General features: G+C 43.9%; 1 protein-coding gene across 1 annotated transcript; it reads right to left on the bottom strand.

Moving 5' to 3' along the window:
- Positions 1-51,905: 51,905 nt before the first annotated feature.
- Positions 51,906-109,541, bottom strand: LOC146866402 (serum albumin-like). The gene is made up of 15 exons (XM_085636472.1): positions 109,431-109,541; positions 106,159-106,258; positions 102,325-102,457; positions 97,079-97,293; positions 95,326-95,461; positions 86,884-86,981; positions 85,003-85,132; positions 81,004-81,218; positions 78,574-78,706; positions 75,284-75,381; positions 72,559-72,697; positions 66,258-66,484; positions 58,626-58,758; positions 56,869-56,947; positions 51,906-52,074 (listed from the first exon to the last, which is right to left on the bottom strand). Exons 1-14 carry the CDS (start codon positions 109,501-109,503, stop codon positions 56,879-56,881), a joined length of 1,899 nt encoding a protein of 632 aa, XP_085492598.1. The 5' UTR covers positions 109,504-109,541; the 3' UTR covers positions 51,906-52,074; positions 56,869-56,878.
- Positions 109,542-144,179: the final 34,638 nt, after the last annotated feature.

Below are 144,179 nucleotides of genomic sequence, written 5' to 3'. Positions count from 1 at the left end.
ATTTGTCAGCAATATTGACTTGTTAGACATCGTTAGTAAAGTAGGTAAGGGGAATGGCTATATCAGATTCTTTTAAGAAGCCAGGTAGGGAGATTATTATGGTGGGAATGATTAAACCAAAGAGAACTCTGTTTTAATATAAACGCTTTATGATCATTTAAAAAAAATCAGGTAAACCAAGCCCTCCATTACATTTAGCCATTTTTAATTTTTTGTAGCCTATACCGGGTGTTTTATTATTCCAAAGAAATTGAAAAAAATGTCGATCAATAGTCTTATAAAACTGCATAGGAAATTGACTAGGAATCATAGCTAGGGAATTAAAGATTGTGGGGGCAATTAGCATTTTTATTGAGTAAATTTTTCCCCACTATCACAAATGTAGGGTAGACCATTTGGAGAATTTTTCTTTAATATAGTTTACAATAGATTCGCAATTTAATGCATTTGTTTTTTTAACAGAATTAGTAAACTGAATCCCGAGTTATTTATTTTTGTCCCTTTGCCAAATTATTTCTTGTAGAGGTAAAATATCAGGTGTACAAAGACAATTTAAAGGAAAGAATTCCGTTTTGTTAGCATTTACTTTATAACCTGAAATCTATGAATATAATGAAATAATATCCATTAATGGTGGGAATGAGGAATCAGGATTTCTAACAAACAAAAGAATATCATCTGCAAACGCTAATGTTTTAATTGTATTATCCTTAATATTAATACCAGTGATATTACTACACATTCTAATAGTAGTAAGCAAGGGTTCAATAACAAGGAGAAATAACAAAGGTGACAAGAGACAACCTTGTCTAGTACCTCTAAAAAGAAAAAACTGATTAGAAATTTGACCATTAATATATAGGCAAGCCAAAGGACTAGAATAGAGAGACGATATAATGTGTATAAATAGATCACCAAAATTAAATGCAGATAATGTATGAAATAAAAATTGCTAATGAACTTTATCGAAAGCTTTTTCAGCATCCAATGCAAGCACTCCAGATGGTAACGATAAAGAAGACCCTTGTTCAATAGCATGTTGTAAAACTCTAGTATTAATAACTGAATATCTATTTTTCATGAAACCAGATTGATCAGGATGAAGAAGGGAATCTAATACTGAAGTCAATCTGGTTGCAATAATTTTAGTGTTGAGTTTACAATCTTGATTTATTAGGGAAATGGGGTGATAATTTGATACAATGGCTGGGTCCTTGTTAGGTTTTGGAAGAACTATAATCAAAGCTTCCGTAAAGGAACCAGAAGTTGAAACTGAGGCACCAAAAACTGTAAAAAGTTTACATAAATGAGGAATAAGTTGCGAGGAAAATTCTTTATAAAATTCAGCAGGAATTCAATCAGGACCTGGAGATTTACCCTGTTTAAGGTATTTAATAGCCAATTCAATTTCTTCCATAGTGATTGGTGAGTCTAATTTGTCTTTGATTGCGAAACTTTAGGTACTCCACAGTGAAGTAAAAATGAGTCAATCAGGAAGGGGTTTTTTAAGTCAGGTTTATTGTATAAGGTTTAGAAATAATTCAAAAATTCATTAACAATATCCTTTTGGGATAATGCAATCTTCCCATTGGGATCATGTATTGAATTGATCTGGGCTTTATCTTTTTATATACGTAAATAGTTAGCCTTCCAGATCTATTAGCATTACAGCAAAATGTAGCTTTAGTATTAGAAAGTTGTATACCAGCTCTTTTGCTAAATATGGAATTAAACTCATAATGTAGTTTTTGCAATTGTATTTTAATTTGAGGATCCTTAGATGTTATGAAAAGTCTTTCAAATTTCGCAATTTTTTAATCCAAATTTTTAATTTTAGATTTGAAAGATTTGTTTTCATGAGCCATAATAGAGTTGGATGTCCCTCTGATATATACATTAAAGGCATCCCATCTAGTAACCAATGACGTTGAACCTTCTGGGTTAAAATCAAAATAATCCTGTAGTGTTGATAACATTTTTGGTTTATTATCGCCACTAAGAACAGTATGAGAATTCATACGCAATCTGGATTGAGCTTGAGAGTCTAACCCAAGTTGTAAGGTCATAGAAATAAGAGCGTGGTCAGAGATATCAATATTATGGATATGTGGATTAATAACTGAGTGAATTAATTGATGAGAAATCAAAAAATAATCTATTCTTGAATGAGAATCATGGGAGTTTGATAAAAAAAGTAAACATCTTCTCAGTAGGGTGATACAGCCGCCAAATATCAACTAACTTAGTTGATTTAAAAAAAACTTTCGGATAAAAAAAAGCTCTGGGTGGTCGCTATATAGTTTGGGAAATTCTGTTTAATAAGGGATCACATATAAGATGAAAATCTCCTCCAGCAATAATTAGCACATTGCCTAATTTGAACACTTCTGTATTAAGAAGAGACCAAAAATTGGGGTTGTCATTGGTTGGATCGTAAACATTAATTAAAAACATAATTGTATTTAGAATTTTGAGTTTCACTATAATATACCGGCCTCCGGAATCTGAATATTTGCTCAGTATTTGAAAGTTTAGGCGTTTTGCAAAAAGAATAGCAACACCATTTTTCCTATGAAGAGCAGGAGAAGATATAACAGTAACAACCCATTTTCTTCTCCATTTAAACTAAAACTGTATCATCTATGTGCATCTCTTGCAAAAAACAAATGTCTGCCTTATAACCTTGTAAATAACCAAAAATATTGATACGTTTCGCAGGATGTCTTAAACCTTTAACATTTAAGGATACAGTGTTAATGTTAGTGAAATTAGCCATGTTGAAAAAAAAGTAGAGAATGCAGAGAAGAGATGCAAAGAATTTTAAAACAGGAAGGGATGAAAAGTAGCTCTAGTAATAAACAACAAGAAAACAGGAAAAGTAAAGATACATACAAACATAAAAATGGACAACATTTAAACATTAATAACAATGTAGACACACACACACGCTCAGTAAGCATGACTGGAACAATAGTGCAAAGTAAAACATTTTACAAAGAGGTTAGCCGGAAAAGAAATCACAAAATGGTATATTCAGGTAGCAGTCTCATGTGTATCCATGGGAGTCTGTGGTTGCTGATCCAAAAAATATTCAGTGCGTTGAAAGGACTCTGAGAAACTGTCTTTCCAAATTCGCATAGTCGAGGGGTCAAAAAGACAATATTTTAAGCCAAGACTGCTCAATAGTGGTCAGAGATCAGAAAAGTATTTTTAACAGTTTCTTTTGCAAAGTCCTGATGTATGAAGATTTTGTTGCCATTTTTGGAAATGGCCCTTTTTGCAGGGTTATCCCCAAACCTTTTGCTCCTTCCTCCTTTGTTTTTCCTGACCTGTGGTTGTTGGCTATAGGACTCTGGCCACTTTATCACTGCTGATCAGTGCTAAAGTGCATATGCTCGCTGTGTAAATTGTTATTGTGATTGGTTATCCATGACTGGCTTATTTGTTTTACCAGTAGGTCCCTAGTAAAGTGCACTGAGTGTGCCAGGGCAGGTAATTCAAATGCTACTAGTGGGCTTGCAGCACTGATTGTGCCACCCACATGAGTAGCGCTGAAAAGAGGTCTCACGCCTGCCACCACAGTGCCTGTGCGCAGTTTGTTAACTGCCATGTCGACCTGGCCAGTGCACCCACTTGCCAGGCCTTACCCTTCCCTTTTTTTACACATTGGACACCCCTATGATAGGCCCATGGTACCCCCCTGGGTAGGGTGAAGTGTATGTGAACGGTAGGACATGTACTAGTGTGGGTAACATGTCCTGATAGTGAAATACTGCCAATTTAGTTTTTCACTATTGAAAGACACTCTTACCCATAGGACAGAATGGGCAATGCTGTGTAACATGTTTACCTGCATATCATCCCATAGGAGCAAGATAGAAATTTGGAATCTGACATCCCTGAACTCAGAATTTAATAACACATCGTTTAGGATGGATGGTTTTTAAATTCAGTGTTTGAAAAAAGCACTTTTAGAAAGTGGCTATTTTCTTGTTCAACCTTTCTGTGTGCCTCTGCCTGTTTGTGGATTCACTGTCTGGTTTGAGAGTGACAGGGGCTAGGTGGCTCCAGGAGGCTGGGCGAGTCAGCACTATGCTGAATAGACCTATCTGCATTTGGAGTGGTTGGAGGAGTCGCACCTGGGCCTGAATAGGGCTGAGCCTGCCTTCCACAATGCTGGCTCCACCCCTGCGATGTGTCTGATGGCCCTGGCCCACACTCACAAAGGAAGAAGATGTGCACTGGCAGAGTGCACCCAGAACTGGTTTGGACTGGGTCCACGACACCACACACATATAAAACAAAGACTTTTGGGGTATAAATATGAGAGCTGAGATCCCTGAAAGTTAGACTACTTCGTGATCAAGAGGAATCCCTGCCGAAGAAGATCAGCTGAAGATACTGAGGAGAAGTACTGCCCTTGCTGTGTGTCTGGGGCTGGCCTGCAGTTTGCTGTTTCTACTGAGGAGAGGACCAAGGGACTTTGCTGTGTGCTGTATCCACTGCTTGAAGAAGGACTTTGCTGTGTGCTGTGTCCATCTGACGAAAAGTCTCCAAGGGCCTGAGAAGAGCTGGCCTCCTGTTTCTGAAGTCCCAGGCACAAAAGGACTTCACCCCCAGCTTCCCTGAACTTCCTTGCTGGGAGTTCCAGTCTGCCAGGAGGGCCTGTAACTGTGTGTGAGGCCTTTTGCTCTTGGGAGCTGGAAGGGCGACGCAACAAGAGAGAAGCATGACGACGTCGCAGCAACCGCTGGCACATTGTCGAGGAAGCGTGTCACCACTGCCGCTGTTCGCCGTCGCATCCCCGGAGAAGTGTGCCACTGCACAAAGGGTGCCGTCGTATCACCGGAGAAGGGTGTCGCAGGGCCGTTGTATCGCTGAGGAAGCGTGCCGCCGCTGATCGCTGCCGCAACACCGGGAGAAGCTCGTTGCCGTCACCGAGGATGTCGTCGCCTCACCGAAGAAACATGCCGCAGGGCCTGTCACGCTCAGAAAACCACCAAGTTCACCGCATGGCCGTCGGGCATGCACGCATTGCCTCTACGTTGTCACATTGCAACAAAGACGCCATTTTGTCGCCTCGCACCGGATCGCGCTATGCATCGAAGCGCCATCTTGTCGCATTGGAACCGAAGCGCAGGAAGAATCGACGCATCGCCTTTTCTGCACCCCTTTTGTTTGTTTTGCATTATGTATCCCAGGTACTTTGAGACTAAGGTGTCGCATTTATCGTCTACAAGTTTATTTTTGCAGTAACCCTTTTTAAAGACATTCTACAGATTTTTCTAAACTGGTGTGGTGTCCATTTGTGGTGTTGTGTTACTGTTAGTGTTGGTACAAATACTTTACACATTGCCTTTGGGATAAGTCTGTCTGCTCGTGCCAAGCTACCAAGGGGGTGAGCAGGGGTTATCTACAGTGTGTATGCCCCTTACCCTGACTAGAAGCAAGGGTCCCTATTTGGTCAATATGCCTCTGCCAACTAGAGACCCCCATTTCTAACAGCCATTAACCATTAAGGAAGGAATTTCACATGCTGCTCTTCTTATCATCACTAAATGATGATGACGTAAAACTTTAAAAATCATTTGTCGCAGTTTATTTTGGTAGGATTGCGATGAGAGGGAATCCTGTGAGCTTTATCAATTTCGAATTTCTCAGGAAACTTTAGACGTAAAAGGACAGGTTTCAGATTATCCAAGTATAATCTAAATTTGAGCTTTATTATCCTGTATTTTAATTGAATTGTCAGATGTTTTCATAGATAGACTGGTCATGTCTATTTGTATATTTTTTATTTCAGAGGCAATAGTATCTGTGCTGGAACAAATAGCTTGAATTTCGGCCAATAGTAGAGCCAAAGAAGGTTCATTAGATTCCACCAATTTTGATTTAACTGGAGGTGAATAAATATTTAGCTTTCTTTTATGTTAAGCCTGCGTATTTTTGCTTTGCATATTTACTTAAATTAGAATTCTGCTGTGGAATGTATTATAAATTGCAGAAAATAAGTATAGTAAGGAAAGTCAGTCAGAGTGAGAAAGTGCAGCAGCTAAATCTGACTGTGGGAGTGACTAGGCTACAGCCTCGCCCTTTCCTGAAAGTAGCTCCTCCCCCCTGACTGGAATACTCGCCTGTACCTGCTCCAGAAGACAGGTGGAAGAGCTGAGGAACAAATAAATCTCTTCGGCTATGTAAAAGAGGCAACCAAACACCTTACTGAGAAGCAGAGGCTTCAGGAAGATGCACCTGCTCTGGCCACCGCAACAGCAAAGATGTGCCGGATCTACTGAGGATGCGTGGGTTGCCTTAAGAAGCACCTTAGGCCTCACTTCAGGACTGGGATGGCACCACTTGGCAGGGCATACTAACAGATGGACAGCTGTGGATGCAGGTAAGATTGAAGTCTTTTATATCCCTGGTCCAGAAGAGTGGCAGTCCTTCAGCAGCTCAGTAGTTTTTCTTCCTGGCAAGTCTTCACAGGTCCAGAAGTGTACTTAAGTGGTGGTGCCAGAGGTCCTGTACTTATACCCATCAGGACATGGATAGCCCATCAAGTAACACCTAAGTTCCATTTGTGTGTGGCTTTCTAGAGGGAAAGCCCAAAGCCCAAATGACACCTACCCCAGACTTGTATTCAGAGACTGACAGCAAGCACAGGATGGCTAAAGTAAGAAAACAACAACTTTCTAAAAGTGGTATTTTCAGACCTGCAACTTAAAATCAGACTTCACCAGCAGTTGTGATTTGAAATTCTGTTTCCAGAGACACAAAACTTGAAAAGACTATCTCTTCATAAATGAGAATTACACTTAAAAGTTGTAATAAGGTAAACTCAATATTACAACATGAGGGAAATAGGCCTTGCCGTCATGAAAAATGCATTTTGGAGTATTCCACTACCAGGACATATGATATAGGCCTGGGCGGAGTTTGCATAGCTGCGCTACACCGAACTGCGCGAAGAGGAAAAAGAACTCTGCCACACTATTTGGAGTACTGCAAGCCGGCAGAGTTCCCCATTCGTGTGACGTTTACATATGCATCAACCTGAACCACGTTTTCGCATGGGCACAGCCATCTTGTTTTCATTCTGTTTGTGGTGCTGGGGCCTACTTTTTCAATCCTTTCTGAATCTGTTTAATCCTTCCCTTCTAAAATGTATTTTCTCCGCATTTTTATTTACTATCTTACCTTGTTTGTGTACACGTTTCTTTTTTATGTTTAAAAAAAATGTGTTTTTGCGTGTTTTTTACTTTTTAAATTTTTTGCTTTACCTCCTTTCTTTTACCTTCCTTCCTTCTTTTTCATGTTTCTTTTTTTCTCTCCTCCCCCGCGCCATGGCAGAGCAGATCACCTAAAGTAATGTGAAAAAACAGACACCAAGAAGGGGTGCAGCCCCAAGCCCTATTTGCAGAGGTGGAGGTGGCAGAGATGTTATTTTATGTCCAGCGGCACATCCCCTCCACCCTGATAGCAGGTGGCACGCCTGGTAGTGGTTATGGACTCCGGGAGCATCAGCAGCGGTGGGAGAGGGTGCGCTGGGCTGTGCGCCGCTGCTCTGGGTTCCTACACACCCTGCAACAGCTGACGCACCAGTGGTCAGACGTCCTGGACTGAGACCAAGACCTGCTGGACCTGCTATGTGTTGAGGTCGTGGAGTTTGGAGAGTAATTATTATTAATATTATTACTTGTGTTCTATTCTAACATTTTTCCCCAAAATAGCAAGCATGTTGCTCACATGCAGTTAAGTTACCTTTACAAATATTATGTGATCGTTATTCTAGACAGGTGCTCAGCGCTGCCAAATTGTACTTGTTGGCCCTCGCTTGGAATGATTATTTAAGAAGTAATTGTCCTATCACTAAGATAGTGGTAGTTAGTATTAGTGAGTTAGCCCATTCTCTAACCTCTTAGAGACTTTATTTTTTTGTAGCTCATACAGTGTCAAGCAATTTCACAGTGATGTGTATACATGCGTCCATCTATGCATTGAAAAATTGGCCCGTCGGAGATTGTTAATGAGAGAACCAAACAAAGTAAATTTGGAATCGGGTTAGGCAGATTTAGGAAATAGGGTTGTGGACGGTCCACGATACTACTAGTCAATTTGATTTAGAAAAGTTCAATGTTAATGCGATTGCCTTTTCCTACCCAAAACAATTTTTGGAGAGATTATTTATCTACCACCAATCTTATTTTATTTTCTTGTCTTTATATCTTACATCAGCATCCAGGGGGCAGTAAGAGGGCTGAAGAGGCGGATGAGGAAGCTGGAGGTGCCTCCCAAAGTCCCGCGGCCAATAGTTCTGCTGGCTCAGTAAGTCCTCTTGATAACATTAATATTTATTTTCTTAATGTTTACCGCTCCTTATTTCAAATTATTTCTGCCTGTCTCCTAATTTAATCCCAAATCCTCTTTGATCTATCCATTTCTAAATTCCTATTTACTTATTTTCTTTATTTCAAGATTCTTTACTTTACTTCAAACTGTCTCTGTACTATAGGCTGTCTCTAACTTCCCTTCTTCTGCTTGGTCAGTCATCATTCCTTCTCCCCCCATAAATCTTGAGGACTCCCTAGTGATGGTACTGTAAGACTCAGAGAACCCATTGGACATGTACTACTACTTGTTTGTTGAGCTGAGAAGGTTTTCTTTTACTTGCTCATGCTCAATCAGTAAAACAAGAGAGTGGCCATGGTCATCTTGGACACCCCAATGTTGTGTATGTATTATTTATTATAGTATATCAGCAGTTGATGATGACGTGCACCATAGCCGGAAGGAAGTATGAGTAGGACGGCCCCATTGCATTTGCCAACCAAGACCATATATCCAGTTGTACACCATTTTATTTCTTCAAAACAAACTAAGATTCATCAATAGCTCTGCCACTCTATTACAAATTGTCATTGTTGTACCTGGCTTTTCAAAAATTGCCACCAACAAAATGTCAAACCTGATAATTTTGATGAAAGATAATGTAACTAAATGGAAGTGAAGCATTGTGACTGTATTTTGCTATAAAAAATGAATAGGGGGAGACATATCTGGCATCTAAAAAATGTGTAATGTTTTTTCTAGCCGCACCGACCACCATTCCTGGGGCCAGCAGTGATGGCGCCAGCCAAGCAGATGCAGCAGCGGTACAAGGAGGTGAGCCAGCGACAGTGGCCGGCTGTGGTAAGTCATATTGTTGCTTATTCACAACTAATAACATACTCGCTGCAAGGGTGCACTTGTGAACTTTTCTCATAGCGGATACAGAAGGAGTTGAGTATTTAATGGCCTCTTCTATCTGCAACTCAGCAGACAAAGTTTCAAAATTAACTTTAACTATGATGGGTTGATAGAAAAGGGAAATAAGGATGGAAGGAGAAACCTTGGGTGAAATGTAATATGAGTGAAAGAGAAGGATGTATGTGAGAAAGTATGCAAATAGGTGAGTGATAGGATGCATGGGTGGGTGAAGGATGAATGAAAGGGTATACGGGTAAAAGGATGCCTGCCTGGGTAGGTCGAAGGGTATGTGTGAAAGGATGCCTGCCTGGGTGTATGAAAGGGTAGGGGTGAAAGAATGTCTGTCTTCGTGGTGAAAGGAATCTTCGGGTGGGTTTGATGAGTGAAAGGATGCATGGGTGGGTACATTTATGTTGGTGAAAAGTTTGTTGAGACTGAAAACCATGTTCGGATAAACTGATATATGGTGGTTCAATGGTAAAGACTGGATGAGATAATGTAAAACTTAAACGGTGAGCAGCAAAGCCAAGGGTGAAGATTAATAATACTAGAAGAACAATGCAATGATCAACTGAACATGCTTGGAATGAAGAAGAAATAAGGGACTAGGGAGCTCCTCTGGAGAGCCATTCTTCTCACCTACATTATTTGCTTGGAATGGTTTTATCAAGGCTTTGATTTAAAGGATTGAGGTGGTATTTCTGACTTCTCCGTTGACTCACAGTAGTTTTCAAGCTCAACATATATTATGTATCCTACCCACCCATCATCAATCACCTCCCTCTCTCCCTACCAAGGGCATTTCGCCAGTGGCACCCATGGTGACCTACGGCTGCATGGTTTAATTTTGCAGCACTGCATTGTGGCTGTGCAATGTGAGACTGCTTCAGTTAGTGTGCCATATACAAAGTTCCCTTCCATACCAGTACCCACTCATTCACTTCCTAGTACATAACTCCTTTCCTAAGTTCCGTCCCAGCATTCTGAAAAATCTTTCCATGAGCCACATTCTTCTGGCCAAGTGATATTTTTTATTATGGCTTCGATAAAGTATTACGTCTGTTCAAATGTTTCCCTTTCAACATTTGCCAACCAGTGATTCACTATTAGTCAAAGCCTATGCACATGATGATGATCAGTAAAACGTCTACCCACCCAGCCTAGTCCCTCTAACATGCCCGTAGTAGAGTTCATTCATAATTCCGTTACTTACTGCCAAACAAATCTATTTTGTTGGAAGAAAGTAATTTCAAAGTGTGGTAATAGAGGGTGAGGCCAGGGAGTAAAGTGGGACTAAGAGTAAGGACCTTGACTATTGCAGGTTTGATAGTCTGTGACAAACGTGTTAAATACAATATCCTGTTCCTTAATCCTTTCCCTGTAATGCGGTGCATTGCTTTTTCTAGCGTCTATTTCCGGCAAACAGGAGGATGTCTGCATGACTGACTTTATAGTGCCTCATGTGACGTATATAATTCATAGTTTTCATCTGCCTTTTAGTCAGGGTAAAATTGAAAGGCATTTTCATCAGAGCATGACAATAGTAAAAAGATAATTGTCTATTACAGCTGCCCCACCTGCAGACAGTAGCAAAGTAACATAGGTATGACTAGGGCACCAGCTGAGCTAGCATGCCTCCATTAATTTAGCACAAGAGAGAGAAGAATACTTGTTTACTTCATCCGTAGTGCATAATGCCTGAAACTCTAATCACATCAAAACCAAATGTCCCAAGGATAGCAGCGAATGTACTGCTACTGTGCCATTACATTATCTGTTTTGCTAAGAGCACTGTTTACAATTTGTCTTTTTTCTATCTTGATTTAGCAAATCCTGCTGATCCTAACTGGCAGGAGATAACAGCACAGACGTGGCCGAGGAAACTGGAGGCCACCAGGGCATAATACCAGCGGCTGGTGGTCCTGGAGGAGGAGGTGGCAGCTGGTGTGGATGCCCGGTGCCCCAGCCAGACCCCAGTGCTTCCAATTCAATGGCACCGCTGTCTGATGGCAACTGCCCACCGCTCTTTCATCACTGCTGTCCCCCCCTTTCCACGTATTTCAGCACCACGTCATGCAGAGGCTGGCCCACTTGGAAGCAAGGCAGGAACAGATGGAGGGGCACCTGAAGAAGCTCCTAGCCTGCTGTTAGTGCCCTCTTCTTCCCCTTTTTTAATCCATGTTTTGGTGGGTGGGACTTGTTGTGAGTAGAGGGTGGGAATGTGGGAGTTGGGACATTTGGAATTTTTTTATGGACATTTTAATTTTGGGACTTCAGTTTGGACACAACTTTCTTTTTGGGAGATTGGTTGGGAACGAGGGGATTTGTTTGGGGTGCGGTTGGGCCAGTTGTGGTTTTAGTTTATAATGTTAAGTGAATAAATATTTCATAATTTTGCATTATGATTTAAATCTTTTTGGGGCGTTTTACTTCGCACTGCTACCTTTACTGCAAACTGTTTTAAAAATGTGCTGATAGTGTATAACAAATTATTTATGCGGTACCTTTGCTCTACTACTCAATACCTAGTTGCTGCAGTCTGCAACTATATTGACCGCTAAAGAGTGGGGGGGGTGCTATTTTCCACTGTCTATATTGGTGCAACTCCAATCCAGCAATAAAATGTGTCTAAGACGGTGGGGCTGAACTAGTCAGACAGTCACAAACAAACACATAAAAACCATGCTCCCCCCGCTATATCTTGTTTTTTTGTTTGGATGTCAAAGCAGATCATTGATTGAGAGAGAAAGTTCTATAGTTGGTGGCCCAGGCCTAGTAGTCACATAAGTAGAGCTCATCCTCAAACACAGATGGTTTGCCCTGAAGTAGGTCAGCTAGCATACTACATCCAAGACCTGAGTCTCCCTCATCTTCCTCCTGTCATACCTCAGTTCTGGAATAATCTGGTGGTATAAAATGCTGATTCATTTCAATCATGGGTAATCTCTCAACATTTTGGGGTGAGAGACTGGTCCTTCTCACTGTGACAACGGCATCAGCAGCACTGAAAGAACACAAAACTGAGACACTGGCTACTGGGCAAGACAGATAGTTTATTGCCAGCCTGCTGAGCACTGGCCATTGGCACCTCTTCACATACCAGTACACCAATGGATTTTGATCGAGGTAGACCTCTGTTTTATCATCCAGATAGGGATGGACTATCCGCTCAATGGTCATTGATGCTTCACCTTGTCAACCTTATTTGCCTTCGCCTCTGTACTGGACTTAAGCCCTGCCTGTAGAAACAAATCATATGCAGATTTTGGGGCTGATGCTCCTGTTCCTGTTGTTGATGGTGTTCTTGTTGTTGGTTTTGGATGGTGTGAGCCAACATCACTGCCCTGAGGCTCTGAACTTGATGGCTGCCCTGGAGGAGTGGGCCTCGAATTCACTGATGTTCTTTTTGTAGCTCACTGGCTTGCTCAGCTATCCATGTGATTTAGTTTTGCAACATCCCAGTCTGAAAATGGAATGAGAGTGGATAGTAATGGTTTGTACCATGAATCGAGAATTGGGGCACAGATGTAATGTTTGGAGGACACAATGTCTCTTTGCACCCTTGCATTAACAGATAAGCAAAGAATTAAGCTCTCTACTAACTCATATGCATTCTTTTTCCCTCCACACGTGTACATTGCAGACACTCCTTTAGCTGTTCCTGTATCATGTGCAACAACGGGATAGCTTTGCCCATGGTACTGTCCTCCTTGCTGACTTCCCATGTGAACACCCCAAAAGGAAGTAGCATCTCTGTCAGGCATTTGACTAGGTTCCATTGGAATGTTCATGCCTTTCACAATTGCATCCCCTCTTCATATGACATATTCATCGATCGGTCTGTACTGCTCAAGCAGATGCTGCAGCATGTAATAAGTCGAGTTCCAATGTGTTGGCACTTCCTGGAAGAATGCTATAACTGGCCTTCTATTATCATGCTGAATGACCCTCAGCTGTTTCCGGGCTTTAAATTAATGTCTGAAATGAGTGCAGATTCTTCTGCAGGTGGACAGTGAGTTGCTTACGTGGTCTTCTTTTTTGAGAAAGTCCTGTACATTGATGTTGATGCAGTGCGCCAAACACAGGTCCCTGAAATAGCCACCATCGGCCATGGCCTTAACTATATTACTGCCATTGTCCTGGCAACAAATCCAATGTTAAGCCCTCTTGGTCACAGCCATTCAAAGACCTTGTAGTTAAAGTCTTCAAACAATTGTGCAGTATTATGGGATTTCTCCATGACGAACATGGCTAATGTTGCATGCTTTCGATTGCCATTACAAATCTCAGCAGTGTCAACACATGCAGATATCCTTTCTCTAACACCCAAAAAAGAGATCCAGTGTGAGGTGATGCACATGTAATCAGTGGCTTGGCAAATGGTCTACATGTCTGTCACCAGGTGGATAGTGTGAACAGCACTCTGCTGCAAAACTTGTCCAAAGAATTCCAGCACATCGTGATGTGGCGCCGGACCAGCAACTCTGGCGAAATAGGACCGGCTAGGAATCTTCCATTTTGGGCAGATGGCTGCCACAAATTCAAGGAACCCCACCCCTTCCACAAAAGAAGAAGGGAGGAGGACCAGCGCTAACATTATAGCCAGCTTTGGCTTGTACAAACGTGCTGTTGAGTGGTTGTGTTCATACTGCCCCTTCTGCCTAAACATGCCAAGGAGAGTAGCCTGGATTTTTTTCTTTTCTGGTGCCACTGATGCAGGTAACTTCTAGAGAGCAGATGTTGGTAGGCTCAATGTGTGTTTCAGTGGGACAGTCATTGTACTCTCTTGACTTTGTGTCTCGACCTGAGCCTTGTGGTATTGCAATGTTGCTGATGTGGGTGATACCACTGCACTGCTGGGGACAAAGCTGCCTTGCGTACAAAGAAATGTCTTCCTCTTCTTCACCTTCCACCGTGATCAGATTGGATTCCCTACTCGGTCTTTCACCTGTTCACCAACAACACTTGCAGGTTTTTTTGGCTGCAAAGTTGCGCCTCCCATTGGATCGTGTGTTGTTTGTCCTATCGGTACCATAGTTTGTACCAAGCTTACCCCGACTAACATTTGCTCTCAAATGGAGCATACGGTAATATTCACCTCCTTTTTGCTAACTGTAAAGAAGTTCCAAACTGGGAAGGTCCACTTTCTGATGCTGGTGCCACTGCCAATGTCGGATGAACTGGTGAAAGGTGGGCATTTTGGTGTTTGACTCTCTGCAGTACCTACTTCTACTGAGGTGGTTGTGGATGTAGGCTGCTGCCACGACTTTGCAAATATGGCAGCTGATGGTGGTGGTCTCTGTGGTACCACATCCCTCACAGCAAGTTGGGATGGGGTAACGTGTGTCACCACTGCTGTTGGGCTAACATCCATGATGAATAGCTCATCTGCATCCTCCTCTTCTACATCTACATCCATAACTCAAAGGCTTTCAGGAACCTTCCTTTTCCCTAGCCTCTTGTGGCGTGTCTCACTCTCAGACTGAGGCAGGATCCAAGTGGTATCTAGATCATCAGACGGGGGGCTTGGAGAGAAGATGGTGGACTAACCCTCATTGTTCTTGCTGGAGATCTGGAAGACAATGGATCTTTTGAAAGTGTGGCTTCCTCTACTTCCTCAGCATGAAGCTCAATCTCCTGAACTGCTCCTACTTTGGGAGGAACTACTATTGCTGGCTGTGGTTGTTGTTGTCCACTTATCTGAGTTTCCTTTTTTTAATTTTTTTATTTTTTATTGCCCAGAGAAGAAAAAAGAGCATAAAGAACATACATGGTTATCCTCCAACAGTGGGTACATAGTACAATATTGATATATTAATTTCATTGGTCTGCTGGGTTACAAAACAAGCAAAAAGAACACCAAAAGATGGTTAAGAAACATAAAGTTAAAACAGCAGTGTAATACACACTAGGTTCCCCTCATTCAGCTTAAAGGTGTCCTAGGTCTAGTAGGATAAACTGATTAATACAAAATGCTGCAAACCTCAACATAGTACATATTGGATTACTTAATCAAGAAACAAGGGGGGGCTGGGTTTTCCCCTGTGAACTTGGTCTCACAAAACTAAAAAAGCATTTAAAAACCCTTGGTACCATACTGCCCTGAGAAATGGCCACCCCTTTACCGCTGACTCTTAATAAGCCATGCTATCAAGGGTGCCCAGATCTTACAGCCACTATTCATTGCCTGTCGGCCCTTAAATTTATACAGGGAGGTTTCTTGCGCATAGATACCCAAGAGGCGGTCAAGCCAGGCCTGGTAGGTAGGAGTGCCTGTATCTTTCCATGCAGTTGCAATCAACAGTCGGGCTACAGTGACTGGCATAAATACAAAATTTATTTGTATGGTATCCAGTTCAGTAAAGCTATCATGTTCCATTAATATCATAAGCGGGCTGATAGATATTACTTATGTACACAGAAAAGAACAAACGGCAAACCAAGGTCAAGCACTTCCAGTCCGTGTAACGTTATGTTTTATGAAGTGGTGCAAACTCTTCACACACCCGCCGTCCAAGGGTGTTATATAGAGACCAAGGAAAGGAAAATTGGAAGGTGCACTCAATTCGGAGTCAATTAGGTAAAAGTCCTTTTATTCAATAATGCTGTTCAGAAACTGGCACACAGCCAACGCGTTTCGTTCCCATTAAACTGCCAGTGGGAACTTCGTCAGGGCTGCAATAATATAAAATTACATAAACGACGACATAAATATAACGTAACATAACAATTCACAATACAAATATGAATAAATACCACAAAAATATAACATAAATATCATACATATAGATGGCCCAACCAGAAAACACAGCACAAAAAACAATTTTGTATCTTATATCTGTAGAATCGAATAGTATGTGTAACTTCTTAAAACAAAGCATATAAGACAAACATATAACAAGCGACAAGCAAAGAATAAATCAAACCAATTGACAATCATATTTACATAGAGACAAGGACATAAACAATTAATTCAAGAGAGTGGATATGTGCTCATATGTAAGCAATGTGACCAATTCAAACAATATTAAGTAATATAACATGCTCTAAATACCATGTGGGACAAAACTCAAAACAACATGAAGTATTCTAAAAGCAATTATTAGATTCCATATCACCAGCAGTGGACAACAAGTAAAAAAGGGGGGGGGGGGGAGGAGGGGGGGAGAGGAAATAACTCTTAAATTTGCCCAAGGTTCATTAGGTTATGTCAAAGGGTTCTCACCTCATGTTGTTTTGAGTTTTGTCCCACATGGTATTTAGAGCATGTTATATTACTTGACATCTAGGGCTGTTATCATTCTCCCTCTTGCCCCAATCAAATAGCTTTGCAGGTGTGAAGTATAAGTCAAACATTATTTTGAAATGCTAGGCCTTCGTATTGGCGGATAGGAAAATCTTCATCCCTAATACAATTGACATATCTAAGTCTGCATCCCCGTCCCCTGTCTTCTTAGCCCAGTTCGCTTCCACCTTTCCAAGATAATCCGGGGCAGTTTCTAGTAAAATTTAGTAAATACCCCCTATCCTGCAATCCCCTAGAGAGATTATTTCCAGAAGCGGGATCTTATCTAAACTAAAGGACCCACCCCATAGTCGGGCAAGACACTCCTTCAGATGGATATATTTAAAATGTGCCCTAATATCTATCCCTTAGTGTTGGACTAAGTCTGTGAAAGAGCAAAACTCCGAAGTATTAAACAGATCTGCGATTCTAACAATACCAGCATGTTCCCAGTGCCTGCTCATTTCATCATAGAACATAGACGGAAAGAGTGGCGAGCGCCATAAAGGCGTATGCCTGTTATACCTCGAGATCTTTAATAATCTTCCGACCTTCATCCAGACTTTCCATGCAGCCTTTAGGCACTCGAAGTGTTTTTTTTTTATAGTAGCTAGCTTCGATTTGTCGAAACAAATCCCCAGATGCCTAACTACCAGTGGCGGCTGGAGATATTTGAAAGTGGTGAGGCGTAAACCTTACGTGTTCTGTCTCCACGTAAGCCAGCTTTTCTATCAACTGATTAACCTCAGCCCTCTGCCGCTTCTGCCTCCTATCCACATAACTAATTACCCCTCCCCTCAGTCTTGCTTTACAAGCATCCCAAACTATTCTTTGTGAGGCACTGTAGCAATTTATATTTAAATATTCCGTTACCCACCCCTTAAATGTGCAATTAACTCATTGTTGGCCAAAAGCTTTTTTGTCAAAGTTCCATTTATACTGTCTCCCGTTCCCTCTCAGTCCTGCAATTTCTAAGAGAAATGGAGTGTGATCCGAGAATAATTTATGATGTTTTTTAGTCTTGGCCTTGTTTAAAATATATGTGGAAACCAAAAAATTATCTAAGTGAACCTGCTTTTTGTAAGGGTGGGAAAAATATGTATACCCAGGGTCGGGAGGGTTCTTAACCACCCAGGCATCACTTAAACCAAGGTTATCCCTAAAAGAAGTCGATATCCTATACACTTGAGGTTTCCAACCACTATACTTTTGAGATCCAGTGTTGTCAGCTTCCAAATGTACATTTAAATCCCCACATATGATCAGAAGGTCTGGCCAGGACTCCAGTTCTAAATCCTCCCATACTTTAGGGTCATCCTGGTTAGACCCATAGATAATACCTATTGTCAATCCTTTAGGGTTATCCTTTAGGGTAATCACCGCCCAATGCCCCTATTTATCCGCTGATGCTCGTTTTACTGCTCCAAAATTGATTTTAACATTAATAGCTATCCCCCTTATCATGGAGGTCTGAGTTGAGCATATAGCCAAGACATACCCTCTGATCCACAGATAATCCCTCTTATCCATAAGATATGGGTCACTTGTTGGCAAATTATATCCGGATAGAAAGATCTTAATCTCTCATAGACCCTTGCCATTTTGGCATTATCATTCAGACCTCCAACATTCACTGAGCATTGCTATTTTAGCCATCAATGTACAGAAAAACTAACAGACTGACCATTAACAAATTAAGATTCCTCAATTGACTATCATTTTTCCCTCTCTGGTTTTTTGTTCTCTATCCCCCCTATCCCCCGGATGCCTCCCTACCTCTCCTCCCCCGGCCCCCCGCATGTGAAAGCTGCCAGACCAACTAGGTCGGTAATGGATGAAGCAGCCCCTCTTACTAGCGAGACCCCCTTGCAAACCCGAATAGAACCAAACTTGTAACCTCCCCACCAAAAAGATGGAAACCTCCAAAACTACTTTAACAGTGTGAGTATACATTCATGGTTATATACCCCCCAGCAGCCTAATCCAAAATTATCATTACTAATTTTTAAACTCTATACCATATCACCGTATACTGGATAGGTCCACCCTCACACCCTAAGTACATACAGAAATTCTTGTGCTTTGATCTCGTATGTAAAAAATCAGGTTCGGTCCCCACAAATTACTTTCAGCCTAGCTGGGTTCATCAAGAAGGCATATGCCCCTCTCTCTTGGAACAGTTTAATCATTTTGCGTAAGTGCCATCGTCTCTTGACGGTTACATGGTAGAAATCAGTTTGAACAAAAAATTAAATGTCGCCCACAGTACGCTTGGCTTCAGGTCTGGCCTTCTCAAAGATGCATTGTCTCAAAAGATAATTCCTAAAATATACTCGAACCGCATGAGGTTTTATGTCTGGTCCAGCAGATTGTTTTAAAGAGAGGGGGACCAGATGGGCTCGCTATACCTCCTGGGCCCAATTCCAGCTTTCCAGCTCAGAAAATGCTTTAGTAAGTAGATCAACCATGTAGGCTTGCATGTCTGAACACTCCTTGCTTTCCGAAATTCCTAGAAATCACAAGTTATTCAGTCACTGGCGATTCTCATAGTCCTCCTGCTTCCATTGAATGTCGACCAACCTAGACTCATGAGCCTCTGCCTGACCTCGTGCACCTGCAAGATCATCCCCCAGGACTGCTGTTCTAGTCTCAAGGTCTGTTAGCCTCTCACCAATAGCGCTAAATGCCTTCGCAATTTTCATTACTGAGCCCTGCACCTTGCGTATTGCTGATTGTGAGTGGCAGCTATTCTGCCGGGTTTCCTCCCTTTGCAATAGAATACATTGTAATATGGTATCTAGGGTCCGGGGAGTATCTCCCTGAGAATTATGGTCTGTATTCACAATCTGACAAGTTGATTTGATGGTGAATATTTCCATTTAATTTCCTTATCCTTGACACTGCTCTGCCGGCCTGACTTCCTACCGGCTCTATGCATGGTAGCGGCAGAATCTACCCCACGAGTATCTGATAGTCTTTCGTTTTCACTTCACTCAGAAATTGAACCTGAACCATCTACCGACCAAGTCTCATCTGATAAGGAAAAGAAACAATTGTTTGTCTCGGTATCTAGCTCGTCAAACTCCTTTCCTACTTCCTTAGCACTTACAGATACTGATGCTTGCTGAGATTTCCCTGATCTCTCAGGAGGTTAATGGGAGTCTGTTGAGCTCCTTCCTGCCTCTGCCCCTCATCCCCTTACCACCAGATCTTTTTGGTCTCCAGGTGGCACACCGACACCTATAGCCTCATCCCTTATTATCCTGGGTTTTCCCACCTCACCATCTTCTGAGTGTTGTGTGCAAAGGGAGTTTCTCCAGCTCATTTGAGAGGGGGAACTGAGTGCTTGTGTCCCATTATCCAGCTGTATGCCTGAGGTACAGAGAATCACCTCATTGTCTTGCTGTGGAGGCTTACTGCAGGCAGCGTCTCCTGAAACCTTCTTTCCTGCGGCATCGGTCAATTTCCTCATTCTGAGCACCGGCTTGGACATTGGTAGCAGCTCCACTACTGTAGAGCCGGGCAGGTGTTGCTGGGGCACAGCCCTGCCCTTCCCTTTCCGCTCCACATGGGGCTCCGTTCGGGTCGCCGCTGTCAGTAGTCAGCGTCCAAATTGCCACAGAGCAGCTTCTGCACCCATGCCTGCATCCCCTGGAATTTGGCTCACCCCATCCGTGGGGGGGAGAACAACTGTGGCGATAGTGTTGGCGGCAGAGGAAGACACACTAACCCTTCCTTCTGGTAGACCCAGCAGTGGTCTTCGGCCCCATCACAGCAGTCGGGGGCAACACAGAGCAGCAGTCGGTATGTTTAAAAGCTTGAGGAGATTTTCATAGGCAAGTAGCAGCTAGCCCTGCCTTGTAGCTACATTGCATCGGTTGTGCAATGAGAGGGGTTTTGAGACACCAAGGTCTGAAGGCCTGAAAAAATTTCAATTAGCATACTTTCTCGTCGATCACCAGGGTTACTTAATTAGGGATTTTTAGCTGGCCAGGGTGCTGTGAACGGTCGACCGCCATCTTGCTTTCACTCATTGTTTTCCGTTAATTCTCCCACTTATCTGAGTTTCCTGCAATGATTGGGTACTACTTTGCGATAGAGCTAAGTCAATTTCAACTTCACTGCTCTTCAGCGATGCCAGGATTAGACTGGCAGCCTCTGTGACAGACATGGACTTGGGCCTGGGTTGGGGTTGGTCTGCTGATGCGAAGGTTCTGCTCCAAGCTTGCTCCCCGCAGGCCAGTGTGGCCCCTTTAATTAGGCTGATATCGTCATTTAACATAGAGACTATATCATATGCAGATGATACACAGCTAATTCTGTTTTTGGAGATTAATCCACTCAGGCAGAAGAAAACCTACGCCTATGTCTCACGGCTACTTTCAACTGGATGAAGATTAACCAGCTAAAGTGTAATTCAGAAAAAAATGAAATTCTACCGCTAGAGATAGGGAATTCTTTCTCGCCCAAGACCTGGTGGCCAGTTGACACCACCCCCCTACCCAACACTGTCAACTCTGTCAGAAACTTAAGAATTAAATTTGACGCCACTCTCTCGTTTAACCAACAATCACTAGCAGTTGCTGGTACCTGTTTTCACATTATAAACACGTAAAAAATTATTTGATCCGCTTCCCACTTCTGCCAGACAGACAGTCGCTGTGGCCCTAATCACGTCCAGACTGGACTACTGCAGCAGTCTGTATGCCGGTACAAATAAGTCTGTTTTCCACAGGCTTCATATGGTTCAACATGTAGCTGCATGTGTAGTGTTGAAATGGCCTAGGAAGTCATCTGCATCAGCAGCTCTAGAAACACTTCACTGGTTGCCAATTCACACAAGAGTCCTTTTCAAGGTCCTGATAATCACTTTCAGGACAGTACATTCCACAGGCCCCCACTATCTCCGAACCAAATTCAGGCATTATGTACCCACTCGGAACCTTAGGTCGACCAACGCCAATTTGCTGAAGGTTACAGCGTTCAGACTTGTTTCAAAAGAAGGGACATCACTTGCAGTAATAGGGTCTAAGGCCTGGAACAAACTCCCATACAAGCTTCATCAAATCCAATCTGAGACTCTCTTCAGGAAAGCTCTAAAAACTTGGATTTTCGCAAGGTCTGACGCCGTATGCAGAACTCTAATCTGTCACACATCCTCCAAAGGCATTATTCCACCTATACACTGTTTCCAGGAAAAAGAAACATGAATAACCACAAAAAAACTTTTTGTATTTTAATTCAATGCCATCAATGGCCTAAATTATGTTTCCATTCAACAGACACCACAGAAACAGGTATTTCATGCCCCGTAAGTAGAACTGGGCCTAATGGCTAGATGGCCCATTGGCAGACAAGGCCATGTAGTGAATTAAATTAATATTGCAAATTTTATTAAAAAACATGGCACAAATGCAGTGAATTGTGCAACATTTTTACTTTATAAAAGAAGAAAAATTACTTGCAAGGAAATAACTAGGTCCCTACTGAAACTACAGGTCACCCCCCCATAATAGGTTTTAAAAATTGATTATAAGTTCATAGAAATCCGGGTGCATGCCCCCAATCAAACAAACGTTACTATACACTAGGGCAACCCAATCTTCCCCAAGGATTTGGGTATAATAGTAACTTCACAGAAATTATTCCCCGAGGAATTATTTCACCAATGTTCATCACTTTAAATGGTCACATAATTGATCCTATTATTGATAATCAAAAAAGAAATCACCAGTATAAACATAGATGTATTATTACCAAAAGCGAATATATTTTTAATGTATTTTTATCTCAATCGATATATAATTAATTCAATTATACATGACATATGTTAACAATATATGTTCCATACTTCAGAATTCCACAGCAGTACATTTACACATTTTTATGTTAATAATGGCGCTGCCTTATGATCTCTTAATCACTTCAATGTATATTCAACAGAGGGATCCAAAGAAGCGTTGTCAATCCTCTTAACACAGTTGTTTCTACAAAATCAACAATTTCAGATCCATATAAGCATTCAAATAATCAAATGGAACTACATCTAACAGAAAATGGTATTAACAAGGTTAAGGAGTATCGATTGTCGACGGTTCAGTCTCTAGTAGCCCACTCAGTCCGTGAGGCCATCCTCAAGACTCATCTTTGATGTGCTTGATAGGCGGCGCCCATCTTAGACTAACTCGGGTTTACAGTCACATCCTGAGTCCCTGTGTATAAATATATATATATAACTCCAATCCAAAAGATACAATTTAGGAACGGTGTTCAAAAATCAAATTTTGGAAGCTGAAGTACATACTCTTTTGCACTGGGTAGCAGTGGTAAAGTGCTCAGAGTTCTAAGGCCAGCAATATCGAAGTAAGAAACAGTGGAGCAAGAAAACAAAAGGTTTGGGGGTAACCCTGATGAGACAGCTGTTTCCAACAGTTATGTTCATTGTAACAGGGTTAGCTGTACATAGGAAGGCTGTGGGATACCATATGAAATTTAATAATGTTATCTCGGCCTACAAAACACCTAAAGACACATATGAGGCACCCATGAACACCCTCTTCAGAATACTACTGGACCTGTAGAAGACAGAAGGATTTTATCTGCTGTCAAGACCTGAGAGGAGACTTGAAAGGCTGGACCTGCTCCTGCTTGTACCCAGGACAAAGAAGGGGAATCCAAGGGTCAATTGGGTGACTTTCTGTTCCGGCAACCTGGACACAATAAGCTGTTAGAAGCCATTTTCCTGAAAAGCCCAGCTGACCAGTCCCAAGTGGACCTGCCCTGGACACTAGTGATGGCTTTTGCTGGAGTGAGTCCTGAGCCCTAAGTGTGGCTCCGAAGGTCCTGGGGCCCTGGGCTGTGCCAAAGTGTACTGCTATCAACTTGTTCCTCTAGCAAGTTTGTCAGTTATTTCTTTGTTCAAGCCCTTGCAATACAATGTGAACAATTCTTATCTTATGCAAGAGCTTTGAAAAGTTAATGGAAAATTATGAATTTCCAGGATTTCTACCTGAGTGAAATAACTCTGATCATGCGTATCACAATTGTCCATGAACTCAATCAAGAAATAGGCTAATTCTCTAGAAGGGGGCTGGTTCTGGATATAAAAGATACTGTTCCAGCTAGCTTTAGAATTACCAATACTAAATCCAACACTAGTTCTACCACGAGAATAAAAATGTGACTTAAATTTGAAATGGGTCTGACAGGTATTAGGAACCGTCTTACATTTTTGGAGGGGTTCCTATCAGTTTATTGTACATGCAATCCACCCAATGATAGATCTAATGACACTTACTGCAAATGTGTCAAGAATTGTCTCAAAGAGGCAGTTTCAGCAGTAGGATCTTGTATTTAGGCAAAGAGGTCAATAATTGCTGCAGGGGGAATTTGAATTAGGTCCATGCTGGCAATGCATTGTCATTGCAACCAGTCACATGCTGATCTAATAGGCAACGCTGTGTTGTCATTTTCCTTTTTTTTTTTTTAATTATCAGAGCGCTTTACATGAGCACCAGTTTCGTTACAGATGGACACATTCATTTTTGTTAGGCATGGGGAGATCAAGTGATTTGCCCAGAATCACAGGATGATGAGCGTCATTGCCGAGACTCGAACCTGGTTCCCCAGCTTCAAGGTCGACCGCTCTAGCCACAAGGCTACTTCCTCTCCCCTAGAGACTTGTCATGAGGATAAAATCTGCTGCCTCCAAAAACTGTTTCCCTCTCCGCATTCAGACAGGAAGGAAACAGGTGAAGAAGCAGTTTGAAAATACTTTATGATCAGAAGACCTGGATTTCCAAAAACAACCTTCTCAGAAACAAACATGCCAAGTAGGGACAAAGATACAATGTAGAACATAAGACAGAAAAAATCTAGTGTCTGAAAGGTGCAGCTCATGCATGTAACTAACAAATTTAGCACCCTATTCAGAAAGCCCACTTCAAATGTTAGAAATGTGGGCCAGTAAATCCCCTGCTATATTTGAGGTCGATCAATTACCTTCTAGCAATCCACAGACGTCTCTGGGTGTAGTCTAGGGAATCTGCAATAGTTATAGACTTTTGGAAAATAATCCTATTGACCAATATGTACGCATGCATTTTTCCAGGAAGAGGAGAATGCACACTAGAAAGTCATTGAAAAATGCATCTTAAAACATAAATCTTTTCTATTTTTCTTTCCAAAGGTGCAAATGTCATTACCCGAGTTGGATCCTTTCCCTCTACATTATCTGAGAAAAATGAGGATGCTGTGAGAACCTTTACATTTACATTAACCATTTATTGAGTAGTTGCAGTTGTGTAAATTAGATTAAAAAAATTAAACTAGAAATGTGTGTGAATATCCAAAGTTCTGACTTTGCAAATAATGACAACATTTTCGATGGCCATTAGGCCTGAGCATTATTTTAATTATTCTGAAATAATTGAAGTACTTTAGTAATTCTACGTTACTATTGTGACACAGAAATTACCGATTGTAATGCAATGACACCACATCATATAACCAATTCTCCAGTTCAAGAAAGATAAGGACAGTGTGCGGCACTGAAACAATGTGAGCACGTTAATGCTTGCGTTCGTCCTTTGGCGAACGAGATTATAATGTTCAGTGGTTATTCTGGATGTGAGCTGCAGAAATGTAATGCGGGCGTAACGCGTCAGCATTTCGAGTAGGTTCTTTACTAGAGCAGCAGATAATCAACTTTTAGTGCAGAGTTGATATTTTACCCGAATGGGTATTTTCTTTTTACCACATAATGCCCTTTTTTTAAAACAGGAAGCATTGGACTTGACCCTCTCTGTAGGGTCACCCCAAAACGTTTTACCTTCACCACTTTTTGTTTTCTGAATTTTGTTTTAGTTGGTGTTAAGACTGCTTGCCAGTGCTAAAATGCCAGTGCCTTCTCCCTTCAACATGGTAAAATTGGCCTACATCTGATCAGCTCATTTATTTACTTGTAAGTTCCTAGTAAAGTGGAACAACATGTACCAGGGCCTACAAATTACATGTTACTAGTGGGCCAAGTGCACTCATTGTGTCACACACTAAAGTATCACTTTAAAACATGTCTGAGGCCTTCCATTGCAGCCTGTTGTATGGTTTTAAACTGCCACTTCAACCTGGCAAAAGCCTCCCTCTCCCATAGGATAACATTGGATTACCTTATTACATTTGATAAGCTATGATATTTTGATTAGGAAGGAACAGGTAGAAATGTTATGTTGGTCTCAAATCAATTGTAATTTAAAATCCTCTTTAAGGGTAAAGCCAGATTTTAAGTAATAATTGTGAAAATGTCACTTTTAGAGACTTGCCATTTTTTGTCCTAACCATTTGGTGCCTGCAGCCTGTGTCCTGAGTCACATGACTGTGATTAGCTTGGCAATTAGCCTTTGTGTACTCCTCCCAGATGGAGAGACAAAGACGGAACAGTGTTGGCAGGCTGGGCCATCCTGCCAGGATGGTTGGGGTAGAACTGTCCTCTGCCCCACTTACATTTCAAAGGGCTGCCTCCAGCACACTCACAAACAACATGACACCAGTCTATTGTCACCCCAGACTACCTGGAGCCTTGGCATGGAAAGAGAAGAACTTTTCAGAACCAGGCAACAGAGTTAGCCAGGATGTCACATTCACTTCAAAGGGTGGCACCAGGTTTACATATTGGACCTCCTGAACCATTTCTTCAGTACACTCCTGGACCTGTGGTAGATTCAGAAGGACTGCCTGTTGCCCAGCTGCCAGAAGGATGGCCATGCAGCCCTGCAGCTGGAGGGTCAGCCTTGCTGCCCTGCTGACTGAAGATGGACTGGACATGCTCCCTAGTTCCAGGACCAACAGAGTGACTCCAATGGTTAGTTGGTTGGACCTGTGTGAGCTACAGAGACATAACAAGCTCCAGAGACCTTGAACCTTGCACCTGGCCTCTGCTGGAGTGAGTCCTAAACCCCCAAGTGGTGCCCATCCAGTTATGGAAACTTGGTTGTGGTGCCAAAGGTACAGCTCTTGAATAACCCTAAAAGTATGGACTTCGAAAACGTTTCACCAAAAAGTGGCATGAGAACCAACAGGAGACCAGGACCTACCTGCCTGCCTGGCCGCCCAAGGTGCATTGCCAGTCAGTCTCACTTCATTGTGGATCCTGCTACATTATTCTCTGCAGCAGCAAAATCTGTTTAGTGGGACCTCCGAGCAACTTTATCTGAACTTGTGAAGCCTTGTTAGCTACAGCCAGCAGCCTCTTCTCACTGGACATTTCCAACTTCCTAAATTTGACAAAGTCTGAATGCAGAAATCTTCACTACAACTACATCCAGCAGCTGCCTGACAACCATGCCTACTCCTCAAATACCTCCAGCTGCCTTGCCCAGCTGAACTTTACCTTCTCAGGAACTTTTCTTTGAAAATTCCTCTAAGATCAAAGGTAAGCTGATACCGGGTCCAATCACCCCGTGTAGCTGAACCACGCTCCAGCGAAGTCAGCCTCAATGTTTGACTTTGTCCCAGTCTCGCACAGTCAGATACCCACGGTTGGCATTTTGATCTTTTAGGTGCTATCTTACACTTAAAGCTGTAAACATTCAGAACTCCAGTTCTACTGCTTGGATTCCAGACAAGAAGAAAGTGCTATAAAGTCTAGGAGGCTACTCTACATACAGTAGCAACTTCCTCTTTATGCCTAGAGACTTCTCCCTCTTCTATGTCCAGCCCTTGATCACTTTGGATTTGGAATTTGGAGGGAAATCATTAATCTCCCATTGTCTGCATTCCCTGCTGTATCCACACCATTTGAAACTTTTTGGGTGAAATCAAGTAAGTTCAATGAAGCACTTTGGAAAATATTTGTCGGTTGAAGGAGGGCATGCCCTAGCATTTTATGTTCCTTTTTGCTTTTTTTATTTTGTATTATTGGTGGGTGGCCTAGAGTTTGGGTTGGGTTGGGGGTGGGATTAACTTTTTTAAGGACACATGTCTGAACGTTTTTGTTAATAGAGGCAATGGGTTAAGCATACTTCTTCATTTTCTTGAGTGGATTTATTGAATTGTATTACTAATTTGTTTACCATTTTACTGTGATGTTGTTGCACCGTTTGGGGCCTAGACTGCCCTGCACTAGGGTACGGGTGTAATTGTGATGTATTTTTCACATTTTTACCGCTGCTGTGCTATATTTTAAAAAACATTGAGTGTGTGTGTGTGTGTGTGTGTGTTTGCGTGTGTGTTTATGTGTGTGTGTGTTTGCATCCTTCCATGTCCTTGAGGATAGGGTCATACCCATGGCATCTAGGTCATATTGGTGTAGATATTTGAGCTAATAGTGATCCTGACATGTAGTGGCCATCGTTTGGCATTGTGGTGGCCAACCCTGACATAATGGTGGCTTATTGAATTTGAGAATGATTGCATAATGCTAACCCTATGAGTTACAATGCTGGTGTTATGACAGTCTTCAAGTATTGCATACCAAATGCCCAATTGTGGGCATGTTATGCCATATGGTGGATTTTATATTGGACCACCTCTGGTATAAAAGTGATCCTGTGAAATTGGATTAATATTTTGCCTATTGTGGCCCTCAAGGCAGCCAGAGCAGGATTAGGTTGTCTGGGCTATTCTGCCACCCTTGGTGTGATGGGCATGTGTGAGTGTGTTTGCATGATTGTATGTGGGAGGATGTCTTTTGAATTCATATCTCTGGCATTTGAGGTTTTAATTTTGGTCATCGGAAATAATGGTGGCTCTGACCTATCGTGAGCAATGATGGCAGATTGTGCCCCTCTTGACTTTATGCTAGCCATGTAACCATGTAATAATGGTGACTGGTGAAACGTATGGGCATTTTTTACATATTTTGCCATCACTGTGGCAGTCACTAAAATAATATTAATATTACTGACATATTGCTCTCCGTGAGAGAGTGAGTGAGTGAGTCAGTCAGTCCGTCCGTCCGTCAGACAGTGAGTCAGTGAGGGAGTCAGTGAGTCAGTGAGCCAGTCAGTCAGTCATACGCATCTGTGGAAGGTTGCATCATTTGCCATGTTCTTGGCATTTGGTGGTAAATGTGTGGCTATCTATGACATAATGGTGTCCCTGCCATACTGTTGACTTCATTGTCACATTATGCACAAGCACTACTGGCATTGTAGTGTCAGAATGTGAAAGATTGTTGACTCTAGCCATTTTGGGACATATTTAGCAAATTGTGTCCCTCTGCTGACATGAGGGTGGCCTTGGAGGATGCAGGCATCATTAGCATATTGTGCCCTGACCCCATTGGCTATTTGGTGTATTGATGATGATCCTAACAAATTGGGGGAGTTTTGACATATTGTGTGTCATAACTCTGTTCAGAGGTCCACGGGGCAAGCAGGGGGTTAAGGCATTTACTCCTGAATCCTGGGGCCCAACCTTGTTTGGATCCTAAGCAACTGCGCCAAGTACCACTTGAACACTTGACTCTCAGTAATATCATGGGTTGGGCAGTCCAAGGCTTCTCAAGGGGAGGTGGATGCAGGAGAGTGAACACAGGCTTAAAACCCAAGTCACGCGCTGCAGAAGCAATAAATGATTCTCCAGTCAAATACTTACTTTTATGCAGGAAGAAGGATATTTTACTGCAACTAAATCAAAATGAAATACTGTATTCACAAACAACTTCCCCAGTCCCCTGAGGTCAGTCCTCTGATGTTTTCAGGACTTTCCCAGAGTACCACTCACTCCTCATTCCTCACACAGATTACATAAATTCAGCAATACACAAATAAAGATAAACTGGCACCGTGCCTTTAAGGCAGCCATGACCCCTAGCTTCCCATCATGCCTCTGGGGTGACAGTTAGGTCAGTTGTTCTCTCCTGCTCCTTCTGTCAGGACCCTGGTTACTTCAGCTCTAACTCTTTTTCTAAATTCTGTCAGAAAATACTTCTTTTTTTTTGTCAAAAGCTTTTTACTTCGACGTCCTTTTGTTGTTGGAGTATATCTCTGCTATTTTGGAGAGAGTTGAGCATTATTTTCTAGTCAAATATGCCCTCTCTATTTGACTCTTGCCCTGCCTGTAGCAAGAAGAAAACTAAAACAGACTCCCATCCTGTCTGTATTCTCTGCCTTCCTACTGATCATAATCCAAAGGCCTGTCAGAATTGCCAGCTACTGTCCAAAAGAACTCTTAAGGACAGGGAGAGGATTCGCCTCTATGGTCTGGCTGAGAAGAAGAAATCTCCTTCAAGAGGCAGGTCTCCGATGAAGAAGAGGAAAGAGAGAGCAACTACTCCATCTAGAAGTAAGGTTCCTATCTGCTCTCCATCGGTGTCGGGCTCGGCGCCGCAAATTCCTTCATCGGCAACGAAAACGTCGATGAGAAGACCATCGACGTCGGGCTCGCTGTCGAGAGAACACCGGTCATCGATGAAGACAACAGGTACATTGGATCCTCAGCCGTCGTCAACCAGGCGACGATCGGCGTCGAGGAGTAGATCTCCATTGGTGCGGGCTCGCCCAACGTTGAGACATGGTTCTCCGGCATAGCTGGCAAGGCGGCGGTCGACGTCGAGACATGTTGTGCCGTCGCAGGGTCCTCAGCGATCGGCGTCAAAGCAGGGCGTCTCCGTCGACGTAAACCAGGTGACGGTCGACATCGAGACATGTTCCGCCGTCACAGGGTCACCAGCGATTGGCGTCGAAGCAGGCGTCTCCGTCGAGGTCAACCAGGCGACGGTCAACGTTGAGACAGGCCTCGTCACCAGAGGCAAGGCAATCATCACCTCCGTCGTCATCCAAGCGACGTTCGACCTCAGTCTCCAATGTCGAAGGAACATTCGTCTTCAAGGCACAATGTAAAATACACTAGACGTCGTTCGACATCGAGACGGCGGTCTCCGTCGGCGACAAGCAGACGATCAGCGTCAAGAGAGGGATCAAACAGGTGCCAGGAAGCGACGTTGAGAAGGATTTCTCCGTCCATCCATTCTTCGTTGAGGTCTCCTACACGCTCAACGTCAAAGGTGCAATCTGTATGTTCCAGGGGTTTGACTTCCATCATACAACGTCAAAGGTGAGATCGACGTCGAGGGGACGATCACGATCAAGGAGCTCACCAGTGATGGTGACACAGAGCTGTTCGAAGTCGAGGCATTCTCCATCGATGTCACATCGCTCATCAAGACGCCAATCTCTTTCCAGGAGTCACAGAGAGTCCTCTCATTCTATCCGGAGCTCACCCCGGACAATTGCGACGTCACGCAATTCGTCTTCTCACTCACCTGAGCCTCCAAGGTCACCAGTAGGCTCTCCAAGGTGACGGCGATCTCCTTCAATTCATCTTTCGCCCAGATGGCTCCAGCCTCTCCATCATTGGCAAACAGTACCAACGGGTCACGCTCAACGACCTATGGACTATTCCAGTCCACTGCACAGATCTCCCTTACAACGTCTTGTGCAGGATGTGGACAGGTCCCCCAATACTCGGACCAGAGAACATAGAGGCAGATCTCCTGAGTGCAGAGTCAGCGCAAGAGGCGGCGAACGCCATCGTGGTCCTCCTCTTCGACGCACTCATGCAAGAGGGACTACTCACCCACCCTCACGGATAGTCCTCCTTCTAGGGTGTCACCCATCGACAATGTGAACACGTTTCATGACGTTCTCTCCAGAGGAGCACAAAAGCTGGGAATCACCATGTCAGCTCCTCAGCTCACGATGTCTATCATTTTCGAGACCTTCCATCGGAAGTCTGCGACTAGACCATTACTACCCTTGGTCCCTGGTATCATTGAGCCGGTAATGGACGTTTTCCTTACTCCATCATCGGTTAAAGCAGCTCCTGCACGAATCTTAAAGAAATATAGACTTGCTGCCTCAGATCCTCTTTTCCTCAAATCGAATTCGCCACCTGACTCTGTCATTGTGGCAGCGGCAAAGAAGACACACGCAGTTGCTTCTTCCTCCTCAGCTTCTCCGGATAAGGAAAGTAGAGCACAAGACTCTTGGGAGAGGAAGGCTTGCGGCTCTGCAACGTCTTCTCTTCAAGTTTCTAACGCTGTGGCTCTGCTGGGCCATTATGACAGGTCCTTTTGGGATTCACTGGAGCGCTTCAAAGACAAACTCCCGAAGGAGGACCAGCAGGATTTCTCTGAAATTCTCCAGGAATGTGGAGGGGATGGGGTGTCTTTGTCAGCTCATTCTTATGCACATGGCATATGTGCGCGAAGATCTTCCTGGTTGCGTCTGACTGTGTTGAAACCAGAGGCGCAACATCGCATCTTAAATCTTCCATTTTCTGGCACCTCACTGTTCGGATCACATGCAGATGAGTAAATGGCTAGAATGAAGGCTGAATTGGACACCTTAAAGGCTGTAGGCCTTGAAAAGGAAAAGGAATTTAGACGACGCTACAGGCCCTACAATTGTAAAAATTACCAACAGAGGGTTCAAACCCCTCAATGGTCGCAAAACAAGCAGAACAAATCCCAGTTCCAGGGCCGTCGTTCCTCAAGAGGAAGAGGAGGACAACAACAGCAATCCTCTACCGCAACAAATACTCAAGGGAAGCAATGAGTCTCTGCTTCCTCTAGCACCATTGCACACTCTAGTGGGAGGAGGTATCTCAAACTACAGTCAAGAGTGGCACAACATCACCAAAGACCAGTGGGTGCTGAATATACTAGACAATGGTTACGCATTACATTTTTGCGCGTCCCCAAGACAGGTTCCTCCGGTGAAATCCCGTCAGCTACACCTACATCTCCTGCGTCAGGAAGTGTTGACCCTTCTCAGGTAACTGGCCATAGAAGAGGTCCCTCCTGCACAGAGAGGTCAGTGGGTCTACTCAAGATACTTCCTTGTTCAGGAAAAAGACCAGCCGAACAAGTTCAGACAAATTCTAGACCTACGTTCTCTGAACAAGTTCATCAAGAAGGAAAAATTTCGGATGTTGGCGCTCCATCAAATATTTCCACATCTGAGAAAAGGCGATTGGATGTGTTCGGTGGATCTCCAAGATACGTATTTTCACATCCCAATCACACCACGGCATCGCAAGTTCCTGCGGTTCAAGGTGGGCACAAAACATTACCAGTTCAAAGTCTTACCCTTCGGTCTAAAATCTGCCCCGAGGGTTTTCACGAAATGCATGGCAGTGGTAGCAGCAGCATTACATCGCCAAGGTCTGTTCGTGTATCCATACATGGACGACTGGCTGCTGAAGGGATCATCCCCCCACATGGTGCAGGAACACCTTCACATCTGCCTGGACCTCCAGCAATGCTTAGGCCTTCATGTCAACGTGGAAAAATGGTTCTTCAACCGACCCAATCGCTCCACTATCTGGGCGCAACCCTAAACTCCGACCTCGGAAAAGTGTTTCCTTCGGAGGAGAGGTTGTCCTCAATGAGAGTCAAAAGCAACGTCATCCTCCAAACTCATCAGCCATCAGTAATACAAGTGGCTTCTCTGCTGGGGTCGATGGCTTCTTGTATTTTTCTCATACCCAACACCAGATTGAGGATGAGACCGTTACAACAAGATCTGGAGGACAAGTGGGACCAATCCTCGGGTCAGTGGACCGACAGGATTCTCCTCTCGCCAGCAGCGAAGATGTCCATTCTCTGGTGGTTACAGCCAAAGAATATTCTGGTGGGAGTCCCATTCCATCAAACTCTGCCAACACAATCCCTGATCACGGATGAGTCCCTTCAAGGATGAGGAGCACATCTGGTTCATCAGCAAACTCAGGGCAGGTGGACCAGCAGGGAACGGACCTATCATATCAACATGCTGAAACTGCAGGCGGCTCATTTAGCCCTCAAGGCTTTTCAACCGTCGATTCAGTCCGAATCGATCCTAATACAAATGGACAATACAACCACCATGTATTACTTGAACAAACAAGGCGGAACACGCTCTCGCCCTCTGTCTCTGGAATCCCAGGCGATCTCACAGTGGCTGTTAGCCACAAAACTATCGATCACAGCAGTGTACCTACAGGGAGAGCGGAACGTGCGAGCAGATGCCCTCAGTCATCCCTTCGACAAACAAGAAGACTGGATGCTCAGCGACGAGGTGGTGGCAGACATTTTTCATCAATGAGGTCATCCCTTCATCGACCTCTTTGCGGATGATCAAAATAAAAAATGCCACGCCTTCGCATCCAGGTTTTACTGACCAGGAACGAGGGGGAATGCTCTTTTGATAGACTGGTCAGGGACGTTTGCATACGCCTTTCCACCCCTCCCTCTCATTCCGAAGGTTGTGGCCAAACTGATTTGATCCAGCATGACAATGATCCTCATAGCACCAGACTGGCCTCGCCAATGGTGGTATCCGGACCTGTTGCACCTCTCAGTGCGCCCGCATCGGAGACTCCCATGCAGGCCGGACCGCCTGACCAAAATGGGAGGGAAGATCCTACACCCCAGTCTTCCCTCGCTCAGCCTGACAGCATGGCTCCTGAAGTACTGCAGTATGGACATTTGAACCTCCCTCAAGATTGCATGGACATTTTGCGGGAGTCAAAAAGACCATCCACGAGGACCTCATACCCCTTTATATGGAAAAGGTTTTACTTGTGGTGTGTGCGTAATGGGTGGAATTCAATTAAAGGGCAAGAGGAGGTAATCTTGCCTTATATGCTCTACTTGGCCAAATCTGGTTTGAAGTATACATCCATAAAAGTGCATTTGGCTGCAATCACGGCATATAGAAAATCACCTAACCAGCCTTCATTTTTTCAACTTCAGGTGGTCAAGGATTTCCTAAAGGGGTTGAAGAAGGACCTCCCTCTCCACCTTGGGAGTTGAATCTAGTCTTATCCAAATTGATGGGCCCTCCCTTCGAACCCATTCATAAGGCCACATTACAACACCTTACATGGAAAGTAGCTTTTCTAGTGGCTATTAAATTAGCACGCTAAGTGAGTGAAATCCAAGCACTCTGTTCTAAGGAACTGTATACGGTTTTCCATCATAATAGGGTGGTTATGCGAACTCACCCTTCCTTCCTGCCCAAAGTAGTGTCTGATTTCCATGTAAATCCGATGATTTCTCTTCCCTCTTTCTTTCCCAATCCTGCTACACCAGCAGAAAGGTCTCTGCATTCATTAGACCTAAAGAAGGTTCTCAAATTCTACTCGAAGGGAACAAAGTCCATGAGAAAAGCTGAGCAATTGTTTGTAAACTAGGGCTCTGTTAGAACAGGCTTTCCATCTTCTAAAAGATCCATTTCAAGATGGATAGTGTCTTGTATAAAGTTGGCCTACCAAATAGCGAACAATCCTCTGTTAGCTTCCCCCAAAGCTCATTCCAGTAGGGGCAAGGCTGCTACGGTTGCATTCGTACACAATGTACCGATGGCCGAGATTTTCAAGGCTGCAACTTGGAAATCGGTCCATACATTTACCAGGCATTACTGTCTGGATTCTGACTCCAGAGCAGATACACAAGTAGGCCAGGCCTCCTTGAAGAATCTGTTCCAATGTCGACTGGTTTTGGAGTCTTTTTATTGTTTTCTGTTTACTATGTATCTTGATTATACTATGGTTACTTGCCCGCAGGATGAGAGGATGGGCTTGCTATTCTATTCATGTGCTTATGACTATTGATGAGGATCCCTGGAAGAGAAGGATAAGTTACTTACCTGTAATTCTAGTTCTCTTCCAGGGGTATCCTCATCAAAATCATAAGCAACCCTCCCGCCTCCCTGGGCAAGTGAACAAGATACATATCAACTCTTTGTGTTATGGTCTGCGGATCTCTGCAAAAAACAACTGACCTAACTGTCACCCCTGAGGCATGATGGGAAGCTTGGGGTCATGGCTGCCTTAAAGGCACTGTGCCAGTTTATCTGTGTGTTTCTGTGGGTTAGCTTTTCAGCTTTCTACAGTGAGGTTTTTATGCAATACAGCCTATGTGCTGACAATGTTTTCTCATTCTTCCCTTGTAAGTTGGTGTTTTCTGATGTTTTATTAAAGCAGTTTTCAAATGTGCATTTTCTCCCTGCTTTTTTTGGAGTGTATTTATATACAGGGGAATTTCTTACAACATTGTTCAGCATTACTATGGAAGGCTGCATTGTGTATTTATATAGATGTATATATAGAGCTACATATATGTTTTCACATATATGTTGTATGTTTCCACATATATGTTGTATGTTTCCGGGGTCCCGCGCATGGGCGGGAATATTCATGTGCTTATGACTTTGATGAGGATACCCCTATAAGAGAACTAGGATTACAGGTAAGTAACTTATCCTTATGATTGTTGCATGAAACAAACACATTTCTCTGCAAAATGTCTGTAATATATTCTCAAACATCGACCACATAATTTCTAAGAAAAACAGTATTTAAAACAATCTGTTTGAGAATTATTCAAAGTCATCAGAGCAAGACTCTCTGTAGAACAGAGCAGGCTCTATCAGTGGGCCCCTTAAAGGCTGAGACCCTGGGTCGGAGTCCATTTTGTCCATGCCATAAAACATCTCTGCTTATTCTTTTAACAATGAGATTGGTATTTACTTTTCTTTCCCTGCAAAGTGAGAGGATTATATAAACCATGTAACACTCATGCTGGGGTCCAATGAGAGTGAAAGGGAAAGCTGTAGGCTGTCAATTTGTAAGAAAAGAGGGCTTTTGCATATGTTCCCCCCAGTTTTTGCCCCCGTGTGGATTATTAGATGGTGGTTTCTCGACTCCGCTAACCAGGCTCCTGTGCCAGTGCTCTCTCCCTAAAAGTGGCATGTGTAATTAGCATCCCCAATTGACAGAGATCATAACTCCCAGGTAAGTGGTACTGTGGTATCAAGGGCATGGGGGGTAAAGGAGTACTCAGGGCCTGCAGCACTGGTTGTGCCACCCAGTGCTGTAGCTGCAGTCTCAGGGCAAGCATCATTACACCAGTCTAAAATCAGCCACAGAGGCAAACGAAAAGGACATATCGCCCAACACCCGTCCCCCTCCACCCACCCTTTCATCACTCCGGCTGCCGCGGGGCGGCAAACTCGGGGACCTCCTCGGGTGGCAAAAGGGCTAGATACACCTCTGGTGCCACCCTGAATGACCCAAGTAAACTGATCACAAAAGGCCTGTCATTGCAGACTGCAGGAGCAGTGTTCACTTCTTCGACTTTGTCCTCACCATGTGTGACAGGGTCACTGCTCTTACGTATGTGTCAGTCACCCCTAGAGAAGGCCTCTTGTGCCCAGGTGACAGGGTGCAGTTTATCAAGGGTGTAGACATATGAGTGCAAGCTTATATGTCTCTATAGTGGATTTACCATTAAAGTACACTATAAGTGATAGTTGACCCACAGTATAACATGGAACTTGCACCCAGGCACACCCCGGTTGCTAGCTCCATTATGGTACCACCAAATATGTCAAGTTTGGTATCAAACAACATGCCTTCTTTCCCCTGACACACATGTGGTGTCAAGGGATTACTGGAATGCACCCAGGTGCCTACCTAGGGGTTGCCCGCTGGGCTATCCTGCGCTCACACGTGCTTTGACTGGAAGACTCGGTTTTCCCACCCTAGCTGCTGCGTCAGAACAAAAGCTTTGACAGGAAGGAGGTCACACCTTCCCCCTCCCAAGTGGGTCATCGATGGCTGCACCTCCTCTGATATGCATCTGGTCTGTCCCCCTGAGGAGGACACAGCTCTCTTCTTGCCTCAGGCACACTTGGACCCTGGCAATGCAGGAAATTAAGTGTGCAATAAGTATACACCTCCAGTAACGCTGGCCACACCTCCAGGGTTAGCAGCCTGATCTGTACACCTAAAATTAATTTCAGCCAACTTTTGAAAAGCAGAGATAGTGGGCTTTGGGTAGAAAAGAAAGGTGACCTACACCACTGGATGTGGTCACCTCAAGGGCATATTAGATGAAGGGACTAGTTTGCCATTGACTACTAGGTCCCACACTCCTAACCCATAAATCCAGGATCTAAGGGACCATGTCTGACACCAGAATCTCTGCTCTGATCAACTTACTTAAAAAAAGACACCAAGAAGACTGTTTTCATCAACAACAAGGCTTGCATAAACAAGGGAAGGATATCCTGGACCTGTGGCAACGCTGCTTGGAACTAAATGATTGACTGTCATCCTTGGCCAAAATTTGGCAATCCCTGGCAGAGGGACTCTATAGGAGCCAGAAGCATCTTCAGACTCCCTTGTATTGGTGGGACCAGTCCCCTGCAATGGGCAGGTAAAACAACACTCTGCATCTAAAGAGTCACTGCCCATCATGCCCTCTGAAGGATCACCCAAAAGTAAATGGTGAAGTGCATTTTGGGAGTTGTAGTCTGGCTTTCACTGGAGTTTCAAGACTCTACTGCACTCCCCTGGACCACAAGACGTCGAAGTTCCTTTTTGTTACTTTTGCCGCTACCAAGGCTTGTTGGTTACCAATCAAGTAACTGACCCCTTAACTTGCCGCTGCATTAAGGAGGCACTTCACAACACCTGAGACTGACATCAGCAAAGAGCCCTCTCTTATGCATTTTGCATCCCCTGTCTGGAGGCGTCGTCCCTATGGGAAAAGGAGCTTGGGCATGATTCCTGTTCAGAGACCACTGACAGCTAGGACAGCCACTGCACCCTGACTCTACGGGCCACGTAAAATTGAACTGATTATTGGGCCCGGCTCCTGGGACCCCAAAGAACTCTACCCTGCACGGGTACAGTATAACTCATCCCCTAAGAGACCGATTGTCAATAGCAGATTTTTCCATTCACCACAATGTTAAATGTCTGCACTATTTAATGCATTTATTTTCTAATACTTTGAAAATCCATAGCTTCCGTTATATGTATGCTAAAAAGTATGTTTTGATGTCTGGATTTATATAGAAATATATTCTATTTTTACAAATTGGTGTGATGGAAACAATAATTTTATTAGGATCTTAACAAAATAAGACACTTTACTTGAGGATGTGTAAATTATGAATATTTGTTGAAGCCCTTTTTCCACACATTATCTCACTTTTGCACTATATAGTTTTTCATGTCCATGCAAATTTTGTGGCCATTTCAATGGAAAATGTGCTTGCTGTATATGGCAATGTGAAACCACAGTCTGCTTTAGTAATTAATTTGTGACAGTGTGCTCCAAAATGCCCCACTAGACACACATTACACCATTACCCTTTCCTGCTGAGTAAGCGTGGCTCACTTGCTACCCAATTTTCTTATTGTGTGACTTCAGTTTTTTACAATTCCCGGTGACTTTTGTGAAGTAATATTGATGGCAGCACCCCACTCTGTACATTGTTCCAGGACCACTGAATGCAGTGTTCCTGAGTATTTCTGAATTTAATATCACGACACACGAACATTGCAGACTACCAATATGGCTTTCATTTAACATGCATTAGTATGGTATCTTAGGTGTAACAAATCCAGCAGTAGTAGGCAGTGAGCATAGTAGTGGTGTAATCCTACTTGACCAGTCACTTCAATCTGGGTGTCATGGTGCTACATTGTTAGCATAAGGATGTAATTCACTTAGACTCAGAGCCGGCATTAGCGCTGGTGCCACCCGGTGCGACAATCATTTTTAGTGCCCCAACACCCCATGACCGCCTCGTCGGACTCTCTAACTACCACCGGGCAAAAGTGCCCCTCGTCCGTACAAACAGGGCCAGACTGGCTGTAGCAGGCACCGGTCAATCCCCCGGTGCGCCGCACGGGTTGGGGCCGGTTTTGGGCCCTGTGTCTGCAAAATCGGCCCTGAAACAAAATTGGCTGAAAACCGGCCCTGGCAAAGAGCTCAGTCGCACCCCCAACCCCTTGGGGTGAGGGAGCGGCCGAGCACTTTGTCAGGGCCGGTTTTGGTTCACACTGCCCTAAAGCTGACCCAGCTCATACTCAATATGTGGACTAGAATTCAGGGGACCTGTAGTCTGAAGTTCATCAGTGTTTTTCAGGACTGCTGTATTTCGCAAAATAAAAACCAAAAACCAATTGCTTTTACGTGTAGTGCCTGCTGCCACTGTACTGTGGATTCATAGCGCTTCATATGACAGATATTAGAACCCAACTTATTTAGTATTATGTTATCCTGCTGGGATTTAAACCTGTGATGTGCATGTTAGAGCAATATTTCAGTTGCAGTTAGCAAAACTCAAAGAATTGCATTATTAATATTATTATTATTATTGTAAGAATATGAGTGTTTTGTTTGGCAGCAAAAGAACAACATATACAATACAACTTAGAAATAATAGTAAAAGTGGAGCACCAGGGCGGTGTACTAAGAAGTATGGGTACAACTGTGTGACATACAGTTGAAATATGTGAGCTTTTTACGTATTGACTGAATGACAAAAGTTAAGTCTGGTCCTTAGATCCACAGAGGGTATTCCAAAAAGAGGCTGCAGCTTCAGAGAAGGATTGATACCGGCTAGGGCAATTCATAAATTGAGGTGGTTCAAGGAGGAGAGTGTTCTCTCATTCTTGGCCTGAATTGTTTAGCAGGCTATCTGAATATGGCAGTGAGTTCAGGAGCAATACTTTGAATGTTAATCAACACAAGTATAGTTGATTTACATTAGTTCCATCAACATACCAGGCCACAAACCACAAAACAAATCGTAATTTGGTGATTTATCTCAAACTAAATGTCTATGTAAGCATGTGTGCCTGCCAGTATATTTCCTGAGTATGCATATCAACAAACATGACTTTTCTGCATGCTCACTACAAATATTTTGGCTTTTTCTGGACCTATTTTTGCTGGCTTTAGGACTTTGCCACTTTACCACTGATAAACAGTAATGAGGAGTCTGTGCTTCCACTCTGAAACATGTGCTGTACATTTGAACTTTGCAAATGATGTCTAAAGTGCACCTATGGCATAGACATTGTTAGACTTGGGGGTCTCTAGTTGGCACAGGTATGCACTTGTGACAAATAGGCACCTCCTTCTCTAGTCAGGCTAAAGGGGTACACTCCTAAAATAACCCCTGCTCACCCCCTTGGTAGCTTGGCACAAGCAGACAGGCTTATCTCAGAGGCAGTGTGTAAAGCATTTGTGAACACATACAGTAATCAAGTGACATGTGGACACCACACAGGTTTTATATCAAAAATAAGTATTCTTTATATAGATTTACCACAAGACCATTAAATGACAAAAATACACAATACTGTTACTTTAGATGGCCGAGTTTTGCTTAGTTCTCTTTAGTTCTTAAATGCAACACTTTAAGTCAATGTACCTTTTAGATGCGACATGCAGGGCAACGAAAGTGTTGCAACGATGTTGATGCGTTGAAGATTTTGGTGCAAAGAAATAAAGATGTGAAGATTTTCCAGATGCGGTACGCTTCTCCGAGGTTGCGAGAAGACTCGATTCGATGCTTCAGCTGCAGCGGCGACAAACTTTACGAGATGCGACGACAGCTGCCTTGGCAGCGGCACTCTTCTCCGACGTTGCGAGACGCTTCCACTCAATGCGATGCTGCAGCAGTGACACCCCTTTACGCGATGCGACGACAACAGCTCCTACGGCGGCACGCTTCTCTGTGGATGCGAGGCGCTTTTCTTGATGCGGTGCAATGCGACAACTACGATGGCTGAGATGGCGACACGCATCTTCCTCGATGCGAGACTCTTCTCTTGATGTGGTGCAATGCGTCAGCTACGATGGCGACAAGCTTCTTCAGCATTGCGAGAAACTTCCTGGATGATGTAAGACACTTCCGCTCGATGCGATGCTGCAGCGGCGACACACTTTATGAGATGCGACGAACACAACTCCGACTGTGGCACGCTTCCCCTTCTTGAGTCACGCTTCCGGCTCCTTGCGACATGCAGTCCCTTAGAAGGCCCAACAACAGCAGCAGGCACTTCCAAAGAACTCTGGGGAGCTGGGGGGTGAAGTTTGTTGTTGATGAGACTTCAGCAGGAGGCAAGCTCTTTTCCAAGCACTTGGAGATCCTTTACAAGTTGAGCAAAAGTACACACACAGTTCTTTTTTCCTCCCTTTGGCAGTAGGCAACCACTGCAGGCCAATCCCCCAGTTTCAGGGATAGTTCCTCCTCAGCTTCTTCTTGGTTCCTCTCCTCAGCAGAGTTTTCTTCTTGTTTTCCCAAAGTGATCTAAATTCTTGGGATCAGGGTCCCAATACTTATACCCAAACATCCTTTGTCCTCTGAAGGCAGAGGGGCCTTTGCCTTGTTCAAACCGGTTCTGGTCAGTCCTGGAGCACTTTGTTTACCTGACTCCTTCTTTCTTTTCAGAGTGCAGGGCAGAGACATCAGACGCACCACAGGAGGTGGAACCAGCAATGTGGAGGGAAGGCATAGCCCTATTCAGGTTCCAGGTGCAACTCCTCCCACCCATCTAGATGCAGCTCTCTCTATTCACCACTGGGACATCTGACCCTGTCTCTTGGAATTCCCCAGCCCTGTCACTCAAACTCCAGACAGGGAACACACAGCCTAGCAGAGGCAGGTTTGAATGGTTAGACAAGAAAATGCCTACTTTCTAAAAGTGGCATTTTCAAACACAGAATGTTAAAAAAATGGATTTTATCATTCTGAGTTCAGGCATACTAAATTAGAATTTCTACAATGTCCCCTGAGTCAGTTAGGATTATAAAATGCAATAACCTAAATGCCCATTCTGACCTATGGAGAACAGGTAGCCTTGCAATAGTGAAAAACGAAAATGGTTGTATTTCACTATTAGAACATGCCACACATACCAGGGCATGTCCTACCTTATCCTTACAATGCACCCTGCCCTTGAGCCTACCATAGGGGTGTCTGATATGAAGAAAAGGGAAGGTTTAGGGACTGGCAAGTGGGTGCACTTGCCCAGTTGCCCAGTCAGCGTGACAGTACCAGACTGCACGCAGGCTCTGCAATGGCAGACCTTAGACGCACTTACAGGCTGCTTCTTTGGGTGGCACAACCAGTGCTGCAAGCCCACCAGCAGCATTTGGATTTACAAGCCCTGGGCACTCCTGGTGCACTGTACTAGGGTCTGACAAGTAAACAAAACCAACAAATCATGGAATCACAAATCATACATTAATTCACAATAGGGAGCACTTGCACTGTGGCACTGGACAGCAGTGGCACAGTGCCCTGAGCAACTAACACCAGCAAAAATACATGAGGCAACAGCAGAAAATGGAAGGGAGATTCACGCCAATGTGCCAGGTCTAACAGACATTTTAATGCCATATGTGGGCAGTAGTGTATATTTACACCACCCACATATGAGACAAAGAGATGTGCCTGCAAGGAGAACCACTGTTTTCGGACTGGAATTCAGTTTGAATTCACTACAATGACAGATGCAGGGCCGGCTTTAGCACTGTTGGTGTTCGGTGTGACAATGTTGGTTGGCACCCCCAATGATCTCCTTTTCTACAGATTCCCTCACTACCACCCTCCAACAGTGTCCCACATCTCTCCATAGCCTCTCTCTCACATGTACTTCATTTGTTTTTAGCGCAACTCATAGGGTGTCAGAGCACTTTATTCTACAGACCCAATATACAGAGACAATGAATCATACCTACGTAAATCAGTGAGAACATTACCCTTTTAGGGTTAGAGTGCTGCATAAATTATGCAAAAAAGCAGAGAACTCTGGGTAGGTCCCAAGTTTAGGTGGAGAGCAGCTCCTGTATTAAGCACCCTACAACACCAGCAACACTCTTAATCTGCTCACCTGAAATGTATGTTTTTCTAGAAAGGTTTTTAAGCATAGGTAGGATTAGTACAGTGCATCCACGCTGAGCTAGAAAGGGACAAAGTCTTTTGCCATTTCTACAGCAGTCTTTAAGCATGGGATTAACACAGTGCCATCCATCCCGAGCTGTAAAATGACAAAAGCCTTTTACCACTCCAGTCGGGTCGCCTTTAGCGCTGGTCGCTCCTGGATGGACAATGTTTGTTGGCACCCCCCAATTACCTCCTTCACAGATTCCCTCACTACCACCCTTCAATAGTGCCCCTCAAGTCTCCATAACCACTCCCTCAGGTGCATTTCTTTTGTTCATTAGTGCTGCTCATACCAATGTAGGGTGTCAGAGCATCTTACATCACACACACATTACACAGAGACAATGAATCATACATGTGTAAATCAGTGTATAGGAAATGTTGCACAATACTGAGGACTACAAGGTGTAATGCCATCCATACTGTTAGGCAGTATAGTTTAAGAGTGTTTGGTCTGGAAAAGCACACAATCTGAATTTAAAACGTTACATCAGGCTTTACTAATAAGATGTATTTCTACCCAAATTAACCCTTTCTGCAACATTAGGAAAAGGAAAGACACAAGGAAGAAAATCATTACGTTCTAACCTATCCCTTGGAGTTTGCATGCAACTCTTTGATGATAGTTGATAGCTCACTGTGCTATATTAGGATTTTAACCTATTAACTGCAAGTAACAAAAGTATCTCTCTGAGAAAAGCAGTTTACATGCAGTTATATGCACTTCTGTGGTAGGCGGGTTGCACGTTCTTGGCAGCAGTTGCATTAACCCTCTTTGCTACTTTATGATGAGTCAAAACTTCCACCAGAAAAAACTCCTATCTCTCTTCATCAGGGATATTAATCACCAGCGTTATCTTGCCATTTTTATTGTTGCATGAAAATTGCTGGGAGCAAGGAATGGCGCAGCAGGTGATTTTAAATTCATAATATATTTGAAAACACGGCACCCCCCCGAAAGTCAGCACCCAGTGCGGTGACACAGATTGCACCCCCCTAGAGCCCGCCCTGATTCCAGGCACAGCATTACAGCTTTGGATCGGTAAAATACCATCCAAGCCAACCTGGAGTGACTAAAAGCATCCCCTGACATGTGTTTTGCTATCATCATAGCTCTTCAGAGAGGTTTAGCTTTGTCCGACACAAGGGAGCCCCTAGTATAAGTCAGAGCAATACCCTTTCAGGATTAGACTTCTGGAAAAATAATGCAAAAAAGAAGCAGAGAACCCTGGTGAGTTCCCAAGTTTAGGTGAAGAGCAGCTCCTGTATAGAGCATCCCTATAACACCAGCAACACTGTGAACTCAGGATTTAAAATGTAACACAGTGGTTGGGGATTGCTTTACAAATACTAATTTATTTCTACTAAAATAAACCCTTTTTAGCAACTTTGGGACAGTGAAAGACTAGGGAAAAACATAATGTTCTAACCTATACCGTCCAGTTTGCATGCAGCTCTTTGATGACAGTTCACAGCTCACTGTGCTATATTTTAGGATTTGTAACTTATGTACTGCAAGTAGCAAAAGGATCTCTGTGATAAAAGTAGTAACCCACTGAGCTATTTACATAAAATATAATTATGTGATCTGCATGGTACACGTTTTTTATAGCAGGGACATTACCCTCTGTGCTACTGATGTTGAGTCAAAAAAGCCGCAAAAAGCTTCCCGATAGTGGCAGGGGCCGCGGTGGTGTTTGGGAGGCACCTGGTGCCTTCCTTCCTTGCTGCCGCAAGGGGGCCGCGAGGGGCCACCAGAGGCTCCCTGAGGCCACCAAGAAGCCGAGAGTGCCTCTCTACCTGTGGCGTTGAGAAGCGGAGGAGAGGGGCAAGAGCCGTCTGGCTGCCTGGCAGTTGCCTTCCTTGGGGTGAAGCCCATAGTGTTTTTCCGCGTCTCGCAGTAAGCCGTGAGCCGGAGCGCAGGCTGAGCATCTGGTTGAACGGAGCAGGCGGAGGTCAGGACAAGACCGGGTGAGACCTGCGAGACCTGTGAGATATCAGCAGCTGGAGGTACAGGCGGATATGGCAGTGCCAGCTGATAAGCCTGATAAGCCGGGTTGAGTCAGGTGGAGCAGGTTGGATTGGCAGCCGTGCAGATTTCCTGCCCCCGCTCCCTCGCTCCTTTGCCGCTATAGCACTGAGGTTCTCCTTCCCCCGCTCACTCTCCTGCTCCCCGAGCTCCCCTCCCCCGGGGTCTGAGGGGGGATTAAGAAGCGGCACCTCAGGCACTAGATCGCTGGCAGTGGAGTGTGGAGTGCGGATCCGGTGTGGAGTTTCATAGCAGCAGCACCAGGCAATTTCTGCCCTGCTTTGGGCTTGGTCGAGCTTTAGCGCTATTCACTTCGGGGTGATCACCATTTGCCTGCCACGCAGCCCTGCCCTGCCTCACTGCCTGCGACGTGCTCACCGCCGTGAGGGGAACGGCTTCGCGACTGGACTTCATTTCCCAGGGGGCAGTGCGCGGTGGTCGCACCGGGCGCCATCGGAGGGCGACAGAGGCCCATTAAAGCAACCAGAGCCTCCCGCAGCGTGGTACGCGCGCGAAGCCCGGGCCAAGGGCGGGCCCGTCCTTGGCCGTCAGTGGCCGAAAGAGGTTGGGCTGGGCTACGTCTCTTACAACTGGACAATCGTACTCTATGCTGACAATGTGGTAACTTTATCCAATATTTATCTGTTTCCAATTTAATATATGCACGGTGGCCGAATAACTGAGGCCCGTTACTTTGTGAACGACCTATTGCATGTGGGGCTACCTTACTGGGGGTGTCCTGCTGTGCTAGCCATGGGTAAACAAAAACATCAGCATGTACCTACTACTTAAAAATGTCCGAAGGCTAACAAGCCTAGTATGTCATTATTGAAATATCTGACGGGGGCTGTAGGTGCAATAGAAAAGCAAATATGCAATGTAGAAGAGGCTTTGCATAAAGATTTACCAGGCCCCCCTAAACACATACCATCGGGGGAGGAGACAAACTCCCATGTGCTAACATTAGATCCACAGAATGGATGCATCCAGACAGGTAGTGATGAGATCTCTATAATCGACACAGACATAACAACAATGCCACCGCCAAAAATGGCCTGTATTCCTAATAAAAAAGCTTTGTCAAACAGTACCTCGTCTACAAGGGGCAAAGCAGTATCCCCCCCTGTTATCAATATTCCAACAACCAAAACTGGGTCGATACACGGTTTGGATACTTCTACCACTATCAAAATTAAAGATCGTACTATTTGTCCGAGTAACAAAAATAAAAGTAAAGGCAAAGGCCAACTGGTTAATAATGTTCCAGGAATTATGAGTATATTAAATGATTTAACCATATTGATCAAGGAATCCATTTGTACTCTCGCACAGAGATTGGACAACATCGAGATAAGCTTGGTATCCATTACAGGTCGCTTAAATGAAAGGTCCATTACACTATCTGAGAAATGCGAAGAAAATGGTGTAGATAACAACACACGGAAAGCTTTATCAGTTAGCACCGTTGACTGTTGCAACCAAAGTAAAAGGGCGGGGGATATTAACAGAGCCCCCAGTATTAATAGTATTGGGAATTTAGATCCTAGTGGCCAGTTGCATAGGGCAGCAAAAGTGAGTGGGGGAGGGAGTGTAGCTGGTAGAAAGGAAAGGAGGGATGATTTGACTCAACTTGATACCAGCCCCTCCCAAGATACCTGCATGCGCCCCAATTGGAATGTGCAGCACTGCGGCGGAATTTGCGCCGCACACAAGGGGTTAATGGTGGAGATGAGTAAATACTCTGTGATCCAGCATCAACTGAGCCTGTCTAGTTATTCCATCCAGCTCTATTTAGTATGCTGTCTACAAGAATTTGACAGATATATATTGACTAGGCTCAGATTTGATTGCTTCAATCGTCTTGTCTCTTTTCCTTTTGTAAATGACTGGTCCAGGAAACTCTGCCCATGTCCTGTGACAACACTGCTTTTCAATCTACAATGCATGTTGTTTTATTCTGTACATTTTATATTAAAGAAAGAGCTAGACTGATTAAGCCTATTTTAAAGCAGGGAGGCTGGCAGCAATGTCGTCCAGCATTTCTCTTTTTAAAGTTACTGGACAATGTGTACTGTATTGGAGCTATGACGGGGCTTTTGAAGAGTATAATGAGGAAAAGAAAAAGTTTAACCTGTTAATCCCTATGTTGTAAAATTATGTACTTTTGGAACAGCTATATTTTATCAAGATATTTTAATGCAATTTTTAAATGACCTGATTTTATTGAATGTGTGCTTTTATGATTTTATTATCTTTTAAAATCGAATAAAGCATTTATTGATTGATTGATTGAGTCAAAAAGGCCACTGAACAAAACTGATCTCTCTCCAGCAGGTACATTAATCATCAGAGTTATATGGTCATTCTTATTGTTGCCTGAAAATTGCTGGACACAAAAGGAATTCTGTAGCAGGTACTTTTCAGCACATATTTCAAAACACAGAGCCCCCTGAGCTCAGCGCCCGGTCTGGTGGCACTAGTCACAACACCCTAAAGCTGATCCTGGACACATGGCAGGGAATAATGCTTTGCTGTGTAGGAAAAACGTATTTTTATATGTTCATAGGTGCCTTGTAGGCCCATAGTGTAGATTGCTAATATGTAAAACTAGGGCACACTACTTTTTCGGGTTAGTGTGACCTCACAGTGAAGTAAAACCCAAAAGCTATCACTCTTTGTAGTGCTAGCTAGACTTTCTAGACCTGGCCTTGGTGGAATTAATTAGGATTGATTTATTTGTATTTTCCACCTCTGCTTAAGAAAGGGCTAGAAAAATTATTTTGTTATTTTCTGCTTAATTTTTAAGATCTGACTTAATGCTGAAATCAGATTTTTGATAATCAGAAAAGAAACTTTGTAAAAATGTACTTTATACTGCCTGAGCCAAAACTCACTTAAAAGAATATATGTCGTTACTACGCATTCCGTTGCAACAGATGCCTTTACCACGCATGCGTTACAACGGAATGTGTTTTCCACGCTTTACCGTTACCTCGATTTTACCTTTACTCCGCTTTTTCTTTTTTTGGGGGGAGACCCCCCCAAGCCCCCTTTCTTCTTTTTTTTCCGCAGGTCTCCGCCGACACTGAAAACGGACTGATGCTTTTTTTCGGATTAGGATGACGTTGTTCCGTGATGACGTTGCTTGCGTGGTGAAGATGGTCGTTGAAGCATTACGCGTTGTGAAGACGTTTACGAGGTAAGAGTATCGTTGTAAACGTAACGCGTAGAAAATGCTTCGTGGTAAAGGCTGTTTCCCCAATTAAAACCAGTTCTGCCAATCATCACATCTCCAGAGCTGCAATACACATAATTGGCTGGGAGTTTTAACAAACCTGGCTCAGAGAACAAAGACTCACATCTGAGCGCGCAGGAAAAGTCGATGGGTATTAACTGCTGAATACTTGGCAGGGATTAGCTATCTAGCAGTGAACAAGAACAGTTGGAAGAACAAAGGTCAGCTTTAGTACTACCTCTTTTGACTTGGAGATGCCAGGTAGGGATTCTCCTATTAATCCTCAAGACTCTTCTAGATATTCAGGCTCCAGAAATGATAGGCGGGAAATCCAGTTTTGACCATCAAGTAGACAAATAGCCAAGAAGCTGAAGACAAGCCGGTCTGGTGGCAGCTGGGTCTTGCCCTGCTACAGCAGGAGATCCTAGGTAATTTGACAGGATGGCAAAGAGGAAGTGTTGCAAAAGGAAGTAGCGGGGACTGTGATAAGATAAGACTGATTGGTAGATTTTCTCCAATCACTGTCTAATGTACAGTATAAATCTGGCACCTTAACCACCACCTCTTCTGAACAATCCAGGACCAGGGAAGAAGTTATCTGAAGAAGATGGCCCTGGTGGAAGATGAATCATGACTTCTGACTCCTTCCGTAAGAAGAGGTCTCACGCAAGGGCTCAAGGACTCCAGAATCCTGCTGCCACTCATGGAATATAACTGCTCTCTAAGGGCAAGTGGTTGCCCTTCTGTTTACCTGCTTCACGGACACAAAATGCAGGACTGCTGACTCAGAAAGGGCCAGGCTGGTTAAGGATGACTAGATGCTGCTAGACCTAGCTGGCGAGAGGCCAGAATCCCAGGCGAATGCCTTGAAGAGCTAGGGGATGCAGAATTGACCAGAAGAAGCTTTCACAGCAGCTGGGGACTAAATCTGAATGAAAAGCTTTTGATATGGACAACCTGCTTGGTGTATCATAGAATTGTTACATTACAGTTGGCATGAAATTTGTCCTATGTCCAGTACAACAGGAACTGTTGCCTTTCCACAGTGTTTGACCTTTTCTTGGCTCTTTTTGCCTTAAAAACATACAGCTTCATATCTCTAGTTCACCATAATCTATTTCTATGCTCTCTTTGTCTTTTTCATTGTTAAATTGTTCTGTATTTTTCTAAATTAATTTGGCAATTTTATTGTATTGTACTCTTTGCTTTAAAAGTGTTGGCACTGCTTGAGCTTAGTACATAGTTCTCTGAGATTGCCTGCTGCTTGTGCTATAGCTACGAAGTGGTGAGCAGAATTTCTCTCTAATGCACATACATGGCATTTCGCTGACATATAAGACACTTACAGCCCACTGCCATGCCGAGATCTTAAAATATTAGATGATGCAGACTTGATCGAAGCGTGCAGGCATCTGCGCGATGTGGCCATCATCACAAGATTCCGCATGATTAGGATCCTACACCGAGTATACACTAGAACTCAACTGCACTTGATTGGGGAAAACAGGGAATGATTTATGTTTGAGAGGTGGTGGGCTGAGGGGGACATATATACATACCTTGTGGGACTTCTCTAGGATTCAGATCTTCTGGAACATTGGTCGGAAAATGAGGACAATCACAGGTTAAGATGTAAACCTAAATCCTGCTCTAGCGATCCTGGGTATATAGAGGGACCGGACCATACCTAAATACTCACTGAGGTGATGTAATATTGCCCTGGCGGTGGCTCTGAATTGTTTGGACACACTGGGGCATATGTATAAGCCCCTACGGCCACGAGAACATCATTTTTTCCGAGATTCCTGTGGCGATAGGGGCTTTGCCGTATTTATAAGGCAGCGTTAAGCCATGTGGCTTAACGCTGTCTGGAAAATAAGGCCCCCTTTCACGCTTAGCGTGAAAGGGATGGGCAGTGGGTGTTGTGGTGGGCGTTCCACCGCAACCCCCACTGATTTTGACATTTGCCCTATTTACACCGGTGGCATAAATAGGAGGCAGCACCAAAATTAATACCAGGGAAAACCTTGCCTTAACTTGGCGAAACGAGGAGATATGCTTCATTTCTCCTCGTTTTTATTTTTCCAATAAGCAGCACACATAGAAGTGGAAAAACAGTATTTAAAGATTGTTTATGTACAAGTTATCCCTTCCTGCACATAAACAATCTTCCCCTGCAAGCAGACACCTGTGTTGGCTCTAGGCTGCTAAGTGTAGCGCCAGCACAGGGGGAAACGCAAGACTGCACCATACTCTTGTAAATATGTTGCAGCCTTGCGTTTCTGAAGTGGCGGAGTGAGGCGTTAAGCCATGACAGCTGACGCCTCACTCCACTGCTTCTTTGTACATATGCCCCACTGTGTCCCAGATAACATGGATTTATTGGGGCATGGTTGGGATAGTTGGATGTTCAGTTGTGTACTGTTTATTTTGGTCTGATATCAACTTAATAAACTGTCTTAAAAAAAACTGTGTGTTGACCTAGCCACAGTGGTTTTTATTGAGTTGACAGGGGTACCTCCCTGCCAAATGTAGAACTCAATTCCTGACAGCATGTATGTCTGTCTGTATGTTCTTTATGAGCACCTGCAGTGTTGTCTGTAGCTTATAATTTAGGCAGATTTAGTGACTTTGTCAATGCTTATTATATAACCTTTCCTTACTTTACAGAGGTGTCTTCCATTGCTCTAATCATAACTTGTAAATATAAGTTACATTTGGAAAAAAGAAAGGTTGTTTATGTTGAGTATAACACAGGGAGAGCTGAACTATTATCGTGTTATGTTCTGTTATTCGATGATTGTGCTGAAACAGCCATTGGTGTTCCACCCTAGCCCTGTACCCTTGTCTGCCTTTACATGAAAGGAGATACATTGACAGGCCTGACAGTTGGTCAAGCGTGCAGAGAGTTAGAGACAGACAGATAAGCAAAGAGATGCTAGCCACAAGGGGAGACAGCTTCCCATGCGATTATCCCCTGGCCATGCACTTGTTTGGCCCCTAAACATCTGCAATTAATATGTATGGAAGGACACGTCGAGGTCAACAGGAAACAAATAGCGTGGCTCACAGCACAGCCTAATGCTGAAGTGTATCTTATTATGAGGTTCCATCGCAGACAGAAGTTGCACTGAGAGGCCAGTGAAATGACAGACACACAGAGTCAAAGATCAAGCATTGGAAATTGGGGCTTAATGTTAAACTCCGCGTCATAGGCAGTAAGCGCTATATAAATGCAGACACAATACAATGCGTCTATTTGTGCCTTCAGCGTGTTGCTTTCAGGAAATGCCACACATGGCTGCTTACGTGTGTGAAGCTGCATATTTCAGAGATGTGTACAAATAAAGAAATCAAGCATGTCACAACAAGTACATTTTCCTTCAGATGATTTATTCACTGCAGCAAAACAAGGTGAGCAGGGCATGACTGAGAAGGAGCTGCCTCTTTTCTGGTGATGTCACTGTAGTCTGAAGCAGGAAGTTGGAAGATCATTGGCTGACAGGTGGAAGTAAGAACATATCTTGCCGGCTTTTGTTCCCTGCGAGGTAAAAGTATAAAAGGAACCATTACAAAGAAGTACAAGCTACGTATATTCATGAATAATAATAACATGTGTGAAAGGGTACCCCTACTGTTGAAAGCTCCACAAAAGTAGTTTTTTCAGGGTCACACTAAATCCCCGTTGAGAGAGTGTGAGCTGACTGAACCACCATGCTGTGCATAGCAGAGCTCTGATATTTCCCTGGTCTATGTGTGAGTAGCTCATCCTGTACAGGATTTTTATTTGCATTCTGGCACGCGTAGTCCTAAGTTTATAAAGGCATAAAAAGGACCACATTCCCTTGCAATAAAAGAAAGAATCCTGGGCTAGTTTGCCTAGCGATATCTGATATTGTGTTTAAAGCACATGTATTTTCATGTTAGCAAGTATACAAAGCAATCCTATGACACTCTCTCAGTTATGAAGGCATACTGGAAGATATGTATGTGCTACATTCCCTGAGACTCTAATATATTCACGTGCCTCCTGTTTATTCTGAAGTATGCTAAATGTGGAGTAGTTTCCTGATTGTCTCATCGCCTATTAACATAGTTGTGATCAATTTGTTTTTTTACACAATCTCAGGTAAACTTTTGCACATGTGACCACACTGTTCACTTTTCAATAATGATATATATATATTTATTTTTAGGACATAGCTGAGAGGTCTAAAAAAGGGAGCTACGCAAATGCTCATGACAGGTCACTGGCCTCCCCCATTGCCAGCTAAAGTAAAATACCATTAGCAAAAGAAATCATGCTCAGATGTTTTTTTTCCAGATTCAAATTTAAAAATGGAAAGTTTCTTGCAAACGTTACTGTGTTTTTTGATAACTAATGGTGAGTGTGAACAATGCGGAGCTCAGCGAAGTAGGACTGGTCATGTCAAGTACCGAATGGTAAAATCTACACACGTTTTCATGCAAATAATGTCGACTGAAATTGATCGTGTGCATGCTGGCCAACCAAAGTGTCATTCTGGATATTCAGAAAACCTGTCAGGTGGTTCGATGGCCGCAGCCTACGGTGTGGCAGGCTATCAGTGCAATGTGAAAGTGACATGCTCCTTGTGCAGGTGACAGTCTACTGCATGAAGAGTGATGTAAAAGCTCAAGTCAATCTCAATTTATTTTGTTGAGTCCTTACTGGTGTAGCCTATCTGCTAGGAAGTGCTCTAAACGGTGCCTTGTGTACACCTATTCAATGATGTGTCTGCCCACTGAAAGTAAAGCAATGTCAAGTTTTTGCTTTTTTAGCAGTCACTAAGCAAACACCTTTGAGTTTGTAACTCCGGGTATTTGCAGATTTTGACTTTCTTTGGTTATGACATCTGCTCTGTAGAATTTTAATCAAAAGGTGTTGGCCTAATAAATGGAATGTAGTAAGCTGCAGGTGCATGGAGTGTAGTGAAGAATGCAATAAACAGGAGGTAAGGGGTATAGGGATAAAAACCGTGTCATTGTGACTGAGCTGTGCAAAGAGAATACCGCACAGATTCAAGAAGGTGACCACTTAGGGGCATAATTACAAAGAATTGGCGTAGGGCAGGGCCGCAAGTCATTTTGCTGCGCTGTCCTACACCAATTTGAAAGGGCAGGAATGCACCATATTTACAAAATACTGTGCATTCCTGTCCTTTCAGCCAGTGCTGGCGCACAATTAGCAGCCGTATGTCAACTCAGGCACCCTTGCACCATGGTGCAAGACTGTCTGTGTTGTTGTCATGGTTGTTTTTGTGCATGAAGGCATTTTCCATGTTCTATGTGTGCTGCAGAACGTAACATGTGGAAAGAGGAAAAACTAGAAGAAATATAAACTGTTTTCCTTGTTACCCCTGCTCTAGGGAGGCCCAAGGTTTTGATGCTGACCCAGGTTTACAAGATATTGTAAATCTGGGGCTGCATTAACGTCCATGGGTGTTGCGGTGGGAACACCCACTGCAACAGCCATGGAACGCCTCTTTAACGCACATTAAGGAAAGGCAGCAACTTGCTCTGCTTTGCCTTACTCCATATCTACAAGGCAGTGAAAAGTCACGTAGGGTGGATTTACATGGCCTTGTAGATGTGGCTAAGCCCTGTGCGCCATCGGTACATCACAAAAAGTGACGTTTCAGTGGCGCACAGGGCTTGTAAATAAGCCCGTAGTACCTATAAAATGGCAGTCATGTACATTATTTTAGCCTTAAACTTACATCTTGGTCCTACTAGTTTTTGTCAATTTCTATGTAAATGTGGTGTCGTGTTCAGTGTCCATGGAGATCTTATAATATGATCGCTGGATAAAGGAGACTAAGGGGCTTATTTATGAATTGCTTGCGCCACTAAAGCGTCACTTTTTTTGATGCTCCGGGGGCGCAAGCCTCTCAATCATATCTATGAGGTGACGCAAAGCCACTCTGCATGGCTTTGCATGGCCTCATAGATATGGAGTAAGACAAAGCGGCACAAGTTGCTGCCTTGCCTTACTGTGCATGAAGGAGGCATTCTATTGGCGTTGAGGAGGATTTTCCCAGGCTTTTGACGCTGCCCCAGATTTACTTAATCACATAAACCTGGGACAGCGCCAAAACCTTAAGCCTCCCCAGAGCAGGCGTAATGAGGAGAAATGTTTTTATTTCTCCTCGTTTTTCATCTTTCCATGTTTGCAGAAAGAGGAAAATGCCTCTAGAGATTGTTTTGGTCACGGAAGGTGCCCCTTTCTGCACAAAAGCAATCCTGCCTGCAACAGAGCCCCCTTGCACTACGGTGCAAGAGTGAATAGGTGACGTTACAACGCATGCTATTACATCGCATGCCGTTGCGACGCAAACCTTTACTCTGACTTTCTGTCGGGGTGCGCTGGAAGTTGGAATAGATTAATTTTCTATTCCAACTCCAGTGTGTGCAACAGTAGGGAAGGTGTTGGAGTTAAATCCAACACTTTCTACCCACTGCTGCACACCTTTTGCGTTGCAAGGGCATGTGATGTAAAGGCATGTGTTGTTACAGTTTCGTTGTAAAGGCTGTCTCCCTGCAAGGCTCCCTACATTGGCGCTAGGCAGCAAATTCTGCACAAGCGCAGGGGGAAAGGACAGGAATGCACTGTATTTAATAAATACAGTGCATTCCTGCCCTTTCACATTGGCGTAGGGCAGCGCAGCAAGCAGACTTGTGGCGCTGCCCTACACCCATTTCCTCATAAATAAGATCCTAGGTTTCTAGATCAATTTAGCATTACGCAATAAAATTCTGGTATTTGAGAAGTACATTGAAATGCGTTCATTGCCATGAGGTACACAAACTGAGGGGATATATTATAAAGTAGTTAATGCACAGAGGCAGAGTGTATTCTGACGCTGATTGAGAGCACCTGTGTTCCATTGTGCAAAGAAGACATAACCAAGAAAACAGGAAAAATGTTGAAACTGTGAAAACCTTGCTTGTGCGAGGCCGTTACAGTAGCACTCAAAATAAGCTGGGGTGAAGCAAAAACAATTGTGAGTTTGATAAAACAACTTTGTGCCAGTTTTACAGGGTTTATGTTTAGGTACAATGGTGTTAGTTTGCACATCAAAAATCCAAAAGAACACAGTAAAGCAAACATAGTGCAAATTCAGAACTGAGTATCAGGCATAATTTAAGTTAAGAGAAAGTTTTCATTGTTTCAACAGATTGTTGCTTGTTGAAAAAAGGTCTCTTGACACCGCAGTGCCATTAGAAGACTCCCTGCAATAAGGTAATCGCGTTTTTTAAGCAAATGAATAACTTCAAACCACAAACATCACATACGGTCTAGAAAGGAAGAGTAAAAGAGCAGAATCATTTCAAAGACAAAAAGAAAAGTGAAAATTCATGAAAAATATTAGTTGTCATTGGAAAAAGAAGTAGTTTTCAGGATACTTGAGAAACAGCCATACTAAGTGGGCCCGATTCACAAACAGCCTCCACATTCGTGGAGAAAGCGCAAGAGTGTGGTGGGATCTCCACGATGAGAACCTGCTATTCGGAGATCCCGCCATGAGTGTGGAGATCCCCCCATGACTACGGAGCCTCCACCATGAGTGTGGAGATCCTGATATGAGTGTGGCGATCCTGTCATGACTACGGAGCCTCCACCATGACTACGGAACTTCCACCATGATTACGGAGCCTCTACAATGACTGCAGAGGCTCTTGGTGAATCGGGCCCTCAGGTTCACAAACTCTAGCATTAAATAATAAAAATGGTATAAACTTTGAAAGACAGTGTGCCCTCCTATGCATCTGACTTAAAGGCATTATTTCAAGCCTTTTGCCAAGACATTTCTTTGGCTTTGAGGTGTTACATGGTACAAGGTGCAGGTTCCTTTAAATGCCAAAAGAACACTGAAGTGTTGAGAACTCCATTGGGCACAATAAAGGTAGAGGGACAATAAGGGCTGGTGTAGACCTCCTGCTCTAAAATAACAATGCTTTTCTTTCTGTTTCTCCCTGTTTAAGTTAGAATGTTCTACCTTGGAAAGGTGGAAAATTCTAAAAGTGTTATAATCAAACTACTCATGCTATTCCTATAATTGGAACCCCTTTTGCTTTCAACGTGGGTCCATAAATTGGGCACTGGGCCTCAACAACGGGCTAGAATACTATGTAAATTGCCGAAATATAGAGTATACGCCAATCTCACTTACAGACCTTTATAGACATGTGAATGAATCAGCAGGTACTGCCAAAGCCAATGGCATCAGGGACATATCAAGAAAGAGCATGTGTAGCGATCCTTTTAGACACATATAAACAATGATAGATAATATTAATTATTGAAGAATATTACCTTGAATTGATTAGACATGAACTTTAACTTCTGCTTTAACTCCAAGGAGCACCTCACATTTTTCTATCAGCTTAGGACCCTGCAAATAGTGAAGAGATATTTGAGAGAAGAATTCTGTACAATGGTTTTGGTATATTCACAACCAGATACCATAAGGTCTTCTTATCCTCTTGCAATGTTACTGAGGTATGATGCTGAGATTCAAAGGTAAGGGCAGGTCTTTCCAATATATGGTTTGATAGTTCTCTAGAAATGCAAAGTTTGTCTACGTTCCTTCCATCTTGATTTCATTTGTTGATTTATCTACTTGTGGTTTTTTAATAGTTCTTTACACCATTGTTTTTCATGCAATGTATAAGATATAGCACAATAGTAGCTGCTACGGTGACAAAAAATAAAATACAATTACAAAAATTCCAAGATGACAAGTTGGGCAAGGGAGAAATGGAAACTTATGGGCAGTACCTCAGAACAATCTGACTCTTCAAAGGGGTTGAAATTAGTTACACCTGAGCCATGTCACGAGACAAAGAGCCACTTTTAGAGGTACCTGCTAAATCATTGGTCATACTGCTGCTGCCGCAACTATATACCTTATTCACAACATGCCCTATTACAGCAGACTTAGGGCTTTGCATGCTTAAATTGGGAATATCTTGTAGAAATACTGTTTCTGCATTTTCTTCCAAAATTCTATATTTGTTTGTACCGACTACTTTTAATGGGAAACGTCCTTTAGGACAAAGCCGGAATCACGCTGTGCCTTCACAGCTCCGGCAATATAACGAACACGTCTTTAGCACGCATTCCTTCAGCACACAAGTTGTTAAAAAGACTTGCTTTAGGGGATCATTGGTGGAATGGTGTTGGATGTAAAGTCCAACACCTTCCCTAATGTTGTACAGACAGGAGTCGGAATAGTAAATTAAACTATCCCAAAATCAAGTCGTTCTAATGACTTGCACGCTGAAGAAATGCATGCTAAATACGTGTTCGTTCTAATGAAGGCATTCTGAAGCCATAACTGCTAAATGGAAGCGGAATACCTTCATACATTTGTTTTAATGGCCATGCTTTTTTCTGTGCTTTATAATTACCATAATTTAACCTCTTCTATGCCCATGACGAGATAGTCTCGTCATGGAGCGCGGTTGCGCTGTGCCCATGACGAGACTATCTCGTCATGGACCTCTCCCGCTAATACAATGCACGGCACAGGAGGGGGAAAGGGCGGGGCACTGAAGGGGTTAAATATTATAATGTTTATAAAACAGTAACACCACTCTATTACTGTGTATCATTGGTGAAAAAGATGACCAAGAACTATTCCCAAGTAATTCACACTATGGATCACATCCAGTGGATGGCTGAATCAAAAAATGAAATTCAAAGTTTCCACAATCAACGAAAGAGCTGCATGGAACCTCACAGTTAGCGACCCATTCACAGTCATTGACCATTAAAACAGGCAAGGGGTGAATCACTAAACCTTTGTAGTAAGAAGGTGTGACTGTCTCTAGTGGTACTCCTGCCTTACTACTGTATTCCAGGAGTAAGCCAAGAGCTTTGCATGAGCAGGACACAGCTAAATCTGTGTCAATGGGCTTGCAGATCTTTGGCATTTTGCAGTGGTGCCTCTGATTACTGCAGCATGGATGGAATGAAACAACAGATACCAAACGTTTCTTGTTGGTCATGTATGTATATTGTTACCATAATGTTACCTATTGCTAAATATGTCATATGGTATTTGTTACCTCTACAGTAAAGCATTCAGCGTGGTTATCGGCTTTGCAACAATGTTCCATCATAGCCAGGAATTCTTTAATGACTTTAGTCATTTGTTCCTCTGTGATGTCGGGCTTCTGTTTTATCAAGTGGATAAGGAACCTGTTATGAGAACAAGATAAAAATCTGAAGTGAGTGGAAGACATTTAATGTAATCAAAATGAAAAACGTTTGCAACAGTGTACCCTGCATCAAGGTATGATACTGCAGTGCATGCTGTACCTGAGAATTTTACGACAGGTGAAATGTGTACCTTTATTTCTACAAATGTACCAAGGGTATTAGGCCATAGTAGACTTCCTATTGCCCAAACATGTAGTTAACATTACCCAGTGGCTACCATGGTAACCCGTACATCCATCAGAAGTCTCTACGTTTCATTACAAAAGTGTTTGTGGGACAATGAAAAGGTATTTTGTGTAGGCGACTATTCTACATGCAGGAACAATTAGAACATTAGATTGTTGGGAATTCCATTGAAAACAATGGAGTGTTCCGGGCTTCTAATGGCCGGTAGAAGCCCAGAGCTCCAACATTCCAAAGTTATTGTTCATAGCTGTTGCTATGAACAAAGGCATAACGGAGCCCAAGGGGATTTTCAATCCCCTCGGACTCCATGAGACCTTTGGTTTATTTGTTAAAACATTCTGCCCTCTAGTGGCAGAATTTCCTAATAGCCTTATAGCCCTCTGTAGCTGGGCTATATCTGCATTAAAGTCCTGCTCCCTTGTTAAAGGCTTTCGGCTTTGGCATGGGCCTTTAACGCTAGAGCAGGCCTTTAATAGCTGGTATAGCCCACTGCAGAGGGCTATACGGCTATATTAGATAAGCTAACAAGATGCACCCAGATTTTTAGAAGAATTAGATTAGTAAAACTTTGAAATGGCTTTAATATACTTGAGGCATAAGTTCAGTTTGACTTCAAAGTTAAGTTTCTAGATGTGACAGAGTAGATAACTTTTAGTATGCTCCTACCATGATCATTGTTATTTCTTTGGAGAACACTCTGAGCTCCTGATCCAACACAACTGTTAAGATGCTGTTGCACACCAACTAAAGCAGTGTCACAACAGCAGCAACACAACCTAGTTGTGCAATTTTTTCTTTGAAAGAAACACTACTGTGAGCAATTTGGGGGGGGGCGGCAGCCTCCTGCCTCGCTCTTACATTCACCTGTGAAGGGCGGCAAATGCATGGACAACCATGGGCAGCATAAGGCCTAGCTACACCACTGACTGTGAGTGAAACTGTAAAGCCACTTGCCAAAGACGAGCTACACTTTGAAGTTGTCAATATGTTAATTAAACTAGCAACAAGCTTCCATTCAAAAGACATGAGTATTTCAGGCATGTTTGAAATCCACCAGAAAAGATAGGTGTTGTGAACTAATATGAGGCAATAGGAGAGGAGATGTACATCCTGGCCCATGGACATAGTCCCACAGGATCCTGGAACCACCCACTATCACCACTAACGCTTCATACTTCCTAACAGGCATGCATGTCCTATGGTATTTAGTGCTTTCCTACAAAATGCAAACTATAATTCTGTGCTTGACACACAGCAATCAATGTGACCAGTATTTAGGTGCCACTTTGTGTGTTTCCTATCATGAATCCAAATATATCATACAACAACCAACACCTACACCTAAAACAAGATAGACTTATTGAATTTGCCAGTGCTTGTAAGCAATGATATCATAATCAACATTAGTGAAGAGTAGAAAAACAATGATTTTGTCATGTGTAATTAGAATTAGAAATGTTTCAATTTTGTAAACATGAGATTATGAAAAAATCTTAGGTGTGGGATTGTGGAAGCCGATGGTCACTTCTGAGCGTCTGAATCACTACCGCTCACCCCTTCACTTTCCTCTGTAGTCTCCGCCCCTGTGCCAGTCACTTATGCTCACACATTCATACACCCACACTCACACAACTGTAAACATTGCATTTTCTTTTCCTTTGGTGCTGTCAATATTTCAATATCTGGGACCTCCTTTAAAAACGCTTTCACGAAACTTGTAATAAAATGGCAAAAATGTGGCCATTGCATTTCGTGCTCTGCAAGAAGGCAAGAAATGGACGGGGAGGTAGTCTGAACACCTTTTCGAGGTACTGACAGGTACTGTAAGAAAAATCGCACTGCGTTCCCCCTTAATACCGGTGATCTGAAGCACAGTGGCGTAGCTGGACCTTGTGTTTGTCGCCCCGCGGCGGCCGTATGAAAGAGCGGGGGTGCTGGCGATTCCTGCAGGAAAGAGGGGGGTCGGGGGAAGCTGCCACCCCCAAAGCTCGTGCCGCCACTCCCTCCCCTTGCTACGCCACTGCTGAAGCATGCCTCACCTCTCACCTAACCACCAATCAAACTCCCGAATTCACCCAGACACCTAGAGGCCAATTCAAATCCGACAACTCGCTATACAAAATGAATATGTTGCATGAAAAACAATACTACAGAGACATACCATCTGTGAAAAGGAAATACCCGTAGTGAATAAGGACACCTATGCCATGCAACATGAATTAAAACCTGTGAACTATAAACAAACTCGGCTGGTTTAAGGGCCCTTGCGCTCATTGTCGAGAAAACAATCTATGTGTTTGTTTGTATTAATAAGGATGCTTCAATGTCCATCTATAATTACTGTATAAGTGTAAAAATCAAAAGAGGGGAAGGGAGAGGGAAAAAGAGGTGGCGACTCACCCTCCTCACATACTGTTAATCAAGAGAGAGTCAACCTCAAGTCATCCTGGGTGGCCCACAGTAAATGCTGGAATTCCATGGCAAATACAGGAATTTGATTTGAATGCGCGCTTATCTCAAGTAAATGCAGAAGAACAGGTAAAAGTCCAGTTTTTGCGGCGGGGTTCGTTTGGTATTATTGGCACAGACCACCCGGGATAGGACTTCAGTCAGAACAGGAAGTAAGACACAGAGCACCTTACTACAGACCTCCTCCATCGGTATTGTGTGTCTCATACAATGAAATAAAATGCTAGAAAGGTGGTCAGAGGCAGCCAACACAGGAGAGAGTCTGTAACCACCGAATTCATCCCTAGACCCTCATGATTCTGTAGCGCGTGCACGCACACACGCGCAGGCACGCACAGTGTTTCACTAGAACAGATAGGTTATTTCAAAGGTTTCATGTGGAAAAGATTGGTTGCAGATGCTTTGCCATTCCAGAGATTTGTTCCAGGACTCACATTCAATGCTGCTCTTTTTCAGTGGAGACAGATATCGTTAGATAGTTTTTTGCTTAATTTCGGCAGGACTCGTTCTTTGGTGTCACCTGACAAGAAATACCATCCAGCAGCAGATTTATTTTCTATAAATGTTGGCTTTCCAGTTTTTCTACATTGATGCGCGTACTATATGATAAGCGAGGACATGTCACAGTCCCACAAACCAGCAGAGCTGCATAACCTTATTGTTTCTCCCATTAAATGCAATAATGGCTGTGTAAATGCTTATAATGGATGTATTTTTGTATCTCTTCTGTGGACCTCCGTTGGAGATCCAAAACATAAATAAACAATAATTGGTAAACTGGTAATTGAGAGTAGTGTGGGTGGCCTGGCCAGTGCAGGTTGTGGCTGCCGTGCCCCTGGCGAAGGATAGCCCACCCTTTTTAGAACTCCCCCAGGGGGCCTGGCAGGGATCTCTACGTAGTCTATAGTGGAACACTGAGCGAGTATTCGTTTGTGTGAAATAAATTATCAATGACCCTGATGTCTCAAGACCGCCGAACACCTGCACTTCCAAATCCACACTGACTCCAACACCACCCTCAGAGGAACGCTCATCTACAGACAACCGGGACCCAGGGCGCCGTTCAGCGACTCCATCGCCGACCTCGCCAGCACCCACGCACTCGCCTCCACGGACTACATCCTCCTCGGGGACCTGAACTTCCACCTCAAGAACAACAACGATGCCAACTCTACCACCCTGATCGACAACCTGGCAAACCTCGGCCTCAGACAGCTCGTCACCACACCCACCCACCCACGCCGCCGGCCACACGCTGGACCCCATCTTCTCCACAGGCACCCACGTCGCCTTCGACCACACCACCGAACTCCACTGGACCGACCACCGCTGCATCCTCTTCACCTTCAAGAAGACAACCACGCACCACTGCACCCAACAACTCCCACGTCGCTGCTGGAGCAAAGTCACCAAAGACCAACTGACCTCCACCCTCGCCCAGAACCCACCTGCGGCCTCCACCAACCCAGACACAGCAGCCCGCAACCTCAGACTGTGGATTGAAAACTGCGCCAACACCCTCGCACCACTCAGGAAACCCCCCATCAACCACGCCAGTAAAAAAGCCACCTGGTTCACCGACGATCTACAGACCTCCAAACGCGCCTGCCGGAAACTGGAGAAGAAATGGCTCCACGATTGCACACCTGACAGCCACGCAGCCCACAAGGACGCCACTTGTAGACACCACCACCTCATCAGAATGGCCAAAAGATCCTCCTTCATAAACAGACTGGACAACAACGCACACGACAGCAAAGAGCTCTTCAGCATTGTCAAGGAACTCTCCAACCCCAACGCCAACGACGTGCCGACTCCACAAGAACTGTGCAACGCTCTGGCAACCTTCTTCCACCAGAAGATAGCAGACATCCACAACAGCTTCAACATCCCGATCAACCCAACCGCGCCAGATTCCTCCCCCGCGAACACCACCTGGACCAACCACCTGACCTCCTGGACCAACGTCAACAACGAAGAAACACGCAAGGTCATGAACTCCATCCACTCTGGATCACCGTCAGACCCTTGCCCTCACCACGTGTTCAACAAAGCCGACGCAACCATCGCACCCCAACTACGGAAGGTCATCAACGCCTCCTTCAAGACAGCCACATTCCCGGACAGCTGGAAGCACGCCAAAATCAACGCCCTCCTCAAGAAGCCCAAGGCGGACCCCAAGGACCTCAAGAACTTCCGACCCATCTCCCTCCTCCCGTTCCCGACGAAGATCATCGAGAAAATCGTCAACGCGCAACTAACCCGCCACCTCGAAGACAACAACATCCTGGACCCGTCCCAGTCCGGGTTCAGATGAAACCGCAGCACTGAAACAGCCCTCATCGCCGCCACAGATGACATCAGGTGACAACTCGAAACAACGTCAAAACTTCAGCCCTCATCCTCCTGGACCTTTCGGCCGCCTTCGACACGGTCTGCCATCGCACCCTAAAAACACGCCTTCAAGAAGCCGGGATCCATGAGAAAGCCCTTAGCTGGACCACATCCTTCCTCTCCGGCAGAACCCAGAGGGTTTGACTCCCACCCATTCCTATCTGAAGCCACCGACATCATCTGCGGCGTACCCCAGGGATCATCACTCAGCCCGACGCTAGCCAACATCTACATGGCCCCCCTCGCACAAGTAGCCCGTCAGCACAACTTCAACATCATCTCCTACGCCGACGACACCCAGCTCATCCTCTCCCTCACCAAGGACCCACACACCGGCAAAACGAACCTCTACGAGGGAATGAAGGCCATCGCCGAATGGATGCAGAGCAGCCGTCTGAAACTGAACTCAGACAAGACGGAGGTCCTCATCCTCGGATCCACCCCCTCGGCCTGGGACGCCTCGTGGTGGCCTACAACGCTGGGAACGGCACCCACACCTACTGACCATGCATGCAACCTCGGATTCGTCCTCGACTCCTCCCTCTCCATGTCGAAGCAGATCAACGCCGTCTCCTCCTCCTGCTACAACACCCTCCGCATGCTCCGCAGGATCTACAAGTGGATCCCATCCGAAACAAGGAGAACTGTTACACAGGCCCTTATCAGCAGCAGGCTGGACTACGGCAACACACTCTACGCAGGAATCCCAGACAAACACCTGCATCGACTACAACGCATCCAAAACGCCTCCGCACGTCTGATCCTCGACGTACCCCGATGCAGCCACATCCCCCCCACCTGAAAGACCTGCACTGGCTCCCCGTCGACAAGAGGATCACCTTCAAACTCCTCACCCATGCACACAAAGCACTCCACAATACCATACCAGCCTACCTGAACGACAGACTCAACTTCTACACCCCCACCCGCCAGCTCCGCTCTGCAAACCTCACCCTCGCGGCCATCCCCCGCATCCAACGAAAGACCACCGGTGGCAGATCATTCTCCTACCTCACCTCCAAGACCTGGAACACCCTCCCCACCCTCCTACGGCAAACCCAGGACCTGTTCACCTTCAGAAGACATCTCAAGACCTGGCTCTTCGAGCAGTAGCGGTTCACCCCTCCCTGCAGCGCATTGAGACCCTCACGGGTAAGTAGTGCGCTTTACAAATTCCTTGATTGATTGATTGATTGATGCCTAGGTACTTTTGTCCCTGCACATGGGCGTTGTCAAATGGTTTCCATGGAAATCTATTGACAGTCACACATCCAAAGAAAGGCAGGGCTACCCTAGTTATGGCAGCCCAGTGCAGGTGGCAACACATTCAAGGGTTTACGACAGCAGACCCAGCTGAGGAGCCTCCTTTGGAAATCCAGTGTTTCTCTCAACACTTTAAATGGCAGGAGAACTGTGAGCCTATCAGGTGGGGCTTCTACTGTTTTTGGTAGAAAAGCCACATATCCATTTGTGTTTGTATCTAGCCTTCTCTTTAACATGTCAGCCCTCATTTTGATATTGTTCATTTTCATTCAGCCTGCTCCACTGAGCTGTTACCGCCTTTCGCATATGCATCATTTCTCCACATCACCTCCCCTTCCTTCATGTAGTGGGTAACTAGTGACTTTCATCAAGGCCTCATGTACAGCCAGTGCTTAATTTGAGCCGGTGGTTTCCGGTACTCGCCACCAGCACTTAATTTTCAACACTGGTGCTTGTGACAGCCTGCCACAAGGTGGCGCTGTCTGGCTAATATTGAGATGACCACAACAACAGTTAATTAATAATTCAATATACATAGCAAATTATTCTTACCTGCTGCCTAGGCCATTCTTATGGCTTTGGGGGCTTGGAATAGTCTGAATTGTCACGCTTGTATGGACGTGGTGGTTAGTAGGTGTTGCTATCATGGCAGGGGCAATGTGTGGTGCAAGCTGCAGTGGCCTCCTGACGAGAGCCCTGGGACTTATTGTCTTACAAATTAAGCACTTAGTACAGCCCAAAAAATTTCCTGGCTAGGAAATAATCTGTGCCAATGGAAATGTACCAGTTTCTCACCATAGGCAATGTTAGCATGTTGTTACATTATGGTTGCTCACTAGGCTAGCAGTGTCCTCAGGAAAGTGTTCACCCTGAATGTCAAATCCACAATATTTGACAGAATATCGAGGAACAATAATCGAAAAAAATATATATTGACAGGTAAGTAAGTCTAGATTTTCTGCACCTAAATCTACATATATGTACCTAAGTGGTACGTATATCTTCAATGTGCGTAGATGTGGAGTTAGGAATAGTAAATATATACTTCCCTATATGCACTTACTCAATGATATTCTTCAATCTCAATATTGTTGGTGTCAATATGCAGTAATAGAACCCCTGAAGAAGACCATCATACATCGTGAAAAACCCAAGGAGTCACTTACGTTTGCTTTTTGTGGTTTAGATCTTCTGCGGAAGAAGAGGTACACAAGGCATCAGTAAAGTGGAAGGAGTCGACTGAAAGTTTTGGAGGCACGTAGGTCTCATCTGGTCCCAGCTCAGTAAAGCATGGCCTCTGCATGGAATAGGAGTCACTGCAGCAGTGGGCAACCTTCTCATTCGGAAAATTGGCCGGCAGCTTTTCACACATCTCTCCAATGACCAAAGATAACTGTACATAAAAACAAAAAGAAGATGAAGGAGAAACAAAGTTTCAGTCTTGCTAGTGTAAAAAGATGGCTCTTCAGACAGGCTATTGCAGTCTATCATTTACATGTGAAATTAATTTACCTCTTCTGAAATTCTGTGTCATCAAAAAGAAATCATACAAAGGCTATGAAGGCTAATCCAAAGTGCTAAATAGAATATATTATTGTGACGGAGGTACAGTGCTAAAACTGAGCAGAACTTTGCCACTCACTAGACATTTTCCGAGAGCAAGAGGGGGAAAACCACACAAAGGCGAAAGAAGAACGAATAGAAAGGTGGAAAAAACGGCAAAAGCGATAAAGCACAAACCTGAAATAGTAAGACAAAGAGTGTCTGATGGCGGCATGAGATGATTCAAAACTGCTCAGCTTTGGTATTCAGGGCCATATGTATGGCAAAGTCAGGCAGCGCAGCAAGTCATCTTGCTGTGCTGCGTTGCATGACAAGGAAAGGGCAAAAAGGTGCCGTATTTAAAACAATATGGTGCATTACTGCCTTAGTCCTTGCATCATTGTGCTGGTACCGTTTTGGCTGCTTAGTACCAACGCAGTCACGCTTGCACCATGGCGCAAGGGTGCCTGTGTTGTAAGGCGGATAGTTTTTGTGCAGGAAGGGGCACCTGACTTTTGCTTGGTTTTCTATAGGTGGGGGGTCTTTGGGTCAAAGTCGTACCCCTTACCATGATCCGATTGGGATGCGGTCTGGTGACGTAGTTCGGGATAAGTGGGAATAGTGTCCCTTCAATTTTCAAGAGGATCAATGAAGTGGAAGGGGTCGAGACAAAAATGATTGTGAAGGTCCTGTTTGCAATGTTTTCCATTAGACCCATTTTGGGGGTTGTCGAGAAATGCTTTTGGTGGGATTCCAGTGGCTCCAGGTGAAAACACCACAGGAATGGTGGCTTTGGGCCTAGTTTCTAAACACCTGCATTGGGGCCTATGGAAAGGAGCAGTTTTGTACATTTTCGGGATGCGAATAAGAGAGTGTTCCAGGAGGTTCCGAGCAGATCTGCTTGGATAGGCGAGTAGCTGAGAACCTCTAGTTTTGACTTTACCACACATATCCCTTTGGCAATTATGAATATCGTTATAAAGGCATGCGTAGTAAAGGCATGCATGGTAAACTAATGAGTGCTGAAGACACATTTGTGGTTGGAACCACATTGTAGAGGCATGCGGGGTTCAGCCATGCGTGCCTCTGTCATACAACCATCTCAGGTCTGCCATTGCAGAGTCTGTGTGTGCAGTTTTAAACCTCCATTTCGACCTAGCAAAGTAAACCTTTTGCCAGGACCAAACCTTCCTTTTTAATAAATATAAGTCACAACGATGGTAGGTCCTGGACAGCCCAGAGGGCAGGGTGCAATATATTTAAAAAGCAGAACATGTACACTTATGTTTTACATGTCTGGGTAGTGAAAAACTATTACATTTACTGTCACTACTACAAGGCCTAACTCTTCCATAGGATAACTTTGGAGTTGCCTTATTACATTTTGTAAGTTTAAGTGTAATTTCCAAATGGGAAGAGATAACCAATTCATGTTTAGTGTCTTTGGAATCACAGTTTGAAATCCTAACTTAAGGTGAAATCTCGTTATAAAATGCAATTCTGAAAATGCTACTTTTAGAAAGTTGCCAGTTACTTGCCTTCAACATTTGATGCCTGCAGCCTGTCTCTGGTCGCATGACTAGGTGTAGCTGACAGTTGGGCTTTGTGCACCCCTCCTAGACAGCTATACACAATGGGAAGCTTAGGTGTGGCTGGATGGGCTATCACTAGCGGGATAAGAGGAAGGAGCTGAGCCCAGCCTCACTTACTCTTGACTAGGCTGTGTCCTGTCTCCACACAAAAGGATACATACCTACTGTAGATAGTCTGGAGCCACAGCCAGACAAGTAGAGCATCTGTGCACTTCAAAGGCATGCCTTTAGAAGCTCCTCCCCCCCTTCATAGCACAACTGTGTATAAAATAAGAACCTCAGGCACTAACAATTCAGTACACTTCTGGACTTGTGGATACTCTGCCAGGAAGAAGGACTGTTAGCTGCTACAATGACTGCCACTCTGATCGACTGCGGCTCTAAAGAAACTGCTGCCATGCTATGTTGACCTGCTGCCTTCTGCCCTCTTGCCTGGGGAGAAAGAACTGGACCTGCAACTTCATCTAGAACCCAGGACCCCAGAGTGATTCCACGGGCTGGTCTGCTAGCCTTCTGCTCTGAGCCTCAGAGACATTGAAGGCTCTCAAACTTCTCCTGGACCCAGCTGCAGTGGGTTCCTGACCCACAAATGGTGCCTCTCATGTCCAGCCCCTTGGTGTGGCTCACTGGCTCTTAAGTCAAGTTTTTTGACTCTGTGCAATGGCGAATGAGACTGTTCGTACTGAGACCGTGCTGCTCGCACCAAAAACCAGCACAAGATGCCACCAGCCCATCTCTTCACATTGCAGCATCAACCACATGTAGGGGATGACCAATGTGAAGCACCAGACCACCTGTCCGAGACACCCAGCCTGCTCTTTGTGCCAGGCTGACGCTTTCCCTGATCCTCGCAGCCCTCACCAATGTGAACGGGACTCTTGGTACAAAACGTAAGAAGGCAAACCTTCAGCGGAACCAATCTGAGACTCCATCCAACCAGCGCTCCATCGTGGTCAGCCTGAACTTTTGACTTCAACCCAGTCCAGCCCTCCAGATAGCCGCGGTTGGCGCTCTATGCTTTTAGGTGCTATCTTTCACTTTATTCTTTAAAAATTCATAACTCCGGTTCTACTTATTAGATTTTTGTTATTACGTTCTTGTTTTATTTGATATGTTTTGCTCTATTTTCTAACTCAGCATGGTATACTTTGTGTGTGGTGTTCTCATTACTTTATTGTTCAAATTGTTCCACAAATACTTTACATATTTCCTTTAAGTTAAGCCTGACTGCTCTGTGCAAGCTACGAGGGGGTTCAGCACAGGTTAATTTCGAGTTTGCTTGTACTTTAACCTAACAAGGATTGCGATTGCTGTTTGACTAGAGCTCACACCCCACTCAACCAGTAATCCAATTGCCCACAACGTTCATCTTCATAACATGATCCATGTCACTACAGGCATGTTCTGACTGTGCTAGGGCACTAAGATGACACTGAAACCAATCAAAATCTTAACAACTTTCTCCAGTTATGTCAGCAGTATTGATACAAGATAGCATTGTCAGCTGGTGAGGGGTCAGTTAGGAAAACTGATGTAGGTTGATCATGGCCATTGTTTCTCTCTTTCAATTACTAAGAATGATGCAATGGAAATGTGACAACTTTTGCTACAGTTCCCCGTGACTACAAAATAACTTGGATCTGTTTCTTTTGACAAGATATTTTCTGGAAGAGCATGGTTCAAGAAGCTGTGAGCTGAGAAGCTGCAAGGGACCTGGAGTACTAACTACACAATACCTAAACAATAATTCTGTTGGGTTTTGTGAAAACAGGCATCAAAAATCTACCGCAAGAGTGAGTTCAGGATCAAATTTTATTGCTCTCCCAAATATTTGAATAAACACTAACACTCAGGTCAATCTGAAAACAAATATGAAAAGCCCATTCTTGAGCCAACATTGAACCTTGTCCTCAAAAAAGTATTGTCATCCAGTTATAGTTTTGCTATCTCAGTTTTGATGGCTGCCTTTACAACTTCATGTGCGAGGTGCGGATCATTTTGACGTCACTTTAACAGGAGCAACGGATACCAGACTCGCAGAAACTTCATCTTCTATTACTAGAAGTTTTGGCTTCTTTGAACCAAATCTTCAACACATATCAGATGGTGCCTGTGGGCCTCAGCTGTTTGCAACTTCAAGCCATCTGCACCTGGATGCAAGGTTGCCTGGTCAGAGTTCAAACCACTGGACTGTGATTGGAAAGAAAGGCCTTGCAATTCAGAAGGTACAAACCCACCTTTACACCCCTAAGACTTAGAGCCAGGTATTATGCTTTTACTGTGGGGTTTCTGACTTGCACCGTCTATAAACTTTGGATTCGTGTTGCCCCTTTTGTTTTTTATGTACAATTTCATTTTTTCCAATTAGCATTTTTGAATCTTGTGAACTATTATGCCTTTTTAACATTCTAGGCTTGTATTATTAACTTAAGCTTAATGCAGACCTTTACTTTCTTTGTTTCTTAACTATCGTGTTTAATTATGCTGTAACACGTACCATCTTATGCATTTGTTCTAGTGATTCATTTGTTGCTCAGGCTTTGCATCTAAATGTGTCAAGGAACCCTTGGGCAAACCTGTTTACTTCTATGGATTAGGCTGTGAAACATAGCCAAGGAGGTCAGTTACTCATTTTTTGTGATGCACTGGCGGCGGAAAAAATGTGCCACGTTGCGCCCTATGTACAAAGTGACGCATCTAAGCAGATGCGTCACTTTGTAAAGCCCTGCGGCACATTATACCTGTGTCAGGTATAATATATGCAGGGTGGGAGTTCCCCCACAAAAAGCCTCTTAGAAGTGGCGCTGTAAAATCTATCGGATTTCACTGCGCCACTTCAAGGACGCCACCTCATCAAAACCTTACACCTGCCGTGACTGACACAGGTGCATTTAACATAGGACTTGCCCATGTGTAGTTACCCATTGCTGGCGTTGCGTCATTTTTGCGACACACTCCAGCAATGCGTCATTACTGCGCCTACAGATACATCAGAAATACTGATGGATCTGTAACTCCTTGCAACATGGAGGGCCATATATTAAATACAGTGCATCAATGGTGTCGCAAGGAGGGTGCACTGAAAAGTGTTGAATTGCTGCTTTCACGCAGTGATGCAACACTTTTTACAAATAAGGCCCTCAGTGTCCGGAATCTCAAGGCTCCCGGAAAAAAAGCCCCCAACCACCAGGCAACCACCAAAAATTTAGTGAGCACCCCCAAAGTTGTAACTTTGTGAATATTCACTAATATTTTCAATTTATTTTCTATCCTATTTACACACTTTTATTTACTCCAAAAAGGGCTGTCGTGTCTGTGTAAATGAAGTGTGAAAAAGCTCCAAACATCAGTTTTTTCGAGCTGTAAAACATTTTCTATGTGGAGGAAACAGAAAGCCAAGTTGTGATGCATTTGTACCTTATAAGTACCATTATATGTCCACCAGTTTAGTCTTAGATGCACGCACACAAATCTCCAAATTGAGTTGGGTGTCTATGCTATGGCATTTTTGTAAGTGCCATAAACAGTTGTAAATTCACTGAAATCATAGAGAAACACCCACAAAGGTGGGATTCTAAAACATGTTCTTTAATTAATTGCCTTTGCACATACATAGAATTTGCGTATTTTTCTATAATTCATCTATTGTGCTTTAACCCCTTCCCCGCTCATGACGGAACCGCTCCGTCATGAGCCACGGTTGCCGTGTGCTCGTGACGGAGCGGTTCCGTCATGCCACGACCGTTGGCGGCCGCTCCGCCCTCGCGGCGCTGTTTCCCCGCCTGTGCGGGGGGACAACGCAACTGGGCGGAGTCATGACGGAACCACTCCGTCATGAGCACAGCTCAACCGTGGCTCATGACGGAGTGGCTCCGTCATGAGCACAGCGCCACCGCGCTGCCCCCCCCCCGCACCCCCCAGCACTGCGGCGGTATTCCCGCCGCAGCGAAGGGGTTAAACACTGAAAGCAGCACTGCAAAGCATAAGAGGTGAAAACAAGTAGAACAGTGCAGTGACATTTGGACGTCACAACAGACACAAAGAAGCCAAGATGTGCAGAGTGAAAGGGTATGTGACTGTTTGGGCCTGCTTTGGGAAATCTGGAGAAATGTTGTGGAATAATTCAACATTCAATAAGTCCCTAGTACAATAACAAATATATTTCACTGCAGGTAAATTCAGCATCCCTTTTCATGAAGTTACTTCTACCCTGGTACAGATACCCATTCAGATCATCCTAGTATTTATCACCATAGGAGAGGTTTCCATGGATTAAAAGCAACAACAGAGTTAGGGTAAACAAGACAGTGGTCCCATTAATATTCCTACTTACGCTTCCTTCAGAGCAGGGCATCTGTTTATCTTCAGGTAATTTACAGCACGTTTGTCCTACGTGTGTCATCCCCGATGTTATTTGAAGAAGCGACTCGTCTTTTAGCAGGGGTATCTTTTTTGTGTATTTCACCAGTAGCCTGGAATCACAATTTTGGACATGTGAGGTGTGCTCAATGTTGAAAAGAGGAATTTTGAATGTATTATAAACACCCCATTAAAGACCAGATCCCCCAACCTTGATTTTCCAAACCATGCATCGTTTTATCTGAATGGGAATGTTGTTACTTAGATCTTAGACTCCTACTGTCTTGCTTCTCTGTAGATTGAGTATTCAACAATTCTTAACTTATTTATTTATCCCATTTTTAATGCATTTTAGTCAAACAAATGTATAAAAGAAGCTAATGCAATTGGGACATGGATACAATTCGACCTGTTGGTCTCAATCTAGACCCTGATGGTTTACTATGGCATAAGGAGCATTTCATTGCATTACCTCCTCATCCCTATCTCCCATCGCAAATATCACTAAACGAGGAGAATTAAATGCGGGAGACAGGTGACCCTTTTTCATGCAATCTACAGTGTCATGTATACAGTAGCACATACATCCCACACCTCTTTTCGTGTGTATGCAGTAGAGGTAGAAACCAGAAGCAGTAAAAGGGAGGGAGGAAATGGCGACTGCAATTACAATCAGGAGTCCAAATAATGGAAATGACTAGTAGGTATGTGAACCAGCAATGACTATTGGAAAGAAATAGGGGAGGGGGGACTTGTAATGTTACAACTTAGCACTTCCTTGTTCTTTACAGAAGGCAACTCTCAAAAGGTACGTGGTGGGTATTCTAATTCAATTGAAGCCAGGACTCTAGGTTTATTAAAATTGCTTTTGTCAGAGGCGTTGTCATATATATTGAAATTTGCAAATAATCTGAGGGACAGATGATTTGGAGTCATTGTAAATACATTGTTAAAAACAATATGGGCCTGATTAGCAAAGGTAAACTTAACAGGTTTGTGCAATATTCACAAAAAATGATTTTAATAGCAAGTTTATAAGTGCGGAGTCTCTGCAGTTGGGGTAGAGAACTCTGCCCATAAAAAGATATGACAGTCCCACCTTTTTTGGGCAGAGTTCTCTGCCCGACTGTGGACTCATAAATGTACTATTAAAATGTAGTTTTGTGAATAATGAGAAAGCGTACACTTGTACAAACATGTAAGTTCACCTTTGTGAATCAGCTCCTGAGAGTTTAAGGACACTGCTGAGTCTTTCAATACTTAAGCTATCTGAAACCTGAGTGGTTGATTGAGCAAACAATTCAATATCTAATGTGGAATGTAAAGAAAATAATGCAGGTATTCCTTGTGGATTTCATGAGACATCATTTTATCGATTTACATCGAGAATATTAACTAGCCAAGATAATGTGGCTAAGAATGTGCCTATGCTAAAACCTATGAAGAACATATTTAAGAAAGGACCTTATGACCCTCCTGGACCAAATAGGCAAATTGCATATTTCTAAGACTGGCTATGTGTAAAAGAATAAAACTTGATACACCTTGTCAATTACCTGTTCAGACCTATTGAAACTTGACTGATTAGCATATGCAAGTATTGAAAAAAGTGTTTTAATCTCTTTACTAATATCTTGAAGGATTACTCGTCAAGATGAGTGTAGCAATGGGTCGTAAAACAAATATTGTGCTAATACCATAGATGTACTAATTATTTTCCTCTAGGACTAGCATGGTAATGGTGTGCAAACCGCCGGCTAATTAATGTAATATTTATCACCTTTGGAAAGCCACAGACAATGAGACTAAAGGCGATTTTTTTTCCTGTCAACCAAGACACAAGATTCCATGATCACCCGGTGCATCGTATTGAAGTCCAGTACCTTTACAAATAAACACACTTTTGTGCTTGAAACAGTGCTGTATGTTGTGCCTACTAACCATACAGATTGAGTCTTTTCTGTGGCCTGCTTGAGATGCTAGACACCCGCTCAAAACACAGACTACCAAATTCCAGGGTGCTTTGCTAAAGGAAAAAAAATTGCTTTTGACCTATAGCCAATCACGGTGCAGTGTTCTAGGGACCTCATTAATACACAGGTATTCACCAACCAACTATCTAAATGTCACTCATTAAATTTCTACAGCATCTCTTGACTTGCAAGAGGATCCAGAAGTAGACTGGTGGAATGGAATGCAATGCTATTCGGTGCTAATGGATTCAATTTCTTTCTAAGCCATTGTCCATCAGACAGATATACAGCTTTATATGATCATGCATAGAATACAGTCCATCACTAGGCTTATTAGCCTGTTGATGTTTATAGATGTCTTGGATGAAACACAAACATTTGTCATCAACATGAGGTGCCACATGGGCACCATTTTTTGTCCTAGTGGTGCATGACCATATTTATGAAAGGCTTTAAACTACTGTGAAAAGGCGTTCCGTGTTAGGCGTAGAAGGGAAAAACTTACTCATTAAAAGCAGTAGTAGATGTAAATTCAGAGAACATCTTAGTGATCATATTACATTAACAGATAAACCTATGACCAAGAACGGTGAGGAAGGGGAAATCAAGCCAAAGGCCACAATGGACGTACACTGCGGCCTAAGGTGAGTACCAACCTAATGTTAGTGGTTGGAATTACTTCAGTGAAACCATTAAAAGTTATTGCATTCATGAAAATAAACTCACTCGTTCTGAAAGAAATATGGTCCCAGCTTTTCGAGAGCACCACAAGTCTTTTTGAGTAATGTTGAACTTGTCTCAATCTCCTTTTTCAGGTCTTCTTCCTAAAAAACAAAGAAAAAAGACAATAGCTATATGGCAGTTGATGGTTTTTCAATCATCGGAGTACTTTAGAAAATGTATGTATTTGTGTTTGCTAGTAATAAAGTGCAAAATATTAGGCCCCTATGCTGAATTTGCCAACTGTCATTACAAATTTGCTGTGAGGTTTGCTGCACTAAAGACTTTCAATGCAGAGTGAGCCCAGTTCCCCATGGACCAAGTCAAGTGCCTGTTTTATCCCTGTTGGCACCATTGGAATGCTTTTGACAAAGCGGTCTTGATCAGGAGCGGCCTGTGCAGGTAAGAGCGGTGGAGAGGGGTGGGGGGGACTCAACAGACGATGACGAGGGAAAATAAAATAAATATTTCATTTTCCCTCTTCGTCGTCTGTTGCCTCGCCTCACCGCTCTTTCCTACACAGGCCGTTGTGGGTCTTGATTCTCAAAGATGTTTTCAGAAATATACTCCTGCAAGTACACCCGTGCATGGGTGCAGATGGACAAATATCAGGAATTCAATCAAATTATTAGGAATACCCATTCAAGCGTTTTTCAACTCTGAATTAAGATGATGTGAGGGGCTTGCATTCTTGAACATGATGTGCATAGGGAATTATGTTACATTTGTGCTATTGTTTTGCCTTTTTTATTTTTATTTCTGAATCTCTTTCTCCTGCATCAAAACTCATTTTAAATATGGTCCTTTCTCATTCCCACCCTGAAAAGATGTTTCTTGCTACCTTAACCCCTTCTGCGCCCCGCCCTTTCCCCGCCCTGTGCCGGGCTTTTTATTAGCGGGCGGAGTTCATGATGAGATGGTCTCGTCATGGGCACAGCGCAACCGCGGCCCATGACGAGACCATCTCGTCATGGGCACTGAAGGGGTCAAACAGGAGTAGGGGCCAGATGTAATAATTGCTTGTCACAAAAAACTCATAATTTTCAAGCAGTATTTTTTTTTTAATCTGACATATGTACAAAAGGATCATTTAATTAAATTCCAGCTCATGAATGTTAATGAGGTAGGTCATAAATTGCACCTCACTCTGATTGATGGCTATCACAGGGATGGTGGCCTGCAAGGGTCAGCAGACCACCATGCCTGTGATCACCTTTCCATAAAGTAAACTTTTGTTTTTAAACGGAACTGATTTTCCTTAAAAGACACACAGCTGCATTTAAAAAAAGAAAGTTATATTGTGTAAGGAATGTTTGAAGGTAGCCAGTGGTCCTATTGCCACTGTTTACTCACCAACATTTATTTTTAAAATTCACAAAGGTGAATGGTTCCAAGGGGAACTCTTTCCTTTTGGGAGTAGCTTACAACCCCAACTCGAAAGTCTGTAGTATTTCAATGCTTTGCTACTGGATTTCCATCAGAAAACATTGATACATGTCATACTGATTCATTATTTTGAAGGGATGCCTTCTACAGACCCTTCCAAAAACAGAATCTATGGGTTTGCCATCCCGTTCTAGGATTCAATAAAAGTATATCAATTTCTAAAAAGGGGTTTGTAAATTGCAAAAACTATTTCTGCAGTCCTAAACATTAAAGTCCAGATTGAATAAAAGTTTCTGCATTAAGTGAATGGGAGAGATCAGAACTGCACCATATTTACAAAGATATTGAACTGTTCTGCTCTTTCCTAGTGCTGGCGCACTTGTGGTTGCCTAGTGCCAATGCAGCCACCCTTGTGCCTGCTTTGTTGTCAGGGTAGTGCAGAAAGGGATACTTCCATGTACAAAACCTATTCTTTGAGACTGCAGCATACATTGATAGAGGAAGTAAAAAAGAGAAATAAAGATATTTGTCCTTGTTATGCCAGCTTTCGTTAGGTACAGCATTTTTGCACAAACCAACATCGTCAAGAAAGCTGCATGAGGGAAGATTGGCAAGCTAATGCAGGCCTGTGTTATTAAAAGCCTGTTCTACAGACATAATTCACTTTTTTGTCCCTTTCCTCGACCTTTGCAAAATGTTTATTATAGAAGTTGTGGGCCTAATAAGGTGACAGTCCCACCGACATACAGGCCATCATCCAACAGCCGCATTTGGGTGCAGGGTGTTGGTCTGCATAGGTCAGGGGAATGACCGCCGCCTCCGGCAGGATCCATGATCCTGTTGGGGCGGCAGTCAATGGAGGCAGTGCCTGCGCAAGCACCACTGTAGGGATTAGGGTCTCCCTTTCCAACTGCCTTTTCATGACGATCCGACCACTATGAAAAGGCAGACCGAAACGGACTTTGGTTGCCCCAAGCAGGGCCCCAGTCACTATGGCCACTGCTAAGTGGCCAAGGGGGCACATGATGTGGCTCCCCCACACATCCATGCACCATGTGGCAGGCACCACACGTTGCCTAACACATGGTGCATAGATGTGCACAAAATGCTTTTTTTCTACTGCAGCTTTTACTGTGACCTTTTTCCTAGGTTGAAGCACAAAGCACAATAGAAAAAATCACTTTCCGACTGCCTGTACAGTGGACACATCCTAATTGGGTGGATGGGACCGCTGACTCATTGTTGGGTGGTCTCCTGCCCTCTGCGATGGCGGTCGGTAGTCTGACCGACCACCATCATAATTAGGGCCTAAGTGTTGCATTAATTCTTGAGTTCTGCATTAATGGAAATGTGTTGAATCCCAACATTTTATATCATACAACATTTCTGATGGTTTTTCCCAACAGGATTGAGGTCAAAATTGCTTTCCGAGAAACATTTTCTCCTCGAATGAGATATTTTCTCATCAAAACAGTCTCCTTGCATAGCATCTTAAAGAAGAGTTTCTCAAAATAATGATAAAATGTGTATCACTTAATGCACACAATTTTGCAAAAATATTTGTACTTCATAGGAAAAGATTGCCAAGGGTTACATTTATAGTAGGATGATAGCATTTTCTGAAAGAATACCGTTGATGGGCATTTCATTACACCACAAAGTTTATCCAAAACTCATTCTAACATGATGGTCCTCTGTAAATACAGAATTTAAACAAGGAGACAAAGGATACGTTAGGGGGTGATAAATGAAGCAAAGCACTTTCATGGTCAAGGGACGGCCACGATAATTATACATCAGGGCATCCACAAATGTCAACCGATTCAACCACTCACAACCTAATCACTGTAGGGTTCATCAACATGGACATCATTTTGTTCCACAGAAAATAAAAAAGCAGTGGAACTCACCCCTTTGACCAAACAATCGTGTGAGTTCTCCCCAGCACAACATTTGGTCAGAAGGTCTTGGTAGCCTTTGCTGATTCTCAAAAGCAGCTGTAGCGAGAATTCTGGGTGTCTCTTTGCATAGTCACAGCTAAACCTGAAAAGTAAAAAAAAAAAGAGAAATCACTTCAGTATGCATTGCTCACTACTTTGAACATGCTTTGTTTATGGTGGGCATGTGGGCCCCCTGTGGGAGTCACACGGATGTGCGCAACAGTGCAGTGCACTTCGGGTAATTCCATGAAGACACCATTGCTGATTTAAGTCACAGGCTCTTTCCTGGGAAATGTAAATGTAACTTTTTATGACAATGAAAATGTTTAAATGATAACTGACTGGAAATGGGTTAATGCGTTGGCTAACAGACCCCAGCGGCTCCTCCACTAGGGCAGAGGAGCGTAGCCCCACTTCTGAAAGTGTAGCAAAGTTAAATATGGAAAATAAAATCTTTATAAAACAATTACATTTTTTTATGTTTTATCCTACCAGCTGAGCTGAGTCTTGGGGTGGGTGGGTGGGGCCATTGGTTCCTGACGGACAGCAGCTTCAGCAGGGAGGAGGAGTGGTGGGCACTGCAAGTGCGTGTGTCGGTTTGGAGGGTTGTCTTATGAGAGCCAATCCGACATGCACACTTAGACCTCTCCAATCTGAGCTGTGTTGCACAGCCGGGTGAAGAACAGGCACAGGCTCCCAGTCGCTGAGTGAGTGCTAAACCAGCCCACTCCAACCAATCCTGTGAATTCTCTCATGCTGGGTAATAGTATAACCAGAATGAGAGCAGCACCTGGATTGGCGTGGGTAGTTCACTAGAGTCTGGGTACCTGTGCACCAGCCCATGGACTGCCGGAACAGGATCAGAGCATTATTCTCCCCCACGCTGCCTCGCCACTTTCATTTGACAGCAGCTGACACTGCTTTCAGACCCAACATTAAAGTAGAGTAGATCAAAGCACAAGATGTAAAAGTATAAGCATGTAATTTTTCTTACACTAGAAATGTATATTGCCATATATTCATTACTGTTTTGTTTTTATTTGAAATCGACTTTTAACCTCTTCAGTGCCCCGCCCTTTCCCCGCCCTGTGCCGGGCGTTGCATTAGCGGGCGGGGTTCATGACGAGATAGTCTCGTCATGGGCACAGCGCAACCGCGCTCCATGACGAGACTATCTCGTCATGGGCACTGAAGGGGTTAAGATTCCTTTCTTAATTAGCAAAGCCTGAAAGCTGAAGTTTCATTTAAAAAGATGTATTGAAAGAGTGGCCACTGATTTGAATACGTGCTTTATATAGGTCACAAAAATAATTTTAAGTCGAAAGCACAGCTTTTTTATATCTTAATTTTGCAATAAAAACTAACTAGCATTTGCTATGTTCCATTATTAAAATGAGTGCCAACCACGTTTTGCCTACATCACTCACACTTCAGCAAAAACTGGTATCAGTGATTGGAAATTGGAAATTTTGACCCAGAGAATCTGGATTGCAAACATTTCTGTCCCTAGAGCGCACATACCAACGCAGGGAATCTTCTGATTAGTTAGATTTCTTACTGTTTCATATCTGAGATCACAGACAGGAAGATTTAGATTCCAACTGGAAAATCATAATTGTGGTAAACACGTTCACATTCATGACTTTGTGGTTATACACACAAATTTACAGTTTCTACTCCTGCACTCAGAATTCTTGCAAACTTAAACTACTCATACGACGTATAGTGCAACCAGTATGGAAACTTACGCAAATAACCTAATTTTTCAGGGAACATTGTCAATCGATTTCTTTGGATGGAAAAAATAATTCCAAGGTTCACTTTTTGATTTCCTCATCCTCGGATTATCTAATTGTCACATGTGTTAAAATCTGATTTTCCGCGGATTGGAATTTTATAGCTGCAAAAAGGGCATAACATGCAGGTTTTGCCACACCGAAATCTGCATGTACCTATATTTTCTGGCAATTTTTCCTCAGTAACTTTTAACAACTTTGACCTGCATAAAGGTACCTGGAAAAACTGCGAGCAAGTTGTGGTCACCACAAAAGTCACAATTCCAGTATTCCCACTAATGCACTGCTAACACTCAATTTACAAAAATTCCGCCATAGTGGTTGAAATTGGGGATTTATATTTGCAGTTTGAGAAGGTGAACTTTCGCCATTCCAGGATAAATCAGGATGGCGCTTTTTCCCTAGCAAATTGATTTATTTGACGATCGCAATGGAAAGTGGTTGTGCAAATGACATTATGGATCAGTGCAATTATGTTTGCATGATCATTCAAAACATTTAACTTTCATTTCTAGAGTTTGTGATGTGTTCCCAAGAAACTCCATCCTCCCTCACATGCCCTTTTAGGATTAGGATTTCAAAAACTAGAAAATTGATGCATTACTTGGCCAAATAAAGATCCTTCTCATCTGCGTAGTGCTTGCACACGTTCGGGTCCTCAATGTATTCACGGACATGCGGGGAGAGGTCGGCTGGCTTTTCATCATTGTCCATTTTTATAATGCATGCTGAACGCTCTATGATGTCTTTCTCACAGCATTCTTTGAGTTTGGGGGAGATCTGGTCCTTCTTCTCGCAGGTCTTTTTTGTGAGCTGCATCTGTAAGAGGAGAGGTGCAGGTAGATCATCATGAGTTCCATGTAACAAACAATTAGAGTAAAGGGCTGACCCGCATTCTTCTTTTATGAAATTGTCGCGAATGAGCACAGAAATTTCTGAGAATATTGAGAGATCTCTTCCTTAGCCCCACTTAGCACATGAATTCAAGAAAGCTAGCAGTCATGACTCCTGCATTTAAGCACGGTAGGGCAGGGTGGGGGGATGTGGACAGATGACGGAATAGTTTTTTTTTTATTCATTTAATTTTCCCTATTGTGTCGCAATCCTCCCAGCCCCGCTGCGCTTACCTGCAGGAGCCGCAACTGAAAGCTAGCGCTTACTATAAATGAGAATAAATGTAGTAATGTCCACAGCATGCTCTCAAAAGACCTGGTGCTCATACAAGATAAAAATGATTTCAGAGATATCAGCAAGGACAGTGCTTAATTTGAGCAGGTGTAGGACCCACTGGCACTCATTTGTGGAGACTGGCACTTATTTTCCCTCATCAGACTTTTACAAACAGCAAGAGAGGGAAAATACACAAAGGGGAAAGAAGGAGGAAGAGGAAGACAGAAAAACAGTCAGAAAGAGAGAAATCAGAAACCTGCAAGAGTGAGTTGAAGGGACAGGCAGTGTCTGGTGGTAGATTAAAAACACATGAGGTGGATTCAAGACTACGCAGCCTTGGTTTTGGGCATGCTGACATTTAATTGCACCCCTCGCTGGCTTCTGAACATAGCTTTGGGCACCAGCATTCATTGTTTTACAAATTAAGCACTGAGGGGCTCCATTGTGTGAGAAGATGGCAGAGTAGGAGATGAAGCAAAGCAGCTGCACCTCGTTCTAGAAGCAGTAGTAAAAGAGATGCAAAAGGACAAACATTTTTTAATGAGAAATAAAATTCTAGGTAAAGAGATGTCGGGAAAAGAATTGCTAGAAGATTCGGCTGGGGATTGGTTAAAAAATGCCTCTATTGTTTATGAAAAGTGAAAAAAGAGTAAGAGAATTAAAGAACTGGACAAATGGAAGGACATTCAATAAAAGTTTTCCTGGTGTTTTTCTGAGTGTGACATTGGGACCATGAAAATGTGAATAGAGGAAGGAGTTATTCAAAGGAGCAGATCATGGAGCCCAAGATGAAAGGTATTGTTTGGAAGCTGCAAGAAGACAACCAAAAAACGGTAAACAAAAGTAGTGACTGAAAGACGAGTACGTGCCAGGAACAATCAAACCATACAAGTGAGCATTAAACACCTAAGTGAGGAGTGGAAAAGCTGAGGACACTAAATCAGCATGGAAATAGATGGCAAAGCTATTCCATTCTGTGGAAGAAAAACATTAGAAATGACTACAAATGGACCAGTAAAAACACTTTGGCTCTCATGTTCAAAACTAATCTACGGTCCGTAGGGCTTCGAATTGGAAAATCAGAGCCATTCCAGCCGCGAAATTGCCTTTTTTTATTTGCCAAACCTAAATAGCATTTGGGTAACATGTTAACGAATCTTACCGAATTGCTAATTGGGTTTTGTATTTGGGATGCAACATCCCAAATGCAAAAATCGCAATTTGCGATTGCATTTAAGGAATCGCAATTTGCGATGCCTTAAATGCAATGCAAGATTGCATTTAAAATAGCGATATCGCTATTAGGATACGCTAAATACTGAAAATTTAACCCTGATGGTATTTAGCGAATACTTTAAAAAATGCACTAAAGTGCATTTTTCAAAGTTCCAAGTTACACACACACATGCCCTTGGGGCATGTGGGTGCGCAACATGGATGCACATATCAATTTTAGGGGTGCAACAGGGTGTCCTTTTGACACCCTTGCACCCTTGAAACTGCATACGCAATTTGCGAGTACCTATTGGTACTCGCAAATTGCGGATGCGATTTCCCATTTATTCCTATGGGCCTGTAGACCCATAGGAATGAATAGGAAGCCATTCCTTAATTGAAACTTGCAATTTGCGAGTCGCAATTAAGTAATGTTTAGGAATCGCTATTTTAATAGCGATTCCTACATGCATAGGCTTTTGCGAGTCCTTAATTGCGATTCCTCAATAATCATGGCTTGATGCATGTGGCAGTGAATCTTTAAACTATGTGTTAATGTTTTGCGACAAAAATCCGGTCGCAAAACATTACTATTTTATCACCTCCTCAAAGAAGGTGGTAAGCCATTCGCAAAAGGTAAGGGGTCACTATGGGTCCCCTTTGTGAATGTTAAAAAAAACATGTTTTATGAGAAGACAGTGGTCCATGAGACCACTGCCTGCTCATAAAAAAGGACTGTGCCATTGTTCTTTTTTTTCTATGTGTCCAATTTCTTTTAAGGATAATGGGCTGCATTTAAAAACACAATTGCTTTGTTTAAAAGAAATCATAGACACGGTGGTCTGCTGACCCTAGCAAGCTACCATGCCTGTGAATGTTGCCTATTGAAGTGGGTCACAATGTACGACCTATCTCATACATATTGATGTAGGTCGAGTTGCAACCCACTACAAATCTGTATTTTGAGAGCCAGCTGACGAACATATAGGTCGGTTCTCAAAATACCAATGGATTTGTTAGAAGTCGGTGCTCAAATTGCGACGACTTCGAAAAAACTCATTTTGAACATTCCATTTAAGAAATCACAAACTGTGAATCACTATTTGTCGCAATTTATAATTCCTTACATTGAATCTTTGTACATGAGGGCCTTTGAATGTTAATCTGTGATTCATAATTAGTACCCTAAACTTGACTTTTTGAGACCTTCTACGTTACCTACAAGAAGTGCCACTTGAATTATGTGGTTTAAGAGGACTAATTTATGTGGCAGGATTATCTAAATTATGTGGCAAGAATAGCCAAATTATGTGGCGAAATGAGCCACATTTTATGACAGAATACCTTTTACACATGGTAACATTGTTTGAGCAAATATTTCACATTATTAATGTCCATTTGAGAACCAAATACAGCAACAAGCAATTAAAAGGTGACCAATCAATGTTTGCAAAGGACCTTTCACTACGCAGAAACACTTGTTGTCATGCTTTGAGGAACTTTAATCTGTTTGAGCTAGAAACAATGTGCTTTGTTAAAATCTACAGACCATGCAGCAGATGATGGACTATGTGACACATCGGACACATTTATAATTATGTGGAAAATTCCACAGCCGCAGAATTGCATAATTCCAGTAGCCATCCCTTTGAGCACAACACGTTTAGTGAATGAGGTCTATTGGGGGGAATATCTTAGATGTGTTTCCTTTGGCAGTCCTAACAGTGCGCTTTCTCCGCTCTCAAAATAGAATCAACTAATTTATGTATTTGCATGTTGCTCTGAGATTCTAAAACACGAAGGAAGCACCAAGCACCAACATGCAGAAAGGATTATAGGAAAGGCGCGGTTCACTGGATAAGGCTTCAGACACCAAACTAAACGAAATCGCCATCCAAAAAACATGGCAGTGATAGCTGTTTTAGAGCATGCTAGTATATCACATGTAGCTTCCAGCATGGACACAATTTGTTGAGCTTGTATGTAAGAGCCTCATACCCTTCTCAATATGATTACTCAAAATGGCTGCTGCTAGGACTTAACCCTCTCAGTAGCCGTGGGTTGCTGCTGTCTTTAGCATGGGTCCGGCCACATCAAAATCTTCTTCGACTTTATATATAGAAGAAGATGGGTGTAAGAAGGAAGTGTATTAAAAGCATTTGAGCATTATATATATATATATCTATATCTATATACAGTCTTGAACAGGTGCACTTACCCTCTCAATCATGCAGCCCATCATGTCTCCACCACAACAGGTTTTGTGCAGGTGTGCAATACTTTGCACAATTTCATGAATATTTTGAAATGAAGCTGCAGGATACTTTTGGCATGTGTGAATCAGTTTCCTGTGGAACAGTAACAGAAACATGCATTTTACATGAATGTCAAGCAATGCAATGCTTTTTTTTTGTTCATGAAACTTTATCAGTTTTTTATAATAAAAAGCAATACAGAGGAGGAGGAGGGACAAGAAAAAGGTTCAACATCTGACAGTTGCATTATGTGTACACTAATGTGATACACATAGATATTGATGTTAAGGGCATGAGATGACAGCAGGCATACGTCCAGTACTTAAGAAGTGACAGAAGCATTTGGCATCTAGCTATGGTCATCAAATAGGACTGGATGAAGTGAAACAAGTGGTCCTGTCAGATAGATGAACACCTTTCGTGGTTGTCCTGGTGGGATACATAAAAAAAGGTGGGGTAGGAGGGCAGGAAGAGAAGATTGAGTCATGTGAATCTGTTTGCGAGAGGGATCCGGGATTCAAATATGCTTTTAATCATTTTTAATTGGAAACAAATTTTTCAGGCAACAACGAGAAGTGAGGGTAAAGTTCCAAAACCAATAAAAATTGACCAGTCAAGTAATTAAACAATTGCAAAAGAATTAATAAATGCAAATGAGAAGATTAAACATCTTATCTGCGTCAAGCTGGGACTCCGAAGCAGGACAACTTAGCACTTCAAATATGAATAATTATGAAGATGATGACACACCTTCATTGGAGAAGGGGAGGACAATGATTAAATCCAGCCTTTCACCAAATCTCCCTTTCACGCACAGGCTCTGCTTCGATGTGTTGATCTTATGAGCATGGCTTTACTATAAGTAAGCCTGGTGACTGTAAGACTGCCGCAGTCTGTCACATCTGGCCATCATGTGGAGGCTGAAGTTAGCCTAAAACATTAGCTCTGGTTAAAGGGATTGGAAAGGGATCACATGCATCAAGCTTAGTGGGAAGCCGGCTATCTGTTTGGCAATCTGCTGAACCTCTACCTCCGAGGACTGACAGATCCCTGGTTCTTGCTAGTAAGGAGAGAATCTTTCAATCTTTGGCAGCATTCTCAGATCTACCTCAATTTTGTAAGCAGTGTTCTGTGACTGCACGCCAATGGTGCTGGAGAGCAGTATTATACTTTGCTGAGAAGGCAATCCAGGCCACCAGTTTAGGCAACCCGGTGGTATCCCTGGATCACTTGATTTTGCATCCAAAAAACCAACAATTCCAAACTATTTTCATCTATCCAAATATTACTTCTTTTAAAAGTGAGTGAGTATTCTTATGTGCTTCATGGCCTCTCAGGTCGTTCCATATCATGTGAAAAGCTGAGAAGATGGTTCTTTTATGTTTTTATGAAAATCAGGTAGTGGTCTGAGCATATGATGGTCGTGCATGGAGCAGAGCATGACCCGCTGGTGAGGAAAATAAACGGCATCACTTTGGCCCCTTTTGGTGGTATAGTCGTTTCTTGTAATGTCTAATATGGTTTGATCTGCAGAGAAGTGGGGATGTTCTAGGAGGTGTCATTTTGTGTCACTGCAGAGGTTCTTATGGACCTTACAGTGAATTCATCTCTGTATGTGATGCATTTTTAAAGATCACCAAAGATTTCAAGGGGAGTCAGACTTAGGATAGGGAGCACTGGTATGTGCAAGACAAGACAACCCAAATTTAAAGATATTTGATTGATATGTTTGGTTTCCTTGCACAGGTTGGCCATTGAGGTGTATTGAACTTTACCACAGAACCTTCACATTTAAATTTAGATTAAAAATGTCTCTAATTGAAAAGCAAGCATGCAAGTCTTACATGGCACTCAGAACCCTCTCTCCAAATGCTTTGAGGACGTAGCAGTTGTGTTTCTGAATAGCGCTCACGATTTTCATTTCTTTCTTTTGGGCAGGCATCTAAAGTAAAGGAAAGCGAGGCATGTTATACAATATCCTAACTCCCTAGCTTTCGCATGTGTAAAGCAACAGAAAACACCCATACCAATACACCAACATGTTCAAACTGACATTTTTTAGGTAGCATGTATAGCACTGCACATACATGCACACACGAGTGGGCTGGATGGTGGGGTACTGCCGCAGAACTCTCTTACTTTTTCTCCTATTGCTCCTATGTCCTGCCTTCTTCCTCCTAGTCGGTCCCACTCACTTTGATAATGTTGTGGGGAAGTAATTTAAATCAACTACCAGACATAGAAAAAGGACTCTAGACATTGGGTAATTCTCACTGTGGCCAACGTGGTTTAATCCAAATCTGAATACTAAACTAAAATTCATTCTAATAATCGAATTCTAATTGTCTTTTGTGCATACAGCTGGCAGTGGGGGACACAAAAAAGATTATTATGGCATAATTTGCTCCTACTGGCCCACCATGAGTGCATGGTTTATGATGCTGCATTAGTACACAACTGAAGAATCATTCCCAAGAATTCTCAGCCTCAATACGAAATAAGGAGTTTGCATTAAGTGTTTTAAAAAGATGTGCCTAGAGAAGCTGACGACATAAGGAGGAGCGGTTTAAGAGTGCTAAATCTGTGTGGAGGATTTGCCACTGTCCCTTTGCCTCATATACCACACTTGCCATTCAGAGCAACACTGATGTGTGTGGAGGGTTTTGCCACGAATATTTATGTAGTAATGTTTCACATTACATAACCTTTCAAATGAAATGGCTTTGCTAAATTGATTCAAAATGTTATAACTTTTTTCAATTAGGTTTTATAAATACAACATCTATACAACACAGCCATCAGTTTACAGAAAGTATTATTGTACATCAAATCGTGCAATACATCAACCATCAGATCTTTTTCCTTGTACAAAGAAATTTACAGCAGTGTGTTTCTTACACCGGTTCATTAAATCTTATATCCATATCACTCCTCACTTCTGGCCAACATGCATGCTCTGAAGGGGCTCCATAGATCCCGGAGCCGTGAGGCCTGGGGTAGTACTTCAGCATAGCAATTACTGGGGTAGTACTTCAGCATAGCAATTAAATTGGTCTTGACAGTATGCTATGTCTCGTCCCCATTGTTCATGTTTTGGGGCCGCTCACCCCCCCCCCCCCCTCCCCCCAATGAATGGAAGCCCTCCTTTTAGCCACTACTAGGGCTATAGCCACTAATTTACGATTTGGTGGTTGTATGGTTTTGATCAAGCCTAGCAGACACACTTGTGGGGTGCATTCCACTTTTTCCATAACTATTTCAGCAAGCGTTTTTGTAGTTTGTTCCCAATAGGCCAAGCACTCTCGGGCATAGCAATGCCAAGTGTATCAAATCTGTCTCTGTAGCCCCACATCAAGTGCACTCCACTTTCTCTCGTAACCCGAATCTATACAATTGCGTTGGGGTGTAGTATAGTTGATGTAAGTATTTAAAATGTATAATCCTAAGGTTCCCGTTCTCTGTCAGCTGTCCCGTTAGGCTACAGAACAGTTTCCAGTCTTCCCTGCTGATTTGTGTAAAAATGTCACTTTTCTATTTAGTCAAAGACCCCTCTAGTAGTGTTTGTTTATCTGTCTGCCGCTAAAGAGGCGATAATTTTAACGCCGTTTCTTGATAATATGCCCCACAGAACTTTTCTCCCCATATTTCTCTCCCTGTGGTCAATCCATCTGCCTGCCTCACCCATCATCTCCTCCTTTTTTGGCTGTCTTTTCACTGTCTCCTTCTGCATGTATTTTTTTAACCTTCTCCATTTTACCACCACTCCATCTCTCTCTCACATAGTCCCAATAACTGGTCCTACTGATAAATACTGTATTTTCTTTTACCTCGACTCTGTCAATAATTCATCAGTTGTGTAGCTCCACCATACAATGTATCATTCAATGATAATTACAATTGGCACACACGTGACTGTCGCTCTGTGCACGCCACAGAGAGGCCAAGGATTGGATAATCATGAAGGCTGAACACCTTCATAGTCCAGAGACATGTTCTGGGAGAATCTTGCAATGCCCTCAGTCTCAACTCCAGAACTCTAGCATGAACACCATCTACATCCCAAGCTCACCCAGACGCCTAAGAGAAGCATAATTCTCAGTATGTATTATTAAAGAATGACATGAGCTATATAAAAGAAAACTACAGAAACACAACTGCTGTGAAAAGAAACTACTCTCAGGAAATAGAGACTCATTTACTAGGCAACATGAAGTAAAATGTGTGAAATGTTTACAGGGGCTACATTGCCGATTTGAGTTACCTTCAGGGTTCTTACACTTATGGGCTAATGACGAGTTGTGCAGCTTTGGGGTGTTGGAACTGACACTTTTTGGTTGGGTGAGGTGAAGCCCTAGCCAGGCAGAACCTACCACTCCCGTCAGGGCTGCGTTGATTACACTCACTGCATAACCTGCGCTCACCCTTGGGTAGCGTGGCACTGAGCAGTCAGGTTTATCACAGAGGCAATGTGTAAAGTATTGGCACAGCACTCGCACACGATAAATACACTGAGCGTCACAAAAGAGACTTCACACCTGGTGAATGTAAATAAAGTTTGTATTCAGCACACACTTTCATTAACACAACCTGAATATCATGTATTTATGGGCAAAAAATAACACCTGGAAATATCACTAGCAGTACTAGGCCCAACCATGTACAAATTACATCAGTAGTATGTATACTTGTGAAAGATCCTACTTTAACCCCCCCCAGCAACCTTATGCAGTGCAAAACGTTGTCAAAACTCAGCCCACCCTGGCAATTATTATAATTCAATATCACACAGTCATAACGTACACCCCAGATCGTAACGATATCAAAAATATGTACACACAAAGAATTCAGCCACGGCCGGCACAGGTTCGAGCAGTGGGTGTTGGAAGTAGACAGACAATGGAATAGATATAAATAAATAAATAAATAAATAATACCTATTTTGTTGTCTGTCAACTCCCCCCCCCCCCGCCGTGCCCCGCCCCAATGCGCTTACCTGTGCCAGCCACGGCTGAAAGAATTACAACACTTTTAAGCAGCACCTAGGCTGAGGCCGCACTGACAAAACCAACATCAAATGTAGTATTCTTTTGGCAAAGAATCAATTCCTAAAGCAACACCACCATGCGGTGTTGTTAATCACAGGCAGTCCGTAGGCAGTCACTCCCACACACACACACTCAGCACCAATACGCGGTGCAACAGATATCAGGCATGTCCGCATGGAACACACTTGCACACAATGAGGAGTTGCAAACTCAGTACCTCCCTGGAAATGAAGCACTATATTTGGTACACCTTGCTCTGAGTCACACCGGACAGTTCCGGTCACACACAACAAAGAGTTGAAAATTCTGTACCTCCCTGGAAATTAAATTCCGGTCACACAGACAGGTCCAAGTTTAGCAGTGCCACACGGGGTAGAATGAGGCACTACTACAGGTACACCCTTACCTCCACCAGTCGCAGCTTGTGAATTTGACACCGCATGCAATGAGCATGCAGTCTGCATGTCGCTCAAGAGAGATGCAGCATGATCAATGAAGCGGGCCATACTGAAACCTGCAACCAGCGAATCCGTTCACCACAAACAAGATGCTTATGTGTGTTGGGTTTCCCTATGCTGTAGGGGCCCCTCTACTTAGATGCGGGCAATACTTTTGGGGCTCCGCACAAGGCAACCCAGTCTCCAGGCACAAGTCATAGTTTCACCCTCACGGCGCACTACCAGTTGGGATCCAGCAGATGATGTGGGCACTTAAGAGGGCTCCGCTTTCCAGGTGTCTGTCACAAGTAGACAGTGTGGGTCCCTCACAGGAGTTCTTTGATGTCCCTGAGACCTCCACTAGAGAACAGGGGCAACACAACACGCCCTTGGAGAGCACACTTCGGGGTGCCACACAACAACAGGTAGTCAGCCCAGGCCAGTCACTATATAGGAAGGGTGCACGGTCCCTTCCAATGGCAGTAATCCTCCTTGTGCACAACAGATTCCTCTGGCAGAGTGCACCATACAGTTCCAGGATTTCCAGTCCTACGTCCCCACAATATATCCCTCCCCTGCTGAAGTATGGCACCAATATTTATACTGTAGAGTGCCTTCAAAGTTGGGGGGTTTCTCTTTGAACCGCAGATGTCTCCCCTAAATGTCAGTGCTGTCTGCCCTAAGGACTTACCCAAAGGGTGCTCAAGTGGTAGTGATAGGTCCCCTCAGGACTGGCTAGTGATTTAGAAAGGCCAACCTGATCCTAAGTGCAATTGTGCACACACCAGCCTGCCGTGGCTGGCTGGACACATATTTAAAAACACCATATGTGAAAGTAAACACACAGGCCTGCAATGGCAGGCTAGATACATGTTTAAAACCATCATTGGTGCAAGTGCGCACACACAGGCCTGCAATGTTAGGCATATGACATGTTTAAAAACATCAGATAAGCACCACTTCCTTAACTTGTGTAGGAAGGATGAGCACACTTTCACATCACATTTGCAGTGGGAAGATGCCCAGAACCCTAAGGCCATAAACAGAAAATCAGCAACACCCTGGTGGTGTCTCATGGGAAGAGCTGACCTCCTACGTAGGTAAAACCCACATGGGGTTCTTCACTCCCTGGGTAGAGTACATACATGTGTACCTACCCTGCCTTTCATCTACCACGTGCTTCATCCCTCAGGACTTACCCTAGGGATGCTGTAGTGGCAGTGAAAGGCCCAATCAGGGTTGGCTAATGAGTGAGCAAGGTCAACCTGAGCATGATACATGTTTGACAGACTATTCTGGTGGGTGGCACAATCAGTGCTGCGTCCCACTCCTAGCCAGTGCAGTGCATGCCCTGGGTATGTGGTGTACCTTTTTACAGGGCACCCACAGGCACAACACCTAAACCAATTAAGTAAGCACGCATTCCTGGCATGTGTAGGAAAGGCGCACGCGCTTTCCCACTGCAAGATAGTGGAAAAGTGCCCAGAGTCCTAAGGCCACAAAAAGACAGTCAACAACAACCAGGAGGAACAAGTGCAAAACATTTTAGGGAAATCCCCTAAGAAGGCCCATGTCCAACATGAAGCAAGGTAAAGTTGCTGTGATTTTACCACAACCATGTGGTAAATGATCCCTAGTATCATGCACTTACAAGTGAAACCCATTGGAATGGGGAAATAATGTGAGGGACTGATTTTTCCAGCTGAAAAACAGAATTCGAAATTCCAGACAGGTTTAATGCGTACATTTATCACCAGCCTAGAGGGAGTGGTAAATGCATATGAAGACCTCTAGATGGGCTGAGGGAGGTAGTGGGCATACTATGGGATGGAAGGCGGAAACTATGTTCTGACGGGCGAAGTACCAAGAAAATACCGGCTCGAAAACTGTATATAGTTATCAACCACCCGGGGAAAACCTCCTCACTAGGAATCAGTAGAGGGAACATTTCATGAGGTAATTCCACACCACCTGACTCATAATCTGTGCATATTGTTTAAGAGAGTGTTTTTACTTGTAACATTAGGAAATTAATTTGAGGATTGGTAGGGCCCTTTAAATCACTGTTTTTAATATAATATAATAGCGCTGTGTAAGTACAAGGTAGAACATGTTCCTTTATTGTATGGCATGTCCTGGTAGTGACAAACAGCCTATTTTGCTTCTCACTACTGTGAAGCCTACTCCTCTCATCGGCTAGCATTTGGGATTCTCTTATGTATGTTTAAGTTTAGAATTCCTGATCTGAAAGGAGTAGCGCTGCCATGTTTGGTATGTTTAGAATGGCAGTAATGAATCATGCTTACTGGTGTAGGTAGATTTTTTACTGCTATTTTAGAAATGCCACTTTTAGAAAGTGGGCATTTCACTGTGCTTATAACTCTATGTGCTTTGCAAACTGACTCCAAGCCACGTCTGGGCCAGGTTGACAGCTAAACTTTGTGCAAACTTTCCAGACAGCCACAACACAGGAATGGCTAGATGTAACAAGAGAAGCATCTGTGTATGTCTGTATAATGATAGTCTTCCTGGTCTGGGAGAGAGGGAGGCGGGGCATACTTACATTTGTAAAGGCTGTGTCCTGCCCTGACACAAGGGCTGCTTCACCTCCTACTTGTACGTCTGGAACCAGGGCTTGGCTTGAAAGGGAGTGTTGTGCACTTGTAAGGTCTCTTTTGAAGTGCCCCCTAGATCGAAGACATTTTAACTATAAGTGCAGGGGCTCGGACCCCAAGATTTTATAGCACTTTTGGAACTGGGACTGGACCTGTTAGAAGTACTGCTGCGTTGCATAAAGGACTCATTTGGACTGCTCTTCTGCTGTTGCGCTGCTGCCTGCTACTAGTTGGGTGGCCTAAATGACTCACTGGGTTGCTTTTATGCTTGCTGCCCTGCTGCCAACTGCTCCCTGACTGTGGTCTCACCAGGCACTACTGGGCTGCAACAAGGAACTGCCATATGAACTACTTGCTTTGTTGTGTGCTGGTCTTTCATCCTGTTGGTCTTCTGGAGAGACTGCCACCCTGCAAGAAGGACACTTGTGCTGGCTGGCTGCCCCCATGGGCCCCCTCTCAGTTGTCTCCTAGGGCTTGGTGGCCTGCCTTGTGTTTTAAAAAAACTAGCGTATGTTTCAGTTTCACTTGGAGCGCATGTTGAGAGCTTTCATGCAAATTGAGTCGTCTGCTCTGATCTATAGCCATCAAGAGCCTTGGCAGGCCGTGGTGAGGAGCACCAATGTTTGCTCCCAGGAGCACTTCTCTAAGCGCATGGTGACCACTGGAATTTGCTCCCAGGAGTGCTCCCCTAAGCACAGGGTGAGGGTTTTCCCCTTCAAGGAGTTAAGGACTGCCATAACCCTTTGTGAAGAAGGGAACTTCACTCAGGCATGTATGCAGCTCGACGGAGATGTCACTCCTTACCGGGCACACACAAGACCCGCCCTGCAGCCTAGGATGAAGCCCTGCGCTGCTGGGTATCATGACCCTGTGGCCACAGAGGAGATGGCTACGCAGCTAACATCCCAGTGGGTGCTTGATTCCCACTTCGACACAGCCCGGGGAGACCAAGGGAGATCTGTCATACCCACATTGAGCCTTTGTGCTTTTCACAGCTGTACTGCTGGTTCACAGGTGGGTGCTCCTTTGCCATTTTGGAAGTGGGTGACCCAGTGCGGTCTCCTCGCACTCACCTATGGTATGTGCCCCCAGCGCTGACACATACCTCGGGTCCTTGCTTATTGTAAGTGATGTCACGGGCACAACCTCGGTGGAGGCCCCCGATTTTCACTGGAAACTTGCTGCATGCAGGAAAGAGCCTGAAAGTCCCATAACTAATGTAGTAGGAGGTCAGTTGCTCCTATACTCTACGTTCGGAGTCTAATTACAACGCAGTATCTAATAGGAGCACAAGAGCACTGTGACCTACGATGTCCTGGTGATATTTTTGTAATCTGTATGTGTTTCTCTAACTAATCTTGCATCCTATGCCTTGAGGATATCAGCTATGTCGTTCTGATCTTTGAATTATCAGGAACTGCATAACATGCACAGCATGGATGATTCATGTGTTTGTAGCCTGTAACATGTTGCATTTCATGCCCTGTTGGTATAATGTATATTGCCCTGATTCTTGCATTATCAGGATAACAAGTACAATCTCATTACCAATTGGTGTAACAGGCACAATATTTATGTTGTTCTGGTCTATGTTTACTGTATATTTTTTATATCAGCCTGTGTGGAGTCTCTTTTGTGGTTTAATCGTTATATTACTGGTGTGAGTGTGTTGTGCAAACACTTTACAGATGGACTCTGGGAATAAGCCTGACTGCTTGTGCCAGGCCACCAGAGGGTGAGCACAGGTTATCTTTGGTGTGCAACTGACTTGCCCTGACTAGAGGGGTGGGTTCTGCCTGGCTTAGGGGCATACCCTAGCCAACCAGAAACCCCATTTCTAGCAGTGTGTCAAAGTCTGCTGGTCTCAGTGGGTAAACACTTTCTGTCTTTCAATGTCAGTGTTGACCCTGTGCCAGTGTTAGTCTGTTTCCAGCCTGTGACACACATCTTCGCTCTTTCATTGCATATGTGCTTTGTGGCACGTGTCTTCCCTTGGTTCGAGTTATTGTAGTCTCTCCGTTTTTGTTAGTGTATGAGTGGTTTTGTTTGTGCAATAGTGTATATCATGAAACAAATTTCAAGTGGTCCTAGCATAGGGGAAGAATACAGATTATAGCATAAAACATAACAAACACAAGTAAATGTTGTCAACAAATGCCCAACCAATCTATACAAAAAAAGCCAAATACCTTTTCGGCGAAGCACTGTCCAGCAGTCGCTGTGTCCTTGCAGCACTCATGGGTAAGGGTATCAAAGTTGAGACCTATGGTTATGATGGCAGGGGGATAAACCTGAGGGTGTCGGCGAGCCACTTCATACATGTAACTGGTAGAAAGAAAAGGTTCACATTTACTGAAATGACAACATTCAAAGCACAGAACTGAGCCAGGCATGTTGATGACAGGTGTCATATTACACGCACTGCCACAGTGACGCAACAGGCGCTTGCTCCCACTTTTTGTACTTCTGGGGCACTTTGTTATTACAGAATGGGCCGTATATGGTTGTGTTGTGCTTTCTGTAAAAGGAGTGCACCAGTGCCATATGTTCACCAGCTCAGCCACTAGGGGGCATTCTCTGATTTTCACAGGAGTGTGGCTCCAAGCAAATGAGAGAATGCCCCAACGCAGACAGGTGCAGTTTCACAGCCCCAGGTATTCACTTTAGCCACTGGACTGACACACACTTCTCATCTAAGTGACCATCTTCAATCAAATAACCCACAGAAAGCTTTTTTGTGTTTCTCAATCACATAACGTGATCTTGAAATTTGGAAATATGAAATATTAAGCTCATGTCAAGAAATCAGTGCACTATCAAGGTAAAGATATCTCTAGTCATTTTTCCTGGCAAAGGACTACCACCAGAAATTGGTCATCACCAAACACTGGAAACCTTCAAGTCTGGGAATGGTAATGCTGAAATTTGTATCAAGGAAGTAAGGAACTGGATAGAGAATTAAGGGGGGTGGCCTCAGTAATGATATAAGCTGTGGCAGTATTCCCAGGAAGTTAAACAAGTTAGTGCTGAAAAAGCAGAAGCAGGTCTCTCTCTCTCTCTCTCTCTCTCTCTCTCTCTCTCTCTCACTCTCTCTCTCTCTCTCTCTATATATATATATATATATATATATATATATATATATATATATATATATATATATATATATATATGACTCTGCTTTCAGAAACCAGGAGGTGGATTGCAGCCCTTTAATGCACGTTAGAGTTTGTAACGGGTGTTGTGAAAAAAAATAGGAATGACAGGACAAAGAGAATTATTGAGCCCAAAGATGTGCACAGACGTATTTTGCCATTCCAGTTAACTCTTTACATCAAAGAACGTTTCTGAATCTGGGCCTTTTGCAAAAACAAAGCATCCACAACTAATAAAGGGTCATATTAACAAGCCAGGCGATAAAATTATCGCCGCTTTAGCGGCAGAAAACTGCCGCTAAAACGGCGATAATGGGCTTGATAATATGCTCTATGGAATTCCAATTGAAGCTGAGGTTAGATGTCCTTCACATCTAACATGGGCTTCTATGGGGATTCTCTACGGCATATTATCAAGCCCATTATCGCCGTTTTCTGCCGCTAAAGCGGCGATAATTTTATCGCCTGGCTTGTTAATATGCCCCTAAGAGTGAAGCAGCAAAAACAGGTGTATTTGAGAGTATTGATGAGTACTTCCTCTAACGGATGGTGGGCTCTGGACAATCTCCATAGGGAAATACTTTGCTATAATATGGTTTTTGCAGGGGTATGCTATGTGTTGAATGAGTTTTGTGTAGTAAGGCATCATTCATTCTTTCAAGCCCCTTTCACACACACATACACAAGCGCATACACCACATGTTAATGTGGAAGCAATCGTTGCCTCTCATGATGTACTGTAGACACAACACAGGGAGACAAGCACAGGCAGTCTCATAGATCTGCTCACTTCATCAGGAACGTGTCCTTATGCTCGTCGTGGTTCTTGCAGAGTTGCTCAGGCTCTGGCTTCTGGTAGGCGGGCACCGCGCCAGGTTCCGTCTTTTGGTGGGATACAAAGCAAGGATATTTCTCGGCCTCTGGTTTAGCACAGCATTCTGCATGGAACGGGTACTTCTCAGCATTTTCCGGAGCTTTGCATATCTCATGAATGGCAACTGTAATCTGTAAGAAAGAAAACACAACTTGTTATGTGCTTCTCTCTCTTCACATTCCTCAAATGATGAGACTGGTCACCTCATGGCAGAACCTAGCCCCTGCAAGTCATCCCCAAAGTGGAAACAGAAGGTGATGAGAGCAAGTCTTTCTGCCAGAAATCTTATAAAGTGGATCCAGGCAGTACCTCTGGAAGCCTGCCCAGAGAGCGAGGGAAGGAAATTAGAGCCTAGGTGAGGACAAGACGCAACACAACAGTTTAACCGATACTGGGTTAAATCCACCATCTTAATTGGGAAAAACAATGTAACACAAAATGGTGAGTGAACAGATTCAAGATCGGTTTTGCCAAATCACGAATCTTCTATTCTTCCAAAGCAATATTGGAAAGTGAGCCCATGTGGGCTACCCTTGTCACTTCTTTGCACATGCCTATGATGAGCACCTCTTGTCATCTGCCCACTTGACCACTGCACCCCTCATATAAAGAGCTTGAATGATCTGAGGTAAAGTATTTTACTCCTGCACACATGTCCAAATAACTGCCAGAGCCATCACCCAAGTATAGGTGCCTAAGGGTTGGACCCATGTGACCTATACCGTAAGCAAAAGCGCTTATGGAGACCTAACAGAGGCTGTCCACTCCTAAAAGTCTGATAGGTTTCCCTGTATAAGAAAAGAGAACAGGATCCCCATCACCGGAGGATCACCTTCAACAAGGAAGGCGAGCACCTCCTCCTGAAAGTAATTGAATCCAGACCATACCCTGGTAAGGCGGACCAGTGGCAAACCAGGTCCTAATGCCTTACACACAGAGAAGGCAAGGAGAAGCAGCTAAACTCCCAGTAACCCTAACATCTCAGCTGAAAGCAGTCGTACAGCGCTTTAAGAAACAGGAACTCCAGGAAAACCGATAATATGATTTAATCAGGTGACTATGGCGTGCTTTCAACAGGCAGAAAAGATAGCACATGTAGTCAAGACAGAGAAAACCCCGGAAGGGTCATAGAGGCATACGCATTACAGATATACCCCTTCCAAATTTTCTTAGCCACTGTGGATGCTGTCAGTTGAGGACGGAGGAAATCAAAAGATGTAGCACCTGAAGAGGAAAGTCATGCCACTGTAAGGTGATGAATTTACATACAGAATACATTCCCTCAAATCAATTAGCCTTGGGAGTCACATCTCCTCTCCCAAAATGGAAGAGCAAAGATGACATGGGCACGCTCTCTCATACCGATTGCAAACACCATGGCCACTGATGGCAGAAAGTCTCTTGCCCATGTTTGCCCCAGGAGCAGTAAAGTGGGAGGAGACCATCCAGATTAAATCCAAAAAGTTGAAGAAATGCTTGCCAAATTGTCCGCAAATCAGGAAAAACAACTCCACTAAGAATGCTGAACAGTTGTGATGTCAGGACTCCCATCTCCTGGTGGCAGGATGACATGTAATCCTTCCCTACTGCAGTAGTGTAATGATTTGGCTTAAGGCAGGGGAGAGTAAGATGAAATAATGGGCAGGCAGCTCTAGTGTTTTCCACTGCAGTCCCATCTATCTTCGGCAGGACATCCAGCTTCATATCCGGCAGCATACCTAACCCCTTCTTTTTGTGGGGGTGGTTATGACCATGCAATAGGGGGTACCAAATGAAGGTCAAAGGAGAACTAATGCTGCTGTGAAACCACTGCAGTTTTTGAGGGAGGGGAGAAGATCTCAGCATTAGAGCATGCTAGTCCAAAGACTGCGGAGACCTGTGAATCTAAACATAATCCATGGGATCCTCATGAAGAACCGCGGATTGCATGTTAAAAACAGATGTTCCCATTTCTTTCTCTGCAGGTGGAGACAAAAACTGCAGAAATGACAGACGAGTCCTAAAGTGAGACTTGATATTTGTGGCCCCTGGTCAGGGACCATGACTTGCCCTGCTTCACATTATAGACTGTAACAAGGAAATGAAGGCTCATGATCAGTTGGAGGTGGAAACTGTGCCAGATAAACCACCACAAATGCTGAGGACACTGCACACCATGCTGGTGTGGTCCAAAACCTGTTGATGACTAGGTATGGATTGTACAATCTTTAAAAGTAGAGGCACACCTGTGTACCCTTCAAATGAAGAAGTCCCACTAGAGGAACCAGAACATATGCAAACTCTGAGGGATGGATTTTGAACTAGTATGTAGTCCCTGCGCTGAAGCATGGTGCAACTTCTGGGGAAATGCGGGCACATGGATGTAAACATGTGCTTCTGGTTGGTCTGCTGAGGAAAGGAGGCAACAGAGGAATAATCACCACAATGCATTGCACCCTGAAGACACTAATAAGAAAAACTTGTGGAAGAGCTTCAGGTCGATCACCTCATGAAAAGCCAATGAGGTTTTGGCACCATGAAGGTCATCAGGAAATTCCTGCTCATGCTTCACGGGCCAGGGTTCAAGTGTTTTCCCTTTCCTGGCATGAGCTGAAGACCATGAGGGTTAGTCAGGTTCTTCGGGAGAGGGTGTTCACCACTCTTAAGAGCAGAGGAATCACAGGGATTTCAGTTATTACCCAGGCATCACGATCTTTCGGACCCACTGGTCTGAAAGTAAGGTTTCTATTGTGCAATGGAATCCAAACCAGTGCCTGGCTCCAACAGTAGAGTCAGCAGCTACAGCAGTAAGTCACTGGTCAAAAAACTGCCTTCACCATAAGATCTTTGCCTGCCTCCCCCTCTTTGAGAAAGCGCAGTGTGGCATATTCTTCAACATTCTAGGTGAAAGGGAAAATAATAAATGGAACATACTGCAACTTGTACAGAAAACTTCAGAAAAGCAAATGAGTGCATTCACTATCTTATCAGTAGAAACTCTACTGAAACATCTTGCCATTTTCCCACCCAGAGTAAGAGTGTTCACCTTCAAGATTAAAAACAAATCCCTATTTAAGCCCTGGGCAAGGGATATCCAAACTAGGACTGCCTGGAATGATGGTTTCCTCAGGTTTATTTCATCCCTGTGAAATGGAACTACAGACTGAGCCAGGCTGAGGGAGACCAGGAGTGGAAAGAGTTGAGAAATAATTAAACCAGAACTCTCTGAGAAGTTGAATGCTAGGTCTGACAGGTCCCCACTGCTGCCATAGTAGGCGAAACGCCTCTGAATCAATAACAGCTTTTATTTTTTCATATCCGTACTTCTTGGTCTCTTCTTGGTCTCTCAGTGCTAAGCCAACTGAATGGTAGTCCATTTACATGTTCATAAAAAGAGAAGAATTCCCTGCCCAGCTCTGATTACAAGACCTGCAGGAAACCTACAGGTATCAGTAATTAGGATTAACTCTACGATTCGTCCTGCAGGTTCCCTTATATATATACCCATAGGAGGTTGGTGCCTCTTTGTTTCTTTTTGCCTTGATCGTGTGACGACTGTCTGAGTGTTGGGGAGGCTGTGATTCTACACACTCCACTAGTGTAAAGGCCTCCAACTCAACCCTCTCCACTAGTTGTGTGCTGTAGTTGATGATGATGTTTGACTGATGCTGAAGGCCCAGATATCAGAGGAATAGATCAGGGTCTTGCGTGGAGAACAAGGCGGAGTAGAAACACACATGCACACATTCAGAGCTTCTTCCTGGGCTCAGGCTTGCTACAGACAATCTATACTGAGTCCCCAAGGCTGATCTCTTGCTTAAAACCAGCTTGTGCTTTTTGGGTCTATGACAAGCAAACATATATGGTTAGAAAATTAGGCAAAACTCTTCATCTCTGTGAAATACCACACTGCGTGTGTGTGTTGTCAGTTTCTGCTTAGCTTAAAAGCTAAACAAAACAATGTTCAAGAAGAGCATATTGAAGAATACATAAGATGAAAATAAATCTAAAATTCTGTGATGTGTCCCTGCCATAGGGCACATCATGCAGTGCATCATCTGGGCCTATGAAGTCCAAAGGGTTCTGTTTTGTACACCCACATTGGCAGTGTCTAGGTCCCAGACCACCAAACGGCTCTGTCCTTCTAGTGCAGCTCAGAGAAGTCAGAACTTGGTGTCATGAACCAGACACAGGATCAACATCAGAACCCATGTGTTGGGTGGTGGTCAACCAGTCTTCTGCCCTCTTTAGCATGCCCAGCACACATCAGATATAAAATGGAAAAAGACTGAAACATACCAGGGGAAAATAAACTCATAAATAGAGAACAAAACAAGGCTTCTCTGAGGTACTTGTTTTCAACCATTAGGGGAGTTGCTTTACATTTGACAAATAAGGAAAAACTAAGGGTCTGTATGGTTGTATTATACCTCCTTCTCTACAGTCACTCACAAAGAAGGAAAAGATAGCAATCTTTTTCCCAACTTACACGCCGCAATTACACACAGATGTCTGAGAAAGTTGTTCCAGAATCCCACTCCCCACTAACAATCTTTATGATCCCCCCCACCCGTATTGACTTGTCACCTGATCTTCCTTTATTTACAATTGCTTACTCAAGTAAAGTTTGGAGAAAATATGAGTAAATCATACATAAGCCCGGAGAAAGATACATCTACTCATGAAATCTACTTGGTGTTAAATGTAAGAACTGGTGGAATAAATCTCTCTACACCAACATGTTTCTTCCTTTTGTTTTTTACAGGGGCAAACATTTAATCTCCTTGAAGATAGGCCTTCCCCTATGCCCCAGCAAATCTGGAGTGATCTGTTCGCATCTACGAAGGGAAGTTACTTCAGCCCTTAGTAACTTTACAACCATTTCCAAGGTAGGGAAGAGCTACATCTGAGTTTGAGAAGGATCACAAACATTTGAGGATGTTCACCAACTTACATGGCCTAACCATGCCTTGCGATTCCCCTTCCTCCCTCTTTTGTTGGGATTTACAACTCCAAATTTCTCCATTGTCATGGCAGTGAAACCTGCATTAGGAAATCAATTTACGCCTACCAGGAATCGTTTTAAAGAGTCCTTGCAGGCATAAATGGAGGTGCTGTGGTGGGAAATAACTTCGCAAATAGGGACCCTTGTTAATAAGTAGAAAATAAAAATATTTTCATACCACTGAAAATCCGCAATCCGCTCTTCTGGCGCCTTTGGAGCACAGTTCTCCCACCTCTGTGACATGTTTGACTCTTTCAGCATGCTCTTCATAGGGACACAGCTGGAGGAGCTGGGAAAAAATTACCATGCCGCTAAAAGAGAAAAAAAATCCATTAAAAACAAAGGCAAGTCCATTGGTAAATGGGCCGGAAGGCCACATATATCTGCAAATCGCCATCATTTTAGGATTCCAGAACATGAAACGCGGACAACTGTGACCCTCCTGTACATGATGACCTCTATGGGTTTTTTTGCTGTTCAGTAGTGTGACCCTGGCCTTAGGGCACTAGTGCCCTTTACCACAGACCCAGGCTAAATTTCCTTTGTTTTTCTGCGAGACATGTTTTACAACAAACCAATTTTTTGTAACCACCTAGAGCACAAGTCTTCAAACTGCGAGGCACGCCCCCCCTCCCCCCCCCCCCCCCCACAGGGTTCTGTGACTGCATTCCCAGGGGGGTGCAAATGCCTCTGCAAGGACTTGTAAATGAATATGGGCTAGAAGCGGCTATGCTGTTTATTTGGCGCGTTTCCAGGCTGCCTTCATTTATACGCAGAGGGTTAAGTGGGTAAAAAGTGTACAATTTTAATTCTGAGTACTCTGGGGCACAGTCAGTGATCATGGTGATGGGGTCAAAGATGTGGCATAAAAGAGCAAAGTATCCAGTATCTTTTATTTTTTCACTCTCAGGCAATTGTAAAAAATATAAAAAATAAAATAAAAAACACGCCCCCATTAATTGAAAAAAATCAATGCACGTTTGACTAATCTGTGGAAAATGTACTCTTTTGTATTGTAAACCTCAGTTAGCCAATGCAATCACTGCAGATGTCTGTGTGACCAGAGTCACCGACTTGAATCCCATTCTTCGAAGTGGGGAATAGTAAGTTATGTATTTATAGTGCTACAAGGTCCCAGCCAGTGGTGAAAAACACTGTGACTCCATCAGTTAAAGCATAGCACTAGCTTCCAAGCAGGTTTTCTGTTTGGTGCTTTACCATTTGCACAGGGTCGAGTGGTATGAGGGGCCAACTACACCCAGGGTCACTGGAGTTATGCAGCAGGGGAGAACCAACATCTTATGGCCGAGTTGACTAAATTATGTGGCAAGAAATGGCAAATTATGTGGAATAATGCAGCACATTTTGCAAAAGAATCCCTTTTCATTTTCTCATTTTTACATTTGGTAGCACAGTCTGGGTGTAAATTTCACCTCATGAACACCTGTTTAATACGCAAGTAGAGCAATAAGCAACAGAAAGGTGACCAGGAAACCTTTGCGAAAGGCCTTTTAGTGTGCGGCAACAACTAGTTTTTATTTATCCATTCGAGCTAGAAACAGGTTATACAGCATATGATGGATTGTGTGGCAAATATGGCAAATCCATAATTATGCAGAAAACACCATGGCTGCCAAATTGCATAATTCCAATGGCCCTGACTAAACCCCAGTTAGTGCTGTTTTATTTTACTATCCTTCCTTGCTTGCATGAAGGACCAATGCACATTTGTTGTACCAGGATTGCATTGGGCCTCGTAGCAAGGGCCCACAGTTTGGGAACATTGAAGAAGAGGCGGCAGCTTAGTTTGAGCGTCAGAGATGGGGCAATATGGGAGCCCATGTGTTTTTACAGAGGGCAGAGGAAACTGCCCACTTCGCAAGGCAGTGGCTATCATTAGTGAAGCAGGTTTGAGGGATCCACTGGTTCACAAGTATGACTGTTTTTAACTAAACAACAGAGAGTATGGAGGTTAATTTTCCTTGGTAGCATAGAGCTGCAAAAGATTGGGGGCAGCATGTTGGAGCTCTTTCTTTTCTGGAAGGGGGAGATGTGGTCTAACGGCGAGAGCTGCCTACTTTGGAACCTGGTTCAAGTCCTGACATCTGCTCAAGAGCCTGAAATTCTGGGCAAATCACTCAATCTTTAACTGGTTCTCATGATGTTAAGTGTTCCAGTGCCCTTGGGTTGAATCTGCACAATATTAAAAAAAAAAAAGGTACAGAGAGCCTGATTGGTGCAGAAGGGTTGAAAGAGGCAGAGGAGATAGACTGATAGACTGCTACTTAGGGCCGCAGCCATAATTAGTGCAGGTGTATTGGGCCCATGAGCGCGAAGGGCTCAAAACACCCAAATTATGGAGAGCACAGATTTTACTCAATTTCTGTTTCTGTTTGATGTTCTTGCCCTACTATTAATCTCATATTTATTGTTGATTATGAGTCAGAATAAGTGTCCATTAAATGATCGCAAAAGCTGTGCACCTGTGCTCAGCATCGCCTTTCCAGCTCCTCAGATCCTTCCCATAAAGTTTTGGATGGGGCTCTGACTTCAAAAGATTTTCCTTTGTGGGGGCTCAGAGCAGAAACTGTTGAAGGCCTCTGACGTAGGGATGTTGGTATGATGTCAGAAGTGTGCTCAGGCTGGATTTTGGGAATGTTTGCAATTTATCTTGAATGGTTGGGGTGATGGGTCATACATAGTAACTATGGGGCATATTTACAATAAAATGTCAGAGACTGGAGCTTGCCAACTTTGGCAGCGCTGCGCTTTGACATTTCACAAGAATACGGCGCATCCCGGTGTTTCCCCTAGCGCTGGCGCAAAAAAGTGCTGTGTGCCAGTGCAGGCACCCTGCCAGCATGTTACAAGGGTGCCTGCATTGCAGGGATGATTGTTTATGTGCAATTGTTAAATTCCTTGTTTGAGTCAGCATGAATGTTGTAAATTCTTTGAAGGGTGGAGTATGCATATTATCTCTTGTGGTTGATGTCTGGTTTAGTAGAAATGCACCACCAAAATACAGCCTAGGCACTTGGCACTCAACAGTCTTGAAGGTGTGTAAAACCACTGCATATACTACAACCCTGCCTAGCCTGTGTTGCTATGCAAAGTTGCACTGACCAATTGGTGCTAGCGTTCAATGTAAACGAAAAACTAATACACCCCAACAAAGGGCAGAAACGTCTAATATGCTGAACATCTGGTATTGACTGCTTGCTTACCTGTATGGACAGTAATTGTCAATGAGCTAGCGCCAAGAGACAGGCAATCGCAGAACAAAGGCGCCCAAACACAGTAAGGAGAAAATTAGCTCAGATTCATACATTTATACATTTAAAAACCACTCCTCTACTACTTGAGCAGTTATACAGAGTGGTGGACAGAAGCCAGTGCCTGTCAGTTTCCACCTACATATGGTGTAGGATTAGGATTTTTTGGCAATCATCAAATGTTGGGGAGAGCATGTAACCTTAGGGCTAGAGCTACCGACTTTGGAGCTGGGGAACCAGGTTCGAGCCTCGGCTCAACATACTGTGATTCTGGGCAAATAACTTAATCTCCCTGTGCATGAATGTGTCCTTGTGTAACATAACTGGTGCTCATATAAAGGGCTCCAATAACTTCGGGTCGAGTTCGGACTATATAAATCTGCACACAAAAAAAGGTTTCCAAAGCGACTCCTGGATAGCTGGTTCCTAGAAGTTCTGTAGAAAACATCTGTGAATTTCCTTGTAAGACACTGTGAAGGTACTTCCAGATCCAGATGCGTAATGTACATTAACAGATGAGAAATGTATTTTGCATGAGTGCTAATGCACTTTGAACTGTAAAAAAAATCTGCACTTGGGTAGTATTAGCTGGTGAAGTGATTGCGCGTGTTTGTCGCCCATCACATTATTTGCAGAGAAAGGAGCGCAGCTACAGAAAGGCACTGCAGTAAATCACAGAGAGCAAGCACTTTAAAAACCTTTTACTCAATTGGTGGCAATTCCACCAGGCTGAAACTTACAGATATTGGAAATTAGTCTTCCCCAGTAATGTGAAGACGTTGCCAACCAAAAGCTCTTCGTGGTCGTGGTCATGGTCGCCATGATGCCCTTCATGGTGATCTGTAAAATAAGAAGTATTTGCCAGTGATCTTCTTTTTATTTCTTTTTTATTGTTATTTAGCAGATATTGTGAATGTAGAGAAGGTTGCACAAGCACATTCTTTCTATAAAGTGACATTTACGTCTTCTAATCCCTTCCTTCCCTTTTCCGAGGGTTTTTAGTTGGTGGACGAGAGGAGGGGGTGGAGGGTGGACATGTTTGGGGGTTTCTTTGGTACACTGCCTTTTGCGGGTTTTCCTTTTTATATAGGTTTTTTCATGTAGACTCGCTCCATGCCTTTTTCCTGGGTAATGCTACTAGTCGCGACACTTGTGTCTGTCATACATTGTATCTAGGAGCCGCGGTCTGGTTTCTTTTTTTTCTATTTGTCTTGGAAAATTAATAAAAGATTTAAACCATAAAGTGACATTTACCTGTCGCAGGGGATTCGGGCAGTATAAGTCAAAAGGAGTTTGTTCATCTCAACCTTGCTCCATCCAAAGCAATGAAGTGGCGTAGCTGGGGGGTCACCCCAGGTGGCACGAGTTTTGGTGGCGGCGGCGGCCGACCCCCACTTGCCTCAGATCCATACCTTTGCAGTGGGTTGGTTCTCCCATTCAGCGGGCATCCCGCAATGAGTACTAGGCCCTTAAGGGTCTTTCTAATGTCCAGACCAAATAAAGTACCGCTCACGTTCTTTCCATCACATAGGGCATCAACAAAGGAAAAGAACTTTATTGCTGTGAGTAGACCAATCAGCAATTAGGAAGGGGAAATAGAAGATATCTCAAGAGACTGAAGTGTTCTGAATTGTTTGCACACTCATTGGTGCTATTAGGGTGAGATGTTGGTGTGTTCCTCCCTACGACCTCAGTACGCCAGTACTTAAAAGGCTATAGTAATTGTCTGGCAGGGGAGAGGTACTGCTGGCAGCTTGACATGCAGCAAAATATCTTAGATGCCTAAAGGCTTCCGTCTTAATTATATACAGTTTTGAATCGGTGCACAGACATAGATCAATTAGTTTTGCATTATTTCCAATGCCGGTATAAGAGAAGGAGCAAAGTGAATTTGTCACTCAAGGTCAAAACGTGAAGGAAAATGATTTCCTAGTATGAATCATTTTTTTACACTTTTCAAGTAAATTCTTTGTCAAGGATATGTTTAACAGGAAATTAGTTATCCAAGGATCAGTTCCTTTCTGTTGAACACGAACATCATTTTTTATTTTTATAAGCAACAGGTGTCATTACTTTTTGCAGCATTTTCAACGTTTGTTTTCCTCGATTTTTGCCTTGTTAAACACTATCTATTTCCTGGAACTGAAGTAAAATCGTTGCTGCAAAAATCAGGCAGAAACAGTGGATTTACTTTCCCTAGAGGGGCAGATTTTACGATTTTACGCATTACGTGAGGTGCAGTTCGTAGCCCACGTGGCTGCAATGTTGGCCGCCTATCATGCTTTTAATGTTGACCCGGCTGAACATTATATTTACTTAATTCATTTTTTTCTACGCAATGTAAACACTGATCTTTGCACAGAGCCTGGTTTGACACACACAGTGATGAGTATCGTTTTGGCGAATTGCAATAGAGAGCTATCATCAGAGCCTGGAAGATCACAATAACAAATAATATTTAGTTTTAACATAGCATTAATACCGCACTTTTGCTGTTACAAAGTAAAGTGAATAGCAAGTGTAACTATCATAGGGGCATATCAACAAGGGCTTTATCTCTGCTTTTTTGGCTTTAAAAGCCAAAAAAGGAGAGATAAAACTAGCGCCCTATCAACAACAGGGTGCTAACATGCAAATTTGCATGTTAGCACCCTTTTACTCTACGCTTCCCCTTGCATCTCTAATGAGATGCAAAGGGGGCGTTCCAGAGTAAAATAATAGGAGAAATGTCGCTAAGCGACATTTCTCCTATTATCAAGAATGTCGCTAACCCTGTTGGAGACAAAAAAAGCAGCGCTAACCGCGGTTAACGCTGCTTTTTTACTTTTGGTATTTTTCTGACTTAGCCATGATATCCTATGGAAGGAGGATATCATGGCTAAGTTTGTCTGTACCTATCAACACGGTAACGTGAGATTATCGCAGGGTTTCCAGTGATAATCTCACGTTAGCCTGTTAGCGTGAGGATTTTTATCGCTATTGAGATAAGCGTTGCTAATAGCACGCTATCTAAGCGATAAAAATTCACGCTAGCCGGCGATAATTATCCTAGCGCTAAGTGCGCTTAGAGATAATTATCGGCGGTTATTGTTGATATGCCCCATAGATTTTAATGGTGATCCATTTGTTGACCTTAAAAAAATAAGACGGAGTTGCCCTGCAGGGATTCGAACTTGTAAACTGTAGATCGAACATATATATATCAGGAGAGAGTGAAAACCATGAGTGAAAAAGTCACCCAACATTTACCTAGTGATGTTGAAGTAGCGGGGCCTGTACACACCCATGTGCCAGCAGACGCCATTTTATCTGTTTCAATAGCGAGATATGCTGGCTTTAAAGAAAACACAACTTTATCCTCTCTTTTGCCCACAGTGAAAGGGGTGCCAGCCCAACCTTTCCATTGTGCCCCTGCCAAGCCAATCATGAACGAAATTACAACACTGGGAACCTGTGTGTGTTTATACATTTGTGCTGTGGGGTGTTGCCTCACAGCCCCGAATCGATTTCGTGTCTCAAATAAGAGTGCCTCTAGAGACAGTTGCTAGACGAAAAGAAAAAACACAAAACCATTCCCCGCTCCACCAGCAACCTCTTCCTGCAGCTGCCATTTTCACCTTTCATTTTAGAGGGAAGAGGCGCAGAGACTCCTGTCATGGAGGACATGATGTCGCATTCTCTTAACTCAGTAAAAACAGTTTCTATCTCAGTATCCGCTGAGCCCCACATGTAGCCCATTTGTCATCGTGCATACATTAAATCATACATGGAACTCAATGAAAAGAAAAGAAACTCAAATTTGCTAACAAAATATATTAATGCTTCTTCAACTTTACAACACTTGGAAAACACATGACTCACTCCCCCATCACCGAAGACGCATGCGCCCCAGAGCCCTGCACCTTTGATGTATTTATCAACAGAAAAATGCAGCTGGTAATTCCTTTCTATATAATTACTATTCCCATCCCTATGCAACATCAAATAAAGGGTTTAGGTTTTGTCATCTTACCTCGTTTCTGCAGGATCCTGGATTCGGCGAAGCTTAGTAAAATTACAAGCGAAATGCTAGTTACCCACTTCATGGCTGTGGATCTTTGGGGCCTGGACAAAACAGAAGCCTGACAAACCGAGGGGACGAGGTTTCTTATATACGATTTCAAGACTGCGGCTGTCAATGATTGGCTGACAGAAGGCCACCATTAATTAATCATTGTCCTGCTGACTGCTGGCAGATCTTCCTGAATCTTGTCAATAAATGCATCTGATAAAAAAGGGGCACCGGTCCTGTTTGTGTGCTGGGCCTCCTGGAACAGACAAGAGGCCCATGGATTCAACCTTCAGCCCAGACTTTTGCAAATCCGCTTATCACTTTACAAACAAAAGGGCTCAGCAAATGGTCGGCTCTGCCATTACCATGCTCTTTGCCCCGTGGGGCCATTTATGGAACTTTTATTTAACTAACTAAAGCTGAACTGATGTGATGCTGAAAGGGTCTGCTACCCTTATGCACTTTTCGCAATGTTTAACTTTATTGCAGGGAAAGCTCAAATCCTTCAGTATGTGTCGAGAGCAGAAGGCCTCTTATGGATTCTATAGGGTCTAACTCCAAAGCACTCTATGCCCATCTATTAAAACTAACATAAGACTCATAGCTTGTTAGGTATACTACTCAAGGTGCACGCACCCAGCTCTGCACCCTACAACAAGTCTCCAACTAGGGAAAGAAGTCAAGATGATGTGAGTGAAGTTGAGCCTGGCACAATGGACTGCCCCACAGGCTGCTTCTAAGGAAGAGATATTGTCTTGCCTTAAGAAAACCTGCCTGTCTTAGCCGGGTCTGGTGGCTCAGTGGACTAATGTGTCTACTGCAGGGGCTTGTGTTCGACCTCATGCTCACAGGTTCAAATCCCAGCGGTTCCACTCAGCCTTTCATCCATCTGAGGTGGATAGAATGGGTACCATTGAGGTGGGTAACAATAAACATCTGTTATTCAGCGCCACAATACCTATGGGTGAACATGCACTTCACAAATACACTTGTTATGTTATCACACATTTATACAAAAGGCACAGTGTTTCTGCAGTGTTTTTTCATATTCAAATTTCCAGCGATAGGAATGCCTCTGATTTTTCACCAGTAATAACTTTGTGCCTATTTGGCGAATCTCCACGAAACTTTCCAGACCTTATGGCTTTTTCTACATTGGCAGAAGATGGAAATATTTGTGGTGGGTGGTGAAAGGGATGCAAAGATAAAAGGGGGCCCCAAAACGAGTTTATCCATCAATACATTCTCCACAGACATCTGCATCTCGTGTGGAAGGAAACGGCTCAACAGATTTCCATGAAATTTGGAAGGATTACACTTTATGGTGTGTAGATGATTTTTTGGGTAGTACAGGTAAGTAGGGTAAGCATTTGTTTAAATTATAAAGCATTTAAACTTAGAGATATCTGTTGTCACAGTGCTTGAGCGAAATTTCACACTATTTCACGAAAGTACCAAGGCAGATAGTGATGACAATTTTGATTAATCTTGATTAATTAATTTTGATTGACTAGTGACTGCCTCTACAAAAGTTAGGCAACCATGCTGTTTTTAGGTACACTTTGGCTGTGTTCTGCGTTACTCCTTAACCTGTAGGTAAGTATTAGGTTTGATATATTTCCCCTACTTATTACCACTTTATTAAAGTGGTACAAGGGAGGGAATTTATTTTATCTGTTTCTATATATTTCATTTTTTTTTACAGAGTACCGCTGAACTACCTTGGGAGCACCACAGTATTTAAAATACATTTAAAAAATGTATATCTTAAAAATTAAAAATACGCTGTAATACACTATATTTTACAAGTATAGAGTACTAAAGTGTATATTCTATTTTTAACATATTTAAATACAAACAAAAAAGTCAACGGAGTAGTGCAGTAATACCTCAAAATTGCTGCACTACTTAAAGAATGTCTACAAAAATGCACAGTCCTCCCTAAACTGATATAAAAATATATTGAAAATATTAATACATTTCTTTACATATTACCACTTTATTAAAGTGGTAATAGGTGGGGAACAACAATAAAATCTACTACTTACCTATATCTAAGACCCTACTCCGGAACACAGCAAAACACAGAATGCAGCCAAACTGTACTAAAAACTACATGGCTGCCTTTTACCTTTGGTAAACACAGTCGTTAGCCAATCAAAACCTCCTTCTCATATCCATGTGCTGGGGTATAACGCAAACCTACAGCAATGCGCTGCAGCACAATATATAATGAATTATTTTAAAACTTGTAACTTTAACACTACTTATTCTATTCACGCATACTACCAAAAATTAACATTTACACCTAATATTGTATATTCCTGCCACATCATAGCTACATCCATTCACACACTTTCACACTACGTGTTTAAATTACCACATTCCACTCTACGCCACTCCACTCTATGCCACTCTGCTACTCACTATTACACTCTACATCACTCCACTCTAACCTACTATACTCTATGCTAATCCATTGTAGGCAACACCACTCTACCCTACTCCAATCAACACCACACTACTTACATACTACACTGTAAGTTAATACATGCTACGCCACTCCATTCTGTGACACTCCATCCAGTCTATGCCACTCCACTGTACGCCCATCCAATATGTGCTACTCCACTGTACGCTATTCCACTATATGCAACTCCACTCTATGGCAATAAACTCTTTGTTACTATACTGTAAGCCACTTCAGTGTGCACCATGACTATGTTCACTCTTTCACTATATGCAGCTCCAGTCTTGCCAATGCCACTGTATGCCATTTCACTATATGCCACTCCACTATATGCCACTAAACTCCAAGACACTCCACTGTACACCATTACACTATACACCACTCCATTCTACGCCATCCACTCTCTATCACTCCAGTCTACTTCACAACACTCTACCCTACTACACTCTACGCCATTCCATTGTATGAAACGCCACTCTATGCCACTCTGCTGTAAGCTGCTCCACTATATGCTGCTCCTCTATACGTCACTACAATATATGCCAGTAAACTCAACGTCATTCCATTGTACACCACTCCATTGTACACTACTCCTCTGTATGGCACTCCACTCTACACCACTCCTCTCTATGCCACTACACTATACAACATTCCACTGTACGCCACTCCATCCTACAACACTCCACTGTACACCACTCTACAGTCTACCCGCTCCAATCAACAGCACTCCATTGTACGGTATTCCACTTTACAATACTCCACTCTTTTCCGCTCCACTGTATGCCACTATACTCTACACCACTCCAGTCTGCACTATTTCATTTGCAATGCTACAATGAATCTCACTCCACTCTCTGCTGCTCCACTTTGCATTATTCCACTCTATGCCACTCTACTCTATGCCGCTCCACTCCATGCCACTCCGCTCAATCCCACTCTAGTGTATGCTCCACAGCTGTCTGCCTCACCACTCTATGCTATTTGACTATGCGCCTATCACATTTTACACTTCTCCATTCTATGCCACTCCACTCTACATCATTCCACTCTACACCATTCCACTCTATGTCACTCCACTCTAAACATCTGCATTCTACATTATTCTACTCTATGACACTCCACTATCTACCACTCCACTCACGGCAGTGCAATGTATGCCGGTAAACTCTATAGTATTCCACTCTCCACCACTCCACTACACACTGCTCTACTTAATGCCACTCCGCAGAACGCTATTATGCTGCACGCCACTACAGTCTACTCCACTCCACTCTAACTCACTCCACTCTACAACACTCCACAGTACGGTATTCCACTCTACAACACTATACTCTATGCAACTCCACTGTATTTCACTCCACTTTATGCCACTCCAGTCTATGCTATTCCACTGTATTCCACTGCACTGCATCTCACTTCAATCTACACCACTACACTGTATGCTACTCCACTGTACCCCACTCCTCTCTACGATATTTCACTGTATGCCACTCCAATCTATGTCACGCCACTCTACCCCACTCCAGTGTACACTACTCCACACTATGCCACGCCACTCTACACTATTTGACTGTGCACAGCTACACTGTATACCTCACTCAAATATACGCCAGTCCACTCTACCACACATCACTCCACTCTACGCCACTCCAATCTATGTTATTCCACTCTATGCCAGTCCACTCTCACACACTCCACTGAAATCCACTGCACTTTACACCACTCCCCTGTGCGCTATTTCACTGTATGGACCTCCACTCTATGCCACTCCACTACATGCTAAAACACTGTACCACAATCCACTCTACACTATTCCACTGTTTTCAACTCCACTGTACGACACTCCAGTCTATGCCATCTCACTCGATGCCACTCCACTCTATGACACTCCACAGTACGCCACTGTTCTATATGCTATTTCTTTCTATGCCACTCCACTGTATGCCACTTCACTCTTAACACTCGATGCCACTCCAATCTATGCCACTCCACTGTATGCTACTCCACTCTACAGTACTCTACTCTGCGTTATTCCATTGTATGCAACTCCATTCTCACCACTCCAGTCAATGCTATCCCACTGTACACAACTCAACTGCATGCCACTCCACTATACATCACACAGTCCCCCCCTGCTGATTTCAGACCATTCTTTGCCATTGAAAAACTAGAGGCAATATCCGCAGCCTTTCTTTTGCCAATTATTTGGGTTTTGCACTATTGTGAGAATTCTGTGCAAGAAAAAGTGCAGACCCAGCAGCATGCGCTCTATAAAATAATGTAACCCAAGGTGTAGCAGTGGGGCCAGGGTAGACAAGTATGCGAAATAAAAGATAAAAGTACCTTTGGGGCTTGTAGTCAGAGGATTGGTTCAACCCAGTCTCCTCCGAGCTCCGACAGGTGCAGGACGGGTCCACCCTTGGTCTGGGCTTCGCCTGGGTGAGACCCACTCGCATTGCCCTGCAGTATTGCAGAGAAGCTTTTAATCCGATGAGAGGAGACCTGCCTCCCAGAAGCAGGAGACTGCAGGCATGCCTCCTGGCACATGTGTAGATGGGGGAATACTTTCCCTGGAATCCTGAGGGTCCACTCTACAGTACTCTACTCTGCGTTATACCATTGTATGCAACTCCATTCTCACCACTCCAGTCAATGCTATCCCGCTGTACACAACTCAACTGCATGCCACTCCACTATACATCACACAGTCCCCCCTGCTGATTTCAGACCATTCTTTGCCATTGAAAAACTAGAGGCAACATCCGCAGCCTTTCTTTTGCTAACTATTTGGGTTTGGCACTATTGTGAGAATTCTGTGCAAGAAAAAGTGCGGACCCAGCAGCATGCGCTCTATAAAATAATGTAACCCAAGGTGTAGCAGTGGGGCCAGGGTAGACAAGTATGGGAAATAAAAGATAAAAGTACCTTTGGGGCTTGTAGTCAGAGGATTGGTTCAACCCAGTCTCCTCCGAGCTCCGACAGGTGCAGGACTGGTCCACCCTTGGACTGGGCTTCGCCTGGGTGAGACCCACTCGCATTGCCCTGCAGTATTGCAGAGAAACTTTTAAGCCGATGAGAGGAGACCTGCCTCCCAGAAGCAGGGGACTGCAGGCGTGCCTCCTGGCACATGTGTAGATGGGGGAATACGTTCCCTGGAATCCTGAGGGTCCATAGTGGAAGTGCACCCCAAAAGAAACTTCCAAGTTGTCCTGCGCCGTATGACTGCAGAGGAGCTTTCAAGCCAGTGAGAGGATGCCCTGCCCCTAGAAGCAGGAGGCTGTAGCTGCACCTCCTTGCTCATGTGTTGCTTGGGGAATGAGTGGCCTGAGGGTCCGTAGGGGAAGTGTGCCCCAAAAGAAACTTCCAAGCTGCATTCCACTCCATCTCACTCTATGCCACTCCACTCTATGACACTCCATTGTACATCACTGTAGTATATGCTATTCCTTTGTACTTTTTACGCCACTGCACTATACACCACTCCACCCTATGCCACTCACACTCTACTCCACTACAAACTATGTCACTCCAACCTACACCACTCCACTGTACATTACTCCACTCTACATAATTTCACTGTACCCAACTCCACTCTTGCCACTCAGCTTCACCCCACTCCACTCTGCGTCATTCCAATTTGCACTATTTCACTCAACTCAGTGCCATCCCACTATACACTATTGCACTCTATGCCACTCCACTCTACACTATTTTACTGTATGCCACTACATTGTACCTCAATCTACTGTGCGCTGCTCCACTCGATGCCTCTGCACTCTACACTACTACACTGTATCTACCATCCTCTATTCTATGCCACTCCACTCTTCACCACTTCAGTGTACGCTATTCTACGGACACCACTCCACTCTACAACACTCCACTGTATGCTATTCACTGTATGCCACTCCATTCTACGATACTCTAATGTACTCCCATGCCACTCCACTCTACATTATTCTACTGTCCGCAACTAGGGCCTGTTTTATGAATGGTCACCGCACTTGTGACAGGGGTCCTGTAATCATGGCAGGGGCCCACACTCATGATGGGGACCTCTGCATTACAGCTCATTGGGGCAGTTCAGTCACAATTGTAGGCCCCCCATGACTGCGGGGCCTCCATCTTGAGACCCTTTGTGATTCATACCCCTACATTCTTCGCCATTCAATGCTACAATATTCAAATCTATGCCACTCCACTGTATGCCACTTGCCTATACACTATTACACTGTACGCTGCTCCACTGTACCCCACTCCACTCTACGCCACTCCACTGTACACCACTGCACTCTACCACACTCCACTTTATGCTATTCCAATCTGCTACTCCAGTCTACGACACTTCAGTGTACCCCACTTCATTGTATGCCACTCCACTCTACACTACTTTACAGTATGCTATTTCAGTGTAAGCTAGTCTACTGTACGCTATTCCACTGTATGCTACTCTTAGCTCCACTAAACTGTGCTCCGCTCAACAACAGGATATTCCACAAAACAGCAGTCTATGCCCCTCCACTGTACCACACTATACTCCACTACACTGTACAACAATGTACTCCCGTCAATACCAGTGGACAGCACTCTACTTCACACTATACCACTTTATGACACTGTACTCCACTCTATGACACTCTACGCAACTCCCTCTATGCCACTTCACCCCAGTTAATATACTCTACTCTATGAGAAGTTACTCCACTGTATTCCGCTAATCCACTCTACGGGACTCCACTGTACGCTACTCTATGCCACTCAACTTTACAGCAGTCTATCCCACTCCACTCTATCATACTGTACTATACTCCACGCCACCCCACTGTAACAAACTTTGATCCACTCTGTGACTCTCTACTCCACTCTAGGACACTTTCCGACACTCAACACACCTCTCAGCTCCATTGTACCATGCACCACTCCACTCTACAGCACTTTACTCCGCTGTACATTGTGCCATTCCACTGTACTTGATTCCACACCACTCTACTGTATAACACGCTACTCCACTCTGGCTGTACCACTTAAATGGACTGCACTCCACTGTACTTCACTGCATGACACTTTACCCCACTCTATGGCACTCTACAACACGCCACTCTACACTACCCCACTGTACCACATTCTATTCCACTCCATGCAAATCTACTCTACAATACTCTACTACACTGTGTGCCAGTATAGAACACTGTACTCTACTATGTGCCCCTACACTACACCGAACAATTCTCTACTCCACTCTATGCCCCTACACCACAGTGTACAATGCTCTACTACACTCTACAACACTTTCCAAAACTCACAACACATCACTCCAATGTACTGTACAAGACGCCACTCCAATTTATAAGACTGTCTTCGTCTCTACTTTACACCTGTCTGCTCTAGTGCTCTCCACGCCACTGCACTAATTAAGCATGCCACTGCACTATATGACAATTTACTCCACTGTATGCTACTCCACTCCACTCCACCCTACTCTACAATCCTCTGGTGTACTCGACTCCACTTTTCACCTCTCCACTCACTTGGCTGGAGCATTTTTAAAGCTTCCTCCAGGTGGGAGCAGCAGACATGCCTTCCCTGCCTGCTCTCCTGCAGGCAGGGAATCTAATGTGTCTCAGAGGTAGGCTCCCCAGGACACAGTCATTGAGCAGGCTCAGGGAGGATGGGCCTTGCACCCTTCACCCATTGCAATAATGTTCTTGGCCCCAGGAGAGGGAGTCCACAGGGCTGAAAACAGCTTGGGGAGGCACGTTGGACTCACCCCTTCCATCTTATTTCATTATTTGACCTAAAGGGAGGGGTACTCTGGGCCTTAACAGACTCAGGAAGGGGGGGGCATACACCTCCTCTTTTTTTCTATAAGGCACTGGGGGATGTGGTACCCAGGGACTTCTCCTCCGCAAATTGGTGGCAATTTTTTTAAAAAAAGTTTCCTCTGGAACCCTCCCGCCTGGCCCATGGGGCAGGGTGTCCCTATCCTGCCCTCTTATATCTATTCTTTGAATTTTTCTTTCAGTACTAAGGACTGAGTGCCGATTCTTCAAGTAGCGGTCGTGACATCGTTGTTGATGTGGTGGGAGCCAATCAAATTTCAGCTTGACATCTGTGGCCTGCGGATCCTCCGTGGGGTGAAATATACAAAATCTTTTAGCCTTAATAGCTCGCTCAAAAACGACAGAATGAATTTACACCAAATCACAAAAAACGCCCTTTCTGGACCAAGATCTAGCTTTCTGCCACACTTGGTGTAAATCCATTCAGCCATTTGGGCTGTAGCTGTGCCTGTATGTTTTTATAGAAAAATGAATGGAGAAAATGTGTTTTGGGACCTCACATTAACGGATCACCCCAAACCTTTCCAGGAAGGAACTGGGGTGGAAGAACATTTGTTGGGGAAACATTTGGGTATACTCCTCAAATGATGCCAGAGTTATTAGGAAAACAAAAAAAGCTTTTCCCATGGAAACACAATCCATAAAATAGCTACCTGTGGTATTGAAGAGCTGCAGCCATATAGAAGGTGTCTACAGGAAATGCTAAAATTGGAACATCTGTGTGCCATTTCATGGCTGAAAAATTGGAGTTCCTGGTTGCATAACTTTTTCTTAAATAAGTTGTGGGATAAACCAACCACAAGAACAAAAATATCAGGAAAATCATTTAATAAGAGGTATTGGGCACAAGTGAAGGCGGGATGGCGTATTGAATAAAGACTTGGAAGCAATACAAATAATTTTCTTGACTTTAAGAGTGAACTGAAATTTGTGGTCTTTCTGGATGACATCACACTATCTGCTGTCAAGCAACTATATCTTAAATACAGGCATGGAATATTATGTGGGAAAAACTTACATTGTAAATGATTAGTTAGAATCCTTAGTCCCACTTCTGATGTCTTCCCAACATGCCCATTGGAGAGGGAAATGGGAGAGTATCTGATTTTTTTCTGTACTGCCTATATTTACTTGCCTAGACAGCAAATAGTTCCTATTTGTTGCCTGCTATCCATGAACATTTTGAAGCTACTCTGAGAGTACTTCAATCAGATACTAGTGGACCTATTGTGTTTAGTGTGGCTAGATTCCTTTTTTTATCATGGTGCTTGAGAAGACTGGAAATTAGAATACACTTTTAAGTACTTCAAAACTTGGAGGGGGTGCGGCCAATCCAGCCATGATGGCAGACATCTCTGCCTGAAGCTCTGTGTGCCGGCCCGACCATCAGCAACCATCTGCAATACTGGGTCCGCACAAGAGGGCAGAACAGCAGTAGAAATCTCACTGACTCAGACAGTGCCCAGACCGCAGGCCAGAATAGGTGATATAGAGGCAGAGTCAGAGGGCAGCGAGGAGGAGCCTGTGCTTCACATGGGGGCACCCGGCGAGCAGTAGCAGCAGCAACAGAGTAGGCGATGTTCCGAGGCATCCAAACCAGCTGGAGTAGGCCCAGGAGCAGATACAGACATCCCCTGAATCAATAAGCACAATACTACACTGGACCGGGGAACCCTAGCCAAGCACAAGAAGCCGCTACCCAGAGCAGGTCCGAGGGACCAGGCCCGGTGATACCCGGGAAGAAGAGTACACAGCCGCCGCAAGCCAGCGGCTGTGGATGTGAAAGGGAAGAGACTGGCTGAGACTGCACCTTTGAATTGAGTTGTTTTTACTGTGTGTATCGTTACTCTCACCGTAATTGATCTCCGCTCTTAAGTCGGCTGTTTCCGGCTCCCTTGTTGCTCCTAGAGACTCCCCCCGGTGGCAGCCAACCACGCTGCGAGAGGGCGGAGCTGAGGGTGGGGAATGGAGGTAAATGCAGCACGTAGTGCGGGAGCGCAGCGGACGCGCGCAGCGGGCGCACCAAAGGCAAGCCCGTCTGTGCCCGTCCGCACCCACCCGGGCCCAGGGGCCAGTTATTATGCCCGTTCTATTACATACCCTTCGGAAACACTGAAATTGATGCATTGTACTTATCTGCACTTCGCCCGTGAAACACTGTCTCATACATCTGAGCATGAACTTTTCACCAAACGGACCGCATTGCCAGAAATTCAGATTTCTACTGCCACTAAGCACATCTTGCAGAGCCCGGTTAAATTCAGGGCCGTGCTCCTATCAATCTATTACCTCAATACTCGTTCCCTTGTCAAGCACCAGCTGGACATCTTCCTCCTTCTGCTCACTGATAAACCCGATATTTTATTGCTAACCGAAACTTGGCTCACCGCTGATGCCACCCCTGATATGCTGGCAGCATTACCCCCAGATTACTATATCATTCATGCCAACCGCCCGACCGGTAAATCAGGGGGAGGTTTGCAGCCATCATTCACACTAATTTCAGGTTCTGCTACATGACATGTCTCTCTCTCAAGGAGGCCGAGAACATAGTAATACAACTTGAATCAGTCAACGATTCCTTTGTCTGTGTATTAATCTACAGGCCACCACACCAGATGCCCCATTTTCCCCTTTCACTCAGTGAACAGATGGCTAAACTCGTGATTGAGCATGCCAAGGTCCTCCTCGAGGGTGACTTCAATTATTGGTACAATGACCCCCACGAAGGGCCACAATCTGCTGAGATGTCTGATCTCCTCACCAACTTAAACTTTACCCAACAGGTCTCATCCCCCACCCATCTGAAAGGGCACATCCTTGACCAAGTCTGGACTCACGGCCTGACTACTTTCATCCCCACAATTGCTCCTTGTATCTGGTCTGACCACCACTTATTAAAATTGACACTTGTACTCCCGACCATCGATAAAATCAGCACGGCCGAAGGCGGTCTCGCTAGGAAATGGAATGCCATCAATAAAAAAGACTTCCTCGATACGTTATCCAGCACAGCCCCTTCCCCTGGCATCGACATCAACACCACTGAAGCGAACCTATCGGAATGGCTACTCAAAGCCAGTAACAAGCACGCACCCCTCAAAAAAGTTAAATTAGCCCGACGTGCGGACGCACAGAGATGGTTCTCCACCGAACTTAAAACCCAGAAACTGGCCTTGCGCCAACTAGAGAGGCAGTGGCGACTGAAATATTCCCCTGACAAAAACTTCTCTATACCACAGCCCGGAAAGAATATAAGAAGACCATTCTCTCTGCCAAAGCCGCCCACTTCTCTATGCATATCCTCAATTCCAACAAAAGCTCTAAAGAAATATTTACCATAATTAATGAATTGTCCAACCCTGAGAGAATCCTTTTGAAGGTTACGCCCTCCCAAACACTGTGTAATTCATTAAATTACTACTTCATTGAAAAAATCACCACTATCAAGGCCAGCATTCCCAAGCACCCTTCCAACCCGAACTCCTCTGCCTTGCACAAAAACACCTGTACACTCAGTTGCTTCCCCACCATGAGCACCAAGACCTTTCAGGATATCCTAGTGAAAGTTAAATCAGGTGCTCCCTCCGACTGCTGCCCACCACACATACTCAAAGACTGCCTTGCAGTCTACCCGGGCCCTGCACTCGCCCTTCTGAATGAGTCATAGTGGTCCCGCTCCTAAAAAAACCTGGAGCTGATCCCGCGCTTCTACCTAACTACCGTCCGATCTCCCTGCTTCCGTTTTTGGCGAAGAGACCCACGTAGCTAAATGCTTGTCCAACTTCTTGGAGGAGTCTAAGTAACCTTGACCCTTATCAGGCAGGGTTTCAGCTGGCCCATTCCACTGAAACCGTAATCCTAGCTGTCCTGGATACTCTCCGGGACAATGCCGATAGAAGCTCCCCTCAGGCACTGGTGTTACTGGATCTCTCCGCCGCCTTTGACACAGTCGACCACACTATTTTGGTTGACCGTGTCAAACATGCTGGCATTCAAGGTGCGGCGGCTCGCTGGCTCTGTTCTTTTCTGGAGGACCGTTCCAAGGACATTTTTTGGCCCCTCCACGCAAAACTACTTGTGGTGTTCCACAGGGCTCGGCTCTCTCTCCCCACCTGTTTAATCTTTATATTGTCCCCCTGATCCAGTCCCTTAAAGACAGGAAGGTGACGGTCTTCAATTATGCGGATGATCTGCAATTAGTCTTCAAGATTGATAACTCGCACATTTCGGTCACCGAATTCCAGGCCACCATGCTGCATATCCAACAATGGATGGACCATAACGACCTTAAATTAAACCCTGGTATGACAGAGCTTCTTCTTACTGGGGACAGCCATAAGTTCTGTGGTCCACACTACTGGCCACCAGAGCTAGGTCCTCCCCCCTCTCCCTCCCCCTCGGCCAAAACACTAGGAGTCTCCCTCAACAGTGACCTCTCACTGAAAACTCAGGTTGGTGCGGTCATCTCTAAGTGTGTTTTTCAACTTTGAGGATCAGGAAGATACATCGCCTTCTCACTCAGGAAGCCCTGATCCAGGTCATAATAGCCACCGTCCTGTCGCACCTGGACTACGCTAACTCTGTGTACTTGGGCATGCCACTCTACCTGCTCAAACGGTTGCAGATGGCCCAAAACCATGCAGCCAGATTGGTTATTCGCAAACCTAGATGGCAACCAGCAACGCCCTTGCTGAGGAAACTGCATTGGCTCCCCATTCCTCAACGTTGCGCCTTTAAAACAGGCTGCCTCATCTTCAAATCCCTGCATGACAATAGTCCTGAATTCATCAACCGCCTGATATTCAGGCACACTCCCTCACTTAACCTACGCTCTGCTCACCTCTCACTCCTCACCACCCCTGCGTTCAAGCGGGTACGTCAGGGAGGCAGCAGATTTGCTACCCTCGCCCCCAAACTGTGGAACTTCCTCCCGTTGGAAATACGGTCCTGCACTGACCTTCTGCATTTCAGGAAGTCCCTTAAAACATGGCTATTAGCACAAGCCTACAATTAATGTCTTTGCCGATAGCATACAGAGTCTTGACAGCGCCATGAAACCACCTGGTGTACGTGCACTTTATAAATCATTTTTAACATTAACAATGAGACGTGAGGCAGCACAGTGAGAGTCAGCGGGGGGCCCAGAGAGACCCGATTGCTGTTGCCACCTCGCGAGACACATAAAAACATTCACCGGCATGATACTGCAGAGATCGCATGGGGGGCTGTGGACAATCGGGCCGGTCTAGGCAGCAGACACAGCCACAAACAGAGGTGAGCCCAGCGTCACAGGAACGCAGCAGGCAACAGATGTGATACAGGCCTCGAGTGCCACAGAAGACAGAACCCAGGGCCGAGTCTGTCCCTCCCCAGCCTCATCCACACAAGCGGAAGACTCCCCCAGAAGAGATAAAGACAACAGCAGGGGGATAAGCACCCAGGACCCAAACAGCCAATGCAGACCCCGTGCCCTGGCACCCCCATCCATGAGGAGCGCACAGGCGAAGCACATCAGAAGCAGGGTACTGAAAACATAGGTCCTACCACCCTCAAATACCAAAAGTCTCATATGTGAGCCACTACCCACCCCCCACAGGGCAAAGCAACCCACAAGAAATCCAAGAAGGGACCACATGGAATGGGACCACCCCAAGCAAAGAAACTGCAGTTGATAAATGAGGGTGGCTCTGCGTTGAAGTGCGATTCACCGCAAGAGGACACAGCAACTCACAATCCCACACAAGCAAGCGGATTTTCTGGACCTAACAGCGACTGTCTCTTATAACCCTGATCAAAGGCACAACGAGAAGGGGAAAAAACAGCTCAATTCAACAATAACAACAGGTGGGCGATCCTGCTTTCCTTAGATGCAGAGACAACTAGGCGAGAGACCCCCCCCCCTGACGAAAGGGATTCCACCGATTGTCACTGGCAGGTACAAATACACACAACTCCTCTCCGCCCCCTCTCTCGTAAACCATGGGGAGATTGCGCTCGAACACAGGGCCACAGACCGTGCCTTCATCCCATCACCCTCCCCGCACTGCCAACACACAGATGTGGAGGCCTCAACCACCCTCTCCATGTCTGATAAACTATATAGGTTGCTGGCCGCTATTGAACATTCCAGGGTCACCATGGAAGACAGATTTGGTGCACTGTCCATGGACTATAATCTCCTGAGAGACAGCCACTACTGGTAAAGCTCCTTTATTCCCAAGACGCAGCGCTGCGTGCTGCCAGACAACTGCCCCCATTCGAGTGGAGGACACACAGGGTATGCTTTTTCCTGACTATTCCCAGGCGGTACAATAAGAACTTCCTTCCTGGAGGAAAAGCGCCACCTCTGTCAGACGGAGCTGCAATACTCCCTACTGTTCCCGGCACGCCTCAAGATAATACACAAGAGGTTCACCACTTTCTTCACAGACCTGCCTGAAGCCTTCAACTGGCTGGAACTTCACAAGCCAGACCACCCATGTACAGAGCGAAAGGCACAAGTACAGGAACCTCAGAGCAGGTGCCACCACGAGGAAAATAACCAGCAACGCTCCAGATCACAGCCCCCTGGCTCCATCATGGGAATCCCCAGCCTGGAGAAACTAATCACAGAATGCAGGAATGCACTGCAGGCGGCAGCAGACCTGGGTCCTGCCGCCCTTACCTCAGATGGCGAGAGAGGACATTTTCATGTCTGAAGAAGACTCTAGCAACACTGGCACCTCCTGAACAGGGTCAGTAACCCCACCACTGGTGACTCCTCAAACTGTTGACACACTCTTCTGAAGGACAACTGCAGAACCACTCACTCCCCTATTGTGCCTTCTTCTCACCTCTTGTCAACCTAGATAACTATGGCACACAACCAGAAAGATAGAAACATAGCCCCTCAGGGCCTCCTAGCCCCCCATGGACCCTCTACAGCACTGGCATGAGGTACACATACAGGTCGCCCCCACAATACACTAGTGTGAATGCACCATGTTAAGTTTGGACATACCGCCCATTGCGGTTGGTCCCCAGTATTGGGATTGAGTTCCACCACAGTTCTTATTCCTTCCCTTGCTCCTCCCTGACACCCTGACCTTTATCACACAGTGGGCCAGCATCACTGATCATAACAACAGGCTACATATAGGGTACAGGCAAAATCCATGTAGCAATCCCTTTAGCGTCCCCATCACCCATCACCACTAAGACCCTCTTATGAGCCCCACAGCAGATATTAATTTCGAAGAATGAACACAGCGCGAAAATGCTATGTTGTTTATTCCTACATTAAGCACCAAAAAGCGCAGGTGACATTACAACAAGAAACACATTTAACCACAGGGGAACCAGATAGACTGCAAAGGCGCTGGCGGGGTACCTTCTGCAACGACTGCCTACTCGGCGTATGCACCAAGAGCATGAACTTGGCTCTGGCCAGGAGTCCCATTTCAGGAAATCCACAGGGAAATAGATGCAGAGGGGAGGTATGCACTTTTAGAGGGACTCTTAGATGGCCAACCGATATAAATAGGCAGTATTTACACACCGAACACTGAGCAAGGGAAATTCTGGGATTCCCTTTTGAGTGTCCTAGCCTAGTACACCACATTGCCATGGATCCAGGGAGGGGATTACAATTGCGTGTTCGACATATCCACGGATCGATCTCACCCACCCCGCCCCCACTCCCTAGCCAAATCACAGGCAAGGCACTTCTGCACCTGGGTAAACCATTGGTCACTACTAGATGCCTGGAGAAGTCAAAACCGATGGTCAAACTTTATTCGTTTCACTCCGTCCCACATTATCTGTGTGAACGTCTCGACCGCTTCCTATGCATGCCACTAGTTGCCCCCCCGATCCAACGGGTGGAATATCTGGGTCGGGTCTCATCCGATCATGATGCACTTCTCATGGACCTCAGAGGGAGACGCCCTTTGCCCCCGATTCCCACCTGGCGGCTACCACGTGATTGCCTTGAGGAACCAGTGTTCCGCCATGAGCAGGAAAACAGCATACAAGGCTGTTTCTCAGAAAATCCTCATACAGCATCCTCCAGATTGATAGAATGGGACGGCTTCAAAGTCGTTGCTAGAGGAGCCTGCATCCGGCAGATAGCAAGGGTCCACGTAACCCTAGAACGTAGCATGCAAGTGACAGAACGTAAATTGGCAGCTCTGACCAAAGCTGCAGGCATCGGTTTGGTGTCGCTGACACAGGTCGCAAAGGCAAAGACCACAAACGAGGAAACACTAGTGGATCGGCATAGATATAACTATAAGGCATACACAGCCAGGGCACATCAGGAGGGAGACAAATCAGGAGGACTATTGGCCTGGCTGATCCAGCAAGACACGGTCATGTGACCAATCACGGAAATAGTGCATCCTTCAGGAACAGTGGTTCGCTCGCAAGGGGACATCTTACAAACTTTCTGAGACTATTACGTGGGGGTATATAGCGCTCCAGATGGGGATAGTTCGGAACTCACTAACAAATTCCCTACTGCCCTGGCCTTGCCCTGAATCACCACAGCCAACAGAACAGCTCTAGATGTGAAGATCACCTCAACCGATGTCAAGCACGTCTCCAGCGCTTCTAACCAGTCACAGTTTTCATGCCCCCACTTCCAGGCCCCTAGCGCAACATTCCTACTCATGTTTTGGAGTTGCCCTACCTTACAAAATTATTGGGACACTGTCCACATGACCCTGGGGGAGGTTACAGGACTCACCAACATCACCACATGGGAAGCCTGTGCATTGGGAATATTCGGACGCTGGAAGCAATACCAAGTCCAAACACGGTTTTCGTCCCTGGCCCTTGTCTTGGTGAAACCGGGTATCATTGGAAAGTGCCTGCTGGGCCCCAAATGGTGGCCTGGTTGGGAGCAATCAGCAAGTGAGGGACAGCAGAGGAGGACGCGGTACGGCATGAAGAGGTGCAGGGAATACAACATCGTCATATCTCCAGAGAATGGGCCACACTCCTTCAGAACTTCCGACAAAAGTTAGAGAAGGTGCTACTACCCCCAGCTACACTAAACCCAATCATGGACACCCAGCCCTGAGCCTTCTCGTGAGGCCCCAGAAAGGAGTACCGTTTTCTTGTAGGCCCACACATGGAATGCATGCACAAGCATACATGACAACCCTCCACCGAAGGCCGAAATGAGCCGCATCCTCGACTGAGCCCGCGACCCCCAACAAGGAGCCACAAGTGAAAAATGCATGCCAGCATGCCCACACCCAAAGCCTTTCATAACCCACCCCTAGTTTGTCCCTGAGTTCACAATTAGTCAGCAAGACTTACACCCTTCATTTCCTTTTTAGGTCTCGGCTAGCGAAGGCTGCGCTTGCGCAGTCTCGCTCGCGAGATTTAATAAGTTTGAGAAGAGGGGCTTGCACCCGCCCCTCTTCTCTCCTGTTCTCCATTGGCTGGCCTCTTAAATGCTGGCCAGCCACTGGAGAAGAGGTCCAGTCACTCCGATTATGCCCCGTCCTTTTCGGATCGGGGGGCGTGGTTTTACCGAGAAGTCTCAATCGTGCCGGCCGTCGCCTTTTTCACCCCTTTTGCAGCTGATGGGCGTGTTTTTTTTTTTTTGGTTTTCCCTGTTTGGAAGGTCATTTTGTGTTGGTTGCTGTGAGGCGAAGCATTCCTGGAGCTGTGTGGTAAGTGATCTTTTTTTGGGTGGGTTGGTTGGTAAAGGCATCCTTTATGTTTGGGAACTAACTGTTTGACCTTTGTTTTGTTACAGGTTTCCAGCAGTGTGGGTCGTTCCGGTGCAGCGGCTGCAGGGAGCGCTTCCCTCGGTAAGTATGGTGGTGTTTGCGTATGTGTTGTAAGTAACTGTTTTTTTTTTATGTTTCCTTACAGGTCTTCAGTAGTGTGGGTCGTTCCGGTGCAGCGGCTGCAGGGAGCGCTTTAGTCGGTAAGTATGGCGGGGTTTGCGGGCCTTCGATAATGTATATTGTAGCTTTTGTTAGTAACTGTGTATTTTTTATGTTTCCTTACAGGTCTTCAGCAGTGTGGGTCGTTCCGGTGCAGTGGCTGCAGGGAGCGCTTTCCTCGGTAAGTATGGTGGTGTTTGCGTATGTGTTGTAAGTAACTGTTTTTTTTTTTTGTTTCCTTACAGGTCTTCAGTAGTGTGGGTCGTTCCGGTGCAGCGGCTGCAGGGAGAGCTTTAGTCGGTAAGTATGGCGGGGTTTGCGGGGCTTCGGTAATGTATATTGTATATGATGAAGTAACTGTGTTTTTTTTATGTTTCCTTACAGGTCTTCAGCAGTGTGGGTCGTTCCGGTGCAGCGGCTGCAGGGAGCGCTTTCCTCGGTAAGTATGGTGGTGTTTACGGGGCTTCGGTAATGTATATTGTATGTGAGGAAGTAACTGGTTTTTTTTTATGTTTCCTTACAGGTCTTCAGCAGTGTGGGTCGTTCCGGTGCAGCGGCTGCAGGGAGCGCTTTCCTCGGTAAGTATGGTGGGGTTTGCGGGGCTTCGTTAATGTATATTGTATGTGAGGAAGTAACTGTTTTTTTTTTTATGTTTCCTTACAGGTCTTCAGCAGTGTGGGTCGTTCCGGTGCAGCGGCTGCAGGGAGCGCTTTCCTCGGTAAGTATGATGGGGTTTGCGGGGCTTCGTTAATGTATATTGTATGTGAGGAAGTAACTGTGTTTTTTTTTATGTTTCCTTACAGGTCTTCAGCAGTGTGGGGCGTACCGGTGCAGCGGCTGCAGGGAGCGCTTTCCTCGGGAAGTATGGTGGGGTTTGCGGGGCTTCGATAATGTATATTGTAGCTTTTGTTAGTAACTGTGTATTTTTTATGTTTCCTTACAGGTCTTCAGCAGTGTGGGGCGTACCGGTGCAGCGGCTGCAGGGAGCGCTTTAGTCGGCAAGTATGGTGGGGTTTGCGGGGCTTCGGTAATGTATATTGTATATGATGAAGTAACTGTGTTTTTTTTATGTTTCCTTACAGGTCTTCAGCAGTGTGGGTCGTTCCGGTGCAGCGGCTGCAGGGAGCGCTTTCCTCGGTAAGTATGGTGGGGTTTGCGGGGCTTCGTTAATGTATATTGTATGTGAGGAAGTAACTGTTTTTTTTTTATGTTTCCTTACAGGTCTTCAGCAGTGTGGGTCGTTCCGGTGCAGCGGCTGCAGGGAGCGCTTTCCTCGGTAAGTATGGTGGGGTTTGCGGGGCTTCGTTAATGTATATTGTATGTGAGGAAGTAACTGTGTTTTTTTTTATGTTTCCTTACAGGTCTTCAGCAGTGTGGGGCGTACCGGTGCAGCGGCTGCAGGGAGCGCTTTCCTCGGTAAGTATGGTGGGGTTTGCGGGGCTTCGTTAATGTATATTGTATGTGAGGAAGTAACTGTGTTTTTTTTTATGTTTCCTTACAGGTCTTCAGCAGTGTGGGGCGTACCGGTGCAGCGGCTGCAGGGAGCGCTTTAAGTGGTAAGTATAGTGGGGGTTGCGGGAGTTAGCTAAGGCATATTGTATGTATTTTAAGTAATAATTTTTTTATGTGTGTATTTACAGGGCTTCAGCGGTGTGGGTCGTGGCGTTGCAGTGGTGTATCTTGGGCGATTAGGTAAGAGTACGCCATTTTTTATTTATTTATTTTATTTCTAAATTTTTGGGGGGTACTGTTAGACGTTTTAAGTTTAGTTAGCTTTGTTTGTTATGGATTTGTTGTATAGCAATAGGCTTTTTTGTCGTCGGAAGTGTTGTGTATTTTTACTGGGGTTGGGCCAGGGTTTGTTGTGAATCTGCGGATGTTGAATTTTTCTTGTTTTCACGATGCAACGCTTGGCGGAAGACAGCTAGAAACAGGTAAGTGAATTTGTATTTTACGTTTAAAGTTGGACTTTGAGAATTAGTGGGAGGTAAATGTGTGGGTCGTTCCGGTGCAGCGGCTGCAGGGAGCGCTTTCCTCGGTAAGTATGGTGGGGTTAGCGGGACTTAGGTGATGTATATTGTATGTGTGGTAAGTAACTTTTTTTTTTTCTGTTTTCTTACAGGTCTTCAGCAGTGTGTGTTGTACCGGTGCAGCGGCTGCAGGGAGCGCTTTAGTTGGTAAGTATGGTGGGGGTTGCGGGACTTAGGTAAGGCATATTATAGTTTTTGTTAGTAACTGTGTATTTTTTATGTTTCCTTACAGGTCTTCAGCAGTGTGGGTCGTTCCGGTGCAGCGGCTGCAGGGAGCGCTTTCCTCGGTAAGTATGGTGGTGTTTGCGGGGCTTCGGTAATGTATATTGTATGTGAGGAAGTAACTGTTTTTTTTTTATGTTTCCTTACAGGTCTTCAGCAGTGTGGGTCGTTCCGGTGCAGCGGCTGCAGGGAGCGCTTTCCTCGGTAAGTATGGTGGGGTTTGCGGGGCTTCGTTAATGTATATTGTATGTGAGGAAGTAACTGTTTTTTTTTTAATGTTTCCTTACAGGTCTTCAGCAGTGTGGGTCGTTCCGGTGCAGCGGCTGCAGGGAGCGCTTTCCTCGGTAAGTATGGTGGGGTTTGCGGGGCTTCGTTAATGTATATTGTATGTGAGGAAGTAACTGTGTTTTTTTTTATGTTTCCTTACAGGTCTTCAGCAGTGTGGGGCGTACCGGTGCAGCGGCTGCAGGGAGCGCTTTCCTCGGTAAGTATGGTGGGGTTTGCGGGGCTTCGATAATGTATATTGTAGCTTTTGTTAGTAACTGTGTATTTTTTATGTTTCCTTACAGGTCTTCAGCAGTGTGGGGCGTACCGGTGCAGCGGCTGCAGGGAGCGCTTTAGTCGGCAAGTATGGTGGGGTTTGCGGGGCTTCGGTAATGTATATTGTATATGATGAAGTAACTGTGTTTTTTTTATGTTTCCTTACAGGTCTTCAGCAGTGTGGGTCGTTCCGGTGCAGCGGCTGCAGGGAGCGCTTTCCTCGGTAAGTATGGTGGGGTTTGCGGGGCTTCGTTAATGTATATTGTATGTGAGGAAGTAACTGGTTTTTTTTTTATGTTTCCTTACAGGTCTTCAGCAGTGTGGGTCGTTCCGGTGCAGCGGCTGCAGGGAGCGCTTTCCTCGGTAAGTATGGTGGGGTTTGCGGGGCTTCGTTAATGTATATTGTATGTGAGGAAGTAACTGTGTTTTTTTTTATGTTTCCTTACAGGTCTTCAGCAGTGTGGGGCGTACCGGTGCAGCGGCTGCAGGGAGCGCTTTCCTCGGGAAGTATGGTGGGGTTTGCGGGGCTTCGATAATGTATATTGTAGCTTTTGTTAGTAACTGTGTATTTTTTATGTTTCCTTACAGGTCTTCAGCAGTGTGGGGCGTACCGGTGCAGCGGCTGCAGGGAGCGCTTTAGTCGGTAAGTATGGTGGGGTTTGCGGGGCTTCGGTAATGTATATTGTATATGATGAAGTAACTGTGTTTTTTTTATGTTTCCTTACAGGTCTTCAGCAGTGTGGGTCGTTCCGGTGCAGCGGCTGCAGGGAGCGCTTTCCTCGGTAAGTATGGTGGGGTTTGCGGGGCTTCGTTAATGTATATTGTATGTGAGGAAGTAACTGTTTTTTTTTTTATGTTTCCTTACAGGTCTTCAGCAGTGTGGGTCGTTCCGGTGCAGCGGCTGCAGGGAGCGCTTTCCTCGGTAAGTATGGTGGGGTTTGCGGGGCTTCGTTAATGTATATTGTATGTGAGGAAGTAACTGTGTTTTTTTTTATGTTTCCTTACAGGTCTTCAGCAGTGTGGGGCGTACCGGTGCAGCGGCTGCAGGGAGCGCTTTAAGTGGTAAGTATAGTGGGGGTTGCGGGAGTTAGCTAAGGCATATTGTATGTATTTTAAGTAATAATTTTTTTATGTGTGTATTTACAGGGCTTCAGCGGTGTGGGTCGTGGCGTTGCAGTGGTGTATCTTGGGCGATTAGGTAAGAGTACGCCATTTTTTATTTATTTATTTTATTTCTAAATTTTTGGGGGGTACTGTTAGACGTTTTAAGTTTAGTTAGCTTTGTTTGTTATGGATTTGTTGTATAGCAATAGGCTTTTTTGTCGTCGGAAGTGTTGTGTATTTTTACTGGGGTTGGGCCAGGGTTTGTTGTGAATCTGCGGATGTTGAATTTTTCTTGTTTTCACGATGCAACGCTCGGCGGAAGACAGCTAGAAACAGGTAAGTGAATTTGTATTTTACGTTTAAAGTTGGACTTTGAGAATTAGTGGGAGGTAAATGTGTGGGTCGTTCCGGTGCAGCGGCTGCAGGGAGCGCTTTCCTCGGTAAGTATGGTGGGGTTAGCGGGACTTAGGTGATGTATATTGTATGTGTGGTAAGTAACTTTTTTTTTTTCTGTTTTCTTACAGGTCTTCAGCAGTGTGTGTTGTACCGGTGCAGCGGCTGCAGGGAGCGCTTTAGTTGGTAAGTATGGTGGGGGTTGCGGGACTTAGGTAAGGCATATTATAGTTTTTGAAGTAATTCTGTTTTGTTTTCTGTTTATTTACAGGGCTTCAGCGGTGTGGGTCGTGGCGTCGCAGCGGTGTATCTTCGGCGATTAGGTAAGAGTACGCCATTTTTTTTCATTTCATTTCTCGATTTTTGGGGGGTACTGTTAGACGTTTTAACTTTAGGTAGTTTTGTTTGTTATGGATTTGTTGTCTAGCAAGAGGGTTTTTGGGCGTAGGAAGTGTTGTGTATTTTGACTGGGGTTGGCCCAGGGTTTGTTGTGAATCTGCGGATGTTGAATTTTCATTGTTTTCACGATGCAACGGTCGGCGGAAGAGAGCTAGAAACAGGTAAGTGCATTTGTATTTTACGTTTAAAGTTGGACTTTGAGAGTTAGTGGGAGGTACATAGATTATGTTATGTTTGATATCTAATTCTTTGTTATGTGTCTGTTTTTGTAGGGTCGTGCCGGTGCTGCGGCGTAACTTCAACAAATAGGTAAAAGTATGCCATTTTACATCACTTCATTAACTTATTGGTGTAGTGTTAGACGTTTTATCTTTATGTCGTTTTCTTTCTTATGGATTTCGTAGTATAGCAATAGGGTTTTTGGCGTCGCAAGTGTGGGGTCGTTTTCGTGGGGTTGGGCCAGGGTTTGTTGTGAATCTGCGGATGTTTACTGTTCATTGTTTTCCCGATGCTACGGTAGGCGGAAGACAGCTAGAAACAGGTAAGTGCATTTTTTCTTATACGTTTAAAGTTAGACTTGGTGAGTTGTTGGTAGGTAAATTTTATGTCTATGCGTAATATTTCATTCTTTGTTATGTGTCCAGTTTTGAAAGGTCGGTCCGGTGCAGCGGCGTCACTTCGGCTATTAGGTAAGAGTACACCATTTTTCAGCATTTAATGCAATTATTTTTGATTGTACTGTTAGACTTTTTATTTTTAGTTTTTTTTGGTTGTTATGGGGTTTGTAGTAGAACAAAAGGCTTTTGGGTGCTCAAAAGTGTGTGTTTTGAGTGGGGTTGGGGCAGGCTTTGTTGCGAATCTGCAGATGTTGACTGTTCATTGTTTTCACTGCGCGACGGCCGGTGGAAGGAAGCGACAAACAGGTAAGTGTATATAGTTTATACGTTAAAAGTTGCACTTGGAGAGTAATTCGGAGGGGAATAAAATATGTTTGTGATTTTTTTAAAGTGTTTGTTATGTCTCTGTTTTAGGAGGTTCGTACCGGTGCAGCGGCTGCAGGGAGCGCTTTAGTCGGTAAGTATGGTGGGGGTTGTGGGAGTTAGGTAAGGCATATTGTATGTTTTTGAAGTAATTCTGTTTTGTTTTCTGTTTATTTACAGGGCTTCAGCGGTGTGGGTCGTGGCGTCGCAGCGGTGTATCTTCGGCGATTAGGTAAGAGTACGCCATTTTTTTTCATTGCATTTCTCGCTTTTTGGGGGGTACTGGTAGACGTTTTAACTTTAGGTAGTTTTGTTTGTTATGGATTTGTTGTATAGCAATAGGCTTTTTTTGTCGTCGGGAGAGTTGTGTATTTTGACTGGGGTTGGCCCAGGGTTTGTTGTGAATCTGCGGATGTTGAATGTTCATTGTTTTCACGATGCAACGGTCGGCGGAAGAGAGCTAGAAACAGGTAAGTGCATTTGTATTTTACGTTTAAAGTTGGACTTTGAGAGTTAGTGGGAGGTACATAGATTATGTTATGTTTGGTATATAATTCTCGGTTATGTGTCTGTTTTGGTAGAGTCTTCCCGGTGCAGCGGCGTAACTTCGGCTATTAGGTAAGAGTAGGCAATTTTACATCGTTTTATTAAATTAGTTTTTGGGGTACTGTTAGATGATTTATCTTCATGTCGTTTTCTTTGTTATGGATAAAGTAGTATAGCAATAGGGGTTTTTGGCGTGGCAAGTGTGGGGTCGTTTTCGTGGGGTTGGGCCAGGGTTTGTTGTGAATCTGCGGATGTTGACTATTCATTGTTTTCCCGATGCTACGGTAGGCGGAAGACAGCTAGAAACAGGTAAGAGAAAGTTTTAATATACGTTTAGAGATAGCCTTTGAGAGTTAGTGGGAGGTAAATAGGAAATGTTATGATTTATATCTCAATCTTTGTTATGTGTCTGTTTTTGTAGGGTCGTTCCGGTGCAGCGGCGTAACTTCAACGAATAGGTAAAAGTATGCCATTTTACATGACTTCATTAACTTATTGGTGTAGTGTTAGACACTTTATCTTTTTGTTGTTTTCTTTGTTATGGATTTCGTAGTATAGCAATAGGGTTTTTGGCGTCGCAAGTGTGGGGTCGTTTTCGTTGGGTTGGGCCAGGGTTTGTTGTGAATCTGCGGATGTTTACTGTTCATTGTTTTCCCGATGCTACGGTAGGCGGAAGACAGCTAGAAACAGGTAAGTGCATTTTTTCGTATACGTTTAAAGTTAGACTTGGTGAGTTGTTGGTAGGTAGATTTTATATGTCTATGCGTAATATTTCATTCTTTGTTATGTGTCCAGTTTTGAAAGGTCGGTCCGGTGCAGCGGCGTCACTTCGGCTATTAGGTAAGAGTACACCATTTTTCAGCATTTAATTCAATTATTTTTGATTGTACTGTTAGACTTTTTATTTTTAGGTTGCTTGGGTTGTTATGGGGTTTGTAGTAGAACAAAAGGCTTTTGGGTGCTCGAAAGTGTGTGTTTTGAGTGGGGTTGGGGCAGGCTTTGTTGCGAATCTGCAGATGTTGACTGTTCATTGTTTTCACTGCGCGACGGCCGGTGGAAGGAAGCGACAAACAGGTAAGTGTATATAGTTTATACGTTAAAAGTTGCACTTGGAGAGTAATTCGGAGGGGAATAAAATATGTTTGTGATTTTTTTAAAGTGTTTGTTATGTCTCTGTTTTAGGAGGTTCGTACCGGTGCAGCGGCTGCAGGGAGCGCTTTAGTCGGTAAGTATGGTGGGGGTTGTGGGAGTTAGGTAAGGCATATTGTATGTTTTTGAAGTAATTCTGTTTTGTTTTCTGTTTATTTACAGGGCTTCAGCGGTGTGGGTCGTGGCGTCGCAGCGGTGTATCTTCGGCGATTAGGTAAGAGTACGCCATTTTTTTTCATTGCATTTCTCGATTTTTGGGGGGTACTGTTAGACGTTTTAACTTTAGGTAGTTTTGTTTGTTATGGATTTGTTGTATAGCAATAGGCTTTTTTTGTCGTCGGGAGAGTTGTGTATTTTGACTGGGGTTGGCCCAGGGTTTGTTGTGAATCTGCGGATGTTGACTGTTCATTGTTTTCCCGATGCTACGGTAGGCGGAAGACAGCTAGAAACAGGTAAGAGAAAGTTTTAATATACGTTTAGAGATAGCCTTTGAGAGTTAGTGGGAGGTAAATAGGAAATGTTATGATTTATATCTCAATCTTTGTTATGTGTCTGTTTTTGTAGGGTCGTTCCGGTGCAGCGGCGTAACTTCAACGAATAGGTAAAAGTATGCCATTTTACATGACTTCATTAACTTATTGGTGTAGTGTTAGACACTTTATCTTTTTGTTGTTTTCTTTGTTAGGGATTTCGTAGTATAGCAATAGGGTTTTTGGCGTCGCAAGTGTGGGGTCGTTTTCGTGGGGTTGGGCCAGGGTTTGTTGTGAATCTGCGGATGTTTACTGTTCATTGTTTTCCCGATGCTACGGTAGGCGGAAGACAGCTAGAAACAGGTAAGTGCATTTTTCTTATACGTTTAAAGTTAGACTTGGTGAGTTGTTGGTAGGTAAATTTTATATGTCTATGCGTAATATTTCATTCTTTGTTATGTGTCCAGTTTTGAAAGATCGGTCCGGTGCAGCGGCGTCACTTCGGCTATTAGGTAAGAGTACACCATTTTTCAGCATTTAATTCAATTATTTTTGATTGTACTGTTAGACTTTTTATTTTTAGGTTTTTTTGGTTGTTATGGGGTTTGTAGTAGAACAAAAGGCTTTTGGGTGCTCGAAAGTGTGTGTTTTGAGTGGGGTTGGGGCAGGCTTTGTTGCGAATCTGCAGATGTTGACTGTTCATTGTTTTCACGGCGCGACGGCCGGTGGAAGGAAGCGACAAACAGGTAAGTGTATATATTTTATACGTTACAAGTTGCAGTTGGAGAGTAATTATGAGGCAAATAAAATATGTTTGTGATTTTTTTAAAGTGTTTGTTATGTCTCTGTTTTAGGAGGTTCGTACCGGTGCAGCGGCTGCAGGGAGCGCTTTAGTCGGTAAGTATGGTGGGGGTTGCGGGAGTTAGGTAAGGCATATTGTATGTTTTTGAAGTAATTCTGTTTTGTTTTCTGTTTATTTACAGGGCTTCAGCGGTCTGGCTCGTGGCGTCGCAGCGGTGTATCTTCGGCGATTAGGTAAGAGTACGCCATTTTTTTTTCATTTAATTTCTCGATTTTTGGGGGGTACTGTTAGACGTTTTAACTTTAGGTAGTTTTGTTTGTAATGGATTTGTTGTATAGCAAGAGGTTTTTGGGGCGTAGGAAGTGTTGTGTATTTTGACTGGGGTTGGCCCAGGGTTTGTTGTGAATCTGCGGATGTTGAATTTTCATTGTTTTCACGATGCAACGGTCGGCGGAAGAGAGCTAGAAACAGGTAAGTGCATTTGTATTTTACGTTTAAAGTTGCACTTTGCGAGTTAGTGGGAGGTACATAGATTATGTTATGTCTGATATCTAATTCTTGGTTATGTGTCTGTTTTGGTAGGGTCTTCCCGGTGCAGCGGCGTAACTTCGGCTATTAGGTAAGGGAACGCAATTTTACATCGTTTTATTTAAATAGTTTTTGGGGTACTGTTAGATTATTTGTCTTTATGTCGTTTTCTTTGTTATGGATTTAGTAGTATAGCAATAGGGGTTTTTGGCGTCGCAAGTGTGGGCTCTTTTTCGTGGGGTTGGGCCAGGGTTTGTTCTGAATCTGCGGATGTTGACTGTTCATTGTTTTCACGATGCAACGGTAGGCGAACAGAGCTACAAACAGGTAAGTGAATTTTTAATATACGTTTAGAGATAGACTTTGAGAGTTAGTGGGAGGTAAATAGAATATGGTATGATTTATATCTCATTCTTTGTTATGTGTCTGTTTTTGTATGGTCGTGCCGGTGCTGCGGCGTAACTTCAACGAATAGCTAAAGTATGCCATTTTACATCACTGCATTAACTTTTTGGTGTAGTGTTAGACGTTTTATCTTCATGTCGTTTTCTTTGTTATGGATTTAGTAGGATAGCAATAGGGGTTTTTGGCGTCGGAAGTGTGGGGAACTTTTTGGTGGGGTTGGACCGCTGTTTGTTGTGAATCTGCGGATGTTTACTGGTCATTGTTTTTGCAGATGCTACGGAAGGCGGAAGGCAGCTAGAAACAGGTAAGTGCATTTTGTATCTACGTTTAAAGTTGGACTTTCAGAGTTGTTTGTAGGTAAATATAATATGTCTATGCGTAATATCTAATTCTTTGTTAGGTGCCCATTTTTGTACGGTCGGTCCGGTGCAGCGGCGTCACTTCGGCTATTAGGTAACAGTACGCAAATTTACATCTTTTCATTTAATTGCTTTTGGGTGTAGTGTTAGACGATTTGTTTTTAAGTAGTTTTGTTTGTTATGGATTGTTGTAGTATAGCAATAGGGTTTTTGGGTGTCGAAAGGGTTGTGTATTTTTAGGGACGTTGTGCCCGGGTTTGTTGCGAATCTGCAGATGTTGACTGTTCATTGTTTTCACGGCGCGACGGCAGGTGGAAAAAAGCGACAAACAGGTAAGTGTATATATTTTATACGTTTAAAGTAGAACTTGGCGAGTAATTAGGAGGTAAAAATAATATGTTGAGGATTGTTTTCGACTTGTCTGTTATGTCTCTTTTCGTCACACGGTTCTTGTGAATCTGCGATTGTTGGCTGTAATTTGAGTTTTAGATGCTACATTGGGCGGAAGAGAGCTACAAACAGGTAAGTGAATGGTTTGTATACGTTTACTGTTTTTTAGTCTCGTATCAAGGTAAGTTACAGGTCTTATTAGCAAGGATTAATTTTTAGTCTGTTTATTTTATAGTAATACTGGTGTTTTGTGACGACAGTACTGTCATGTGTATTGTGTGTTATAAAATATGTGAGTACGTCAGGGTGGGGCACGTTTTTGTGATGAATCTGCTGTTTTGGGAGTGTGTCATCCTTTTTTAGATCGGACGGTAGGCGTGACGCAGCTACAGACAGGTAAGCGCGAAACTTTTATACCTATTATGTTTGATTTGAAAGTATTTTTAATGTGATTATAATGTTTGCGTTATTGGATGTATTTGTAATACAAGGTTATCTTATTTATTGCTGGGTGTTACACTGTTTAGTTGCTTGTGATACAGGTTTTGTAACGGAAGTACTGTCACGTGTATTGTGTGTTATTCAATATGTGAGTACGTGAGGGTGGGGCACGTTTTGGTGATGAATCTGCTGCTTTGGGAGTGTCTCATCCTTTTCTAGATCGGACGGTAGGCCTGACGCAGCTACAGACAGGTAAGTGCGAATCTTTTATACCTGTTATGGTTTATTTGAAAGTATTTTAAATGTAATCATAATGTTTGCGGTATTGGTGATGTATTTGTAATACAAGGTTATCTTATTTATTGCTGGGTGTTAGACTGCAAAGTTGATTGTGAAACAAGTTTTGTGACGAAAGTACTGTCACGTGTATTGTGTGTTATTCAATATGTGAGTACGTGAGGGTGGGGCACGTTTTTGTGATGAATCTGCTGCTTTGGGAGTGTCTCATCCTTTTTTAGATCGGACGGTAGGCGTGACGCAGCTACAGACAGGTAAGTGCGAATCTTTTATACCTGTTATGTTTTATTTGAAAGTATTTTAAATGTAATTATAATGTTTGCGGTATTGGTGATGTATTTGTAATACAAGGTTATCTTATTTATTGCTGGGTGTTAGACTGCAAAGTTGATTGTGAAACAGGTTTTGTGACGAAAGTACTGTCACGTGTATTGTGTTTGATTCAATATGTGAGTACGTCAGGGTGGGGCACGTTTTTGTGATGAATCTGCTGTTTTGGGAGTGTGTCATCCTTTTTCCGATCGGACGGTAGGAGTGACGCAGCTACAGACAGGTAAGTGCGAATCTTTTATGCCTGTTATGTTCTTTTGGAAATTACTTTTACTGTGATTAGAATGTTTGTGAGTTATTGCTGATGTATTTTTATTCTAAGTTTATTCGTATTTCTTGCTGAATGTTAGAACGTTTATTTGATTGTGAGACAGGTTTTGTGACGAAAGTACTGTCACGTGTATTGTGTTTGATTCAATATGTGAGTACGTCAGGGTGGGGCACGTTTTTGTGATGAATCTGCTGTATTGGGAGTGTCTCATCCTTTTTTAGATCGGACGGTAGGCGTGACGCTGCTACAGACAGGTAAGTGCGAATCTTTTATATTTGGTATGTTTTATTTCAAAGTATTTTTAATGTGATTATAATGTTTGAGTTATTGATGATGTATTTGCAATACAAGGTTATCTTATTTATTGCTCGGTGTTACACTGTTTAGTTGCTTGTGATACAGGTTTTGTAACGGGAGTACTGTCACGTGTATTGTGTGTTATTCAATATGTGAGTACGTGAGGGTGGGGCACGTTTTGGTGATGAATCTGCTGCTTTGGGAGTGTCTCATCCTTTTTTAGATCGGACGGTAGGAGTGACGCAGCTACAGACAGGTAAGTGCGAATCTTTTATACCTATTATGTTTGATTTGAAAGTATTTTTAATGTGGTTATAATGTTTGCGTTATTGGTGATGTATTTGTAATACAAGGTTATCTTATTTATTGCTGGGTGTTAGACTGTAAAGTTGATTGTGAAACAGGTTTTGTGGCGAAAGTACTGTCACGTGTATTGTGTTTGATTCAATATGTGAGTACGTCAGGGTGGGGCACGTTTTTGTGACGAATCTGCTGTTTTGGGAGTGTCTCATCCTTTTTCCGATCGGACGGTAGGCGTGACGCAGCTACAGACAGGTAAGTGCGAATCTTTTATACCTGTTATGTTCTATTTTGAATTATTTATAATGTGATTATAGTGTTTGTGTGATTGATTATGTATTTTGGTTCAAAGCTTTGTCGTATTTATTGCTGGGTGTTAGACTGTTTATTTAATTGTCATACAGGTTTAGTGACGAAAGTACTGTCACGTGTATTGTGGGTTATTCAATATGTGAGTACGTGAGGGTGGGGCACGTTTTTGTGATGAATCTGCTGTTTTGGGAGTGTCTCATCCTTTTCTAGATCGGACGGTAGGCGTGACGCAGCTACAGACAGGTAAGTGCGAATCTTTTATGCCTGTTATGTTCTTTTGGAAATTACTTTTACTGTGATTAGAATGTTTGTGAGTTATTGCTGATGTATTTTTATTCTAAGTTTATTCGTATTTCTTGCTGAATGTTAGAACGTTTATTTGATTGTGAGACAGGTTTTGTGACGAAAGTACTGTCACGTGTATTGTGTTTGATTCAATATGTGAGTACGTCAGGGTGGGGCACGATTTTGTGATGAATCTGCTGCTTTGGGAGTGTCTCATCCTTTTTTAGATCGGACGGTAGGCGTGACGCAGATACAGGCAGGTAAGTGCGAATCTTTTATATTTGTTATGTTTAATTTGCAAGAATTTTTAATGTGATTATAATGTGTGAGTTATTGATGATGTATTTGTAATGAAAGGTTATCTTATTTATTGCTCGGTGTTACACTGTTTAGTTGCTTGTGATACAGGTTTTGTAACGGAAGTACTGTCACGTGTATTGTGTGTTATTCAATATGTGAGTACGTGAGGGTGGTGCACGTTTTTGTGATGAATCTGCTGTTTTGGGAGTGTGTCATCTTTTTCAAGATCGGACGGTAGGAGTGACGCAGCTACAGACAGGTAAGTGCGAATCTTTTATACCTGTTATGTTCTCTTGGGAATTAATTATTGCTGGATGTTAGAACGTTTATTTGATTGTGATACAGGTTTTGTGACGAAAGTACTGTCACGTGTATTGTGTTTGATTCAATATGTGATTACGTCAGGGTGGGGCACGTTTTTGTGATGAATCTGCTGTATTGGGAGTGTCATCCTTTTTCTGATCGGACGGTAGGAGTGACGCAGCTACAGACAGGTAAGTGCGAATCTTTTATTCCTTTTTAGGTTCATTCTAAAATTACTTTGACGATAATTAGAATGTTGGAGAGTTATCGATGCTGTAATTTTTGGGGATGTGTTCACTTTTTTAAGGTTGTATGTTAGGCGGTTTATTTCTTTGGAATACAGGATTTTTAACGGAAGTACAGTCACGTGTATTGTGTGCAATTCAATATTTGCGTACGGTGAGGGTGGGGCACGTTTTTGGGTTGGATCTGATGTGGTGGGAGTGGCACTCTTTTCTAGATCTCACGGTAGGCGGACGCAGCTACAGACAGCTAAATTGAATTATTTGAAACGTAATATGTTCAATGTAAAATTGCGTTTACTTTGATTGTAATTCTTGGGAGTTATCATAAGGGCACGTTTTTTAACAGAATCTGCTATTGGGGGAGAGTGACAGTCTTTTGCAGATCGCATGGTAGGTGCTACGCAGTTATAAACGGGTCACTTGAAGTTTGTTCACCAATTGTAGGCATTACCTCAGGTTGTTATTGGAATAAATTACTTTCGGTTTGTTTTCCAGGTATGCCTCTCTCTGGCCCATTCCCGGGAACCAACGTGCTTGCACTGCTTTCCATGGGTATGTATAATGCGTTTGCCGCCTCTGTAGTAAAGCATCTTGTCTGTCCCTTATCTAACGCTTGTATTTTTACTTTTTTTTTCACAGGGATTCACCGGGCCGATCCGTCCTTGGGAAGGGTCATGCAAAGATTACTTCAGCCGGTATGTATGCTGGTGTTTGCGGATCTTTCATAAGACATCTTGTCTGATTCGTATTTCACTTAGACATTTTTTGGGGGGGTTTTACAGGGACTTCCGCGGGCCTGACTATCCCGGGCAGCATCGTGCTTTAGGATCTTTACTCTGTAGGTATTAATCTTTTGGCGGGTCTAAGGTAAGGCATCTAAAGGTAAGTCTGTTTACTTATTTTCGTATTTTGCCTGTATTTAGAATGTTTTGTGTTCGTAAAGGAGGTTTTAGCTTTACAGCGCATTTGCGGTGAATTCTCTTTGATAAAAACTTTGAACGCGGTCAGACAGGTTGGAGCCGCGTTTCCTTTTGCTGGATCGCTATCTGTCTCATGCATGCTTTCACATTCAATTCACCAGGAATTCACACCTCCTCGCTAACGATAGCACACACTCTCAGGCAGACATTCCTTTCATCCAAGGAAGACCACCACCCAAACATTAGCATACGGCTAGACAACAAGAAGATTTCACACGCGTGCTGTTCGTAAACAAGTGTTACTTCTCTATTGTTATTCATTTAAAGTAACTCCCCTTTCCTCCGGTTTGACTGTAGTTAAACTCGAAGAGCAGCCATTCGAAAACATTGCTTGGTTCCAGGTCATCCAGTACGAGCTAAACTATCTCTATTCCGAAAAGGTAAGCCACTTTATTTGTATTGCCGTTTTGTAAATATACGCATTGAACGTTTTGTATCGTGTTTTGCTAATGTAAAGTGCTGGTGTTTTACTATGTTAACCTTAGCCAACATGTTGGGCGCTTTTATTGTTAGCAAAGTCCGCTCAGTATCTTGATGCCTTTAAATTTTAAAAACCGCGCTTTTATTTACTATCGGCAACGGGAAAATTGACTAACTTATATTGGGCAGCATTTAGAAGGGGCACGCACCCCATATAACCTTAATGTTTATGCTTTTTCCGGGATTATTATATACATTACAGGACCGCTTCGCCATCGTTTGGTATCTTGCTCCCTTTAATTGTCAATGCCGCGATTACTTGCATTTTAAAAAGAAAAACACTTGCTAATAAATATTTGACGGAATTTGTGAGGACCACGCACACACACCACATTACCTTGCATGCTTTTTGTGTTCGCCGCTATTAATAAATACATTACGGTACCGATTTGCTAGCGTTTCCCGTGTATTGCATACTTAGTGAAGCGCTCTCTGCATAATACACTTTGCCATGCTTTACATTTCAGACTTGCTATTGTTGTCAGGGATCGTACATTTATTAGTTAAAATACAACTTAGAATGCCTTTTGCTTTCGAATCGATGGTTACATTTTTGAGATCATTTATATTAAATACGCTTCATTTCTCTTTTCCTCGACCTGAACTGGAACAGCAGCCATTCTAGACATTACGTGGGTCATCCGGTACGAAGTATACTATCTCTATTGCAAAAAGGTAAGCAAATTCAATTGTATTGCCCTTTTTAAAATAAACTCAACGAACGTTTTCTATCGTGGATTGCTAATGACAAGTACAGTAAATTTCCAATGTTGACCTTTGCAAACATGTTATGTGCTTTATTTATTAGCAAAGTTCGCTGAGTGTCTTTATGGCTTTAAATTTTCAAAGCCGCACTTTTATTTAAAAGCTGCAACGAAAAGATTTACTAGCATATGTTAGGCAGAATTTACAAGGGACACGCACACACACCACATTACATTAATGTTTTACCTTTCGCCGCGATTTATATATACATTACGGTACCGGCTCGCCATCGTTTGGTATCTTGCTGACTTTAAGTTTCGAAGCCGCGATTACAATCGTTGAAAATAAATCACTTGCTAGGAAAGATTTAACACGATTTATAAGCAGCACGCACGCACACCACGTTATTTTGCAGTTTTTGGGTGTTTGCCACTCTTACTATACACATTACGGTACGCGTGTATTGCATACTTTGTGAGGCGCACACTGCATTACAAACGTTTCCCTGGATTGCATTGCACACTTGCTCTGTTGTCCGAAATCGTACAATTATTACTTAAAATACAACTTACAATGTATTTGCCTTTCGAATAGATGGCTAGATTTCAGAAGACATTTGAACTAACTCCCTTTTATTTCTCTTTTCCTTGACC

The sequence above is a fragment of the Triturus cristatus genome, chromosome 2_1 (genome assembly GCF_964204655.1).
Source record: "Triturus cristatus chromosome 2_1, aTriCri1.1, whole genome shotgun sequence".
Taxonomy (NCBI): Eukaryota; Metazoa; Chordata; class Amphibia; order Caudata; family Salamandridae; genus Triturus; species Triturus cristatus.
This window is presented reverse-complemented; position numbering and strand designations above follow the sequence as displayed.

What these genes read in the sequence shown, in the direction of transcription:
- LOC146866402 (XM_085636472.1), bottom strand. Translation starts at nt 109,503, where the DNA reads ATGAAGTGGGTAACTAGCATTTCGCTTGTAATTTTACTAAGCTTCGCC. An exon ending in AAGACTAATTTCCAATATCT is followed by an intron (nt 102,458 to 106,158) that starts GTAAGTTTCAGC and finishes TTTCTCTTTTAG; the next exon opens with CGGCATGGTAATTTTTTCCC. An exon ending in CTGAATGCTTTACTGTAGAG is followed by an intron (nt 56,948 to 58,625) that starts GTAACAAATACC and finishes CACTATTTGCAG; the next exon opens with GGTCCTAAGCTGATAGAAAA.